Consider the following 142,566-nt stretch of genomic DNA (forward strand, 5'->3'; position numbering starts at 1 on the left):
TGACTCGCTGCAATTTTCTTGATTTCTGACAACGTTTTTTTTCTTTGGCCTCCATTGATTTAGTCACTCTAATTCTGGACATCCTACAAGGGTAAAAACTCCAATAACTTTTGAATGGATTAGGATAGAGACATGAGGTTTGGACCATTAGAGGATGATTATTATTATTTGTTTACCCATTGGTCAAAAGATGCGTTATTGATTGGACAACCTAATTATAGTATACAATGTATTAGCAATGCTGGACCTCCTGATGTATTCCCATTCTATGGAATCACTGCAAAGAAAATATTTTACTCTCTGTAAAAAAATGTGCGTGCATGGTGTGTACGTGCATGTGCTTGTGTGTCTGTGTGAGAGAGAGTACGAGTCTGATTATGTGACTGACTGCATGTGATGTCACTGTTAGTCTAGCTGCCAAATGTGTGTGAGTGTGTAAGTGTGTGTACATATAGGAAGAGAGCAATGGCTGGCTGGCTGGCCCCCCAGGCTGGCAAGACTGCTAAAACCAGAACACAAACCTCCAAAAAAAACACACACACACACCAGCCCCTCTGATTAGGGCCTGAGCTCAGATGAAAGGCGGCAGGGCCAATCAGTGATGAGTTAGGGGCACCGAGGGAGGAAGTGAGCCCGCCACAGGCATTCTGGGCCGTCTAGCTGTTACTATTGAAACAGTTCCCAGAAACAGAAACAAATCATAAAAATGGATGGTGGCGGTGGCAGGAGGAGGAGGACTGTGGAAAATTGTATTATAATCAACTTGACTTTCTTAGACTACAGCGTCTCAAAAACGCTGAATGAGAACAAGTTGTCTTTCAGAGGACCAATGTTCCAGTAGAAACTATGTTTGTTTGCCTTCCCCTGGCCTGTTGGGGAGAAATTATGGAGTTATGGAGTTACCGCATGGTATGGCTTGGTAGCAAAGGTCTGGTGAACACTAACTGGTTGTGACACTCTTCAATCATGAGATTAATTCAATACAACTGCATTTTTATTGAATTGTTGTTTATCATTATTCAATCGAGCTGCTTTTCCAGGAACGGTGTATCCTGAGTCATGTCCATTTTCCCAAAATTCATGGCGACATCCGACAGTTATTTTGAAACTGGCAATACCTCAGTAGGCCTATCAGGATCTTGAAGACAATGTAACAACCAGCAATTATCTTCCAAAACGTTGAAGTCCTTGCTAAGATGCTTTTGAAAGACCAATATAAATCCTGAAATTGCGCCTTAATGTCGTCAGCTGCAGTGTATGAGTCTCCTTTGTAGAATCATTGGCCGGACAGTGACAGAATGAGCATGGGACACAAGGTCTGTGTAGCATGGCTATCAGATCGACCTTATCACAGAGACACAAACAGGACACTTGAATGATAAAGAGAAAGTATATAAGGAAAGAAGGTCCTGAAGGTCAGTCTACCAGATGCATGGTAGAGACCTCCCTTTTTTGATGATTCCCAACAATGGTTGACTCTCACTTAGCCTCAAGTATTGAAAACTCTGAAGTTGTTTACTCCTTGAGGGGCAACCTGTTTGGCACCCTCATAGTTTGTTTGAATTTGTTTCTTTCCACACATCAGAACGATTGAGCGTTATGGCTTACCGGGATGTAACATGCTTTGTGCATTTCCTGTACTCTTGATGTGGTGAGGGGCACGGAGAGACAGGCCGAAATACTGACTCACAGGACAATGGAGGGGGAGAACCAGAGGCTTTGAGCGTGTGCCACAAAATAGTTGCGGACAAGGCTCAAGAGGCACCCGCGCTCTTCGATAGAGTAGACACAGTCTGGCTATTTCGTTTTCCACTGGTCTTCGCCGTCTGTTCCAACCCCTCCTCTTCCTCTTCCTCCTCCTCCTCCTCCTTTAACATCACCATTTCATACTGACTCTTGGTGGGGTGGTTGGTGGTCCGTTCATGCTCTCTCTCTTCCCTCAGAGTAATATCTCATCAGACAATCATTATAACCTAAAAGAAAAAATATGGGCCGGGGGATTTCAAACTTCATCCTACTGAATGATCCCATCCCAGCCGCACTCAAAGCATCCATAGAAAGCTATTGCAAACACCACCTGAGTGGAGCATGCCCCCACCTTGAACATTTCCCTTTCATCTTCCCTAGAGACAGAGAGTGTTTATTTGTCCTTGAGGGGGGAAGCAAAGCCAGACAAATGATAAGGGGCCTATATAAATGCTGCGGTTAGCAGGAGGCCGGGAGCACAACTCTGTCATGAGTTTTCAATTTCTATTGGAAATGCGTTTTTAATTTCACTGTGTTTGCCTTTTGGTCTTGAAAAGAAAGATATGTATTGGCCTTCACAGACAAAAACACATGAGAAGCATAACATTCATCGAGTACTGTTACTGTATTGAGGTTCTGAAATTTCAAGGGGGGAAAAAATCAAGGACATGGAGTTCCAGGCTTTTTTTGGGGGGGGGGGGGGGGGGGTTCAAAAGGATATATCTGTTGTTGTGAAATATAATTATCTGTGAATACAATATGTATTGATCTGTTTCCAACATAAGTAACTGGATTTAGCCCAAAGCTCCTTACTATGCAATCACCTCTGCTTGGGAACAGAGGTCAATGACCTAGCCCGCCTTTTCTTGACAGCAAATGCCCTTCTCAAAACCAGCAAAGTCCAAGACAAATATTAGTGGAAGATTAATCAATAAGGACAAAGCATACACCCAATTATCCTGATTATGACATAAGCAGAGAAATGTAGAGACAGACCATGTGCAGATTTTCAGAGGCCAAGTCGATGAGGCGACTGATGCCATAGATCAATAAAGAGTAGAACTCTAAACATGCAAATGCTATCTGACAGCCAAGTCCATATTCCCCTACCCTGGATAAAAGCTGAAAAGTCATGCATTTTCCCTCCCATGGCCTGTATTTGCAAGGTATGGATTACATAGGGCTTCTTAACATCTAACATCCTTCTATCTGTTTGCAATCTAGTTGTTATGATTACAAAGCATGCCGTAGCAATTTTTGATAAGCAGTAAAAGAGGCTGTTCTGGTTTCCGCTAGGTATCTCATCCTCTCAGGGTAGATACAAAATACTGACAGTGGCTGCCATGAAACTGGGATTCATTATTGGCCATTCTAATATACTATTGAATAAATTGAATATGGTAGGCAGAACTATTCATCAGGAAATTATTTGTTATGCATCAATGTAGCATCCTGCAAATATTACAAATGCCACACAGACCGGAATCTTTTGTAAACAGGAAAATCAGGACACATAGCTAGCTAACTAGCATCAGGCAGATAAAGTTTGACTAACAACCCCATGTAGTAAAACATGGAAGGCATGGATATAAAGTTGAAGTCGGAAGTTTACATACACCTTAGCCAAATACATTTAAACTCAGTTTTTCACAATTCCTGACATTTAATCCTAGTAAAAATTCTCTGTCTTAGGTCAGTTAGGAGCACCCCTTTATTTTAAGAATGTGAAATGTCAGAATAATAGTAGAGAGAATGATTTATTTCAGCTTTTATTTCTTTCATCACATTCCCAGTGGGTCAGAAGTTTACATACACTCAATTAGTATTTGGTAGCATTGCCTTTAAATTGTTTAACTTGGGTCAAACGTTTCAGGTAGCCTTCCACAAGCTTCCCACAATAAGTTGGATGAATTTTGGCCCTTTCCTCTTGACAGAGCTTGTGTAACTGAGTCAGGTTTGTAGGCCTCCTTGCTGACACATGCTTTTTCAGTTCTGCCCACAAATATTCTATAGGATGGAGGTCAGGGCTTTGTGATGGCCACTCCAATACCTTGACTTTGATGTCCTTAAGCAATTTTGCCACAACTTTGGAAGTACGCTTGGGGTCATTGTCCATTTGGAAGACCCATTTGCGACCAAGCTTTAACTTCCTGACTGATGTCTTGAGATGTATCCACATAATTTCCCTACCTCATGATGCCATCTATTTTGTGAAGTGCACCTGTCCCTCCTGCAGCAAAGCACCTCCAGAACATGATGCTGCAACCCCTGAGCTTCACGGTTGGGATGGTGTTCTTCGGCTTGCAAGCCTCCCTCTTTTTCCTCCAAACATAACGATTGTCATTATGGCCAAACAGTTCTATTTTTGTTTCATCAGACCAGAGGACATTTCTACAAAAGGTACAATCTTTGTCCCCATGTGCAGTTGCAAACCGTAGTCTGGCTTTTTTATGGCGGTTTTGGAGCAGTGGCTTCTTCCTTGCTGAGCGGCCTTTCAGATTATGTAGACATAGGACTCGTTTTACTGTGGATATAGATACTTTTGTACCGGTTTCCTCCAGCATCTTCACAAGGTTATTTGCTGTTGTTCTGGGATTGATCTGCACTTTTCGCACCAAAGTACGTTCATCTCTAGGAGACAGAACCCATCTCTAGGAGACAGAATCCGTCTCCTTCCTGAGCGGTATGACGGCTGCGTGGTCCCATGGTGTTATACTTGCGTACTATTGTTTGTACAGATGAACGTGGTACCTTCAGGAGTTTGGAAATTGCTCCCAAGAATGAACCAGACTTGAGGAAGTCTACAATTTGTTTCTGAGGTCTTGGCTGATTTCTTTTGATTTTCCCATGTTGTCAAGCAAAGAGGCACTGAGTTTGAAGGTAGGCCTTGAAATACATCCACAGGTACACCTCCAATTGACTCAAATTATGTCAATTAGCCTACCAGAAGCTTCTAAAGCCATGACATAATTTTCTGGAATTTTCCAAGCTGTTTAAAGGCACAGTCAACTTCTGACCGAATTGTTGGAAACATTACTTGTGTCATGCACAAAGTAGATGTCCTAACTGACTTGCCAAAACTATAGTTTGTTTAACAAGAAATTTGTTGAGTGGTTGAAAAACGAGTTTTAATGACTCCAACCTAAGTGTATGTAAACTTCCGACTTCAACTGTAGATAGGCCAACTTGGGGCACCTCTTCTATAGTACAATATGTCCCCATGCAGCAGACAGCTCCAGGGCCGTGTGGTTGAGCCGGAAGTGGTGGTATGACAGGTGACCTTAGCCAGGGGCCGTGGTGTGGTGGCCCCTGCTTCCTGGGGACCTGATGGACAGGAACCCCCTGCCTCTGCTCTGAGGGGAGAGGAAGTGCCTGACATGCCTCAGTCAGGGTGGTGAAATATAACCTGAACTGTAATTATAGCACTGTGTCATGTTAGACAGAGCCCCAAGGTACTACCCGATCTGAGTGTCAAACATACATGCTATAATTGTGTTGGAGGCTTTTTGTAAAGGTCGGGGTTCGTGTCTTCCATCTACCCCATTATACAAAATGAAGATAGGGAATCATCATTGTATATTTCTCTGTAGTACACGTGTGACTTTTTAATACGGACATCCTCATTTGCCATCAGAGATCAGTTCACCAGAGACAACATAATAGTCATCTTACATACGCTGCAGTCTACAAAGAGAAATGAGTGAGGGAAATGTCCTTCATTGTTGCTTGATTGAGAGGAGTTGATAACGCTCTAATTAGTTCATCAGGGGTTGGAGGTTAGTGGTATGCCAATTAGTCTAATTGGAGTGTGACTTTCTGTCTAGGTAAAGTGAGACCGCTGATGTTGGCATGAGTTCAAAGTGGCACTTTAGGTCAACACGTGAAGTGCTTTCATGGGCACTGACCTAATGATTCATGAGTAAAACTCCATTCATAAAGATCTTTGGCATATTTTGCTGCCATTATGAAGGTTGCCTGCTGTTTGTGATAGAGGTCTGAGGAAGCTGTAAAATCAACTAAACTAAAGCCATTTTCCTCCTTGTGCATGTGTGTGTTCGCATGCGTGTGTGTCTACTTAGTATGTTGAAATGTGTAAAAACGGCATACTAAAGCAATGCAAATAATGTGTTAGAACCTGCATTTCAGGCGCTGTATGCAGCCATGGGGTAAAATAAAAAGGGAGGCTTTTCAGTGGACAGCCATCACAACGGATAATGGGTACAACATAATGGGTACCAGACTGTGCACACAGACATTAAAGCTGTGATTTTCTATGCATTTACCTGCTATTCTCAGGGCAGACCAACCCCCTGCGCCTCCAACCCAACTTAGCACATGTTGAGATGGTGCCCAGGACATGGTATAGAATCTGAAACCACTTAAAGAGGCTTTGTGAGCGAGCGACTGAGGGTGGGAATATGAGAAAACGAGAAGGGTTCCCCCTAAACTCGGGGCCAGATGAAAAGCACCCTCCCCCATTAAATACCCATCAAACTCTGCTGGAGCGCTGAACTCTTTGGGGGGGTAGAACATGTCTGGCTATACCGCCACAGCCCACCCCCCTCATCCAAGTCCTCCAGGATATAGTAAGATTGATCGTGATGGCCAAACATAACAACAGACCTGTTCCTATGGAGATGGGGGGCCTAGGTGCACAGACTTTGGAAGTCATGGTTTTCTTTTTCTCTCATTCTTGAAAATGATTCATGTTGATGTCATTCGTCTCTTTCGGAACACACATGTGGAGAGGAGAGGCACCGGCGAGAGAGAACAAAAAAAAAGCATGTGCAGCCGAATATATCATATGATGTTAGATTACCTTTGTTTATAGCTTCATGCATGTGTGTTGGGCGTGCGTGTATGTGTGTGATTGTTGTGCTGATCAAATGTGTCCATCTAGTTCAGAACCCCAGGGAGTGTGCCCCTCCAGTCAGTCGGTACGGCAGTAGTTTGCGGTAGCCATATTCAGAGACCTCAGGGGAATCAGATCAGGGGGCCCATGCAACCACCATGCACCATACTGCTACAGTAATATAGAGTGCCCGGTGGTCATTTATTGCAAAGTTCCAGTGGAGGAATGCTTAACATAAGGTTAGGTATAGGCTATGGGTGAGGGAACATTGAGCCAGTTGTGTACATTCGCCCGAGGAGTGCAATAAGAGGTTTTCAAACGTTTTTTGCATTTACCTCCTTGTATGTGTTTGGGAGATCAGGGGAAAGCTGAGGCAGACCTAGGCCCAGGGCAGTGACATTTCAGTAGAGCAAAAACCAGTCACCAAAGCGCCCCTAATTTCATAATTGAAAGCATGAGTGTATGGGGACCCCCATTCTTCGAGATGAGTGTTTTGATAAAGTTCAGGAAGTAGGAGGTGGTTTTGTGGAGTTTCTTGGTTTCATTGAAAAATGGCCTTTGAGAATCTAATGCAATGGGCTAGGGAAGTAGGCTACTGTCGGTAAATACTGTACTGTCATTGGCATAAATCCGAACTCTGCTGTCTACCTTCACAAAGACTGACATTCATCATTCAACACACAATGTCACTTTTTTATTGTATCAACAACACACAAATGCAGAAATGTTGAAACGTGAGTTCTGATCTTTGTTATTTTTGGACTGTCTGGACATTATCTAAATGGGAATGGTACCAGCAAACACATTCTACAGTGGAGTTGAACTAGTCATAGGATGGCTTTCTATGATATGAGCCTGGACTGGGGTCTGAGGCGTAGATAGGACATATCAAAGGAACAGGCGCTACTTGTTTCTATCAAAAGAAATGTAGAACACCTAGCCCTACATGTAACACAAGCCTACATCTTAATGTTCATATGGAGGTAAACATGTATGTGCTTGATTTATAAAACATTGCAACAACAAGCAAAGCAATAATAAGCTGACAGTAGTATAATATAGAGCACACAGCCATGCAATCTCCATAGACAAACATTGGCAGTAGAATGGCCTTACTGAACAGCTCAGTGACTTTCAACGTGGCACCGTCATAGGATGACACCTTTCCAACAAGTCAGTTCGTCAAATTTCTGCCCTGCTTGAGCTGCCCCAGTCAACTGTAAGTGCTATTATTGTGAAGTGGAAACATCTAGGAGCAACAACGGCTCAGCCGCAAAGTGGTAGTCCACACAAGCTCACAGAACGGGACCGGCAAGTGCTGAAGCGCGTAAGAATTTCCTGTCTTCGGTTGCAACAGTCACCGACTTCCAAACTGCCTCAGGAAGCAACATCAGCACAAGAACTGTTCGTTGGGAGCATCATGAAATGGGTTTCCATGGCCGAACAGCTGCACACAAGCCTAAGATCACCATGTGCAATGCCAAGTGTCGGCTGGAGTGGTGTAAAGCTCGCCGCCATTAAACTTTGGAACAGTGTAAACACATTCTCTGGAGTGATGAATCACGCTTTAACATCTGGCAGTCCAACGTATGAATCTGGGTTTGGCGGATGCCAGGAGAACACTCCCTGCCCCAATGCATAGTGCCAACTGTAAAGTTTGGTGGAGGTGGAATAATGGTCTGGGGCTATTTTTCGGGATAGGCCCCTTAGTTCCAGTGAAGGGAAATCTTAACACTACAGAATACAATGACATTCTAGATCATGGGTGTCAAACTCTGGCCCGCGGGCCAAATTTGGCCCGCGGGGTAATTATATTTGGCCCGCGAGACAATACCAAATTACTACTAGAGCTGGCCCGCCGGTATTATACAGCGCATTCACCGCTAATACTACGAATCCCATAATGCTCTGCTGTTGTTTTCGCGCGCCAATCAGGACAGGACCCAGAAACGCCCTCTCCTCTGTGACAGTGGTCATAGCAACATAGACGCTACAACTGTCAGCGCGCTATCCCTTCCCAAAAATGGCGAAAAGAAAGGCAGAAAACAGGAGCTTTCTGGACAAGTGGGAGGCAGAATATCTGTTTACATATGTAAAAGACAAACCTGTTTGTCTTGTTTGTGGAGTCAACATGGCTGTAAGTAAGGAGTACAACATTAGACGACACTATGAAACGAAACACCATGACAAATACAAGGACCTGGAACTAGCATCCAAGAAGAGATGCCAGGTATCTGGCTTGGGCACATCAGATTAGATCAGTGTGCAATAATTAACGTTTTCTTTGTGCACTTTTTCTTGCTACAAGGCATGGGCTTGAATGGTTGATTGATTTAATAATCATTTTATTTGTAAAATTATTAGCCAGTGGAAAAAGTTTATTTTGGTATTTAAATCAGAAGGCTGCAAATAGAAAAGAGGCATACGATTTTTATTTAAATTTTATTTATTTAATAAATGAATGCCATTGATGTGTTTTTTCATTTGAAATTCGATTTTGCATGTCTCCACTATTAAATTATATATTGTATGGTAATAAGCGATGCTTGTTCCATATTCAATGTTAAAGCAAAACTTGTTTGGGTCCATATTAAAAGGTTCATTTGTTCAATGTTGGCCCGCGACTTTGTTCAGGTTTTACATTTTGGCCCACTGGGTATTTGAGTTTGACACCCCTGTTCTAGATGATTCTGTGCTTCCAACTTTGTGGTAACAGTTGGGGAAGACCCTTTCCTGACAATGCCCCTGTGCACAAAGCAAGGTCTATACAGAAATGGTTTGTCAAGATCGGCGTGGAAGAACTTGACTGGCCTGCATAGAGCCCTGGCCTCAATTCCATCAAACACCTTCGGGAAGAATTGGAACGCCGACTGTGAGCCAGGCCTAATCGCCCAACATCAGTGCCCGACCTCACTAATGCTCTTGTGGCTGAATGGAAGAAAGTCCCCGCAGCAATGTTCCAACATCTAGTGGAAAACCTTCCCAGAAGAGTGGAGGCTGTTATTGCAGCAAAGGGGGGACCAACTCCATATATATTAATGCCCATGATTTTGGAATGAGAAGTTCGAGGATCAGGTGTCCACATACTTTTGGTCATGTAGTGTATGCGGTATAGAGCTCACCAATGAGAAAAGCAGTTATAGCCAACCCTATTGAACGTTTTTTGATCATATTATTTCCTATCATTGTTATCATTCAGAATACCTTCAGGAATGTGCCTATCCATACTAAGTGGCATTCCAATTATGTGTGGCAACGCCAACAGTGGGAAAACCTTAACTCCAACTACATTTCAAATTCAATACATATTATTAGATGTTGATGGAACACTGGCAGCAGACGTGGATAGAAGGGAACAGCTTCAGCGGAATTGTTTAGTCAATGCCAATACTTCATCTTTCGGTACCTCAATGGCAGCTCATGGGCCTTCCGTTTTGGCTGTTGTTCTGCGGCTGCCATTGTTAATGTTCTCCTGCAGATTCTTCATCGGGACTGAGTGAAATGTCCTAGGGCACCTTCACACACCACAGGCATTCTGCACATCTCAACAAGCACCCCGTAAACAAACATACATTTTATTTTTTACTAATGTGTTTGCTTTGATTTCATAAATGGGGCCCTGCACCACTACAATGTCAGTTGTGGTTGTTCATAAATGTAGTGCTACCAGCCTTATGAAACTGAAGTTGCTGTGTGTGAGACATGCTGCAGGCTTGGGCAAGAACAGACTGTCTCTAAGCCTTCTTGCTCTTGTCGTTTGGCATTATGATCCCTGTATAGAACCTGGAAAACTGGATCATGGGAATGGCACATCTTCTGGCTGCCGAAAGATCAAATGGAGCTGGAATGACATGGAGGCGTTTCAGGTATTTTCGCTATGGCTCTGCTCCCCATGTTTTTCACTTCAACTCCCTGAAACCTTGTTTGCGTTTAGAGGGTCGGGGTGAGGGGGATGCCCCGGTTGGCCCATGATGGCTTTAGCTGCTGCTCCGCTGGAGCTATGGAGGTCGTAAACGTCCGTCAGGACGGCCTGTTAAAGTTGTCCCAACCACTGGTTTCAAGTGCCTGCGGTGGTGCCTTTTGACGTGGGCTTGGGTGACGTCAGCCAAGGGGGCTCGTCCTCTCTCCTCAGGAACTTTTACCCCCCACAAATACAAGCACCATCACCACCACCACCGCCTCAATTTGAAAAACACAATAGGGGCACTTACTGAAACACAAATTAATGGGTGTTCCAACCAACAGACAGCCAGAGCTCATTGTCCCCTGGCCCATTATTAAGGATCAGGATGGGGGAGGAAGGGGGAAGTTGGCAGGAGGTTGGGGAGAAGATGGTTAACGGGGGTTTAACTGGTTGACTCAGTACAGGTCTTAAGGAGAATAAAGAAAGAAAGTCTGCAATAAATAAAAAAATTGAAACTCAAGTGTTGAATTTTAGTTTGATACCATACACTGCATCATTATACTTCAGATATCTCTGTCAACTAGTTTACATTGTTCTAATTTTTAGCTACACTAATTGCCTCAGCCACTAAGTGACTATCCACTGGTTGCAAGTGTTACATTATGCATGTCAGCCCAATGTATGCAGACTCAATGATGAGCCAAATGGTCTTGATTGCTAAACTCCCAATGATTGCATTAGAAGGACCTGTTGCCCCAATGCCTCTATATTTAAATGCTCAACAATCAAGTCTCTATTGTCAACATTCCAGAATCTCTGTGTAAAAGGTGGTGAGAACAGGCCCTATTACTAGCGGGAAAGAAGAATAAATAAACAAGCTTTTCATTTTCAAGAACCTCTGTAATACAAACCACCATCCTTAACTGCTGGCTATAGTGCCTGGAGTACCAATTGTTCTGCATAACAAATGAATCCACTTGAACTATTGCTTAGCCGTATGGCTGTTTCAGTTGAGCAATCCCATGAGAATAAAAATGTTGTAGGCTTGGAAGTTTTCTTCTATAGTTTCTTTTACAGTACAGATAACTTTGGGTTTTCAGAGGGAGACGATGGGCCTCCAAAATACTAGTCGGATCACTTTGAACTGGGACGCATTGTAAGCTGCTTGAGGAAGATCTGTTTAAGCCCCAACAAAAGGTCACATTCCCTGGCCCTTGGCTGGCACAATTAATATTTATAAGGATTTAATGCCAGAGACATCCTTCTACCAGCACACACACACAAACGCATACGAGCACTCACACACACGCACACATCACAATATGTCGTTGGTAAGAAACATTCCTTAAAAACACTGTTGTCATTCTGACATTTTTTGTTGTCATTCTGAAATTATGAACAAAATTGAGTTCACTGGCGGCTAAACCCTAGTCAGCACTGTCTATAGTGTACACATTGAGTATGATTTTAGAACATCAAATGGGATGGAGCAGGGAATGACGTTCTGGATGGCCGTCCTGGCAGTTTCTGCTGCCCGCGGATAGAGCGGGACTAACAGGGCTAACCTGATTATAGGCTCCCATCGCTCCTCTCTTTGTTTGTTTATGCTCAGTTTTGTCCCTGACCCGGGCAGCAGTTACAATGGGATTACGTCCTCTTTTGCAAGGGGAACAGAGGAGAAGACGGAGCATCCTAAATGGCAGGGCGGCTAACCCAAAGGAGAAGAAGAGAGACTGGGAAGAGAAGAGAAAGGATGAGAGAGGGTCCAAGTCGTCTCTTTATAATAAGCCTGTCCGATGTGGTTCTGGTACCCTAAAGACATTCAAAAGGACAAGAGCGTGGGCTCTCAGCACAAGAATGTCATATTGTGTACAGAGACAGACAGAAAGAAACAGAGAGAGAGACAGAGGCAGGCATGCAGGCAGGCAATATTTTGTGTGATTTAACTGATGGGGTAACATTGGTGGGAATCCTCTCCCTTCCTCCCACACATCATATAAGCTATTTGGTGCTGCTGTAACATGTCCTTCTGACAGTGACATCTGACCTTAAGTATTGTTAGGAATGTGATATCAGGTTTTAAATACTTGGCTCTGTGTACAGAGAGAATAAAATGGAAGTAAGAGTCACAATGCATAATAACTGTTGCTCACTCTTAACTAAGTAGGATTTTTTTTTAACTATCCAAAACAAAACAGTTGAAAGCTTCAGTCCTGTAATGTAGACAATAAAAAAAAAATGTGTAAGTGCCAGGACAGAACCCCATTCTTTAAGTTGTAGGTATTTTGTTATGACCAACTTTTAATGTTTAACACACTAATTAGCCTACCACTTAAACCATAATAACAATTACAGTGCTTTCGGAAAGTATTCAGACCCCTTGACTTTTTCCACATTTTGTTACGTTATAGCCTTATTCTAAAATGGATTAAATAAAAACATTCCTCCTCAATCTACACACGATACCCATAATGACAAAGAGAAAACAGGTTTTTAGAAATGCTTGCTAATTTAGTAAATATGAAAAACAGAAATACCTTATTTACATAAGTATTCAGACCCTTTTCTATGAGACTCGAAATTGAGCTCAGGTGCATCCTGTTTCCATTGATCATCCTTGATATGCTTCTACAACTTGATTGGAGTCCACCTGTGGTACATTCAATTGATTGGACATGATTTGGAAAGGCACACACTTCTCTGTATAAGGTCCCACAGTTGACAGTGCATGCCAGAGCAAAAACCAAGGCATGGGGTCGAAGGAATTGTCCGTAGAACTCCGAGACAGGATTGTGTCAAGGCACAGATCTGGTGAAGGGTACAAAAAATGTCTGTACCAATGGATGTCCCTGAGTGGCCCAGCCAGAGCCCGGACTTGAACCCGATCAAACATCTCTGGAGAGACCTGAAAATAGCTGTGCAGCAATGCTCCCCATCCAACCTGACAGAGCTTGAGAGGATCTGCAGAGAAGAATGGGAGAAACACCCTAAATACAGGTGTGCCAAGCTTGTAGCGTCACACCCAAGAAAACTCAATGCTGTAATCACTGCCAAAGGCGCTTCAACAAATGACTGAGAAAAGGGTCTGAATACTTACGTAAATTCATTATTTCAGGGTGTTTTTAGAAACCTGTTTTTCCTTTGTCAGTATGGGGTTTTGTGTGTAGATTGATGAGGGGGAAAAACTATTGAATCCATTTTAGAATAAGGCTGTAAGGTAACAAAATGTGGAAAAAGGTGTCTGAATACTTTCTGAAGTACTGAAGTATAATGTTGACTGCATTCTCTTATTCCTTCTATTTCCAACTATTCATCATCATATTTCATAACAGTGTTGACAGTGATATCAATAGCATACTAAAAGCATTGTTGATTACTCATGTACACTAAAACATGTTTTAGCTTTTTATCTACAGTTATCCAATCCCTCAGGTTAAAAGTACTGTACATGCTTGAGATTACTGTATACAATTCCCCAGTTAAATTATTTATACACAGACTCATTTTAAACCCCATTCACTCTTCAATGTTAGACCACATTGCCTACACATGATTATGCAGTACTTATGCATCAAAAAACACAATATGCTGAAGAATTTTTGATGAAATGATGGTATAATAGAGGGATTCCAAGTACTTTCTGTACATTTCAACAATTCAAACAATTCTCATTGACCTGAGTCACATATCAATTCGAAAAGGCACTTTGCTATGCTTTAGACAGCCAATGCAAAAGTAATTCAAAGTTATGCAAATAAAAAATGTGGAATGTGTCACATCCAGACCAACATTTTCATGAAAGCTCCAAAGAATCCCTGAACGAACATGCTTCCCTATTTTCTTCCTGGTTTTGCTCATGGAGTTTCCTGATCCAAAAGGTGAAATCCGATTTAGCTTTCAGTTGAATCACAATGGAATAAAATACACAAGAATGAAGCTATATACAGGGGGTACCAGCTAAATGTGCAGCGGTATGCGGTATGCGGAACAGTCAAAACTGTTCGCTGCTCTGGCACCCCAATGGTGGAACAAACTCCCTCACGACGCCAGGTCAGCGGAGTCAATCACCACCTTCCGGAGACACCTGAAACCCCACCTCTTTAAGGAATACCTAGGATAGGATAAAGTAATCCTTCTAACCCCCCCCCCCCTTAAAAGAGTTAGATGCACTATTGTAAAGTGGTTGTTCCACTGGATATCATAAGGTGAATGCACCAATTTGTAAGTCGCTCTGGATAAGAGCGTCTGCTAAATGACTTAAATGTAAATGTAAATGTATTTGAGGTTGATACTGTATGTACATAAAGGCAGAGTAAAAGGCATCAGAATATATAATAATAAGAGTAAAAATGAATTAAGAAGGAGGGACTGGTGCACTTCACAAAATAGATGGCATCATGAGGTAGGGAAATTATGTGGATATATTGAAGCAAAATCTCAAGAAATCAGTCAGGAAGTTAAAGCTTGGTCGCAAATGGGTCTTCCAAATGGACAATGACCCCAAGCATACTTCCAAAGTTGTGGCTAAATGGCTTAAGGACAACAAAGTCAAGGTATTGGAGTGGCCATCACAAAGCCCTGACCTCCATCCTATAGAAACTTTGTGGGCAGAACTGAAAAAGTGTGTGTGAGCAAAGAGGCCTACAAACCTGACTCAGTTACACCAGCTCTGTCAGGAGGAATGGGCCAAAATTCACCCAACTTGTTGTGGGAAGCTTATGGAAGGCTACCTGAAATGTTTGACCCAAGCTAAGCAATTTAAAGGCAATGCTACCAAATACTAATTGAGTGTATGTAAACTTCTGACCCACTGGGAATGTGATGAAAGAAATAAAAGCTGAAATAAATCATTCTCTCTACTATTATTCTGACATTTCACATTCTTAAAATAAAGTGGTGATCCTAACTGACCTAAGACAGGGAATTTTTACTCAGATTAAATGTCAGGAATTGTGAAAAACTAAGTTTAAATGTATTTGGCTAAGGTGTATGTAAACTTCCGACTTCAACTGTATAACGTGTGTAAATACAGTCTTGTGAGTGTTCATGGAGTCAGTGCAAGATAGGGTCAATGCAGATAGTGTGGGTAACCATTTAATTAACTTTATTTAGCAGTCTTATGGCTATTTAGCAGTCTTACGGCTTGGGGGTAGAAGCTGTCTCGTAGCCAACCTTTGTAGCTCTTTGCGGTCTAGGGCGGTACATTTGCCATACCAAGCGGTGATGCAGCCAGTCAAGATGCTCTTGATGGTGCACCTGTAGAACTTTTTGAGGATCTGAGGGCCCATGCCAAATCTTTTCAGCCTCCTGAAGGGGAAGAGGAGCTGTTGTGCCCTCGTAATGACTGTGCGGGTATTTGTGGACCATGTTAAGTCCTTAGTGATGTGGACGCCAAGGTACTTGAAGCTCTCGACCCGCTCCACAACAGCACCGTTGATGTGAATGGAGGCGTGCTCTTCCCTCTTTCTCCTGTGTTCCACGATCAGCTCCTTAGTCTTACTGACGTTGTTGTCCTGGCACCACACTGCCAAGTCTCTGACCTCCTTCCTGTAGGCTGTCTCATTGCTGTCGGTAATCAGGCCTACCACCGTCGTGTCGTCAACAAACTTGATGATGGTATTGGAGTCGTGTGTGGCCACGCAGTCGTGGGTGAATAGGGAATACAGGAGGGGACTAAGCACGGACCCCTGAGGGAGGTGTTGTATTTCAAGTGAGAGGGATCCTGGTCAATATAAAAACTTTCCCTGAGGCAAATGACCAATTCTGGATCCATATTTTACCCTTTCTATAATTTACTACTTTTCCATTCTCAATGTTCAAGGTCTATGCAAATTACTTTTGAGGGACGTAAATGGTGCTCTTAGATAGAGATATTGTAAGTATTTGTTTAAGGATAAATAGCACCCATATATTTAAAGGTGTTCATGATTATGTGTTTCATGAGTCAAGCAAGAGATCCCCCCCATCCTCCCATCTACACACACAAACACACACACCCTACCCACCCCACCCCCAGTATGCATTGCTTTGTCTATAACAAGATAGGAGAATGGGGAAGAAAGGAGAGTTATTCAGAAGCAAATGAGCGTCAGTCTTACAGCTCTGAGACCATCAGACAGAAAGGATCTGGGATCCTCCTTAAGCCACCAGAAGCTTCAGAAGACAATCCTGCCATCAGCACCATGGACTTTACAAATGGCTGTCAGGATGGGGGCTTATTGACACATAATTGTCAAAAGAGCAACCAACTGACTACAGATTGTTGGATGTGTTTATTTCCGTCCAAACCAAAAACTATGACTGTGTGATGTGCACAGTAAGTATATGTGTGCACGTACATGCACGCTCGTGAATGACTTTGGGGGCCCATTAACTTTTGCAATCCTTTGTGCCCCGAAATCATAGCACAGGCTCCAACTTTCTTCCATAGCAGATATGGGCCATATAAGTAGAAGTTTTACCTTCATTATGCTCATCCCATTCCTTGTCTGGAGTCCCCCATGTTCCAAGGCTCTGTATGCCCCCACATAGCAGGGACGAGGTCCTTCTCTCTCCCAAGGGCCTCTATTGTTCAGGGGACCTTTCCTCTCATTGCTGCCCTTGGCCGGACATGGCCCCCAACCACCCACCCAAGCCAGTGGTGTCAGGTCAGGCACGGTGCGGGCGTGCCCTCCAGACTGGACCCCCACCTCTCCCAGTTTGCGGATCACTAAACAGGACAATCACTCAATCCATCTTTTCAGGGAGCATTGTGGAGCTGCCTAGAGTTGAGAAAGGGGCTTCTTTCAGTGGGAAATCTTTTCTCTCTTTTTTCGTTATGCTTTTTTGGGCTTGCGGATGGGTTAAAAGAAAAGCTCTCACAGACTATGTGTCTCTTGTTGCAAGGCCTTCTCCCTTTTTGGAGCACATATCCAGGATATGAAGAGGAATCAGGACATCAAAGCTGGAGAGAATGCCTCCCCCATCCTCAATATTCAAACCAACTGTCAATATACCTATCAAGGAGTACATTTGCATGCATACTAACAATATTAAACTGACTATGGCAGTAGGCCGAGTGTGGCATTAGTAATGTAAAAACCTTACTCTACTTATCTTAATCGGCGTAAGGTCATTAAGAAGTAAGCATACGCTGGTTAAAACAGCTGTTTTTCTGAGCAATATTTTGAATTATTGGGACATAGCTAAATCGGAGTTCCAGCGATGTATTTAAGCTGTGTACGTGCTAGCACCAGCAGACCAAGACTCCCTCTTTTGCGCGAGTGAAGTGAGTTCTGAAAAAATTGAAAGTATGCATCTTAGAAATAGTTTTCGCATACAAACTTTATATGTTCGAACTCAAACAAAATGTATATGGTCGCTATGGTAGAATGTTTATTTTGATTTGCGATTTTCTTCATTTATCAAAGTCCCATCAGGTAGCTTGATTTCAGACATGTCCATGTAAACACGATTATTAGGGAAATCGTAGCCCTGCTTCCACCAGATTTGTCATTGCTATTGACATCCTGCATTAAAGCTACAATATCTAACTTTTTGGACGTGTATTACAGACCTGTCATTCGCATTGAAGGCAAGTCTAAGAAGCTAGTTCTATCTAATCTATTTCTATGCTTCTTGTTCTTGAGTTTCGATTTTGCATCTTTTACTTTCGTACAGCTGCTTCAAAGAGCTGAAAATACAGTATTTTTACAATGATTCTCTACACAGTGACTGCTTGTTGATTTGGCACATAAACTGAAATTAGGCGAACTATTAGAATTTTAGCAATCAGGAAATTTTGCATCTTTAAGTGGCACAGCCGGTAATACACTGGTGTTCCCCAGCGACCGGTTCTTACATAAAACATCTTCTATTTAGGCTGCTAAGGTGTCAGTTTCCTCCTTAATTTTGATTTAATAGCCAGCTAGCCTGAAAAAAAACGGAGAAAATGTTGTACTGTCTTGATGTTTGTACACCCCCATTTTGATGTTGCACACCGTGTTCAGCCAATCAGGTTACACCAGTCTGTTTTTTACCCCTGGCTGAACGTGGTGCGCAACATCAGGAAGTAGCATTAGTCACTCTAGCATGGTGGTGACTGCGTTTTATTAAGACAGTATGCATATTTTCCCTGTTTTTTTAGTCCGGCGGGCCATTAACTTTAGTTAAGGAGTAAACAGACGTCTTTGCAGCCTGAATGGAGGATGTTTTATGTAACAACTGGTCACTGTTTTGGTAAACAGCTGAGGGATGGGGCAGGAGAAATGTAACCATTCTTAAATTCATAGACAGAGCTATGGATGCAAGGACTGACCATCCCTGATATCACCATTATAGTTTTAACCATGTTTTGAGGCTATACATTGTTTTCAAACAATGGAGTAAAAGTTGATATTTTGGGTTATGGAGTATGACAGTTGAATTAATCTCATGAGGCATTTATAAGTTATATTCCTAGAGAATCAAACATTTTAAAGTCTAAAAATGTATGTACCAATTGCTGATTGCCCCTTTAAAGTTATTTCAGAACATTAATCAGTAGTCAGTTATCAACAGAAACTTGTCAAATTTGATGTAATGATCCTATTACATTTCAATAATGATAGATTGCAGTCATCTTACATAAAACAAGTAAAAACAATTTAGGTAGAGTTGTCTGTCACGATCTGACCATAGTTCTTTTGTGTTTTCTTTGTTTTAGTGTTGGTCAGGACGTGAGCTGAGTGGGCATTCTATGTTGTGTGTCTAGTTTTCCCGTTTCTATGTTTGGCCTGATATGGTTCTCAATCAGAGGCAGGTGTTAGTCATTGTCTCTGATTGGGAACCATATTTAGGTAGCCTGTTTTGTGTTGGGTTTTGTGGGTGGTTGTCTTCTGTCTTTGTGTGTCTGCACCAGACAGAACTGTTTCGGTTTTTCACATTTGTTGTTTTGTATTTTGTAGTGTTCATGTTTATCGTCTTTATTAAACATGATGAACACTAACCACGCTGCGCTTTGGTCCTTTCCTTCGTCCACAGAAGAAAGCCGTTACATTGTCAGAGACAAATTATATTCCATGATTTGTAAAGCAACAGACGGTTGTTGTGACAGATAAACATAAATATAAAGTTATTACATTTAAATCAGCTGACATAATCACTAAAATGTCATTAATTGGTCTATGCAAAGTCATTACAATTTAAGAATGCCAAATGTGCTTCCAGTAACTGAAGTTTCACTGAAGAGTGTGAGTAAATCTTCTAATGATAGTGTTTTTGCACCGTTACACCCATAATGTGGGAGGACACTATTGTTTGTTAAATTGACAGATATGACACAAAGCTGTACTGACAGTAGCGGCATTTATCCATCAAAATGTCACTAACAGATTTTTTGAGTTTGAGGCCAATTTCATGACTCACTTAACAAGAACTTGAATGAGCGACCTACCCACTCCAGACCCTTAATTTAAAGGCAAGTTCCAACAATATGAGACAAGATCATAAAAAATGCAATCTGCTAAATCCTGAGTGAGACGATCAAGGTAGATACACACTATTTAAAGGCATATTTCTAGTTTTGCAGTTCAAAATCACACACAGTTCTATCACAACACACTCTCTATCCATTTCACCACTTACTCAACACACTGTAATGGAAAACTGTAATTTAAACATGGTAATGCTGGGTATTATCAACAGTAAAATACTGTGAAACATATTTTGTTGGCAGGGAAAGAATTGCTGTATTTCGAATGGTACTATAATTCCATCCCACAGAATACAGTACCGTACCATCTTTTTGGAGTGGCAAAAACCTTTTGACCACTAGTGGTTACATGGTATTGTTGTTTCTGGCTCATTAACATATTTTGAGGTGTGCCTTGTAAGAGGCTAAATTTGTTGCATCCGTTAGTGAGAGTTGGTATGGGGTAGTAGTGCCCCATCAATTTAAAATGTATAGGGGACAGATTTGAGTGGCAGCAAGTCTTAAACCATTAAAGCTCAACTGCCCCTAAAAAAAAATATTGTTTTCAAAATAGCCTATTGATATGAGTCAAAATTGACTACAAAGTGCAAATAGAATAATTTTTGTCATAAAGTCAGTCTCGTCCAAAGCGGAGATTTGTGCGGTGATAGATAAAATAGTATGTCTAGGAATGAAGGATACCATAAAAGTATATTTATTTATTTTAATCCTCCCCACAGCTGGGAGCACTCAAGTAATCTTCAATTCGGAGCGCTGCTGCTTAATGCCGATGGTCAATTTGGTTTGACATTCGATATCCCTATGGGGTTAGTTAGGGACCATCAGTAAATTACACAATGTACATGGGACAATATTTAAAAAACCTCAAACCAACTACACATTGTAGAAATTCATCTACAAATATTGAAAGCATTTAATGAGCCAACTAAAAGATGTGCAACATGAAAACATTGCCCAATTTACATTGTGTAATTTATTGACGGTCCCTAACTATCCCCAGAAATAGGCTATCCAAAGGCAAATCAATTTTGCCACGGTAAAACACCAGCTGGCTGAAGCTATTTGGCGAAATAATTTGGTTAACTCTTCCCACCTGCAAACACACACAAGAGACACCCAGATTTAACCACACCCAGAAACCAACCCACGTTTGAATTGAGTCTGGAGCTGAGTATCTCCCCGACCCTTCACAAAATGTGAACACATTGGGGCCATCTGATTGGTCCAGAAACCGATGGGTTGGGCCAGAGCCAGAACTTACGTGGGTAAGGCAGCAGTTTGGAAATCAGTCATTTGCTTTGATACTCTGGTTATTGACAATTCAATCGCTGATGACTTTGTTTTGTACAACGCCCCTCGTGCCCCTTCTCACCACAAATGACTTCAATGATTGCAGTCTCAGACTAAAGTATATAGCGAACGACAGAGGAGCGGAAGAATTTAGTGTAAGTCGTCAGGCTATTCTAGAAGTGCAAGTGATATAAAACACCAAATATTCATTGATGTGCTGTATGTGTAAACACATTACCAAGCAGCCAACCTGCTTGCACCAATCCCATGTAATTACAGTAAAATAGTGTGAAATACAAACCCCACCTCCCCACAATGAATTTCATTCATCCATTTATTCACACATTCATTACAATTACAGTAGCATTGACCTTTTTACAGTATAATACAGTCAATTCTACAGAAGTGTACTGTGTGTCATTACACAGTACTTGCATTGATACTGTATTTAGATTACAGTAGGTGTACTGACATATGAAATACAGTAACTTACTTGCCAATGAGCTGCCTGTAAGTTAGTGTCAAATTCAATACAACCCCTTTACAGTGTACATTATAGTTTTAAATCAGCACGAGTTGACCACATGAGATGGCCAACATAAATGTCAGGCACGCAGGCTTCCTCTGACCCTTGAACGCGGAGATACTTCTGGTGTCAACCATGCTCTGTATGAATGGACCTACTGACTATCAAATGTGTTCCCTGTGGCCTTTTTGCCAGAGCCCCTGGTCGAGAACAGAGATTCCTGTCTTTCTCAGTCTGATGCATGGAGTCAGAGCATCTCAAAACTCATTGAACCATTCAAGCAACCACACTTCTGAGAAACAGCACTTTGCAGAACTGTAATTCTTACTATGGTAGTCCCATCAGTAATCCATGTACTATTATTGGTCAGTCAGATAGATCCAGGCAAAGCCAGTGTCCCACCTACTCAGTGAGTTTGATGTCTAACCAAACATTTGAGTTTTACTCTTTTTGTCTTTGAGTTGTAGAGATATGGATGGGAAACATCTGACCTGACAAGGGCTATAGGCCTCCTTACACAAACAAACAGACAGAGAGACAGAGAGACAGAGAGAGAGAGAGAGAGAGAGAGAGAGAGAGAGAGAGAGAGAGAGAGAGAGAGAGAGAGAGAGAGAGAGAGAGAGAGAGAGAGAGAGAGAGAGAGAGAGAGAGAGAGAGAGAGAGAAATCTGCCACATCTCCATTAATCTCTGCAGAAAGAAAGGGGCCTGCTTAGGGTTTGGCCTCCACTGGCAGTGAGTTGGGAATTCTTTTGACTTCATTTGGCACCAAATTAATCTTGATCACCATAAGCCAAATAAAAGGTGGCTTTGAGGAGAGAGTGTCTTTGGGAGTGGTGGAGATGGATCACAGAGACAGTGGTGTGGGGGAGTGTTGGGCCCCTCAAGATGAGGATCAATCTTGTGAGTCTCATTGTCTAATTGCATGCAAAAGTGATGATGTCATTTGTGTTGAATAAATGTTATTTCAATAATTGAGGGGCCATGTATGTTAAAAAATTATGTGTAAGTGAAAAAACAGTGGAGAGTGGAGAGTGAGAAAGAAAGAGAGATGTATGTACAAATCAAATCAAATGTTATTGGTCGCATACACATATTTAGCAGATGTTATTGCGGGTGTAGCGAAATGCTTGTGTTCCTAGCTCCAACAGTACAGTAATATCTAACAAGTACTTAACTAAACATGGTGGCTTAGCTCTGTGGCAGCCAAACCAGATCACCATCAACATACAAAACTTGTGTTTAGTTTATAATGATGGTGGCAAAAGTTCTCCTAACCAGACCCAATTTATGACAAATGATTTTTTATGACCTCTTTAAATTGAGCTTTCACTTATTAACAGTGTTATGTGGAAGATATTCAGATTCCCCATTCAGGTTTTGTTTTTGTGCAGACTTCAGAGCTGTTCTTTTGATTTACAGCAGGGGTCGTGGGGTCGGGCACTGCCATAGCCCATAGACTGAGAATGCTGCCCATTAATCTTTGATACCTGTTACACAGTACTTTAGCACTCCTTGTGTAGTTGGCTTTCCATTATAGGTCTGTGATTTATTGTGGCATCAGGGGGTCCCTGAGGTGGTCTGTTTCCAAGGGCCACAATTTATACTTTCAGCGACGTCGCAACATAGGACCAGCCCCTCTAATGAAGGAGCGGCCTGGACTTCCATGGAGCGGCATGGACTTCCATGGACCAGCTGGTTCTGAACTCCGTAGTACCAGGTCCCCATACTAAACTATTACTCACTAAAGAGCAAGGCACAGATAGTTGATCCATCAATGGAAATAAACCATCTACACTAATTCACACAACAGAGCCTTTAACTAACAGTAGCCTATTAGTGTAAAGTCTTCCATTTTCACAGCTCAATATGTGTGCAATTATCAACTGGGCAGGAATCTCGCTCGGTAATGTACAATAGACACACACTGCTACACTTTAAACCACATTACTAAAACTGAAACGTCATGACCAGCAAACTTTTGCAGAAGTTTACCGAAGCACATTTCACAATCCATAGGCGATACTGAAAATGTTGCCCCACCCTTAGGTCGTTAACCTCTATAGGTCAAGGACGTTTGAAGGGATGACCCTGTATTAGCATAGGGTGACACCCGCTGAGGAAAGAAAGTGAACTCAATGCATCTGAGTCCATGGCGGAGTGGAGACAGTGGGGGGGTTGACGAGTGTCAACATGGAGAAATCCTTAAAGACAAAGAGAAGTGGGAGGAGGCAGTGGCTGGGAGATGGTGGGAGGTGGTCAGGTGGACATTATGTTAAGTGATTGACAACCTGTAATCCTCTCATTAGGCAGCTATTTGTTTTGGGATATGCAGCAACACAGGTTGGAGGCAAGACACCAGCACTCGTCACCCGGCCTACAGCTGATTTACTGCACACCTGTGGGAGGGAGTTGCAACAGGAGCAGGGCCCCGGGACACACAGCCAGGCCACCCTCAACTATAGAGCAGCATTCTAATTCCTAGAGAATTGCTCTGTGTTCTCTCTCTCTCTCCCTCTCTGATAAATAACTGAGGTCCATTCAGACAGTGAGCATGTACTCTTTAAAACACACATATACTTCATATATTAACATAAACACAATACAACATACAGTACTAGCTATATACAGTAGATAATACCACCCACCCTCCACTAACACAGAACTGCACTCATACTGATTGTTACTAATAAAGCAGAACTCTTTCAACAGACTACAGATCATCTCACTGCTACGGCTATAAAAATGGCATTGCTTTCTTTCAGAAGGGGAGAGGCACATAATTGTAGCTTTGCTATCACATAGAATGAGAAAGGAGTGAATTCCTAGTGTTCATGAATCATTAAACCAACAGAAGGGCCATGCCATAATCTACCACAGCTCTGACATGTGAAAATGAAGTATGCATGTCAACCAGTGTGAGATCACGCTAACAAAGAACGGAAGGAGTGGTAGTGTGTGCTGCAGCTGCAGAAGGAATTAACTAGATTTGCTTATGGATGTCATTATCATTTATGAATCCAAAACTTGCCAATGATGGGTCCCATTGTACAATAAGTGTCTCAAATACCTGTGTATTTATGTGGTAGTAAAATGTATTCACACCCCTTTACTTTTTCCACATTTTATTGTGTTACAGCCTGAATTTATAATGGATTAAATTGATATGTTGTGTTACTGATCTACACACAATACCACATAATGTCAAAATTGAATTTTGTTTGTAGAATTTAAAAAAAATAACAAACAAAAAGCTTAAATGTATTGAGTCAATAAGTATTCAACCCCTTTATTATGGCAAGTCTAAATAAGTTCAGGAGTAAAAATGTGCTTTAACAAATCACATGGACTCATTCTGTGTTCAATAATAGTGGCTAACATTATTTTTGAATGACTACCCCATCTCTGTACATACTAATAAGCTGTAGGGACCCTCAATCAAGTAGTGAATTTCAAGTACAGATTCAACCACAAAGACCAAAGGTTTTTCAATGTCTCGCAAAGAAGGGCACCGATTGGTAAATGTGTAAACATTTAAAAAAGCAGATGCTGAATATCCCTTTGAGCGCTGTGAAGTTATTCATTTGGTTTTGGATGGCGTATCAATACACCCAGTCACTACAAAGATACAGGCGTCCTTCCTAACTGAGTTGTATCTGAATTGCAATTGATTATATAGAGTTCTCACTTTAATCAGTACAGGGATCATGTAGTAGACTGACCTTTGTACAACTTTTAAAATAATATACCTTTAGTTTACATGCAACATACAATAGGCTCTCTGTGTGCAACTAACACATTGAGTTGTTATAGAAGTCACTGAAAATCAGTGTCAATTGGGTATGGTAGAGTATACCCCAGTTCAACACCAACAATTAAAACTAAACTCCTTCCAATCCCGATTAAAATGCAAATGCAGTTTAACAGGCTGGCTTTAGGACCATGCGGACAGCTCAGAGCTGACGGGCAGGCTGTATTATAGATGGGTTGGTAGTTTAGCAAGATAACCGACGCGTGCACAACTATGGAGAGATTATTCACAACATGTTAACTACACTGAACAAAAATATAAACGCAACATGTAAAGTGTTGGTCCCAAGTTTCATGAGCTGAAATAAAAGATCCCAGAAATGTTCCATATGCACAAAAAATGTGGGCTTGACAAGTATCAACGTAGAGCAATCATCAAAGGCAAAGAGAAGTGGGAGGAGGCAGTGGCTGGGAGATGGTGGTCAGGTGGGCGTTATGTTAAGTGATTGACAACCTGTAATCCTCTCATTAGGCAGCTATTTGTTTTGGGATATGCAGCAACGCAGCTTATTTCTCTCAAATTTTGTGCACACATTTGTTTACATCCCTGTTAGTGTGCATTTCTCCTTTGTCAAGATAATCCATCCACCTGACAGGTGTGGCATATCAAGAAGCTGATTAAACAGCATGATCATCATTACACACCTTGTGGTGGGGACAATAAAAGGCTACTCTAAAATGTGCAGTTTTGTCACACAACACAATTCCATAGATGTCTCAAGTTTTGGCGGAGTGTGCAATTGGCATGCTGTCTGCAGGAATGTCCACCAGAGCTGTTGCCAGGGAATTGTTCATTTCTCTACCATAAGCTGCCTCCAATGTCATTTTAGAGAATTTGGCAGTACGTCCAACCGGCCTCTCAACCGCAGACCACGTGTAAGCACACTAGCCCAGGACCTCCACAGCCGATGTCTTCACCTGCGGGATCGTCTGAAACCAACCACCCAGACAGCTGATGAAACTGTGGGTTTGCACAAATGAATAATTTCTGCACAAACTGTCAGAAACCATCTCAGGGAAGCTCATCTGCATGCTTGTCGTTCTCACCAGGGCCTTGACCTGACTGCAGTTCTGGTCAGGGCCTTGACCTAACCGACTTCCGTGGGCAAATGCTCACTTTCGATGGCCACTGGCACGCTGGAGAAGTGTGCTCTTCACGGATGAATCCCAGTTTCAACTGTACCAGGCAGATGGCAGACAACGTGTATGGCGTTGTGTGGGCGAGCGGTTTGCTGATGTCAACGTTGTGAACAGAGTGCCCCATGGTGGTGGTGGGGTTATGGTATGGGCAGGCATAAGCTAAGGACAACAAACACAATTGCATTTTATCGATGGCAATTTCAATGCACAGTGATACCATGATGAGATCCTGAGGCCCATTGTCGTGCCATTCATCACCTCATGTTTCAGCAAGATAATGCACTTCCCCATGTCGCAAGGATCTGTAAACAATTCCTGGAAGCTGAAAATCTCCCAGTTCTTCCATGGTCTGTATACTGACCAGACTTGTCACCCATTGAGCATGTTTGGGATGCTCTGGGCCAATGTGTACGACAGTGTGTTCCAGTTCCCACAAATATTCAGCCACTTTGCACAGCCATTGAAGAGGAGTGGGACAACATTCCACAATCAACAGCCTTATCAACTCTATGAGAAGGAGATGTGTCACACGGCTTGAGGCAAATGATGGTCACACCAGATACTGACTGATTTTCTGATCCACGTCCCTACCTTTTTTTAAGGTATCTGTGACCAACAGATGCATAACTGTATTCCCAGTCATGTGAAATCCATAGATTTTATGAATTTATTTCAATTGATTGATTTTCTTATATAAACTGTAACTCAGTAAAATATTTGAAATTGTTGCATGTTGCATTTATATTTTTGTTCAGTGTATATTTAGTCTCCAAATGTTTATTGAAAACATAAATACATTTGCACAATGAGCACTTTCTGTCCCTCAAATGCATCTTTACAGTTGTTGGTTAGCTAGCTCGCAATTTTTTTTGCCATATTAGCATTGACATGAAATCATTCAAAACACCGCAAAACAATACCAGAGGGGTATCCTACGAAGCAGTTTTAAGGAGTAAGCAAGCTAACTTTGGTCAACTCTGAGTTCAACTCGGGATAACCGGTCGTACGAAAGTGGCTCACCGTTAGCCAAGGTACATTTCTATGGCTATGAATCCTTCAGAACTAACTTGCTCCGGAGCAGGCTAACTAACGGCTAACTGATTAAATATTTGATTAATTCAATGTTTTTTTGGTGTGTTAAAAACGTGTAATGTCACACACAGTATGACTTAATACAATTATTTTATCGATAGGAGTGAAAAAAAATGTGCTGGTGGTTGTGCATTGATAAGCACAACAAAGCACACTGAAGTCGGCATTAACGATAAGTAATAAAATAAAAGGCAATTCTAAAAGCCTATTTTATATCATTTACATTTAAGTCATTTAGTGGCACTGACTAGTCCATGGATTTATGTTTCAGCATTGTCTCAATGAAGAGTTTGTCGTTTGACTAGCCATTTGTGACATGCATGTGCAGTTACAAGCCTGCTAGAGTTAGTGGCAGGTGGATGAGCAATATCCACCATCATAGTACTGACGAAGCCTGAGCTGGAATGTGAAGCTAACTGAAGCTGGTTAGCTTTAGAAAACCCTGAGTAGATCTAGCTTGCTTCGTAGGATACCCATCAGGCCCATTAAAGTACTACTTAAGTAGTTTTTTTTGGGGGGGGGGGGTATCTGTACTTTACTATTCATATTTTTGACAACTTTTACTTCACTACATTCCTTAAGAAAATAATGTACATTTTACTCCATACATTTCCCTTGACACCCAAAAGTACTTGTTACATTTTGAATGTTTATGGACTTATCAAGAGAACATCCCTAGCCATTCCTACTGCCTCTGATCTGGCAGACTCACTAAACACACTTGCTTGTATTAAAATAATAATAATAAATAAAAAAGTATGTAACTAGGCAAGTCAGTTAAGAACACATTTTTATTTACTGGGGAACAGTGGGTTAACTGCCTTGTTCAGGGGCAGAATGACAGAGATTTTACCTTGTCAGCTCAGGGATTTGATCCAGCAACCTTTCGGTTACTGGCCCAATTCTTTAACCACTGTTGGAGTGTGCCCCCTTAAAAAACAATCAAATGATGCCATCTGGTTTGCTTAATATAAGGAATTCTAAATGATTTATACTTTTACTTTTGGTACTTAAGTATATTTAAAACCAAATACTTTATACTTTTACTCAAGTAGCATTTTACTGGGTGACTTTTACTTGAGTCATTTTCTATTACAGTATCTTTACATTTACTCAAGTATGACAATTGGATACAGCGATCAAGAACAAGATAAAACTAGCTGAAATGAGACACCTACAATTCCCCACATGGCAGCTTCTTGTCATTGTTGCTAGCTATCTGACCATTCAGAAATCATAACAAAGCAGGGCTTCTGGCCCTATCCATGTGTGCGCATTATTTTGTGACTTTGTCAGCCAACCCATCTATGGAGAGTGGATTGACACAGCTGCAGGGAACAGCATGACTTTTCTCTCAAAACAGTGCAGAGGTGGAAGATGGCTGTGGTAGGAAATCCCCCACTGTAACTTTGCCATACCCTACATTTAGCTGAAGCCCCTGGTCAAAATATGTAGGGATTTTGGCACATGGTTTGCATAATGTTCAAAAAGTATGAAAAAAGTTGAAAAGAGTGCAATAATGTGCAACTTGGGTGATAAGAATAGTAGGCCTTCTTTATAGGCCATATGAGTTAATGATAAAAATCGTTTTTTATTGAAAATAAGTTTTGTTTAAAAACTTGTAAAAGTGAAAGAGTCAAGGTTAAAGAGGCACCCACATTCGTCAACAATAGCAAGTCTTGACAAAAAGAAAACTTATTTTGGTAGTTTTACGGTAGCTATTCAATAACCTGTGGAGAGGAATGTTAAGAATGCGAAAAACTCATATTCCTATTGTAACGACTGTGAGATTAAACGTTATTGCGACTCGAAAAAGTGTGATAAATCAGATTTCGACTATTCACAGCATTGATCCCTTATTTAGATCCTCTTTCACACAACAAAAATATTGATATTCCACTCCCATGACTTGCAACTGTTCTAAAGGTAAAAGAACATACCATTCTGTTCAAACTTGTTTTGTTATTGTTCTAATGTTATATAACACAACGTTCAACATGTTTTTATTTGGCCTACAGCCAATGACATGTTAACCAATCACATGATTATCGATAACTTTAATTTGAATACAACATTTCAACACTCCCATAAGTGCTTGAACGTCTTCTGCCTGGTAACAGCAATTCCTCCTATTGGTTAAGACTCATTTCGGTCTCCTCCCTAGTCAGAGAGAGAGAGAACTTGTGTGAGAGTGTAATATTTACTGTACATTTTTTATTGTTTATTTCACTTTTGTTTATCCATTTCACTTGATTTGGCAATGTAAACATATGTTTCCCATGCCTATAAAGCTCATTGAATGTATTGTAAAGTGAGCTAGTGCACTTTTGTTGTACCGTGTTTAATGACATAAAATTAAACTGAAACCTGAAATCAATATTGTTAACAAGCTACTTTGTCTAAATTAGAGATGTTTATAACGCTATTATTATTAGGTTAGGCTTTAACGTAAACGTCTTTGCACATCGTGTTTTACTCTTGAAATATTAAATAGCCTGCCTTACACAAGGGCTCTGATAGTTGCTTTTTACAGGTTTTGTGATGCATAGGTCTATTGAATATGCCTGCAATCTGAACAAGTATATGAATTGCTGTATAATGATTATGTTAAAGTGACTTAAAAAATACATGTCCCACTGTTAAATGTCTTTGTGTGGTAGAACCTTGCCCATGTGCTCACCTCATGTTCGACTGGGTGACGAGAAGAGAAGCCGGGGCTATTCTCTGAGATGGCTTTTTCTAACAGGAAAGTTTCATGAATGTGTCTATACCGCCCCCTATCAAAATCGAACCATTTCACATTAATCTCTGCATAACCAACGTCTCTATACCGACACTAGCCTTTACATCCCACCTCCCTCAAACCCCCACCACTCAGCGTCCGTTCTCTTCACCCCCTCCTGACTCCCCTCGGCTGTATAGGCTACGCCACCCAGAATACTGGGACATCCCATTTCCATACCTATAGGAGTGGTTCAGCAGCGATTGGAAGGACTTGGAACTTTAGAGGGGTAGTTCTTTAGAGTCATCCTCCTCTCGCTATAGACTCCTTAGCTCGGCTCTCTCAGACTCGCTGTTGCTTTGATCTCCTCCTTAACAACAGTTAACGTCATCGCATAGCCCTCTGAAGGAGAGTTTTGTCTAGAAGCGTGAAGCGTTGGAGCTCTCAGAGGGCTACATTGTAGGAACAGCAAGCAGCATCCACGGAGCCTCACTCACTCCTAACAAGAAGCACATCTTTTGATTATTTATTCAGCCCAGAAAACGCAAGCTACTACCGCAAAAGATATGGAACACCAGCTGCTGTGTTGTGAAGTGGAAACCATCAGAAGGGCTTACCAAGACGCCAACTTACTAAATGACCGAGTTCTACAGACAATGCTCAAAGCAGAGGAAAATTACCTTCCGTCTCCGAATTACTTCAAGTGTGTCCAGAAAGAAATAATACCTAAAATGAGGAAAATTGTGGCTACATGGATGTTAGAGGTGTGTATATTTATGATGTCTAAATGTATTGCTGAAAAGTTTGTCCAAACACTAACCATGCCCTTTGGACGCAATGTATTGTATTGGTCGTTTTATGCTTCGTACATTTTATTCTTCACAAGCATGATCGTTTATATTATGTAAACATACTGACATGTATTAGGCTAATGTTTCATTAGTGTACGGTTGTCCAAGTAGGCTAAAATAGATTTGGCACACGGTTGTAGCCTATTAGGCTATTTCGCAGGTATCGTGTGTGTTCAGTAATTACAACACTTGCAATGTAGCTGCTCGATTATTTTCTTTTGTCGGAGACTTATTTAATGTAATTTTGTATTTAGATGTAATTTCCCCCCCCAAATTAATAGCAATGTACACGTATGCAGTCTTACTCTTGCCAGTATTATGCGCCATCTTTGTTGTCGTATGCGTAGGTTTTTAATATAATTAAAAATATTTAATAATGTCAGCTATGACAGTAACTGAATCAGCAAGTCGAAAAGTATATCTTGGGTATGCATGTGTAATCCTGTCGCATGGATAGCGAAAAATGATTATATAAAACCGTAAAGTTTTGTTTCGGCTTACTAATCAGGCTGCTGTTGCTGCAGTTTATGAAGGTTGCTCTGGAGACATGATCGTTTTCACAAAAAATGTAAATAAGAATGCATTTTAAATGGTCGGTTATGATACTATATCGATTAATCAACATTTACATGTAGTTAGAGATCGAGTCTTATGTCGACATACATTTATTATTAATTTCAGAAATTGTGAGTCAGCACAAGATCTAAATGTCGCACGCTCCACGAGAAAGAGCGTTGACTTGTAAATTCAATTGTTTTCATATGTTTACTATGAAAATTCGACATTTCATTAAGCTATCCGATAAGGTATACCATAAGGATCATTTACATGCTAATTTGACAAACCGGGACAATTTTTACATATTTTTTATTATTTTTTGAAAAGATGACGAACTAGAAATTTAAGGGGAAAGTTGCATTGACGCCACCTTTGTGTCTTTCCAAGAAGCGACTGAAAACAGCCTAAATTCTCAACTATTTCAATTTCCGTTTTAATTAGGCCTAAGCCACTTTCAGCTTTTCGAAATGCATGATTTTATGTTCATTGCATCGGCAGACTATAGCCTACTCTGCGCCACCTGTAGCCTATAATTAGGCCATAGCTATTGTTTTAAGAACAGCCTTAAGGAATAGAAGTATAATTTAAAAAAATGTGTTGCGTTGTCATTACAGTATTTTGTTTTCACTTGTGGACAGGCCTATTTATTGGTATATACAATCGACCTGAATGCACTTATAGGCCTGTATTATAGGCTACTGTAATTTGAGGCTATAGGCTAAATTGCTGTTTTCACTTCTAGGTCTGCGAGGAACAGAAATGCGAGGAGGAGGTTTTTCCCCTGGCTATGAACTACTTGGATAGATTTTTGTCTGTGGAGCTCACAAATAAAACCAGATTACAACTCCTGGGAGCTACTTGTATGTTTTTGGCCTCAAAGATGAAGGAAACGGTCCCTTTAACTGCAGAGAAGTTGTGCATTTACACCGACAACTCCATCCGGCCCAGCGATCTATTGGTAAATGAGCAATGTCAATCTTCTTAATAGACACTCTGTATATGGCTGTAGTTATAATCCATTTAATATCGGCCAGACAATTGTAGTGAGCATTTCCGTTTTCCATAATATAGGCCTATGGTTAGCCTACTACAATGCATCCAGTTTGTAGGCCTATAGGCATACTACTTGTCTTTGTTTCTCTTTGACTGGATCTAAATCATTATTGCATCATTTTTGTTGTGTTAATTTTACAGAACGTTTGGTTTCTTAAACATTTAAAAATGTAGCCTAAAGCGGTTAGGCCAGTGTAGCGCAATGACATGACGAGGGCGACATCTCCCTCTAGTGGATAACGTAAAATGTAGAACAAATTATGTGAAGCCACTTGTGAAGTTCGATTGTCTCATTGCGCACGTCTGTCTTTTTTGTTGTTGTAGCAAATGGAACTACTGACTCTAAACAAGTTGAAATGGGATCTAGCATCAGTAACACCTCACGATTTCATAGACCATTTCCTCTCCAAGCTACCAGTCCATCAGAACACGAAGCAGATTCTGCGCAAGCATGCCCAGACATTCGTGGCTCTCTGTGCAACAGGTAGGCCCACATATGAACCACCAGTTTCCTGTCAATGCTCCATAACCACTTTTTCAAGGACCAATGGTTAATATATGTGTTAGATTTTGTCTGCATTTTTTTCTCCACTTGCCAGGATAACTCTTCCTCCTTGAAGGACCCAGGTGGCCAATGGTCAATGTAAATGGTTGGGGGTGTGGGCTCTGGTGCAGGAATGTTTGAGTGTACAAGGCCTAACATGTTTTATGGAGGGTGTCTCAGTCACTGTGTAGTGTGGACAAGTAGAGGAGATACTGGAATGGAGTCAGTGATCTCTTTTTCTCCAGATCAGTTTTATGTGATTATGGGTTTGCTTCTCACATTGCTTTGTTGTTTCTCCCCAAAGTCAGGGTTTGCTCAATAGATTTTGAATCTGTTGTCACTGGGGTATGTTTTAGGGCTATTGTGGAAATGAAAAGGTTGTGCTGTTGATGCATTTATTTGTGAAAATATATCTACTGCATGCATGGCAGTCAGTTGGGGGATGGACACTGTCCACTCTAGATTCATGGTCACCTTTCATGCACTTGGAGTAGGAAGTGGGGTGCTAACCTCTTTAGAGGAGATCAGCTCAGTGGGGATTAAAACTATCATTTATGAGGGAAATGGGTAGGAAGGAGAGTGGTATTTCCTTCTTGGAAAAAGTTTTAAGTGGTGTACCCATTGAATGCGTGTGCTGGAAGTTCTTTTGTACCTGTTCTATTTTGTCCATGAGCTAGATTTATTGTTTTTGGAAGTGTGTGCATGCGCACCGGTGTCCTGTCAGTGGCTGGTCATGAAATAATGCACATTCAGGATATTGTGAGTGGAAAGGAGCAACAGGATATCCATTGTCCCCTACATCATTATGCCACAGCCTAGAATGGCCTCCCTCACATAACCTCCACATTAATCCTATTGAAAGCTCAGGTGTACTATTTAGTCAATGATCTGTTTCAGATGTTTTGCTTTACGACATAAGTACTTACTGTCTCTTTCTTTTGTCTTCCCTGTAGATGTCAAATTCATCGCCAACCCTCCCTCCATGATCGCAGCGGGCAGTGTGGCAGCAGCGGTCCAGGGGCTGTACCTAAAGAGCAAAGACGGTGCACTGTCATCTCAGAACCTAACCAACTTTCTGTCCCAAGTCATCAGGAGTGACCCGGTACGTCAAACACAGCTCCCCAGGCCTTTACATTGCACCACACATATGCTTGCATTGACTATTTGTCACAAACCCTTTTGCTACTATTGTCTTTCAGATATTTTGCTTCATTATGCTGACAGTATCTCTCTCTCCTCACAGGACTGCCTGAGGTCGTGTCAGGAACAGATTGAGTCTCTGCTTGAGTCTAGTCTGAGACAGGCACAGCAACACAATGTCTCCACAGAAACAAAAAGGGTAGATGAGGATGTGGACCTGTCCTGCACCCCTACAGACGTGAGGGACATTAACATTTGAGTAGCATCCTCCGCATTTTTTGGGAAATATCTTTGAGGCTCTGGCCTTACTAAGAGGCCATCTGGGAAAAGAGGACACCAGCGCACCCTTGAGTCGTCACCCTCTGAACACCCTCTGGCAAATGCTTTTGTGCCACACCTGTTACGGTGCCCCGGCCTGTATGGCCTTACCAGTGACGTGTGGCCGCCCTCAGCCAGGGCTGTCAAGAAAGGACTGAACACCTCACTTTTCTGAGACCACCAGTCATATTCCCTCTCACTCTCCCATCCTGTCCTGCTCAAGACCTAGACAAGGATGATAGCAAAACGAATTCTTATGGAAGATACACAACTATATGGATGAAACAAAAACATTATAGTTTATGTGCAAGATTAAGCCACAGAAATATACATTGTTACCACCCGATGTTGAACTAGGATTTTTAAATACCATAGACTGACTTTACATGCTTACTTAAAACATTCAAAATAACAAGTAGGTATTTTTAGTCTCTTTGTCTAGGTTTTTATTTGAAGTATAAATTCATTTATAAAAGAGAAGGGGCATTTTTGTTCTCCAATAGATAGGCATTTTGCTTGCTATCAAAGCTCCCCCCCCCCCCCCCCCCCTTTTTTTTTTTTTTTTTTTTTGCATCTAGGCATCTGTATCCCTGCTCACTTTATTATATTGTCTAGACTTCTAAAAAAAATTTGAGCCCGTAGTTTTGGCCTCTTCTCTTTTTAACTGGGTTGTATAACTCAACAGTATACTTTTAGTATATATTGCTCTGTTTTTATTGTTTAGATGATTGTGGGTTGCTGGTGCTGAGGTTTGGCAAATAAGTTCATTCATTCAATATAAGAACATTTACTTTATATTCAATTAGGAGTAAATTGAATGAACCCGCATTGTTTGGCTGTTGATTTGTGACTTATTTTGTCCTCATTGCCACATATGTACATATTTCAACAGCTAACTATGACATGACAAACTAAAATCTAGCATTAATTGCAAACCTTTACCATGCAATCCACAGTTGAATTTTTTTGTGGTTATATCTTACCTTCTAATACCATTCCATTTTTAAACGCACTTTTAGTCAGTTTTTTTCTGACTCGTAAAAAAAAATCTAATTGAAAAAATGGAATGGAGCAGGTCTCTTTTAACTATGGTGTTATGTGTGTTACAAGTCAACGCAGCCCAGCAGCGATCCTGTGTGCCCTTGATGTAGAAGGGTATCATTTTGGAGATTATGCCACGATTCTTACAGGAGGGGTCTACAGTGAGACGAGCGTTGTGTGTGGCATGTTTCAGCATCCTGTATTCCATCTCTTGAACGGCATCCAGAGCATTTGAAACACTAAAATATCAAACTTGAAAGCTAAAACAAAGATTTAGGCTGTTTATTATTGCATATTTTCCTATTGGAGCCAGTACAGAGTAGAAACAGGATGCCAAAGTTTGTCTCTATGTAACATTTTGTACACAACTATTTACCATAGTGCTTAACACATGCCTGCCCTCCAAATCATGTATGACAGTGTTTTTTCAATGCAAGACTGAAAGAAAACACCATAGTTAAAATGCTGTTTAGAATATGTAGTTGAGGGGATAAAAATACAAAAAAAATTGTTTTGGTATAGAGATGATTTTGCACAAACCTGAAGACTTAGGCTATGTTTTTGTGGCTTGCCTAAGATAAGAGAGAAGGGTAACGTTGAAAAGTGGGAGTGGGGAAAAAGGGAGGCAAAAAGGGTGACAGCAAGTTTTTGTTGACTTGCTGAATTAAGGTGTTTGACTGTACATTGAGAAAAAGATGAGAAAACAGGATAACGGAAGAGCACACTCCTTTTGAGCTGCTATGGAGGAATTCCCAGCAAAGTGTAAAAGAAAATGAAAAACAACAAGAAAAAAACAATGCTTTTTCTCCTATTGTTTGCTGCTATTTAAAAAAAAACATACATATAAATGTCAATATACTGCCATGTAATTGGTCTTTAATTTTCTATGAGAAAATTGTTGACATCTTTGTTTTTGTAGTTATGTCATCAGTTTTTACTTTATGATTTCAGTGCTATTCCAAAAACAGGAAAAATGAGACAACATGGTTTTTTATCAACAATACCTCATTACAGTCAAGATTTATCTTTCATCTATTTTTACTTTTTTTACTAGTTTGTTCAGTGGCTGATAGTCCTGTTTAAACTGCTAATGGTAATGCATTGATCATTATCCAAATGGGTCCTGATGTGAGCAAGTAACCCGGATTGTATAACTCTTGAGTGTTAAGCTGTCTCATTGAAAGAGTCTTTATCCCCTTTAGGCTCCTGAAGGCCCTCCTATTTTATATTTATAAAACATTTTCTCGAGTTAAAGCCCGTAATGAGTTTTTGAGTTTGTTAAATACCAAGCCATAGAATTAATTTCAAATCATCATGCCGTTATTCCACACAGTTCAGTTCATGCTATTCTAGATATCTTGTCCTCCAAGAAGCATAGCATATTTATGTCAACTGCACAATAAATGGTAAATAGATTTAAATCTTGTAACACTGCAGTTTTTTTCTAAACTGAACCGCTACTGGTACATTGAAGCCAAAATAATGGGCTACTGATATTGTTGGCACACTTCCATTTGACCCAGACATCCTTCAGAGTTAATGAGTGTGAGAGCCAACAGTGGTTCACTTAGCCATAGACATGATGCTGCTATATGTTCTGGTTGTAGATGTGAGGTAGGCCTAGTATTTGACAAATGATGTTGCTGCAAGCTGCTCAAATTTCTACTAGCTAACACAGGACCCAGGATGGAGATATTGTTTTTCTGTCTAGTGTAAGGAATACTTGTTACCTCAAATGGAGAAAAAAAAATACATGTTGATGCCCCTGTGATCAACTAAAGATGACATTACATATTTGTCATATTGAAAAAGTGCTGTTAGTAAAAATAAATACAAACTTTGTCCAAACAGTAACAGAATGTGCTACAGTGACCCCCCACCCTCCCCCCAAAAAGCTAAATGGTCAGCATTTTAACCATTGCTTCTATTGTTAATGATGGTCGGGGAGGTCGCAGCTCTTACTGAACTGTTGTTTCAGGATCTGTGTTCATTGCAATGGGTCAAAGGTCATCTGGGGTACAAGTAAATAAAGCAAAGATTCTGAAATGTCTGCTTTATGTCTGTTTTGTGTAACAGTTGCTGGTCTTAAATGCACAACCGTTTACTTGCAGATCCATTCTATAAACATGATGAATATCAAACTAAACCAGAATTAAGTGGATTAAATACATCCTGTTTTGTCTTTTCTTGATGGGAAAACAAAAAAAATTCATGTTGTCTTTTACAATGTCACATGATACATATTTCTCTTTAAAACAAAGTTATTGTATTCCATACATACATAATCACACCTCAGTTATGATCAGTAATCATCCATTTTGAATAGGAAGTTATAGATTACTGACAGTGACTGAATCGTTTTCCAAAAAAGCAACATTGATATTAAGGACATTTTCCAAAATCTAAAGTTGAAATGCTTTGTGGGACTAATGATTACCCATGCTATTGGTCAAAGCATGAGCATGTGACAGCGCTCATTGATTTATTATGCAAGGAATTCCTTTGATCAGGGTTTTCTGTAAAGAAAAAGGTGTGAAATCCTAATCCTTTCCCACAGCCCTGCAATCGTGAGCTGGACAAACAGTGGATAAAGGGTTTCAGCACATAAGACAATGCGGCACCAAATTCCTGCTGGCACATAGACATCTCTCGCTCTCTCTGAACATCATGCCACAAAATTCATTTTATAGCATTTGTAAACTAAAGGATTAATTAAACTGCAGCCATAATGCTCACTATTTAACAAGCACCAAAACAACTATCATAAAATGCCTAATCTAACCCTGGGTTATAACTGTTTTACTAATGATTTATTAACACTAGTCCTAGCTTTAACCTGTTGATTATATTGTAAACGTTTTACATCCATATCAGATCAGCTCTTTTGCCAATTATCAGCACTGCATTTTATCACTGGGGAAATTTTCATACACATCACTGCATTTTGTATGGGCTGGGAGTCCCTGACTACAAGAAGGGTCCAGCACTGGCTACTTTTTGTATAGAAAGTTGTTCTTCAGACACTCCGCAACAACCTCAGCTCACGTATTAACTGGAGGTCCAGCCATTTTCAGACCCGCTCTCTGGACTGGCTTGTTCTGGAGGTCCCGCGGGTACCCTTCAGGCCACCTTGAAATTAGACTTGCTTGTCTCCATTGGACAGTTTAGATTGAGTTTAAGGGAGGTGATATGTGAGAGTTGTGATTGTTTTGATTAATCTTGTAATATTTATTGTATTGATATTATTTATTGTATGTTCATGTTTTGTATTTATTAAGGATCCCCATTAGCTTCTAGCTTTTCCTGGGGTCCAGCAACATTAAGGCAGTTATATACAATTTTAAATATTACATTTCAATAACACTTCTCACATGTTCACAGGGCTCCCTTGCGAATGAGACCCTGGTTTCATTGATGACCCACCTTATATAAATATAAGTAATTTACAGATAGCCAGGGGCACACTCCAACACTCAGACATAATTTGCAAGCGAAGCATTTGTGTTTAGTGAGTCTGACAGATCACAGGCAGTAGGGAAGACTAGGAATGTTATCTTGATACGTGTGTGAATTGGACCATTTTCCTATCAAAATCTAATGAGGACTTTTGGGTGTCAGGGAAAATGTATGGAGTAAAAAGTACATTATTTTCATTAGGAATGTAGTGAAATAAAAGTAAAAATATAAATAGTAAAGATACCCCCAGAAAACTACTTAAGTAGTTCTTTAAAGTATTTTTACTTAAGTGTAAAAGCAACTGATTGTTGGGTACTGTAGGTCACAATAAAATGTCAAATGCTTTCAAATGGGCCAGAGTAAAGAAAAGATGGTACCCACTGGTCTAAGGCCCTGGGCATTTGTGAAGGAACTCTGGAGTATTTCACGTAAACCTGTGGGTATCTGAGGTTCGCATAAATACGGTGTCCTCAACCTCTGACATCTTAGCACTTGCGTTTTCAGAGGAAGGATCAACATTGCGCCCCAAGTGTCATCAAAGGGTACAGGGATGGACTCGTCAGGACATGCTATCTCAGTGTGGTATCCTTTCAACATTTTTACCCATGTCTGTAGCTGTGATGCAGTGCAGACCTTCATAACTGAGAATTAGGCATTTCTCACTCATGCCATGAGCAGCTTGTGAAATCATGCATCAAGGTCTTTTAAAGTTATGAAATCGCCTGACTTCCACCGTGATACATATCAACATTAAAATATTAAATTGAGTAGCTGATTCTGGGTGCCAAGATTAATCGTAACTGAATGTTCAAAAAACAAAAGCATGAAAATATATACTGGCATTCTTCAGACATACTGCATTAATGGGCTAGAAAGCTGTTAAAACTGAGCTCAGATAGCCTATAGCCATCTGCCTCCAGGACTGGAATGGGGGGGGGGGGTGCATATGAGGCACCAAGGCAGGGGAAAACTCTATGCCACCATTTAGTTTGGGGCTTTTTCCCTCGAAGTGCCTGGCGGTTGCATTTGTCACGTCTTCTTTTCATGTCACCACTCGCCACCTGCTCCAGAAATTCCAGAACATTCTCTAAACCCTCCAGTGCCCCCATATCCCTCTCTGCCTCCTCCCTTTCCTTGGCCCCATCCACTCTGCTTGCCCAACACAAGGAATCAAAGAAACAGTGCTGCTACAGCTTTCATTCACTGGCATACCCCCTCTCTCCCTCTGTTCTTTTTTTTGCATTGGACTCAAACACACACAAGTAACTACGAATCAGGTCAGACCGCACAAAGATGAGCAGTGCACTGGCCGTTCCTTCTTCCCTCCAGCTCATTTGGGATTTATCTGTCCCCCTCAGAAGGTGCCTCGGGGCAGTGTTCACCTGCTGCTGCACAGTGCATCAACCAGCTGCCACTGGCCCCCACCTCCCCATCTGGTTTTGTCTATCTGAATTTTTATCCGTACAGCGAATAGAAAGAGGGGGACCATGAACAAAAACAAGTGCTCCGCAGCCCCTGCCATCACTGGTGCCCCTTGATACCATTGTTACAGCCAGAGGCCAATCCCACACATGACTCAGGAGAAGGGGCCGAACATTAACTGACTGCTGACCACCAGTGAAATGAGGCTGAAAGGCCCAGTGGTGGAATTTCATGGGGATGGAGTTGGTTAAACAAAACCAACAGACAGTGATTGCTTTGTGCCTCTGGCAGGTGAATCAACCCTCCTGTCATACTGTATATAAAGTAATTTTACAAAAAAAGTGGCTTAGAAACACATACCACCTCAGTTTGTATTGCATAGTAAAGAATTGTGGTTTTGATCACTTATTTCATATAATGTTGAGTTTAATTAATGCCTGTAAACTAATACACCATAGCTGATGGAGGAGATCCATCTCCATACTCTTCCACATTATCTCAGCCTGAGGAGCTCACTAAAACATGGGTGTGATATTTTTCATTGACCACATGGTGGGGATGTTGAAGTTTATGGCTATCCATATGACTTCCTACTACTTGATCATTTCAACCACTGAAATTATGTATCTCCTTGTGACCATTTATGTTTTAGCAAGTGTGAATAGAAAAGGAAACATGTATTGGAATATGCTAACATACATACTTCACAAGTACTTGAAATAAATAGCTTTTTATTATTATTACACATCAACCAGTAGTTTAAGCAATCACTCATTCTCAACCAGGTCACTCAAAATTGACCTACACGATTGGACAAAGTGTTAATTGGGGTTCTCTATAGAACTTTTAGGGGTGTATATATATATATATATGAAGCAAGCGATATATTCCTTATTGGTTCCATTTGGAACCTTTTTTCCCCCCAAAGTGTAGATAAAAAAAATATAAATCCACTCATTTATCTAAAATCATTAGAATTACAAAATAATTGATGCAACTCAGCTCTCTCTTACCACCCAGACAAAGCACTAAACACCAAGGACTATAGAACACCAGTTAGGCCTATGTAGCACTTCCAGTTCACTTTGTGTTCTCAGTGGCACTCCATATTTCAAAACTAGACTGATGCCCCACCAATTGCTTTCCTAACCTTTGTCATTCGAAAACACCAATTCTTCATAGTACCAACTGATAGCATACTTTATGCTCCACCATTAAAAGTCAGTTAACTACACTACAGACCAATTCAGGACATCCTGTTTACATAAGGGGAGGCCCACCAGCAGGTTCCCCCTCCTCAACTGTTCTCCTATCTTGTCTTCAAAGCCACAATGCTTCACAGGAAAGGTTGCATTCAAGGAACTCCCTTCAGATCCTCAAGCCGTGGGCTTTAGAGTTGCCAGTTCCCTTCAGAAAGATATTCCTCCAGACCCTCCAGACTTCACATAATCACTGAAGTCTGTTGGCACATTTAACAGAGAGCAGACCTAAAGGTGAAAGAAATTAAGAGGAGCTAAAGACCAGTACCTAGTTTTTCAGTAGACATTCGTTTAGACATCAAAATAAGAGCATGAAAAACACTGCTAATCAGTGGTCAGTTTAGGTCATGGATAATCTAAAGGCCATGAACCTTTACAATGAAAAACGTTTGAGTCAACCATGTTTGTTTCTAAGAGCATATTCACACAATTGACTTGTGGTTGAGTGAGATAGTCCTACCTGTCTAAACTTGGCCCGAACCTTCTCCATGTCTTCCTGTAGATATTCATATTGAGGTTCTTCATGGGGGAACTTCTGAATCAACCCAAGAAGAGATTCCAAAACTTTCAGCCTTTTTCTGAAACATAAAATAGACAAACTGAAGATCATATTATTTGCATGAAAGTCAACAGAAACAAGTGACCAATGATTAGATGAGCTATAGGCATTTTATTACTGCAGATGAGAGGTCAAACCTGGCTTTCACGTCTGTGTTGTTTTGAAGAAGGCATTTCCAAGTGATTCCAAATCCATAATAGAAGGAAACCTATAAAAAGAGTGTAGTTTAGAAAGTTATCTGTAGTTGGGGAGAAATTTGTTGTAAAACACAAATCACACTTATTTAACGAAGCTGTTTTCACAAACCAGTAAGCCTATACATGTAATGTGTGTGTAACAAAATCATATGTATGACTTCAGCTGAGTAACAAATCAGCTGCTGTAACAACACTGGGTTGCCATGCCTGCCCTGGGGTTTTGACTAGCTATTAAAAAGTGCCTAGTCAGCCTCCTGAGTGGTGCAGTGGTCTAAGGCACATTTGTTTGTTTCTAATAGCTTATTCACACAAATGACTTGTGGTTTGAGTGAGATAGTCCTACCCGTCTAAACTTGTCCCGATCCTTCTCGATGTCTTCCACATTTTTGCGCATCAAGTTCAAATCATCCTAAGTGATTTTGTTGAGCTTCACAATTCATTTTAGATACTTTTGGATGATTTGAACATGATGTGCGAAAAATAACTCAGTCACATGACGAATGGGATTTGTGACAAATGCTAAAACGTTAGCACGTGGAAACAGTAACGTTAACAGCGAAACTAAACCAAAGCATGGATTGCTGTCATACCGTGTCCATAGACTGCTTACTACAGGGTAAGGAAACTAATATGTAATTTTGTAATTTGGGTAAACTATCCCCTTAATAGCTAGTTTTGACTAGATGGTTTACAGCTTGTCAGAATTGACTTTTTGTAGCATGTTAAAACTTACGCAGTAGGTTATGATAATTAACGTAGCATGTTAGGATAATTCGGTTAAGGTTAGGAAAATCATTAGGTTTCGCTCAAATGCAACAACAAAAAATATCACCTTTTGACGTCAATTTAGACATGACCCTGGATAAGTGATGCTCAACTTGCCTCCATTGAAAGCTTGGCACCATGTGATGCCCCATGTTTCCGACCATCAATCATTCCTTGTCGCGTGCCTTCATCGAACCCCTCGCGGTACCCCTCTACATGGAACCTGAAATCATATAAAACTCATACGGTAATCACGGAACATTGCTACAACTCTAGCTAACTATAAACAGAAAAGCGACATGCTAAATAAGCTAGAGCAAGGCAGTATTTAGCCTACCTATCGTCCGCCATGAGAATACAGTCAAATAAATCTTCACTTTTGTGGGCCATTTTCGAAGAGTTTTAAAAGAGTATCGCCTATTACACATATTACTTGGCTATCTAGCCTAGCCAACAGCCCTCGCTTCCGCAAACATCAGTTTGTGGCTACAGCATTGCTTTAGACAGCCCAACAGTTAGTTCGCGCATCACTGCCATCTACTGTGTTGGAGTTTATTGTACTTCGATGAGGTACAACGGCGGTTGGCATCCAATGTTAATGGGGCATTACCGCCACCAGCTGGACGGGGTATTAAATAAAACGAAAACATATATTCCGAAAAGGGGTAAAACGATATCATACAAAATATCTAAAAAACAAAGCCATCATACTTCTTCAACCACAGTCCACTCCAAAATACATCCCTACACAGGCTCAGGGGCCTGTGATAGAGCTACGTTCACCGACAGGAACGTTCAGCGGCATTCAAAATGATTACAATTTTCTTAGACTTCTTCTCCGCTTGTGCTGTACAGTTTATGACCATTGCAATAAATAATACAAAGTCCACCTTTTTAACATGCAGCATTTCACTATCTCTCGGTTGGTGAAAAACCTTCACTAGTATTGGTGGCTCTACTACCATTGCTTCTACCACGCCACTCGTTCCTTCCCATTTTCTCACCGCCTCCAGATAGGTGACACGCTGGACACTCCATTCTCCTTCACCTTCTCCTTCAACAGGGCACTCCAAGAATTCAGGTGCATGTACACATCCACAGGTGCAGCATTTTCCTTCATTTGGCATACAATATTCTTCTCTTCTGCATGCACTTGACACATGACCAAATCTTTTACATGTATGACACTGAAGGGGCTTGTGCACAGAAGCTCTTACAGGGTATCTCATGAAAGCTAATTTTGTATGTGAAGGGAGAGACTCAGTAGCATGGATGAAGTGAACTTATTTTCTCCGTCCACCATACAAGTCAATCGACTTGCACAAACCACTCCATCAATGTATTCAGTTATATCCTCTGCCTTTATTTTGCACCTTCTTGCGCCACCCCAGAAATAACCCCCTTGAAAGGCGCCCTGCTACGAAAATCCATGCAGGAAACATTCCACTCAGATATCATTTTGAGTCTTAACACACGCTTCTTCTGCTCCACAGACACACAAAACATCTAAATAAGACCACTTTCTTCCAACACATTCCAGATTTTCCTGGAAACGTTAAACGGATTTCCCAAGTAGCATTCATCCAAAACCCTGACTCCGATAAAAACGAGTCTAGTGGTTTCCTATTTTCCAACATAGCTTTACTTCTTTTGTTTCCCTTTTTCTTCGCCACTGTAACCCACTCAATCTTCACTCGACTCACTGGCAGTTTCAAACAAAACCTCAGTTTCCTCCATTTTCAGTCAACCCAATCTAATCCAATCAATCTGGAGTTTGTTGGAGCCGAGGTTCCAGTTATAAGCAGTAAAGAGATGCTAGTGCTGAAAATAAACATTACATTTAGCGCTACATTGTCATATCTCGCAATGAACATGATGACTTACACCATGGACAGTGCCACGTAATAACAGCCGATGAATGCATCTCAATGAGTGTAGTGCTCTAGCAGCACCCAGTGCAAGCAGTGGTGTAAAGTACTAAGTTAAAATACTTTAAAGGATTACTTAAGTAGTGTTTTGGGGTATCTGTACTTTACTATTTCTATTTTTGTCAACTTTTACTTCTACCTCACTACATTCCTAAAGAAAATAATGTACTTTTTACTCCATTCATTTTCCCTGACACCCAAAAGTACTCGTTACATTTTGAATGCTTAGCAGGACAGGAAAATGGTCCAATTCACACACTTATCAAGAGAACATCCCTGGTCATCCCTACTGCCTCTGATCTGACAGACTCATTAAACACAAATTCTTCATTTGTAAATTATGTCTGAGTGTTGGAGTGTGCTATCCATCAATAAAAACAATTGTGCCATCTGGCTTGCTTAATATAAGGAATTTGAAATGATTTATACTTTTACTTTTGATACTTAAGTACATTTCAGCAATTACATTTACTTTTGATGCTTAAGTATACTTAAAACCAAATACTTTTAGACATTTACTCAAGTATTATTGAGTAAATCATTACTTTTACTCAAGAATGACAATTTAGTACTTTTTCCACAACTGAGTGCAAGGAAGGTAAGCATTTTCTTTAACCTAAAAAGGCCTACCAGTTGATGAAAGCTACCGGAAAATACAGAAAACAAACAAATATTTATTTGTATATATGAATGACAAAACACTGATGAAAAAATAACAGGATTAGGATTCGCTTAATTTCTGTCCATGCATGGGTTGAACTATCAGTTATCATACTGGCCTTTTACTTTTACTATGGAGGTATATTTATTGTTATCTTTAGTAGGCTACTGCCCCTCCCTCCCTTCAGGCTATGCACAAACCCTACACCCCAACCCGAGCACTCCATTCTGCCACCTCTGGTCTCTTGGCTGTGGCAGGGCTTGCAAACTATTACGAACTACAAAGGGAAACCCAGCTGCGAGCTGCCCAGTGACGCAAGCCTACCAGATGGGCTAAATGCCTTTTATGCTCGCTTCGAGGCAAGCATCACTGAAGCACGCATGAGAGCACCAGCTGTTCCAGACGGCTGTGTGATCACGCTGTCCGTTGCCGATGTGAGCAAGACCTTTAAACAGGTCAACATTCACAAGGCTGCAGGGCCAGACGGATAACCAGGACATGTACTCAGATCATGCACAGACCAACTGGCAAGTGTCTTCAATTACATTTTCAACCTCTCCCTGACTGAGCAGGTCGAGAGCTTCAAGTTCCTTTGTGTCCACATCACCAACAAACTATCATGGTCCATTCCCCTTCAGGAGACTGAAAGATTTGGCATGGGTCCCCAGGCTCCTTAACAGCTTCTACCCCCAAGCCATAAGACTGCTGAACAATGAATCAAATGGCCCGTATTTGGACATTAGCTAACTCCTCTCCTTATTATGGATGTTATGAAGGAGATGGCTGAGGACCAGGTGGATATTGTGGTGGCTTTAGCTCTGTGTATTCTAGCGGTGGATCTCTCCAGGAGATAACAAGGTGTAGATCCACAGAGTGTTCAAGTGAGCCTCCTGATCAAACAAAGCTTTCAAACTTGCCTTTTTTTCTGCAGTAAGCCAGTTATAAGTGCATATTACTTCTGGGATTTTAGACAGGTTTACACACTTTCTAAATAAATTGTATTGACTATTAGGCATATCTCTGATGTATGTAAGTATTATGTACAACCTAATAGTTACCATTTTATAATCCACAAATTTCAAATTCATAATCACACGTTTTCATATGACTTATGTTATGCAGTCTCCAATCAATATTGTGAATGACCTTGCCAGTGCTATTCGAAGATGGCAAAGCAAAGGCAAAGTTAATAGGGCCACTATGTCTCAACAAAATATAACCGTTTCATTGCTGCTCTATTTATAGTGGTAGCGTACTTACTGTAAGAGCTCTGCTCAGGAGACCCGTGCACCTTGCCGTTCTCGTTGATTAGCAAATGCAATCCGTGTGTGGCCGCATACAGATGGCTGCCCCTGCCCCGAGTCTGGCAGGGGCAGACAAACAACTCCAACAGCAAAACATATGTTAACCATGTATACTGCAAGTGTCATTTTGCTCTTGACTATAGCAAATTCTCTTTTCTGATGCTTTTCTCTGTCTATTATGCCAGACCGTCTCCCTTCTTTCTACCTGTCGCTATTTTCTAGTAAGACAATGTCCCAGCCTTTTTAAAATGTAATGCTTATCAGTACGATCATAACCCTTTTCCCAAAGCCAATTCTGGGAACAACAAAATCCTAGGTGACTGGTTGGCCATGCCACGACCAAGGATTTATAAGATAATTAGGCCTTAAGTTATCAAAGTCAAAACATTGATGATCATAATGTATTATAATAATTGATTATAATGATATGTTTTGTGTAAATATGTATATTCCATTTGATTTATAGCCCTGTGTAATTTATGAGGTCTTGACAAGTTAAAGTGAATTATAGGCTACTGGATTAAATAATAGCCATCCACTCGTCATTATAATATAACAACAACCTTTTTAAATTAGGCTATATTTATTAAATCTGGTTTGCCATTGCTCAATCGGGGGAGCTTTCAGTTATTTCACTAAATGCCAAGGGTACAAATCATGTGTAATTCAAATCAACTCTGGCACAGGAACATATCTGTCCTTGTTGGATTTGGTCAACTAGCACAAATAACAGATTTACCCCTCTGTTATCTTATTTTGACCGAAGGTTTCCGATGCTTAGTGCACACTCGTTGTCAATTGACGAATTCCTACGTGGACCGTGAAATGTAGGCTACATAGAAGTTAAACAGTAATTTAGAGCAAATATCCCCATTCATGAAAATGCAAAGCGCAATATCAGATCAGGTAGTATTAAACTGTGTGGACGGTCGAGATAACGTCTCTCGGTGAGTAGCTTATTCCAGTAGGCCAATATTTGTCCAAATACATGCTGTTTTTTTTTATCAAACTGATGTCTTTAACTTTATTCATAACATTATGGTGTGACCGATTTAACGGGAGCCTTCTTGAAGATTACTGACTAACCCATGGACTAATTAACCAGCTCTGCCTAAAATAAATTGCCTACTTATTCTGTAAACCAGTTTTTTTTCACTCAGTGGTCCATGTCATTATATTCACTAGGTGGCGCACAATACCACATTATCCATTTTAAATTCTAAAGTGTCTTCGTGAGCTTTATGGAGTCTTACAAGGAATTAGTTGGTGAAGTTCGTGCCAACGACATCTTCAAAGGTTACACGTATGCTGGATAGGATATGCCTACTTTTGCGCACTTTTACGCCTTGAATTGGGTGCACTGCGAAGGTGCCGTCCATATTTGCACGGAGGCCAGCTGACTGTCTGTTCAGGGTGATAGTGAGTAGGGTAACCAAGGCTGGATAACAAGATTAGATGGTAGCCTTAACGCTTTTATCACTACATTTAATTGTAGGCATGCTGTTGTTGTGTATTTTACATTTGATCAGTATGCCTTGTCAGTCAGTATCATGCCGATGTGAAATGCATGCGCTAATAGCGTTTCAATCGGTGACGTCACTCGCTTCGATGGGTAACGATGCTTCGTGGGTCTCTGGTTCGCGCGAGGGGACGGACTAAAGTTATACTGTTACACCGATAGTCTCACACAGGCAGGCTCCTGCCCTCTGATCGAATGGCGACAAAAACGTTGTGTTTACTGGGTGGTAAGCCTTGCGAAATGTTTGGTAAATTGCCGCTTAGGCCACCCACTGTGACCCGCTTGTGGGCGTGCTGGCAGCAGGTTCAAAGTGTGTCAAGAATTCAGCATCGCAAGTTCGTATGAAGGTCTGGTTATTAAATGGGTAACGTTAAATAGTTCAATAGTAATAAGCTCTAAAACGCTCTGGTGACAAACTTTGCTGCCCTGTTTCCAATTGTCCACATGGCTGGGAGAACCTACTCAAGTAAGTAAATACATTTCGAAAATGTAAAAAAACAACTATGTGCAGGCTAACTCAAATGAGCTGCTAAATGAGGTCGCTAGCTATCTAGCCAATTTTACATACTGTATAGATAGGTAGCTGGTGATATTTAATTCACTTAGCTAGCTAACTTCATATTAGCTAGCTATCTCGATGTTTTTATCACTGTAAAAAAAACTCCAAATGCATTTGTAGGTTGCTAGCTAACAGCCATGGAGGAGGGTGAAAGGATAGCAGCCCCAACTGTCAAAATGAGTAGGCTATTCTGGATAGGGCTGGTACTTTTGTGTAGTTCCTGTCCCTAGAAGTGAGTACGGAGATAATAGTAAGATAATATTCAGTGTGGTGTAATTTGAGTATAATATAGTCTGTTTCTTGTGAGGTTTTCTGTCCTCAGATAAAGAGAGCTATGAAAGCCTGCCCACAGATGAAGAGGTCCCAATGAAGAGTGTGTTGTGCAGGCTCAGGTGTATCACTGGCGCCTTCCACCTTCAAAGAATAGTAAGACACTTCATTATTTCTATAACTACGGTATATTGTTTGTCCTCGTGTGCCCGTTCATGTTTTTCAGCAGAAAGTACTCTGCAGCCACTTAGTGTGGACACCATGTGAGCCCATACACACAGATTCCTGTTGAACACTCTTTAACTACCATATTTTCTCACTAAGTCTCTCCTTCACTTCATCCCTCTCTCCCCTTCTCCCTAAATCCTCAAGGTTATATCAGCTGTGTTGGTGAACCCCTCCCGCATCTGAACTGGCTACATAGAGGGCACAGCATGATCAGAGGTGAGAGGTCGCTTGGTCAGGTCAACAGGAAATATTATTAAAGAGCTGCTTTACATTGAAATACAGATAGAAATGCAGTAGTCCCAGAGTTAATGATCCAAGGTCAGTTTAGCATTTCACCTCCTGATTTTATGATGACTGACAGTGTTAGAATAAAAACACAAAAGCAAGGCTTAAACATGCTCTCTTTCTCCATCTGTCTCTCGTCTGCAGGTATGTTTTGATGTGAGAGAGGATCCCAACCCCCAGTCCCGTCATCGCCACCTCACCCGCTCTTAAGATAACCTTCGGGCCGACTGGGAGCCCAAGGCTGGTTAGGAGACACCACTAGAGACACTATTATGTAATTGTGATGAACTGAGAGAATATTAGGGTAGCACTGTGATTCATTAATCATATGCTGCCTTCCCTGCTCCTTATGTTCTTACCTCTTTTTTCCTTTGTCTTACACCTCACCACCTCCTCTTTCTTCCTGTTTTTATAATGCACAACATATGTGCATTGAAGTACAGATTGAACTTGTATTTATCATATATTACAGTTATAATATTTATAATGCATGTATTTATAACACATGGATAATTAACTTCTTTCAATAAAGCGTTTCACATTCTCTACTGGTTGAAGTTAAGTCTCATTTGATGAAATATTACACCTATCCTGTGTTTATCAGATCAATGCAGATGAAGGAATTTAGATATTGAGATGAACCGGTTTGAGTATTTACATGATGCAGAGGACATGTAGTGTCCTGTTTTTAAAAATTATATTTCTGTATGTATGAATTACAAATCAGCATTTAACTAGTTAAATCATGTTTCTAGTCTTTTGCATAGTTACAATGTGTAACCACACTGTTGAAGTGTATAATTGTAATACATACATGCAGACACAGCATCATTCAAGGACTGGAATTTGATACTCCTGGTATTGGATATGACTTAAAAATAATCTCAGACATTCACACCTGAACTGCACCTTTATTTGCCAAGGTAGAGTACATGATCAGTGAATATATTAAATGTACAACCTACAATGTGGGGATCTCATGCATGATATTAACTACATGTATATATGACTTGCATCTTTGGCACAAAGTTATTTTATTCTACTCAATCCATTTTTTAAATTATTATTATTATTAAACCTTTATTTAACCAGGAAGGGCTCATTGAGATTTAAAATCTATTTTTCAAGAGTGTCCTGGCCAAGATAGGCAGCACCAAGTCATTACAAAAATTACAGACAAACAATCTAGTAAAAACCATAGAATTCACAAGAGTATAACAAAATCAAAAAGAGCAAATTAAAAATATTGACAGGTCAGGGAATCAGTCTCAAGATCATTCATCAGTGATTTAAAAATATTAATCGGGACAAGTTCTTCCAGTTTAAAAGTATTTTGTAAGGCGTTCCAAGACGATGGCGCAGAGTACATAAAAGCGCTTTTACCAAATTCAGTTCGGACATTTGGAACAGTTACCAGGATAAAGTCCAGCGAACGAAGAGAGTACCCACCACATTTCTGAACAATAAAAATGCCCAAATAAAATGGTAGTAGACCCAAAATGGCTTTGTAAATAAAAGTATACCAGTGACTGAGCCTATGAGTGACTAGAGAAGGCCAGCCAACCCTGGTATACAAAGTGCAGTGTTGTGTAAGGGTTTTGCAGTTTAAAATAAATCTCAAAGTGCCATGGTAAAGGGTGTCAATTGATCTCAAACACTGAGCGGAAGCATTCCTATATAAAATATCCCCATAGTCTAGTAAAGGCATAAATGTATCTGATACTAGCCTCCTTCTGGTTTCAAAAGAAAAACAGGCCGTATTCCTAAAATAAAACCCTAATTTCAGCTTCAATTTTTTTGTAAGTTGTTGAATATGCGATTTAAAAGAGGCCGTCATCAATTAAAATTCCAATATATTTATATGAGGTTACAGTCTCAATCTCAATGCCCTGACAGGTAATAATAGGTGAAAAGTTCAGAGGTCTATTTCTTTCTTTAGAAAACACCATTAGTTTAGTTTTGTCAGTATTGAGGATAAGCTTCAATTGACACAAGGTATGTTGAACGGTATAAAAAGCATTTTGCAAGTTCTGGAAAGCTTTTGTAAGAGACGAGGCACAACAGTGAATAACAGTATCATCAGCATAAAAATGAAGTTGCGCATTTGACATTTTTGTCTAAATGATTTATATAGTGAATAAGAGAGGACCAAGTACAGAGCCTTGGGGCACACCATTAGAGACAGACAATTTAACAGACATGAGCCCATCAAATTGAGTACACTGAGTTCTATCAGACATAGTTAGCAAACCATGCAACTGCATGCTCTGAAAGACCTACACTCGCCAATCTCTGCCTTAGAGAGATCAATAGAAAGTGAGACACAGTGCTGTTTTTTGTCAAGGGCTTCAGTGATATCATTTAAATGGCTGCTGTAATTGTGCTCTGCTTCTTCCTGAAGCCCGATTGATACATTGATAAAATAGAGTTAGTAAATAAAAACTATTTTAGCTGTTCACTCACAAGGGTTTCAAGTATTTTCACCAGGGGTGACAGCTTTGAGATTGGCCTATAATTATTTAAAAGAGTTGGATCTCCCCCTTTTAAAAGTGGTAGGACAAATGCTGATTTCCAGATCTTTGGAATTTCATTACATTCCAGGGTTAGATTGAACAGATATGTAAGTGGTTCAGCTATGAAATCAGCTGCCAGATTTAAAAAGCAGGGATACAAAAGATCAGGACCTGCAGGCTTTCTCTGATCTAAGGATTTTAGGGCTTTATGTACCACCTGCACTGAGAATGGCAAAAAGCTAAAAGTTTGACCAGCTCTCACTGTTTCATCCACACAGGGTTGAGACAGAGGACACTGAATCAAACAGCCTACCAGATGATACAAAGTGCTCATTGAAACAATTCAGTATTTCAGTTTTGTCATATACAACAACAAAGTCCTTCAATACACATGACGGTAATTCATTAACATTACTGTTACCAGACATTGACTTAATAGCCTTACAAAACTTTCTAGGGTCATTCAGGATATCAGTGGTAGCAGACATAAAATATTCAGACTTGGCCTTCCTGAGAAGAAAAGAACACTTGTTTCGTAACTGCCTAAAAATAAGCCAATCAGCATCGGAACATGATTTCCTTGCTTTAGCCCAGGCTAGATTACGTTCGTGAATAATACAAGACAGCTCAGAAGAAAACCATGGATTATCCCGCCCTTTAACCCTGAACCTGCGGAATGGGGCATGTTTGTTTACTATTTGGGAAAAAGCATCATGAAAGACTATCCAGGCAGTTTCCACATCAGGGATAAGCTCAATCTTGCTCCAGTCAAAATAAAACAAATCATGAAGGAAAGCCTGCTCATTAAAACACTTCAAATTTCTCTTACGAATAAAACATGGGTTTGTCTTTGGAACCTTAGTATTTCTAACAGCAACAACAGCACAATGGTCACTTAAATCATTACAAAAAACACCAACCGCAGAATATTTACGTGGAACATTTGTCAATATCAAATCAATTAGGGTAGATTTTTCTGGGCATTTAAGATTTGTGCGAGTGGGTGAGTTAATCAACTTGGTAAGATTCATAGAATTACAAAACATTTTTAAATCATCAGACACCGGCTTTAACCAACACCAGCTGAGATCACCAATCAAGATCATTTCACTGTAAAGAAGTTTAGACATAAGGTTCATCAGAGTAGAAAATGCATCACCGAGAGCAGAGGGGGGTCTATAACAGCCAATCACAGTTATAGAGAGACCCTTTGAAACCTCAAAATTCAAAGCAAGAAATTCCAACTGTTTACAAATAGTTTCAGACTTTGCAACAATTACAGGGAATTTAGTTTTTACATATATCAGTATATATCAGTGCGATAAACATTGTAACCACTTATACAAATATCCTTATCAAAAACAGACTTGCTGAGCCAGGTTTCAAAAAACACAATTACATCAGCATCAGTTGATTTAGCCCAAATCATAACCCCAACAATTTTTGACAACCAAAAAAAATACCAAAACCAGATCTTGATTTAAAATCAAAGGGGGTTTGGAGACATTGCATATCAGGGCCAGGGTTAGGTTGCATAACTAGGCACCTCTGTTTAATAACCTTGCACGGCTTCTCTTTTTTAAGAGACCTACTGCAAGCGAATTCTACAAGTGAGTTTCCAGACAATACAAAACAGTCATTTAAAACCATTAGACTTTGGTAATCCATAGGCTTCATTAATGTCATTCAGACTGCTTTGAAGTTGATACAACTGGCTATGATAGCTCAGGTTCATAGCTAGGTTCTGAACTAATATGTATACCAAATGTTTTATGGTCCATACACACATCAGCTACATAACTAGCTACACATCCATAGGCATACAGGTATTTTTATCCTCCACTGCACAATAAGCAAGAACATAGCTAGCTGCGTTATTTCATCTATCTGCATTGCATGGCAAATATCAGCGAGGCAAGCATACAAAATTGTACATTCAATTTCCAGTAAATGCTTTAGCTAGCTAGATTCTTTATATCAACTGTTTCCCAAGACGACAGACTGGTTTGCTGGTTGTTTCAGGAGTCCCTAAAACATTAAACAAACTGCATTACAATTTCATACTCATGTCTCAACACCCATAAAACTAGCCAGCTAGCTGGCTAATGTTAGCTAGTCAGCAAGCTTGCTAAATTGTGAATTTCGTAAATTTAACTTTATGATAAAAAAAATATGCATAATCGTTTGTCTCCACATTAACTGACATATTCCTGACAACTGTACATTTTTGCATGATTCGTTATAACGTTATAATCACTTACATTTGCTTCCTACCTAGTGTTTCTGTCAGCCATCTTTGCTGAAGAAAGTCTCCAGGCTTGGGTCACGTGGAGTCAAATTCGTCATGGGAACCACTCGATATGATTGGTCATCGTCCAGCGGACACCGCTAGTGATTTGCATAAAGTTGGAAAAAGTTCATATTTTTCACCGCCTCCCACGCCACCTTCGCACCGCCCAAAGGTCCCCCGCCCTCTCCACCTCTCACCGCTTTCTTTCCATTGAAAATGAATGGGAAGCGGTGTTTCACCGAGCAGCACGGTGTGCTAGTGAACACCGGGCAGCTCCTTCTCCACTCACGCGTCATCAGGCAAATTACGTTTATACAGTGTTGGATCCCAAAATAAATGTGTAGTCATAATAACAAATTAAGTCATTGTGCAAGACAAATTGAATTAGTAACATCATACGTTTTGCGAAATCTTAACATTTTTACATTTTGCTAATTCGTTACATTTATGAAATTCGTAACATATCATACGAAAGGGATGATAGACATCCACAAATAATACATACAATATGAAACGTAACATATACTAAATGGTGTATCTTTGATATACGTACAGAATAATATGAAAAGCTCTGAGACCAGGTTGGGTCACGGAGCAAGGATGGAGGAGTTGAGGATGGTCTTCTGTCCAAATGAGAATCTTCCTAAAATATCTCTACACCAGATTTTCAAAACTGAAAACCCTCCGTTTTCTGGCCTAAATTAGAACAGTCTAAAAAATAATGCCTGCCGAAACCCGGGATCGAACCAGGGACCTTTAGATCTTCAGTCTAACGCTCTCCCAACTGAGCTATTTCGGCTATAACTCCGTAAACTAACCCCATAATAATTAGTCATACTTTTCTAAGGTCTGTGGTTGTTTGTCCGGTGTATTCATCTGGCTTCAGGATAATCAATATTTTCTATTCATCTTTCTCCAACAGCGAGTGACAAATGCCCCACATGGATGGAATAATCACTCACACGTTCTTTTCAAACTGCTAGAAAGACAATGCTTTCACCGGCTGGTGCTCTGACAAACTCACACATACTTTTAGTTAGAATTTTTATTAAAATTAGGCTAACCTTTTACTGACTACGGGTACGTAAAGGAGCCTCAGTTGATCTGGAGGCTTCTTGCTAACAGACACAGGCTCTCAATGTGTAATGGAAGTTCTAGAACTGCTCAGATAAAATTACCTATTATTTTATCCACTGTCCATGAGAGTGTGGTAGTGAGCACATCAAATTTGCACTTACCCTTCTGCATGACGCAATATTAATGTGGTCTAACACAACCATCTATTAGCCATAGTTTATGTATTATATACGTTATAGTATTGCTTATAAACAACATTTTAACACATTCTTTGTAAACAAAGCTCTCGTTTTATTATGTCTCATCATAACTGTATGTAGGTATTGCATGAAGGCTTTTTACATTATATATTTTAATTAGTGGTTTTTTCCCCTGCTGAAATACCGAGATGTAAAAAACATAGCAGAGGATGGTTTCGATCCATCGACCTCTGGGTTATGGGCCCAGCACGCTTCCGCTGCGCCACTCTGCTATCTATATTGTTAGGAGGAAATGTAGCATTTGATCGTGTGAGACCAGCTTATTATGTATAAGTCGCTCTGGATAAGAGCGTCTGCTAAATGACTTAAATGTAATGTAAATGTATGTATGCAATAAAGATCTCAGGCGCTCCCTAAAGAGAATTTGAAAATAACACTTATTTCACTGCCATGGTAAAATAAGTACAGACAAATCTAATGACAAAATGAATATAATTAAACTACCATTAATTTTCTGTCTAAAATGTTTTTGTTGTTGTTGATCAAGTCATATAATTTATTTACAACCACATTTAATAAGTGAGAAAAAACGCAACAAATCAAATGCTATTTCACAGATTGTACACTATTTTATTGTATTTTTGACAAATATGAAATAAGGCATCTGATGGAAATCCAATGGCACAAGTATTATACTATATATAATTTCTCCCCAAGACATGTTATAAACTAAGGCCTTTCTTATTCAGTCAGTGTCAGGGCCACTTCCCCAGTCTTTGGGCTTTCATGTCATTGTGTACGTTGAGATTGCTTCATTTATAAGAGACATATGCATTTTCTTGATTCTCTTTGCAAATGCCATTAATATCAGGTATATTTTCAATGACATAATAAGATATGACCCTGTATTTTATTGCTTTACTTGTATAATAAAGGATACAATGCTTCTCTATAATACTGTTAAAATGAAGATGTCAGTAATATAGTGAAGACATACGAAACACACAGTATAGTTATTTCTGCCTATAGCAGAAATACATTGGAATTCTGTTAGATTAAAATAATACAATGGCAGCATACGTGATACATTTGCCATTTACTCAACATAAACTGAACAACCAGTCCAGTTAGCGTGTCAGGAGAGAAACATTAAGCCTAGTCCTGGACTAAGGAGAATTTTCAATTGATCCATCAGGAGGGGTCAGCCTGTCCTTGCATTGGATATCAGACACTGGTTGACAACCTCCAGAAGCTGGGAGTTCTCGAGTGCAGCGGCCACTCGCTCTTTGTCTGCCAGCTGTTTATTGACTGGAAAAAAGCAAAAACAAAGGGTTTAGTTAGGGGCAATTCCACAGTAACTGGGTGATGCTGACACTCAGATACTTCACTTTAAGATATACACTACCGTTCAAAAGTTTGGGGTCACTTAACAATGCCCTTGTTTTCTATGAAAACATACATGAAATGAGTTGCAAAATGAATAGGAAATAGTCAAGACGTTGACAAGGTTATAAATAATGATTTTTAATTGAAATAATTGTGTCCTTCAAACTTTGCTTTCGTCAAAGATTCCTTCATTTGCAGCAATTACAGCCTTGCAGACCTTTGGCATTATAGTTGTTAATTTGTTGAGGTAATCTGAAGAGATTTCACCCCATGCTTCCTGAAGCACCTCCCACAAGTTGGATTGGCTTGATGGCCACTTCATACGGTCAAGCTGCTCCCACAACAGCTCAATAGAGATCCAGTGACTGTGCTGGCCACTCCATTATAGACAGAATACCAGCTGACTGCTTCTTCCCTAAATAGTTTTTGCATAGTTTGGAGCTGTGCTTTGGGTCATTTTCCTGTTGTAGGAGGAAATTGGCTCCAATTAAGCGCCGTCCACAGACTATGGAATGGCGTTGCAAAATGTACCCTGTACAAATCTCCCACTTTGCCACTACCATGCTTGACAGATGGCGTCAAGCACTCCTCCAGAATCTTTTCATTTTTTCTGCGTCTCTTCTTTGTCAACCAAACAGCTCAAAAAAAGTTTTTTTATTTAACTAGGCAAGTCAGTTTTAACCAAATTCTTATTTACACACTGGCCAACTGTGCACTGCCCTATGGTACTTCCAATCAGAGCCGGATGTGATGCAGCCTGGATTTGAACCAGGGACTGCAGTGACGCCTCTTGCAATGTGTCTAAGACCACTGCGCCACTCTGGAGCCCTCCGGAGATTTCTCTGTCCATAACACTTTTTTCTAATCTTCCCCTGTCCAGTGTCTGGGTTCTTTTGTCCATCTTAATCTTTTATTGGCCAGTCTGAGATACGTATTTTTCTTTGCAACTCTGCCTAGAAGGCCAGCATCCCAGAGTCGTCTCTTCATTGTTGACGTTGAGACTGGTGTTTTGCGTGTACTATTTAATGAAGCTGGCAGCTTGAGGACTTGTGAGGATTCTGTTTCTCAAACTAGACACTAATGTACTTGTCCTCTTGCTCAGTTGTACACCAGGGCCTCCCACTCCTCTTTCTATTCTGGTTAGGGCCAGTTTGCTCTGTTCTGTGAAGGCAGTAGTACGAGAACTTCAGTTACTTGGCAATTTTTCACATGGAATAGCCTTCATTTCTCAAAACAAGAATAGACTGACGAGTTTCAGAAGAAAGTTATTTGTTTCTGGCCATTTTGAGCCTGTAATCGAACCCACAAATGCTGATGCTCCAGATACTCAACTAGTCTAAAGAAGGCCAGTTTTCTTGCCTCTTTAAATCAGGACAACAGTTTTCAGCTGGGCTAACATAATTGCAAAAGGGTTTTCTAATGATCAATTAGCCTTTTAAAATGATAAACTTGGATTAGCTAACACAACGTGCCATTGGAACACAGGAGTGATGGTTGCTGATAATGGGCCTCTGTACGCCTACGTAGATATTCCATTAAGCAATTTTTAGCCCTCCCGATTGGTCTAAGGCACTGCATTGCAGTGCTAGCTGTGCCACTAGAGATTCTGGGTTTGAGTCCAGGCTCTGTTGCAGCCGGCCAGAGACCCATGGGGCGGCACACAATTGGCCCAGCGTCAGTCGCCAAGCGTACGGTGTTTCCTCCGACACATTGGTGGGGCTGGTTTCAGGGTTAAGTGGGCACTGTCAAGAAGCAGTGCGGCGGGGTTGTGTTTCAGAGGACGCACAGCTCTAGACCTTCACCTCTCCAGAGTCCGTACTGGAGTTGCAGCGATGAGACAAGACTGTAACTACCAATTGGATACCACGAAATTGGGGAGAAATGGGCAAAAAAAATAATTAATAATAAATCAGCCCTTTGCAGCTACAATAGTAATTTACAACATTAACAATGTCTACTATATTTCTGATTAATTTGATGTTATTTTAATGTACAAATTTCTAAGTGACCCCAAACTTTTGAACGGCAGTGTATGTAAAACAAAACCCAATATTTGCAAAGTTAAACAACCCATACAACTCTACACACAAGGACTACTTTGAACAATTTCCACAAAAACACATTTACTTCAAGAACAGTGCAGATGCAAAGTTCCGTAAAAGAATGACAGCAAAAAAAAGCACAAACTGTCATTCTGTTAACAAAATTTGCTTCTGCACTGTTGTTCAAGTAAATGTGTTTTTGTAAACATTTCTGTGGAAATTGTTAAAAGTAGTCCTTGTGCATAGAGTTGCATGATTTGCTTAACTTTGTAGTCATTGGATTTTGTTTAACATACATTTTAAAGTGAAAATTCATAGTCTCAGTATCACTGTTACTGTGGAATTGATATTAAGGGCATCTCAAAAAGGGCAGTCTACAACAGTCGTCTTGAAGGTGTGATTGTTGGTCTCAGCCTCAATGTTGAGTTACTTCAGAGGCATGTCACTTTACCTGCATCTTCTGAGGCATGCGTCCCAGGAGTGATGTGCACATCAATCTGCAGAGATATGATTAGGCATAGACGGACATGACCCACTATGTTAATGTTAAATGTCCAGACAATTAAATCATATTAAAGCTTGTTCTCCTCTCACAGCTCACCAGGAAGCAGACTTCATTTATTTCACCCACCTTAAACCTTTCTGGCAGGGACCGCAGCAGTTTGACTTTGATGGACAGGCCTATGAGAGTTGCCATGCTGCAGTGGGGTATAGTGGGGGTGAACTCCACACCCACTGTGTTCTCTTGGTCATCTACCTGTAAAGAAAAATAAAGTTGATGGTTATATTAGGCTAACACAGTATGGACTATCTGCTGTCCTTAGTAGCTACACAAGTATGTCTGTGTGTCGAACTTCTAACTGGGGAAAAAGTTGTGAAAGAAGTTTAACTCACGCGCACTCGCACTTGTTCCACGACATTCAACTCCTCGAGGGACAGTGGGTGTTCAGGATCATTAATGGATCTGATGAGATGTAGCGTGGGTTAAGGTGAAATCTGATAACACAATGTTGAGAAATAAGCTTTCTTATTAAAGAATTAAGCATCATATGCAAAGTTAATTAGTATGACATTGAAAGCTCAAGGGATGTATCCTTAAGATAGCTACACAGAAAGGATATCAAATATTTCTCTGTCGTCGATGGGATCAGCAACATCTTCGTCCTCGTCATTTGCGGTCTGAAGTCTCTCGCCTGTTCTTTGAAAAATCAAGGGATTCGCGTTCTCTAAACTGGTCCCCCCTGACATTTGTGATGTTGAAATTAAAGAAATACGTATATTTGTTTGTGCTATCGTTTTTTTACTCTGACCCACGGGACTGAACGATCCACTTCCGGAAACTGTAGACGTCAAAACGTACGCAGGCGCAGCCCAGCGATTTAGTGTCATGTTGGATTTCCAGATGTATCCGGCAGGTGGCAGCATACTCATCTTAAATTCTGAAATGTGACTGAACTACAATGTTAATATACAATTGAACTACAATGTTAATATATAATGGCAATGCTACACAGAAGCATGAAAATAATGATCCAAGTACAAAATATTGTTTATGCAAAAAAATAAAAAAAATAAAACAGCAATTCATTTAGCCCTCTTACACATGTTAATTGTGAATCCCAGGCAAAACAGCATTTTACCATAGACTCAAATGATAAGCTCTAGCTAATATCTTTAGTAGCAGTATAAGTAACATCTGATGACTCAGAATACATCTGCAATGCACCATTTCAAAGTCAAGCCTAACCCATAATTGTACAATTAATCACCTGTGTCTGTGAGGGTTGCACATTTTGGGGAATATTCAGAGGTGGAAACTTCCCGTTGGAATTAACGGGAATATATGGGAATTAACGGAAATATACGGAAATCAATATTAATACCATTTAAATGTAGATGTTTTTTGCATTGAATATATTTACAATATCATATGGAGACAGAAACATAAACCTTTTACCTTATAAGTAGACATAATTGCAAATGATTAAATCCTTCCAATATAAATAAAAAAAACAATTTAGTTACAAATTGAACTTTAATTAAATGAGTTGACTCTTCAAATGGGATGATTTCACTGAACAACGAAAGAAAGGGAATATTGAATGATCCCCAATGATCCATCGCATCTCCCAAAAAAGCTTTCAACAAACATCTGTAAAATGATAGTCTAGAAACTACAGCTTTGGTTGTCTTCCTCTCAGGCTTCCAAGTCTTCTCCCTGGATCTCTTCAATGTCCACCTCTTGAACATCAGACTCTGAGGTCTCATCTTCACTGTCACTTTCCAACCTTGTTGAGGATGGCTCGTTGTCAGGCTCAAAAAACCTCAAATTTGCCCGGATGGACACCAATTCTTCAACCCTTGTATTGATCAGCCTGTTGCGTGCTTTGGTGTGTGTGTTCCCAAACAAGGACCAATTGCGCTTTGAGGCGGCTGATGTTGGTGGGATTTGGAGGATGATGGAGGCAACAGGGGAAATAGCCTCAGATCCACAAAGTCCCTTACACCAGGTGGCTGATGTTGGCACGACTGTCATATTGCATCTCCATCCCAAAGCCATGGCTTGGAAGTGTACTTCGCCAGACTGCCAAGAACCTTTCCCTCATCCAGGCCAAGGTGGCGAGACATGGTAGTGATGATCCATAGGGTTTGTTGATCTCTGCACCAGACAGGATGCTCTTGCCAGTATACTTGGGGTCCAACATGTACGCTGCGACGTGTATGGGCTTCAGGCAGAAGTCTTCACGCCTTTTGATATATTTCAGAACTGCAGTTTCCTCTGCTTGGAGCAACAGTGAAGTGGGCAGGGCAGTACGGATTTCTTCTCTTACATCTATCTGCAAGCAGAGTCTGAACATCAGACAGGATGGCATTGTCTCCTTCAATCCGTGCAATGGCTACTGCTATAGGTTTCAGGAGTTTCAGGCTGCTTACCACTCTCTCCCAAAATACATAATCCAGACTGACATGGCCATTTCTTGGAGAGACTCCTAGGCTACTATTTACTAGTTAACAAAATATAATGTATGTCATATCAAATATATTCACCCCACCCAGTATTGTTATCAAAACTTACCAGAAAGCATGTAGTCCTTGGCTCAGACAGTGTAGTAGTGTGGGCTCAATAGCATTCCATTAGTGTGGAAACACCTATCTCCCTCACTAGCTTTAAGCACCAGCTGTCAGAGCAGCTCATAGATTACTGCACCTGTACATAACCCATCTACAATTTAGCCCAAACAACTACCTCTTTACCTACTGTATTTATTTATTAATTTATTTTGCTCCTTTGCACCCCATTATTTCTGTCTCTACTTTGCACTTTCTTCCAATGCAAACCAACCATTCCAGTGTTTTTTTAGTTTTTATTTTACTTGCTGTGTTGTACTCACTTCGCCTCCATGGCCTTTTTATATTTTTATTTATTTATACATATATCTGTTTGCCTTCACCTCCCTTATCTCACCTCACTTGCTCACATTGTATATAGACTTATTTTTTTTCACTGTATTATTGACTATATGTTTGTTTTTACTCCATGTGTAACTATGTGTTGTTGTACGTGTCGAACTGCTTTGCTTTATCTTGGCCAGGTCGCAATTGTAAATGAGAACGTGTTCTCAATTTGCCTACCTGGTTAAATAAAGGTTAAATAAAAAAAAATTAAAAATTCCATTAGTGTGCAAGATCTTGAGAATCAGCTGTACATGTGATGGAAGAATGCACTGTGCATGCAGAGGGTTGCAATTCCATTGAATTATGGATAGTTTAACCAAAATATGCCACAAGACCGAGAATTGCCTTATGTGTATACCATAAAAAGACTCACTGTTATAAGCTAACGTTTTAGATGAATTTAAGCAAAATTCCCCAAATTCCAGGGTTTAACTTCCCATGGAAAATTTCCAGAACAATTCCGGAAATGTATCGGAAAGTTTCAGACGCTTTGCAACCGTTGTGTCTATGGGTATTGGAACGGTTTAAAGTCCAGTTTAAACTGTACTTTCACCATGTACACTACCGGTCAAAAGTTTTAGAACACCTACTCATTCAAGGGTTTTTCTTTATTTTTACTATTTTCTACATTGTAGAATAATAGTGAAGACATCAAAACTATGAAATAACATGTGGAATCATGTAGAACCAAAAAAGTGTAAAACAAATCAAAATATATTTTATATTTGAGATTCTTCAAATAGCCACCCTTTGCCTTGATCTCTCAACCAGCTTCATGAGGTCACCTGAAATGCATTTCAATTAACAGCTGTGCCTTCTTAAAAAATAACTTGTGGAATTTCTTTCCTTCTTAATGTGTTTGAGACAATAAGTTGTGTTGTGACAAGGTAGGGGAGGTATACAGAAGATAGCCCTATTTGATAAAAGACCAAGTCCATATTATGGCAAGAGAAGCTCAAATAAGCAAAGAGAAACGACAGTCCATCATTACTTTAAGACATGAAAGTCAGTCAATACGGAAAATTTCAAGAACTTTAAAAGTTTATTCAAGAGCCGTCGCAAAAACCAACAAGCTCTATGATCAAATTGGCTCTGCTGAGGACCGCCACAGGAATGGAAGACCCAGAGTTACCTCTGCTACAGAGGGTAAGTTCATAAGAGTTACCAGCCTCACAAATTGCAGCCCAAATAAATGCTTCACAGAGTTCAAGTAACAGACACATCTCAACAGCAACTGTAAAGAGGAGACTGTGAATCAGGCCTTCATGGTCAAATTGCTGCAAAGAACCCACTACTAAAGGACACCAATAAGAAGAAGAGAGTTGCTTGGGCCAAGAAACACGAGCAATGGACATTAGACCGGTGGAAATTTGTCCTTTGGTCTGGAGTCAAAATGTGAGATTTTTGGTTCCAACCGCCGTGTCTTTGTGAGACGCGGTGTGGGTGAACGGATGATTTCCACATGTGTATTTCCCACCGTAAAGCATGGAGGAGGAGGTGTTATGGTGTGGGGGTGCTTTGCTGGTGACTCTGTCAGTGATTTATTTAGAATTCAAGGCACATTTCCCCAGCATGGCTACCACAGCATTCTGCATCGATATGCCATCCCATCTGGTTTGGGCTTAGTGGGACTATCATTTGTTTTTCAACAGAACAATGATCCAACACACCTCCAGGCTGTGTAAGGGCTATTTGACCAAGAAGGAGAGTGATGGAGTGCTGCATCAGATGACCTGGCATCCACAATCCCGACCTCAACCAAATTGAGATGGTTTGGAATGAGTTGGACCGCAGAGTGAAGGAAAAGCAGCCAACAAGTGCTCAACATATATGGGAACTCCTCTAAGACTGTTGGAAAAGCATTCCAGGTGAAGCTGGTTGAGAGAATGCAAAGAGTGTGCAAAGCTGTCATCAAGGCAAAGGGTGGCTATTTGAAGAATCTCAAATATAAAATCTATTTTGATTTGTTTAACACTTGTTTGGTTACTACATGATTCCATATGTGTTATTTCATAGGTCTGATGTCTTCACTATTATTCTACAATGTAGAAAATAGTCAAAATAAAGAACAACCCTTGAATGAGTAGGTGTTATAAAACTTTTGACCGGTAGTGTATGTTTATATTATCAATAGCAGCTGACAAAGTCAATGTTGTTATGTCCAGATTTGGAGTGATACATGACATAAATGACTGTCTTAGGTGATTCCTTTTAATGTGCCAAATAATCTAAATAGCTGAAAGTAGAGGTCGACCGATTATGATTTTTCAACGCCGATACCGATACCGATTATGGAGGACCAAAAAAAGCCGATACCGATTAAATCGGCCAATTTATTTTCTTTATTTGTAATAATGACAATTACAACAATACTGAATGAACACTTATTTTAACTTAATATAATACATCCAAAAAATCTATTTAGCCTCAAATAAATAATGAAACGTGTTCAATTTGGTTTAAATAATGCAAAAACAAAGTGTTGGAGAAGAAAATAAAAGTGCAATATGTGCCATGTAAGAAAGCTAACGTTTAAGTTCCTTGCTCAGAACATGAGAACATCTGAAAGCTGGTGGTTCCTTTTAACATGAGTCTTCAATATTTCCAGGTAATAAGTTTTAGGTTGTAGTTATTATAGGACTATTTCTCTCTATACGATTTGTATTTCATATACCTTTGACTATTGGATGTTCTAATAGGCACTTTAGTATTGCCAGTGTAGCTTCCGTCCCTCTCCTTGCTCCTACCTGGGCTCGAACCAGGAACACATCGACAACAGCCACCCTCGAAGCAGCGTTACCCATGCAGAGCAAGGGGAACAACTACTCCAAGTCTCAGAGCGAGTGACGTTTGAAACGCTATTAGCACGCACTCCGCTAACTAGCTAGCCATTTCACATCGGTTACACCAGCCTAATCTCGGGAGCTGATAGGCTTGAAGTCATAACAGAGCAATGCTTGAAGCACAGAAACGAGCTGCTGGCAAAACGCACGAAAGTGCTGTTTGAATGAATGCTTACGAGCCTGCTGGTGCCTACCATCGCTCAGTCAGACTGCTCTATCAAATCATAGACTTAATTATAACATAATAACACACAGAAATATGAGCCTTAGGTCATTAATATGGTCGAATCCGGAAACTATCATCTCGAAAACAAAACGTTTATTCTTTCAGTGAAATAAGGAAACGTTCCGTATTTTATCTAACGGGTGGCATCCATAAGTCTAAATATTCCTGTTACATTGCACAACCTTCAATGTTATGTCATAATTACGTAAAATTCTGGCAAATTAGTTTGCAACGAGCCAGGTGGCCCAAACTGCAATGAACGCAAGAGAAGTGACACAATTTCACCTGGTTAATATTGCCTGCTAACCTGGATTTCTTTTAGCTAAATATGCAAGTTTAAAAATATATACTTCTGTGTATTGATTTTAAGAAAGGCATTGATGTTTATGGTTAGGTACAGTCGTGCAATGATTGTGCTTTTTTCGCAAATGCACTTTTGTTAAATCATCCCCCATTTGGCGAAGTTGGCTGTCTTTGTTAGGAAGAAATAGTCTTCACACAGTTTGCAATGAGCTAGGCGGCCCAAACTGCTGCATATACCCTGACTCTGTTGCAAGAGAAGTGACACCATTTTTCCTAGTTAAAAGAAATTCATGTTAGCAGGCAATATTAACTAAATATGCAGGTTTAAAAATATATACTTGTGTATTGATTTTAAGAAAGGCATTGATGTTTATGGTTAGGTACACGTTGGAGCAACGAAAGTCCTTTTTCGCGGATGCCACCGCATCGATTTTATGCAACGCAGGACACGCTAGATAAACTAGTAATATCATCAACCATGTGTAGTTAACTAGTGAATATGATTGATTGATTGATAGTTTTTTATAAGATAAGTTTAATGCTAGCTAGCAACTTACCTTGGCTTCTTACTGCATTCGCGTAACAGGCAGGCTCCTCGTTGAGTGCAATGTAATCAGGTGGTTAGAGCGTTGGACTAGTTAACCGTAAGGTTGCAAGATTGAATCCCCGAGCTGACAAGGTAAAAATCTGTCGCTCTGCCCCTGAACAAGGCAGTTAACCCACTGTTCCTAGGCCGTCATTGAAAATAAGAATTTGTTCTTAACTGACTTGCCTAGTTAAATAAAGGTGTAAAAAAATATTTATATATAAAAAATACCGAAATACCGATTCCAAAAATACCGATTTCCGATTGTTATGAAAACTTGAAATCGGCCCTAATTAATCGGCCATTCCGATTAATCGGTCGACCTCTAGCTGAAATACTGGGCACACATTATTGAAATACCCCAAACCCATTTGTTGAGTGTCACCAACGCAAACAATAACATTGAAAACCACTACTGAAAAACCTTGGTAATATATCACTAAGGACTTCCTTTAATCTGAATGCAAACAATCCTTCTCTCTGTCTATCTTGTCAACAGCTGTTGAAAAAATACCTGGTTTGCTCGCTCCAGTACACAATGAGCCTCCATTGTACCCTAAAGCCTGTCTCAACCTGAAATACCTGTTTAGATGGAGCCTGATAACACACCTTCCTTATCCCATTTGCATGCGCCCAGCTTGGCTGTAAGGAGGCAGCGGTATCTTGTTGAACTTTATTCAACCCCTGTAAATGATCAGAGTGTATCCTAATCCAACAAAAAATGTTCACTTGAACTACGAGAACTGTGATTGTGCATGTATTTCAGTATCAAAGCTTGTAAAGTAAAAATACAGTGTGCCAACTGAAATTTTTAAGCTAGTCCTCACCCTCAGTTGTTTTGAATTACTCATTCATCAGCACAGTCAGAGGGATATTTCAGTGGGGCAGTTAGCTGAACGACCCACATTCTGTGTCAACAATAACAATTAAGGTAAAGACAGGCAGGAGTCTTGGGTGTGGTTAGCTTGCTCCAGGCTAAGTGCTGGGCTGCTAGCCATTCCTCCAGGGACATTTATCAGCATGCTATCCTTGCCCTAGTATTTGCTACCCAGACAATACTATGCACAAGTAACTTTTCACCTTACGCAAAGAAAGAGAGGAGTCAGGAGACTGTCAAAAAGGTGAATGAGCATCGGTGCGCCATCTCTCTACAGGTGATGAAGCACAAGGAAGGAAACACAGACAGACAGGGTATGGAAATATTTTAGCACCTACTATCAGCATAAAATCCTTTTAGCCCTTGAATGTGGAGTCAGGTAGCATGTGTGAGGGATTTTTTTTCATCCCACTGACCCCACCCTTTCAGAAGGTAATGAGAGACTTTCAACAGTTTCTGCATGACACTTCACAGTGACATCACAACAGCTTTGAGAACTGGTTGAGAGTGCCTCGGGCCCCACACAGTTTGCTGAAACCCCCGTGAGCCTGGAGCCCTGCAATTGAGACAGCGTGGGTCCTGTCTGTGTGCAGTGTTGCAGGGGTGCCATTTCATCTCAATACTCAAGAGTGTAGAGAGGAGGGGTAGAGTCACAGACACCGTCATGCCTGAAGCCGGGAAGCTTAATGTAGCTCTCCTGAAGACGGGAGGTCCCATCACCACATTCCAGGAAAACAAAAACCCAGGCACAACACAAGACAGGTCTTGTCTATCCCCAGCCCTGGCTGTTGCTCTAGACAAATCTGAACATGCTGTAAAGCTTGGGGCTGGTTAATCCGGGAAAGATAAGGATGGCTGGCTATTTAGAAACATGATTCCATAACCTAATCAGATTGTGGAGGTTATGCATGCATAAACATTTTATAGAGTTTACTTCCGTCATCATGAAGTGCTTTGTGAGACTAGTCAAGGATCATATCACCTCCACCCTACCTGACACCCTAGACCCACTCCAATTTGCTTACCACCCCAATTGGTCCACAGACAATGCAATCACAATCACACTACACACTGCCCTAACCCATCTGGACAAGTGGAATACCCATTTAAGAATGCTGTTAATCGATTACAGCTCAGCATTTAACACCATATTACCCTCCAAACTCGTCAATAAGCTCGAGACCCTGGGTCTTGACCCCGCCCTGTGCAACTGGGTCCTGGACTTTCTGATGGGCTGCCCCAGGTGGTGAGGGTAGGAAACAACATCTCCCCCCGCTGATCCTCAACACTGGGGCCCCACAAGGGTGCGTTCTCAGCCCTCTCCTGTACTCCCTGTTCACCCATGACTGCGTGGCCATGTACGCCTCCAACTCAATCATCAAGTTTGCAGATGACACTACATTGGTAGAGGCTTGATTACCAAAACGAAGAGACGGCCTACAGAGAGGAGGTGAGGGCCCTCGGAGTGTGGTGTCAGGAAAGTAACCTCACACTGAACGTCAACAAAACAAAGGAGATGATCGTGGACTTCAGGAAACAGCAGAGGGAGCATCCCCCCATCCACATCAAAGGGACAGTAGTGGAGAAGGTGGAAAGTTTTAAGTTCCTCGCGGTACACATCACGGACAAACTGTAATGGTCCACCCACACAGACAGCGTTGTGAAGATGCAGCAGCGCCTCTTCAACCTCAGGAGGCTGAAGAAATTTGGCTTGTCACCAAAAATACTCACAAACTTTTACAGATGCACAATCGAGAGCATCCTGTCGGGCTGTATCACCGCCTGGTTCAGCAACTGCTCCGCCCACAACCATAAGGCTCTCCAGAGGGTAGTGAGGTCTGCACAGCGCATCACCGGGGGCAAACTACCTGCCCCCCAGGACACCTACACCCCCCGATGTCACAGGAAGGCCAAAAAGATCATCAAGGACAACAACCACCCGAGCAACTGCCTGTTTACCCCGCTATCATCCAGAAGGCAAGGTCAGTACAGGTGCATCAAAGCTGGGACCGAGAGACGGAAAAACAGCTTCTATCTCAAGGCCATCAGACTGTTAAACAGCCATCACTAACATTGAGTGCCTACTGCCAACATACTGACTCAAATCTCTAATCACTTTAATAATAAAAAAAATTGGATGTAATAAATGTATCACTAGTCACTTTAAACAATGCCACTTTATATAATGTTTACATACCCTACATTACTCATCTCATATGTATATACTGTACTCTATACCATCTACTGCATCTTGCCTATGCCGTTCGGCCATCGCTCATCCATATATTTATATGGACATATTCTTATTCATTCCTTTACACTTGTGTGTATAAGGTAGTTGTTGTGAAATTGTTAGATTACTTGTTAGATATTACTGCACGGTCGGAACTAGAAGCACAAGCATTTCGCTACACTCGCATTAGCATCTGCTAACCATGTGTATGTGTGACCAATAAAATTGGATTTGATTTGAAAAGCCTCACTCCGCGTTGATGGGGTTTTAAGGGCCGATGGTGTAGAGAGGAAGTCACTGGACAATGGAGGGATATTGGCTGATCACAGCATTTAAATTGATGTCCACTGACTACTTTAGGTCAATGGGTGAGATCATTAGGAATGTACAGTATACAATTACCAGAGTACAGTATACAATTACCAGAGTACTGAACATAGGCGAAACACTGAAAAAGTGTCATATCTCCAAAGAGCAATTCCCTTCAATCTTGATCCCTTGATCTTTGTGGGAGGGATTGAATAAGGATCTTGTCATGCTAGATCTTTGATGTGAATGAGCACAGAGACGAATGAGTGTGCTGGCTGCTACTGTGGATACTAAATACAGGAAGAGTAGGTGTAATACAGAACCAGGTCGCTTCTTTGAACATATAATTTACCCCTCCCCCATCGCCTCACCTTATTAACTGCTGTCGCACAACAGGCTCTATCAGCCCTCTTTCAAAAACCACAAAACACAACAACACACACCATACATAATTCATGATCAACACACTGTAGCTAGTTTGCTCTCTAGCTTTCAGGGTTGAAGTTAGTAAAACTTGGCGGATGCGGATAACAAATGCTTAAAACGTTATTGTTGTATTAAGCCTAAGTGCCAAACATATCCCATTAGACGGATGGATAATCGTTAAAGATAGATGTACTATAATAAGCAAATGCTTTAATCAGGAGATGTACAAGTCTTTGTTAATTATAATGCTTTCAAAATGATTTCCTGAACGTTTTGCGTAGGTTTCAGCCTCTATCATTTCAATAGGGACAGTAAGGTCGAAACCATTTACATTCTTTACACATTGGTAAATAAATGACAGACTGCCCCTATAACCAACCAGCCTTGACAGAACCCTTCACGAGAAATCAGCTAGACTTGTTGAAACCATTACGCATCTGCGGAAAAACCCTGTTCCATTCCTTCAAAATTATAATCTTTGATTCTTTAAACTCCTATGTAGAATAAGGGAGACAACGTTCTTATGGAAAACCTGAAACAGTAAACTGTTTTCAATTAATATTTCAAGCTTCTTACAATTGTCATTCATGATATTTTCTCCAAGGATTTTAAACAAAGTTACTATGTGACTTTTGCTTCAGTACTTCTTTAACCATTAGTCAATGTCTCTATCAGGATAGAATTCCCCAGAGATTTCCTGTTAACAATATGACCACATTAACAAGTCAGGGCACAGTCAGTCTCCCAGCCATACACAGTAAAATAAACCAATGAGATCCTGAACGTCAGACTGTGTAACGGGATGGCAGTCTAAATGCAAAATTAATACATAAAACGTATTATCTCGTTAAAATATAGCCTACACTTTCACTCCTGTGAGACCATCTGAAGGGAATCTGTGAACTGAGCTCCAATTTTGCATTCAAAATGGATGGCCAATCCAATTAAGGGGAACATTAAAGTCCAATGTATTGGTGATGACTGATGATGATGATATAATGAGCCTTCACTGACACACATGCAGTATTGAGTACAGCAACACAGGCTCTCCCTCTGGCTAAGTCTGGGAACTCTCTCCTAGAGCATCCTCACAGTCACGTGTTATAGCACAGTTTACTTTACCACACTCACTGGAGTATTTGTCCTTTGGGGTTAATATACAAGCACAGATAGGCACACAACCAATTAATGATTAATAAGATTCCCGTTGCCTCCTTTCCTCTTGAACTAAAGAGTTGGGAGTCTTCCTCCTAATTAGCAAAAAGTCAAGTCCAGCTAGGGAGTGTAGTTCTGGAGAATCTGTTATACATTCCAGCATAGATAAGGAAAACTGAAGTAAATACTGTCCTTCAGTGGAGGCGAAAACATGGTAACGTTTACAAGGACATCTCATATGAGACGTGAGTCTCACACAATGGATAAAAAGTGCATGATACGTCTATCTAGGACTGCAGTAGCAAATTACCCTGTAGTGTGTTAATGTATTCATTATGAGCAAAAAGTTCAAATGATTTGTGATGTTCCGAGTCAGAAATGGGATGTAAAGCCTAAAAATATATTCCATCAAACAATATGCTACAGTATCTATCTGCTGGGTCATGAAGTGAGGCATGTGATTAAGTCAGTTGTTAGATATGGACTACATACCATGTCATTTCTGATTGGCCACCACTGTTCATACTTACAAAACACAGACACGATTTGACTTATCATACAATACCAGCTGCTGTTTATTCAGAGAGGATCTATGCAACACAAAGAAGGGAACTGGAAGAGAGAAGATAAGATCATAAAATTGCTTCTCACCATTTCCTACTTTCATGTCAAGTGACTGTGGAGCTGTGAGCATCAGATGAATTCTAAATAGAGGTTCTGATAACTGTCAAATGGTTTGAGTGGAGACAACTGGATTATATTTCATATGGTGTCATTTCCTCTTTTTACACCACTTTGTGTGAGGATAATTTCCTATTCAGAAACATCACAAACTGCTCAATATTACTTATAAAGCAAGTATAAAGCAATGCATTACTTGTGAATTGAATTATGGGACCTACCGAGGTCTAGTCAGTGAGATTTACAAAAACATGGCGGTAATAGAAACAGACAAAAAACGACATGGGGTAAAGAGATATTTAGATGTCAAAATACAGTAACTAATCATCTGAAGCGATATAATAGAGAGCGCGCATTTATCACATTCGAACACGCCAATCTAAATTCTGCTGCTAACGTTACTGTCTTGCTTTGCAGTTATCTATTCAGCAATTATAGCTAGTATAATAGTTAATAAGAATAGTAGAGCACATTATTCAAGCAAGTGGTAAGTGAGTTTCAAACCAAAACCATATTACCACATTATCCATTGTTGTCAGACTTGACTTGTAACTTTTTACAGGGTAAATGCTAGTAGTTAGCTAGCTAACGTTAGTTGCCCCATGGCAAATGGGCCAGGACTAACGTTAGCTAGCTAGTAGCTCAACTACAGCATGTTTCTGACCTTTTCAAAACAGTTGTCAGAAATGTAATGGTAGCGTCAATTCACTCAACCAACTTGTTGGATTGCAGCTTTCTGTAGGCTATTTAGCATCATTATGCCGCGCACATGACCAAATCACCCGGTGGCATGCAAAAGATCGTGGCTAGCTAACGTTAGTTCGTTTGAAAAACATGCTCTCATGTCCAAATACATCGTTTTTAACGGCCTCAAACATTCGTAGTTTGACTCTTTGTGAAAAAATTTAAATTTGTTGAGAATAAAATGGAAAATTACTTACAGTGTTGTTGTTTTAGTGAAGACTAGTCAGGAGGGTTAACATCCCGTTTGACTTTGATATTTCAACTTTCGGCGCCATTGAAAACAGCATCAGTTCAATTGCAGTCAGTAGTTTTGTGCATAGGTTTTGTGCCTCTACTTATGCCATGGCAATCATGGATAAACAGGGGAGGGACTGCTAAAACACATTTGGAGCTAATGATTATGCTAGCTAGCAATGCATACCAATATTGTGAATCATGAGTAGGAGCCTTAAAAGTGAAGGAAGTGATGTTTGGATGTGGGTCACAAACTGATCACATTTGAAACTCATGATCCACAATATTATCTGTACTCTAAGGTCACTGACTGAATGGATAAAGAAATATCTTGCATGTCATACTTTCCCTTCCCTTTGGAACCCTCAAGCACTTTTATTTTCTCCAACAGGCCAGTCTCTCCATATCTTAATAATTTAATTGATATTATATAGGTTACTTACTACCAAAGACCAGGTCTATAGGACGTATTTGGTTCTACAAGGTGACATAGACTTACAAGTCAACCATTGCTTCACAAGGCTACTGGAAATCAAAAGCAAGCAGGGTCTGTAATGTTGATCTGCCACCATGTCTGGGGTGAGGATGATGGCGATGTGATAGAGAGGATGCATGGAGAACTTCCTGCTGCAATTTTTCCTGTATTTGTAGCCAATCAGGTCCACCGAAAACCTCAGGTAGTGGAGTAAAGCCCATCTACAATACATCATTTTTGTACTGGTATATTATGCTGACTGGAGATGTTTAGGCTACTCATTGTGATTATGTTTAGCTGAGTTGTGTAGGGAAGCCATGTAAACTACAGTAGTATGAGCGTTGAGGAGTAAAAGTGAGATCAACATAAATAGTATTTAAGTACTATAATGGTTTTATGAAATTGGGTTGTTTTTAATAATGTGTCTCATTCCCCAACTGGACAGGCTTTAGGATCATGCAGTCTGTGGTCAAACTAGCTAAATGAATGGTTCCTTTGAGAGAAGTGGTAGTGGTAGGATAGCACAGGGTCTCTCACATTGACACACAGACTTTACTACAAGCTGAGGAAACGTATGGTGAAGAATATCTACAGCAATTATTTTGACTAGGCTAAATGGAGTATTGGTATTTTTTTTTTTTTTTTTTACCATGATTGAAATATATGTATTTATCAGTCATTTGTTAAAATGTAAAGTTTATTTTGACAAATTATAGCTTTTGACAAATATAGACAACTCCAGTCTGTGAAATTATTGTCAGTGTTGCTGACTGTGTTTTGTTTGAAACTACTTTGATCATGAAATGGAATGACTGACATCCGTGTTTGATCCTGAACCCACTCTTCCTCATCGGTGCTTCTCCTCTCGATCGGAATTCTCACATTATTGTGTAATAATTTGGAACATAGGACCCTGCTGTGGGTTTCTGGATTATGACAATTTACCTGTGTTTCATAGGTGCGGGTATAAGGAGCCGTTCTCCTCTATGCCCATACTTGGAGCGAGCGGATGGGCGACGTCACCTGCCTGCACACGGCACTCTCCAGAAACTACCTGCTGAAACTCATTTCTCCAATTTAACCGACAATCCAGAAAGCACACATTTGAACAAGAGAGACTTTTCCCCCATCTACGCGTAAACTGATTACTTTTTACTGTTGGTGGAACGACTATTCTGAAATTATTCAAAAGAAATGGGGGCCTTTTGGTTCGTGGAGTTGGGGGTATTAACATTGTTTCTCCAGGTAAGATTTTTTTGTTTCTACTCTGAAAGTAACATGCAATGTAGGCTATGCCATTTACCTGGGAACACTAACTCACAGATACTGGTTCAGCTACAGCCTAACGTTACTGGTCTTATTTAACTCATTTATGATGAACTTTTCATGATTTGTTGGGTATATTTGTTTTAGCCAGCGTTGCGTTGGTCGATTATATAATTAACGTTACCAGGTTAACGCACCCGGATATTTATTTTGTATTATTCTTAGCTTTTATTTATACTTGTGCCACATTTCGCAGTAGGGTGCTGGGGTATTTGTAGAAGATCAACAACAATAGTAATGAGTGGTAATTATAATAGTATTTCTAAGGTAATCTGGTGAATATTGTTTTCATTACCTTGTGTAGTTGATTTATAAATAATAAAACTGACGTTATTTGCTTTTTCCTTTCTGTAAGGCTTTGAAGCCAGGGTCGTCGGAGGAGTCAAAATGTCTACCAGGTTTCAATTCAGAAATGTACATTTTCAAAGTGGAAAGAAATCACTTACAAAGTGGCCGGAGACTAGGAAAAGGTAAGAACTAACTAATGGTAGTTTAGGCGCTCTTAGCATATGACAGAGAAAAAATGTATTACGCCGCGTTCAAAACAACTGGGAACTCGGGGGAAAAATGAGCTCCGACTGAAAGAAACATTTTGAACTGTCATCCAACACAGAATTTCAACTCGGGTCTCTTTCAAGAGCTCAGACCTGAAGATCAATGGCGTCATGATTTGACTGGTATTTTTTTCGAGTCGCAGTTTTGAATGCTGCGTAAGGCCAACCATTTTTTTTAAATGGGTGTCATCACTTCAGATTACATTTTAGTTTCTGCTTTGAATATTTCAGTACACATTGATAAATGTTTATCCATTGTTCAATTTGTCAGAAGAGGTTCAATTGGAAGTATTTTGTGTTTCAAGATTTGGGTCCTTCTCCCCAGACAGCCTGATTCCTATCCTAATCAAACTGCCACAGTTCTACATTGTACAGACAAACCATTACTTGGCAGATATGGCATGGCACTGGCCTTCCCCTGTTTTCTCAGTGTTAGTTTGTTTACAATAGCATTGTGGTGTGTTGTCTGTACAGCATTGGGACTAATGGAGGGATTTTTCACACCTTTGCTTTGCTAAGAAACCAAAGTGTCACTTGCAATTGTGACCAATTTAGTAGGCTAGATTTGCATTATGGCTTTTCATCAAGTTGTGACCTAATTGAAGGCTGTTTTTGTCTTTGTAAAACGGTTGACTAGACTGGGTGAACTAATTGATGAGACATGCTACATCTCTGGTAGTTTAACTGGGCGTGTAGGCACAAGCTCTGATCTGATCAGTAGAGTAAAACTGGTTAGACTTTCTGGAACAACCATTAGGCTGGCCTAGATTCCTCTGAGTGACTTCTGACATTGCCTTTCATTCACGTCAACTGAAGCATATTAAAAATTAATATCAATGAGAAATGCTGTCTCAATCAATCCCTTTGTGTAGCAACCTATTTCCCATGATCATGTTCTGTGATTAGTACCCAATATTACAGTAATAAGGAGGTAGTCTTAGTCATTGCTTTACAACTATTCCTCCTCCCTTTGGGATATGTTATGGGAAGACCTCTACAGACTCTCAGTATAATCTACACTGGTCTCTTATGATACAGAAAGTTTGTTACTTTCATCTACATGTTGTGCCAAGGTCAGGAATCCATTCTAGTTTCACTCCTAACCCATAAGATTGACGTCAGTGCCTTGCTATTGTTGGGCAATATTATGCGGGTATAGCTAGGCCTGTGGGGATCATGAAATTGTCAGGCGGATATTTTCATGTTACTTAGTGCTATTCTTAACATAGTTCTTAACAGTGCGGTTCCATATGGGACCGAGATGATCATCTCTGATAAATTTAAAGGGGGAATCTAAAGATGCAACAACTAGGATGGGTTCACTAATATAACTAAGATTGTGCCTTTTGGCTTCTCGAAAATGAAAGTTTATGAAAACCAATAAAACAGGAGAGAAATGCTGGTTTCAATGGCATATGAGGAAGTCTTTATAAAATAATTGCCTCCACGTTTCTATGGTGGAATTTTGGCGAGGCTGCTTTGAAGCAAGGTAAGACATGCCCCATAATATGAAGTAAAATGTTCAGGTTTCAAACATAAGTATTAAAATGCATAGCCCTACAGCCTCCAGCTCATATTGCAAAGTGGTTGAGACATGTGATAGCTTGCCTATGCACTCGAATGCAAAGGCAATAGAAAGCTGGAATCCTCTTATTAATCGTGGCCACCAAAACCATGTTTGTATCACACAATTGCATCTATAATTGTTGCGGGGTGACTGGGCACATGTTTCACTCTAGCAGCATCCAGGTGTATTGCTGTCTGACAGCTGATATTTCCTCTCAAACTAGGCTCTATGCTGTGCACGTGTGATAAATAAGATGCATGACGACCTAATGAAAAAAAAACAACAGCGACAATTTACACTGAACAGAATAGAAGCGCAACATGTAACAATTTATAAGATTTTACAGTTAATATTAGGAAATCAGTCTAAATAAATAAATTCTTTAGGGGCTCCCGAGTGGCGCAGCGGTCTAAGGCACTGCAACTCAGTGCTAGAGGTGTCACTATAGACCCTGGTTCGATTCCAGGCTGTATCACAACCGGGAGTCCCATTGGGAAGCGCACAATTGACCCAGTATCGTCCGGATTAGGTTTTGGCCAGGGGTAGGCCTTCATTGTAAATAAGAATTTGTTTTTAACTGACTCGCCTAGTTAAATAAATAAAAAATAGGCCCTAATCTATGGATCTCAGATATGCATCTGGTCACAGATACCTAAAAAGGTATGGGCGTGGATCAGAAAACCAGTCAGTATCTAGTGTGACCACCATTTGTGTCATGCAGCGCGCGACATCTCCGTCACATAGAGATGATCAAGCTGTTGATTGTGGCCTTTGGAATGTTGTCCCACTCTTCTTCAATGGCTGTGCGATATTGGCGGGGAACTGGAACACGCTGTCGTACACCTCGACCCAGAGTATCCCAAACATGTTGGTAGAGCATGGCGCTTGCAACGCCAGGGTTGTGGGTTCATTCCCCACGGGGGGACCAGGATGAATATGTATGAACTTTCCAATTTGTAAGTCGCTCTGGATAAGAGCGTCTGCTAAATGACTTAAATGTAAATGTAAATGTTCAATGGGTGACATGTCTGAGTATGTAGGCCATGGAAGAACTGGGACATTTTCAGCTTTCAGGAATTGTGTACAGATCCTTGGGACATGGGATCGTGCGTTATCATGCTGAAACATGAGGTGATGGCGGCACGACAATGGGCTTCAGGATCTCGTCACAGTATCTCTGTGCCTTCAAATTTCCATCGATAAAATGCAATTGTGTTTGTTGTCCTTAGCTTATGCCTGCCCATACATAACCCCACCGCCACCATGGGGCACTCTGTTCACAATGTTGAACAGAACTGCTCGCCCACATGATGCCATACACACGGCCTGCCATCTGCCCGGTACAGTTGAAACCGGGATTCATCAGTGAAGAGAACACTTCTCCAGTGTGACAGTGGCCATCGAAGGTGAGCATTTGCCCACTGAAGTCGGTTACAACGTGAACTGCAGTCAGGTCAAGACCCCAGTGAGGGCCATGAGCACGCAGATGCGCTTCTCTTTTTGAATTTGTGTTTTTTTTAAAACTTTTTCTAAATAATTAATTTAAAAAATATATATACTTTAAAAATATATATAAATAAAAAAACTTTTACCCCTCTTTTTCCCCAATTCTGTGGTATCCAATTGGTAGTTAGTCTTGTCTCATTGCTGCAATTCCAGTACGGACTCGGGAGAGGGGACGGTCTAGAGCTGTGCGTCCTCCGAAACACAACCCAACCAAGCCGCACTGTTTCTTGACACAGTGCCCACTTAACCCGGAAACCAGCCGCACCAATGTGTCGAAGGAAACACCGTACACCTGGCGACCATGTCAGCGTGCACTGCGGCCGGCCTGTCACAGGAGTCACTAGTGCGTGATTGGACAAGGACATCCCTGTCGGCCAAACCCTCCCCTAACCCGGGCGACGCTGGGCCAATTGTGTGCTGCCCCATGGGTCTCCCGGTTGCGGCCGGCTGCAACAGAGCCTGGACTCGAACCAGGATCTCTAGTGGCATAGCTAGGAACTACGACGCAGTGCCTTAGAACACTGTGCCACTTTGAAGGCTAGAGGAGCTTCTCTGAGATGGTTTCTGACAGTTTGTGCAGAAATACTTCAGTTGTGCAAACCCACAGTTTCATCAACTGTCCTGGTGGCTGGTCTCAGACGAGCCCGCAGATGAAGATGTCGGATGTGGTGGTCATGGGCTGGCATGGTTACACGTGGTCTGCGGTTGTGAAGCAAGTTAGACGTACTGCCAAATTCTCTAAAATTATATTGGCGGTGGCTTATGGTAGAGAAATTAACATTCAATTCACTGCCAACAGCTCTTGTGGACATTCCTGCATTCAGCATGCCAATTGCACACCCCCTCAACTTGAGACATCTGTGGCATTGGGTTGTTACACAACGTCACATTTTAGTGGACTTTTATTGTTCCCAGCACAAGGTGCACCTGTGTAATGATCATGCTGATTAATCCACTTCTTGATATGCCACACCTGTGAAGTGGATGGATTATCTTGGCAAAGGAGAAATTAGCTTTTTGTGTCTATGTAAAATTTCTGGACTCTTTTATTTCAGCTCATGAAACCAATACTTTAGACATTGCGTTGAATATTTTTGTTCAGTATAATTCCTCTAAATTTTACAAATTAAGCATGACCAGTCGCTCTGGATAAGAGCGTCTGCTAAATGACTTAAATGTAAATGTAAATGACCAGTCAAATGTATTTCCAGTTGCTAACAATAACAGTAGCCGTTAACATTCCTAGCGCCTTTGGAACATATACATTTTAAAGTGTAATAAATCTATTTAATACACACATCACAATAAATCCATGATTTTATTTTAGGCATTATGATATGAAGAAAATGTATTTCAGAAGAACAGAATAAGTCAGCCTACGGTAATGTTATCTGACTATGCGCCATGCATTATAGGCTGTAGGCTAGTTCATTTAGCGGAGAAGATATGTTTAAGTCCCGTGTCCCGAATACACTCACCTGCCAGTTTATTAGGTGCACCACCCCGTTCACAAAACTGGATCGCTGCTACAGACAGTCATGGGGCTGTGGCTTGCTATATAAAGCAGGCATACGGGCATTGAGGCATTCAGTTACTGTTAGATTGGACATTAGAAAGGGCAAAACTAGTAACCTAAGCGACTGAGCATGGTAGGATTGTCGGTGCCAGGCACGCCGTATCTCAGAAGCGGCTGCCCTCCTGCGCTTTTCACACACACACACAAGTGTTTACGAGATTAGTGCGACAAACAAAAAAACATGTAGTCAGATGCAGTCCTGTGGGTCAAACAGTTCTTTGATGAGAGAGGTCGAAAGACGATGTCAAGAATGGTGTAAGCTAACAGGCGGGCCACAACCATGGAACATGACGGAGTTCAGTTTACTTGAGTGGCCTGCACAGACCTCAGACCTCAATAGAACATCTTTGGGATGAGATGGAACGGGCTGTTGGCAGCATGAATATACCGCCGTCCAATCTGCAGCACTTGCGTGATGCCATCGCGTCAGTATGGACCAACATCCCTGTGGAACGTTTCCGACACCTTGTAGAATGCCCCAAATAATTCAGGCTGTTCTGAAGGAAAAGGGGGTCCGACTGTGTAGCTACTTTTCTCAGTGAAACCTACTTTTCTCTGGTAAAATGCAAGATTAACTTCAAGCAAAACATTAAGAAATGTGGCTGGCTGCATTCTTTCTATGATGCATTTGAAATATCTGATGGCCGTGCATCGTTTTTGCTCTAAAGTCCTTGCTTTTTCATTGTAAGCTCATTTACTTGTATGGCTGCTAGCCAAATAGTTTTGCACTTCTGTCATCTGATCAAAATGATCATCTGAATGAAAACTATAGTTGCACGCCCCATACTCAGTCTATTGGAGCAAAAAACATGACTTTCAATATAAAACGCAGGTGAAATGGATAAAAACTGTTTTTGTTTTGTTGAGTTTTGAAAATTCAAGATTCTGAAATCTAAAGTGACCTCTGATGCGACTATAGGCTATTAATTATTTGAAAAAGTTGGGGGAAAAGCTTCTCAGGCTGCACACATTGTTCTCTCAAGTGATCATATTTTCACCTATCAGACAATTCTCAATTTAATCTTGTCTTTACTAATATGTACAATTTGTTTTAATTTAGAATGGTTTATCAAATTGGCATGGGGAGAAAAGACATGTCATCCGTATGCACTAGAAATGCAACTGGAGCATTGAGTCACGGTAATCTCCACTTATCCCCTCCTGTACTTCCTGTTCACCCATGACTACGTGGCCACGCACATCTCCAACAGCAGAATCGAGTTTGCAGACGACACAACAGTGTTAGGCCCGATTTACCAACAATGACGAGACAGCCAGTTGTAAAACAAATGTTTTTGTGACAGGTGGCCTGATTCTTTATTGCTCTGCACTTGCGCTTTACCACCTACAGCCTTTAATTTGTTCAAGACTTTGTTGACAACTGCCTTCTGGCCTAAAGACTGGTAGTTGCTGTACCTCTACCTACCTGATTCTCTAGTACCTAACTATCAATAGGATAAGCAGAAGTGTGTACTGTGGCATACTACAATTCAGTTTTACTTCTCAACCCCACCTTTCTTGTTTTTGTGTAATTACAGAATTTCTGCATAACATTTAGCCAGTTCATTAGGCTGGAAATCGGTGTATTGATTTAGGGGTTCTAAACGGATATGTTTTATGGGCAGTCTAGGCCTAAATGAAAACTACAGAAAGATGTGAGAGGGAAAACAGAATTGTAGGTCCTTAAAAAATACCATTTTGTTAACATAATAGGGCATAATGAGCCACTCACACCTGAGTGATTCAGACCTCTTTTGTAGAGTTAGGTCTATGCCTCAGGATGTTTAGAAGTAGTAATGTGAAACCAGGGGTTGCTGCCCACTGTCCTTGAGTCTTAACCCAGGGCTGGTCAAGTCTGCTCTTTCTCTGTCCACACAGGATGATTATGGTAGACTACTTGTATACAATGACAGCTTCACCTCTACCTGGTACATTGTATATTGTTCTAAGTTGCACAGTACTAGTTATACATGTAATGTTAGTTACATGAGGATATGAGTCAATTTACTCTGTTGCAAGTCAGACATGTTGGAGATTTTTACATTATGCAGGGCTTATTATTTGTACAATGTCTTTGCAGATCAGAATTGTGATCATGAGGCGATTTAGGCCTAGCTTGTTTTTTTGTTTTTTTAGAAGGCCATTTACTGCTTTGTTACTATGACCAGTATTCCATTCATAAATTTACTGAGTGAGTCTGGTGGCAGTGTATCTAGAAAGCACTGATGGAATAGGGCTCTTCTGTTATGAATTTGAGATTAAAGCAACAGTGCTTTAAATATGCTCCTGTTGATGAATCGTTACTTTTTAGCCCCACATACGAATTATGGTTGTGATATTTTTAAAAGGATATCTTCTGACCACCTTTCAGTGGTTTTTGATGACTGCACCAGCCGCACCAGCTTTCTCTTTCACTCCGAGGATTCACGCTTCAAAGTAGATGGCGACGGGACGCTGAAACTGAAGAGGGGGCTGACTCTGCATAATGGACATAAGGAGTTCTATGTCTCTACCCAGTCCAAGGGCAAGAAGATCACGGTTCCAGTCAGAGTGCTGCATGAGGCCAGACACGGCCATCACCACCATGAGATGACCACCCAGCCCCAGGTATATGACTGGTCAAATTAATATTGACTATGCTGTCCTCTAGTGGATAGATGGGCATTGAAACAGATATTTTTTTTTCAGGTCAATTGATGACATTTGCTTGCAGATTTTGTAAAAATATTTTTATTTTAGTGCCTGTAAACCATAGACTTGATATTTCATGGTTTTTGTTTAAATTCCACAGCCTGGATCAAGTCTGTCTCTACCTGTTCTGAACTTCCACAAGTCTTCAGGAGGTCTGAAAAGAAGGAAGAGGGACTGGGTCATTCCTCCCATCAACTTCCCAGAGAATGACCGAGGCCCCTTCCCAAAAAATATGGTGCAGGTAAGTGTCTTGTAGGTTAAGGATTGTTTTTCCATTACTCCAATATCAGTGTTGGACATTTTGTAATTGACGTGAACATTATCATTCCTTGTAAACCAGATCAGGTCCAACAATGATAAAGAGGTGAAGATCCTGTACAGCATCACTGGTCCTGGGGCAGACCAACCTCCTGTGGGACTCTTCACTGTGGACAAAAACTCTGGAACTCTCTATGTGACCCAGCCTTTGGACAGGGAGAAAAGAGACCAATACGTTGTACGTTTTGTGTATCCTAATTTTCTTCCCTTGACTTAATTGAAAACTGATTTATATGTAGTTTTAAACTATTTGTTACTCCTCTCTGTAGCTCCTAGCCCATGCTGTTGCAGTGGGTGCAGGTACAGCTGAGGATCCCATGGAGATCATTGTGGAAGTCATTGACATGAATGACAACAAACCTGTATTTACCCAAAATCCATTTACGGGAACAGTCCCTGAGGCATCAAAACCAGGTATGTTCACACACACACTCAGTATTTACAATACTTAATGATGTGATGGTTTTTAAGGAAAATAATGCTAGGATGTTTCTGCAATTTTTTTTCACTCTGTTCAGGTGATGAGGTCATGCTGGTAACAGCCACTGATGCTGATAAGGAGGGCTCTGCCAATTCTGATGTCAGATACATCCTTATCAGTCAGGAGCCTCCACTACCAAGCCCCAACATGTTTGTCATCAACCCTGTGACCGGAGTGATTCGGGTTAACGAACATGGGTTGGACAGAGAGGTTGGTCTCTTTTCAAATCGATAGTCTTGTTGATCATTTATTCATTGTGTACATTCTACATGCGTTACATTTGTGACTTAGTTTACTAAATTTGTTTCAGAAAATTCTTAAATATACTTTGGCAATCCAAGCTGCCGATATGGAGGGAAATGGCCTTACCTGCTTTGGCAAAGCCATCATTACAGTAACGGACAGCAATGACAACGCGCCACAGTTTGTGACGCCTTCGGTAAGCACATTTGTGAAGACAACATTTCAAATTGAAGCCTTAAAACCGTGTTAACACATAATGGAATTGCCCTTTGTTGCTTTATAATTATGCTTCTCTCCTTTGCAGTACATTGTGTCAGTCCCAGAGAATAAAGCGGATGCCTTGGTGGTGAAAATGCCAGTGACTGATGGGGATGAGCCTCACTCCTCTGCCTGGGCCACCACCTTCAAGATAGTTGACGGGGACCCTCAAGGCCTTTTCAATGTGAGCACAGGCCCTAGCAAGCTGGAAGGCATCATTACGACAGTAAAGGTATGTTGAAATCCTCTCCTATAGATGTATTTGAGTTGCTACTCTGGAGGTGTAGCAAAAGCAGCCTGTCACTAGCTTTTTAGCTTCTACTCTAGAATGGTATCCTGTAGGAAGCAATTTGCACTCCCCTTAGTAATTTATTTGGACAGTGAAGCTGAAATTTAATTTGGCTCTATACATTTTTAAAATTTGAGATTCAATGTTTCATATGAGGCGACAGTACACAATGTCACTTTTTTTTTGAGAGTATTTTCATACATATCGCCCCCGCAGTAGGCCTTTTGCCTTTGGTAGGCCATCATGGTAAATACGAATTTGTTCTTAACTGTCTTGCCTAGTTAAATACTTTTTTTTTTTTTTAATACAGTTTAGAAATGAAAGTACTTTGTTTCTAGTCCCCCTATTTTGAAGGTGTCTTAAGTATTTTGACAAATTCACTAATGACAGAAACATTTATATTAAGCAGCACATTCATATGAGGCTTAAAATTAAATTATAATCCAAAAGCAGTGTGAAATGCACAACCCTCCAACCATTGACGAGGGGATGATTAAGGTCTACATGTGTACTACAAGCAACATGTAATTAGTTTTTTTGCTGGCGCTCTATAAGAACTCCCCCTTGTTCTGCCACCAACTTGTGCGTATCGCTCTCGTGCTGCAACATTTGCAAACACAGAAAGGGGTCTAGAAGTACACGGTAAATAATGTATTGTCATTTTGGAGTCTTGTTTTGTAAATAAGAATGTTTCTAAACACTTCTACATTCATGTGGATGCTACCATTTATTATGGATAATCTTGAATGACTCTTGAATCACGATGAGGGATAAATATCATACCCCCCAAAACATTTTGGTAATGGTGAGAGGTTAGCATGTTTTGGGGGTATGATCTTTCTCACTACTCATTATTCACGATTCATTCAGGATTATCCATAATCATGGTAGCATCCACATCAGTGTAAAATGCTTCAGAAACATATTCTTATTTACCCTAAGTGATTCTTATTTACCATTCATTTCTATTGGGCACAACAATCTGAAAACAAACTGAAAATGCGTCCAGCAAGTTTGTAGCCGCAAGCTTGATGTAGTCATTGCGTGCTAGGAATATGAAACCAAATACTAAAATTGACTACTTTTAATACACTGTGAATTTGGCCAAATACCTATGACTCTTTCAAATGGGGACGACTAGATTCATAAAGTGCTTTTATTTATAAACGGATATTTATGAAAATACCCTCAAGTTCCGTTATGTACTGTTGCTTCATATGAAACATTTGATCTAAAATGCTGGAGTATAGAGCCAAATACATTTCTGGCTACACTGTCCAAATAAATATGTAGGAGTGTATGCTTGTAGATATAAACACCATTTTCCTGATTCTATAATGTCTGAAGGATTCCTATTCTGATGGGCTTTCCTGTTCTTTCAATACAGCCCCTTGACTTTGAGAAGAACAACAAGTACACTCTGCTGGTCACTGTGGTGAATGAAGTCCCATTTGCCGCCCCCCTGCCCACCTCCACTGCTACTGTTATAGTGAATGTGGAGGATGTGAATGAAGCTCCAGTCTTCACCCCAGTGGAGAAGATTATCAAGAAACCTGAGGACCTCCCTATTGACAGTGACCTGGTTCTGTACACAGCCACAGACCCAGACACTGCAAGGAATCAGAAAGTCACGTAAGATTAGAACTTAATTTACAATTTATTATATTTTTCTAAGATTTGAAGAGGATCATTTGTGACAACTCAACAGGTTGTAAGCAATGCATATATTTAAATGTTTGTACATTTACTACACAGATACAAGATACGCAATGATCCTGCTGGATGGCTCAGTATCAACAAAGACACTGGGCTGATCAAAGTCAAGGCCCTCATGGACAGAGAATCCACTTTTGTCCAAGACAACAAATACTCTGTTGTTGTTCTGGGCACTGACAACGGTATTTCAATAAACCCTTTCTCTAATATTAACTGTTAATATTTTAAGTTTAGAAGATGACCACAGCCTCAACTTGACCTTTTGAGTGACAGTGCTCTAATTTGGATTTGCAGATGAAATCCCAGCAACTGGCACTGGCACCCTTATCATAGAGCTGGAGGATGTGAATGACAACCCTCCAACCATCGACGAGAGGATGATTAAGGTCTGCAACAAGGAGTCCTCCCCACAACTGCTGTCAATCACTGATAAAGACGGAGCGGGCTTCGCTGCTCCATACACTGTAGAGCTTCAGGGGTCGTCCAAATCTAACTGGACTGCCAGAATGAATGACACAAGTATGCGTTGATTTTTCTCAGAACTACAGTACTAGCTCCCCCCCCCCTTTAAAACAACTGCATTGTTAAATGTTACCATTTTCCATTTCAGAAACTGGCATTATCCTGACACTGAAAACTATGTTGGACAGTGGAGATTACACGGTTGTCCTGAGAGTGTTTGACATCACGGGCCTGCACCAGGAGAGCACCATCCAGGCCTCCGTGTGTGACTGCAAAGGAGCTGATGTCCAGTGCACCGATAAAGCTGTAGCAGGCTTCGGCCTCTCGAGCATTCTGGGAATTCTAGGAGCCATTTTACTACTCCTATGTAAGTTGTTAATTTGTTTAACCCGGCACTAAAGTGTTTGGTCATTGCTGTCCTCGAAGCCTACATATGTAGTAAATACACAATGAATTGCAAGTGTGTTAAGGCCCTGTGTGTTTGTTGTGCTCCACAGTGTTGTCTCTTCTGCTGCTCATGTTCCTGAGGAAGAGAGGTGGTGAGAAGAAGGAGCCTCTGCTGCAGGAGGACGATGTCAGGGACAACATCTACTACTACGACGAGGAGGGAGGTGGTGAGGATGACCAGGTGAGAGAAGAGAACACCAGACTAGGGCTGTGGTTCAGACTCATAAGACACACCCTCGTCCACTTATCTTCGCCTTATGCCCTTGGGGGAATCCCCGTCGCCATCTTGGAGGGCGGTCCAAATTATTAGCCAAGCAATGGAAGTTTGCAATGTTAGCTCCTCAGCCCTCGTTTTTAGTCCCGTTTGCGAGTGTACAATTATGTTCTCTCCGGGGCCTGAAACTCCCCATAATTCAATTTGTGACGATTGTACATCCGCTAAGATAAGTCGGTGAAAACTTAAACAACATCAATGGCGAAGTCAACATACAAGTGTAAGTGAAAACGAATGCAAATAAGTTCGAAATTGTGCTATTAATACACACGATGACTCAAACACGTCTCGTAAATGTATTTTTTGGTTTGATTATCTTTTGGAAATTGTAGAAATAAAACATTTTCCAGTTCTAGCTAGGCAGCCTAACGTTAGTTATCTAATTAATTTACTAGCTTTCATACAGTAGGTGTATATTAATAATTTATGTTTAATGAGTAGACATGCACTCATAATTGACTGTAGCGCATATAAAGCTACCGGTGGCTAAACACAACCATCGCGTGATGAATTTCCAGCAAGGGTAGTCCATTTAAAAAAATAATTCTTTCCACCCTTGCCCTGCAAGTGTACACTTAATTTGAGAGCTGAGGGGTTAGGGTGTGTCTTAAGTGTTTGGACTGCTGCCTGGCTCAGAACAAGCCAACTAGGCTCTCCCAAGTGTCAATTTATTATTGGGATATGCAATAACACCTCTCTGTCAAAGTTTCTAAAGTTTATGGTTCTGTGTCTTCTGATCTTGTAATATAATGCATGTCTGTACATCTTTCCACCTTCAGGATTTCGACTTGAGTGTTCTGCACAGAGGTCTGGATAACCGTCCTGATGTTTTCCGTAATGACATCGCTCCAACCATGGCCCGGCCAGAGTATCGCCCACGACCCGCCAACCCAGCTGACATAGGCAACTTCATTGATGATGTAAGTAAAGTCTTGAACTGATTTATAATGTGAGTGGAATGCACAGTTAAGATCATATTTAAGTCTTCTGGGGATGATTTGTCATTCAAGTAACTGGATTTGACATGGATAATGTCAGTTTATGACATGGATAATGTTGTTTAGAATTTGTGCTGTATATTCACCAAAGTGGTAAAATGTAATCTTTCTGTTGACCAGAACCTGAAGGCAGCTGACAACGACCCCACTGCTCCTCCCTACGACTCCCTCCTGGTGTTTGACTATGAAGGAGGTGGCTCTGAGGCCGGCTCCCTCAGCTCCCTCAACTCCTCCAGCTCAGGAGACGACCAGGACTACGATCTCCTTCAACAGTGGGGCCCGCGCTTCAAGAAGCTGTCTGACATGTACGGCGGAGGAGAGGATTGAGAAGTCAGTCAGCCTCTCAACCTTTTTGCTTGGAAAGCGTCCGGTTCTCCACACTTGGGTCTGTAGGCTGAAGACACTTTCTTTATTTCCCCTTTTGTGTGTTTCGGGCACATTTACAGTTTTGATTTGTGCAGACATGGGACCATTTTAGAGAATTGTGTTCAATGCTTGTCTTCAGCATGGGGAGGGTGGCACACTCTTGGCTCTGCACTAGCAGGATGTTGACATGGATTTTACACAGTTCAGCAGTGCTTTCTAATGGACTCTTAACAACCCCAGATTGTACTTGAATTTAATATGCATTGTTTGCTGGTTCTTGCTTCTATGTTGGCGTCGTATCATAAAGTTTCTATAAAGACTATACTTTGGCATGAAATGTAAGTTACTTGAAATCCAAATCAGCCTTAGGATTTTTTTTGTTAACTGATATGAATTATCAAGCTCACACGCTTTTTAAAAATGTTTGATAAAAATATAAGTTTGGGTCTTTGTATTCCTTTTCATTTTATTCATATTAAATGTTTATTTTTTTCTTTCTATTTGCTTCTGAAGAAGCACACTTGTGAATTCTTTTTTTTTTTAATTTTTATAAAGGATATCCCTTTGGTACATTGATGGCCATGTGAATAGTTTTATTAAATAAATTACAACATGTCAGTCTATTTCTTTATTTGAGCTAAATTATTCAAATTCAGATGGGGCACTAGATGGCAATGATTGAATGAAACAGGTCTGGGCAATGAATAATGGCATTTTCTTGTTCCACAGAACAGATTGTTCAAGTTATATTTAAGCAATAAGGCTCGGGGGGTTTATTGCCAATATACCGTGGCTAAGGGCTGTTGTGCACAATGCAACGCGGAATGCCTGGACACAGCCCTAAGCCATGGTATATTGGCCATATACCACAAACCCCAAAGGTGCCTAACTGCTATTATAAACTGGTTACCAATGTAATTGGAGCAGTAAAATAACTATTTTGTCATACCTGTGGTATACTGACTGATCTACCACGGCTATCAGATAGATACTCTGAATGATCGGCTATGAAAAGCCAACTGACATTTACTCCTGAGGTGCTGACCTGTTGCACCCTCGACAACCACTGTGATTATTATTATTTGACCCTGCTGGTCATCTATGAACATTTGAGCATCTTGGCCATGTTCTGTTATCTCCACCTGGCACAGCCAGAAGAGGCCTGGCCACCCCTCATAGCCTGGTTCCTCTCTAGGTTTCTTCCTAGGTTCTGGCCTTTCTAGGGAGTTTTTCCTAGCCACCGTGCTTCTACACCTACATTGTTTGGGGTTTTAGGCTGGGTTTCTGTACAGCACTTTAAATATAAACTGATGTAAGCATGTCTTTATAAATTAGATTTCATCAGCCAATCAGCAGGGCTTGAACCCCCCCAGTTTATAATGTGCCTTGAATCACATGCACGTGAATCTTTTGCTAAAGTAGCCTATAATCTCCATTAGGAACTGGGTAGTTCCAGCCCTGAATGCTGATTGGCTGACAGCCATGGTATATCAGACTGTATACCACAGGTAAGACAATATTTGTACTGCTCTAATTACGTTGGTAACCAGTTTATAATAGCAATAAGGCACCTTGGGCGTTTGTGGTATATGGCCAATATACCACGGCTAAGGGCTGCGTCCAGGCACTCTGCGTTGTGCATAAGAACCCCTTGGCCATATACCACATTATTGCTTAAATACGCAATTTTTAAACATGTTAAATAAAAATATTTGTTTTGTCTTACACTTTAGAAGTAGGTGGTTAAGGTCAGTATATTCTTTCTTTTTTTCTACACAATGAACTGTTCAAGGAAGTGAATACTTACACACCATCGTAAAAAAGAAACAGCTAATGTTGCTTTCGGTCCTCCACACCAAACCACACCCCCCTCCTTGACCGCTAGTTCGGCTGCTTCAATGGGACGCACTTCACGGAATGAAAAATGACCGGTCTGGGAATGCGCTTTGTTTCCGAAGCTTTCAAATGAGACATGGAAAGAAACTGAGAATAATAGACGAGGAACCTCTCACGAAACACTTCAAGTCTGTCTTTCTATACAAGTAAGCATAGGATACAAAAGTGCATTCATTCATTCAAATAAACACGTATAGTTGGCCTAATCATAGGTCTGGGCTTTGAGCACATTTTTAGGATGGAGGTGAATAACGTTTTTAACGGCTAGTACAACCAAAAAAAACATTTATTTTGCATTTTTTGCTATACCATGTGATAGTGAGAACGTATGTAGAATAAAGAAAAATATAGAGAAAGAAATATCGGCATGCCAATGTTTTTTTTACTAATAAAGCCAGTCAGGCAGGGTAAATTCAGATCGCCTGTCTACGGGCTTGTAGACTACTGTATACAGTGTATTGCGATGCACCTGTTTTGTTGGGGTATGCTGATCGACGCAGAGGCCCGCCCCGGTGCACTTGTCCTTTCATTCTAATTGGTCCGACAGGGTGTGTATGCTAATTTTTAGCGACCCCTGCACCTGACTCTCTCCACTCCACTGAAGAATGCAAGGCAAAAGACAGCCTCCAAGAGCTATTTATTCAACAGGTCATCCTACTAGCGCTCACTTGTTACATTATTGCGGCGCTGCAGACTCATCAATAACTCAGCTATATGATAAAGATGCCAAGGTCGTTTCTGGTGAAAAAACATCTCACTAATAAGAAGCCAAACTATGGAATTCTGGATTCAAAAGCAGACGGTACAGTTAATTTTGAAAATCTACTTAAATTATATGTTTATATCGTTGTGTTGTATATTCTCATCTACAGTAGTTCTATTTTTTTTTTAAATAGCAATGTAAATACCTTTGCTATTTTGTCTGTTGGCTATAACTTGCATTATTTCAGAAAAAAACAAACTTATAGTTATATTTATTTTATTCCGTTCATAGCCCATTTTAAAAATGAATTTTATTCTTGCCGTGAGTAATTGAACACACTAGGCCTATAACTCAAACAATATGATTAGAGCATAGTCTAAAATTACGTTAGTTATAGGAAAGTAAATAATGATGGATCTAACTGATACCTTGGAATAGGATACGACAAATGCGTTTTTGGAGTTTAGCAGGTGCAAAATCTGTCACACAAAAGAAGAGTTTATTATTAGTCCCTCCTGGGATCTGAAGGGTCCTATTAAGCGCGTTCAAGAGGCTAATGTAGTGCCCTCCGAGGCTCCTTTTACCCCAAAATGTGCCTTAAGTCTGTGTTTTTGTTCCAATTCACCCCTTAAAGCGAGCTAGCCTCCCACCCTCCCGCATTGAACTGGCAAAGATGACCATTATAGAGGAAAGTAAAATGTATGTGACTAAAATCAGATGAGTTTTTTTTGTAAGGAAATTAGAATAGTGCCAGTTGGCTATGCTATGTGAATGCATTGGAACTTTGGATGTTAAGCAAATCCATATGCACAATACAGTTACTTTGAGACTGCTCCTAATATTGTAAATTAATGTCAAATATTTAACTATATGTTTTAACTTATTACTGAATTCGACCTAATTATTCTCATAGAGCATTATTAAAACATTTGAGTGTACTTGTAAAACAGTTTTAACATAAAATGGCGTTTGTGTCATTACAGATCTCTACACCAGCCTGGTCCAGCCTGAGGTACCCTGTTACACCCCCAGCACTCCTCAGCCCCTGGAGGGTTGGCTGCCAGGGCCAAGTCTCATCCCCACACCAGCCTCCATGCACTTTCCACAGGTAGACAGGCTGCCTTCAAGGGACACCAGCTTGTCCCTGCATAGCTCAACACAGGAAATCACCTACCCCCTGTCAGTGTCTCACAACAATCCACTAAGAGACTCACAGTCCGGACTTAAGTCCCTGGGATCCATGGAACCCCAGACCTTCCTGCTCTCACAGGACTTCAGACACCTGGAGGAGAGGGGCAGCATGCCTAATCCCCTCCTGGGCCTTGTCCACTCTGGTGTTAGTCAGGAGCGCTTTGAATGCTTTGACTGCCACAAAGCCTACTTCACCTTCTCTGGGCTGGCCAAGCACAGGCAGTTGCACTGTGAGTGGCAGTGTCACAAGTACTTCAGCTGCAAGTACTGTGACAAGGAGTATGTGAGCCTGGGAGCTCTGAAGATGCACATCCGAACACACACACTGCCCTGCGTCTGCAAACTCTGTGGGAAGGCCTTCTCCAGGCCTTGGCTGCTCCAGGGACACATTCGCACACATACAGGTAGGGACAGAGTAATGTACAGCCGGCAACACTTTTCACCTTTATTCACCTGTTTCATGAATTGAGCTTGACTTCACATCATCCCATATTCAGTTACCCACTTGGGCTCTGAGTTTATCAATTCCTTTTTTCAGGTGAGAAGCCCTTCTCCTGCCCACACTGCAGCCGGGCGTTTGCTGACCGCTCCAACCTCCGAGCACACCTACAGACACACTCTGACATCAAGAAATACCAGTGCAAGAGTTGCTCCAAAACCTTCTCCAGGATATCTCTGCTCTCCAAGCATGAAGAGTCTGGCTGCTGCCCACAGTCCTGATGCCATTTACTGCCTGTGCTGCCCACTCTGAACCTGTTGCCTACTTGCCTAGGCTATGTCTGGTTCTACTAACATCAGACTGCTGTGCCCTCACAAAGCACTGGAGATAGACTGCTATTAATGACACGGAGCTCTGACTGCTGTATGTTTTTGGTCTCTGACATTTCAAGCTCATGAAATAAGCACAACGGACTGTGTCCAAAGACGTTCTTATGTCATATATTTGATATATGAAGTAGTTGTTTGACAAAAAAAAAGAGAAGTTATCGCATGCTGCCAAAAATACTTGAAATTTAAGAGCCTTGAAGTTTTTGATTGTGTTATTGATGATTACCTGTGCCTTTTGAGGAAATGTATAGCTGGAGTATACAATTTTGTATGAACTTTGTTTGTTTAAAAACAATAAATACCTACTTTTGTACAATATGCCTAAATATGAAAACATGCATGATCATGGGAGACATGAACCACTGAGATGAAAGCACAAGCCCTTGTCTAAGTCAAGAAATATTGAAGAAACCCACTTTTCTAAAATCAAAACAAAGACTGAGTGACTGCTGAAGAGTACACAAGTAGAGTATTAGAACTAAATGTTAGCGCTTTCCTATCAGTGACCCGGCACGTTCCTACTTTACGACCATTTCTTGGCATTGTGAGATCACTGGCATACTGTAAATATCATCATGGGCACACAGGAAACTGGAGAATAAAGCAATTAGGATAAACAGATAGTGTGGGTGACATTCTGGAAGTGTTCTTGTGACACCCCTATCTCCAGGCAGGATCTCTCAGGGGTCTCTGAGACGGGATAATTTAAATCACAGCCCCCCATTTTTCCTCAGCTAATTAATGTATTTTTGGACGGCAGCTGGTGAAGGTGGATATTTTAAGAGTGTAAATAAAACCGTGATGTTTCCCATTTGTAATGGTGCATGGAAAATTCTTATTAAATATATCGGTTTATTGGCAGGTGGAGGGAGGCCAGCTGCATGCTGCTGTGGCGCCATGCCAGGCCTTGTGGGAGGGGAGACGGTGGGGGCTTGGGCGACTCTTTCCAGTTGCTCAGCACAAGTGGAGCAGCTGAGTGGAGAGAGCTCCCTAAACACATGACCAGTCACTGCCGGCCGGGAGAAACGCTGCTTTTCTTCAGCAGAATCCAAAACATGTCTGGCATGTCCCAAGGCACTCCAAACACGCGCAGGTTGGTGCAACTTGGCTGTCTGTTAGATGATTTGTAGAGTAGAATGATGAATGGGGATTGGGTGCTGTGTTGGCACTGGCCGGCAATTAAATGTTTGTCAACTGTTTACTTGTACACTGCTTCACATATACGGCCACGGCAGCAATAGCCAGCTATGTACAGTAGCTGCAACTGGAGATGGTCAACCCCTTTTGAACAATAAAAAGGTAGTTTTTTTGTTGTTATAACCACCACTCATTTAATAATAATAAAAAATAAAGAAATCCATAAAGGGTGAACAAATAAAAATATATATGTGCTAAATGTTAAAATATACATTGATTGCACATATTATGAATTGCTCTGGATAAGAGTCTGCCAAATCAGGGTTTCCCAAACTCGTTTTTGTTTTTGCACTAGAATTACACAGCTAATTCAAACAATCAAAGCTTGATGATGAGTTGGTAATTTTAATCAGCTGTGTAGTGCTCGGGCAAAATCCTGTGCTAAATGACCAAAATGTTAATATACACAGGTGATATAGTTGTGGAAATAAAGAGACACGTGGACGTTGCTAAGTTGGGAAAGAAAGGGTATCTTGGGCCACAAAACCCATAACTTAGCAGGAAGCCCACGCAGAGCAGAGCTCATCGAGCCAGGCCAGTGTTTTCAGGAGGCCAGATCCCACGGGGCAGAGCTCTGGCACCACCGTCACAGCTCCCTGGGATGTTGCTGGGGGATTTTAGTGGAGACTGACATGGCAGACACATGGCAGACGCATTCCTCAGCATATCCTGGCTGGAGCCGTCTCGGCCCATCCTTCACCTTTCTGACGCACTAAATTTATACCAACATAATTCTTTAGCTGCAGGACACCATGGACCCATCAACCATGGACAACTTCTACTACTACTAACATTGTGGAGATCAATATGAATGTAACCGTTTCAGAGGTCTGGTAAAATGTTGACCAGCCTTACTGGACAGACCCAGAGGATGAGGATGGTAGACAAACACAAGGTTCCGGCTCCAGACGTGATCTTGACCTCTGTCTCCGTTCTCCATGACGTCTGCATCAGCTGACGCAGCAGCAGCTCCTAACTATAGCCACTGTGACTCCACAAAAGACCCCTCTCGCCCTATAAATACCCTGTAGCCAGGGTAAGAGAGGCATGGACCTGATACCCTTACAGCAGCAGACGGGTCAAAAATAGAGGTAGTGTGGCTAATTCTGACCCAGTGTGAATTGGGCCTGGTCAAACTCTAGCTCCTGGGTTGGGCTGACATGAGCCTACAAGTACCTCTCAGGTCCCTGGCACTGATGAGTGGAACCTAGAGAGTTTCCAATGCTCTGCGCGAGTGAGTTAGCTTTCTCCAATTCCATAGAGCTGTGCCTAGCTGTTTCCCTTTGGAACAATCTCTGGGCCTGATCCAGGGATTCGCCTGCCAGTAACCCTCCCTAACCCTCCCCCACACACTTTTTCTCAGCTGCTGGGGATTTCAACCCCATTTCCACTTGTCCTGCTACTCTGCTGGATACAGCCACCGTACTAGCTCCTGGGATGATTTGATAGCATAAAGGTCAACGAGTTCCCGTCCATCGAGATAGAGAAGGTGCTTTGATATAGCTGTCTTGAGGATTTATGTTGATCAGTTGGCGGTAGTGATGATAATCTACTGTAGATTAATGATTAGATAGTATTTATGTGCGTTGGATAAAACTAGTGACAGCTATCTCACGCTTAGCTCATGTCACAGACCCAAAACATCCCAGAAATCATGAAAAGCACATGTACTCTAGAGAAGAGAGTGAAGGAAGATAAATCAATTATTTGTCTGTAAAATGTTTGTTGAATGTCGATACACAACTGACTTTAAACAGAATTAAATTAGTCTGTATTGTCGCCAACAGACACAAATGAAAATACATCTGTGTCGTATTTGAATATCATGCTCTTGATAAAAGCTCTTGCAAAAGTATTGAGGCCCCTTAGATTTATTCACATTTTATTGTTTCACAAAGTGGGATTCAAATGGATTTAATTGTCCGTTGTAGTCCAATGACAAGTAACTCTATTTCAAACTGGTTTCCAATAGGCCAACGTGGCATGGGGTCATACAGTATTAGTCTATTGGAAAATCTGAATCAATGAAAAGTGTGAAAAGACCATCTGGTAATAGATCCATTTAGAATAGCACTGTAAATTAGGAATAGTGACTAGAGAATTTAGACAAAAGAAGAATCCTATATCAGCACCAGGTTTAAGATTTGTGATTAGCGAGTGGATTAAAGTTGAATTTTTTTCCGGTGTGTGTTGGCCTATGAGCGCATCATGGACGCTACTACCTACACCGACATGTTGCCATGGCAACGTTGTCAAAAGCATGAACGCCTGCAAACTCAACTTGACCTCAGGGGATATACAGCCGGGTCATGTCTATATGGATATTAATACAAACGTTTAGGCCTATAAATACTTGATAACTTGTTTAGAATAAGCATGCCACTACTCCATTGCTAGTATCATAGTAATACCATCCCAGTTGCCACTTATAGCCCCTGTGAAGACAAAGTGGGGCTATTTTTAGTCTATCCAGCGGATGCTATCTGGCCTGGTGGGATATTTTTGTGAACGACCTCAGCACAGCCTTGCACCGATTCAGAATATTTTCCACAGTGAGTGTTGGGCATTTATAAATATATCTCACTCTTGTATCTCCCTCACACACTGCGTATTAATGCTATGTGTTGCGCTTGTTACCAAAACCCTGCCACTATGCTGCTGTGGACTGGGGATGGGAGTATTCAGGGAGGTAGTTATATCTGTCCACTTGTTGTGGGGAAAAAAGCCCTGCAGGCCTGAACAGGTGCAGCTTGGTAACATTTATCGGCCCGTCGAAATCAGCCAACGCCCCCGCCCTATTTTCCATCTGATATCTGAGATTGTTTTCGTCCAAGGGCTCCTGCTTGCTCACCACATTCGTTTTCCATGCCCTGACCTTTAACCTAGGGTGACCAGACGTCCTCGTTTTCCGGGAACAGTCCCCGTTTTTGGTGGCCTGTCCCCGGCTGGACCTGTCCCCGTTTTTAACTGTGTGTTAAAAACAGACCGCAAAGGGAAATATTTTACTTGGCAAGAAAGACCGGGCAGCAGAGCCTACCGGTTAACGTCTTGTGCTTGTTTAGGCCAACAGAGGGGGCTGCTCGCTATAGCAGTTTCATTCACTCTTCTTCTACTAACTACTTGCTCGCGATAGTTTTAGAGAAAACTGCGGTGGAAAACTCGTCCAGAAGCTAGCAAGTATCAAGTGAATCCACAACATCACCACAAACGTGTTTTCAAGCCAGGTAAGTTACAATCGTTTGAGATACCAGTGATGTTATACAGTCACAATTTATTATATAGATAGATGATCTGCTCTATAAGGTTTTAAATATGTTATGCTCGCTAACGTTAGCTATGTAGACTAAGTTAGCTAACTAAGTTAGCTAGCTACTGTTATGGTAGGTTAAAAAACGTTCACATGTAAACATGCAGTGGACGGGCTATTTTGAAAATATGATTATATTAAATGAATGCACAATTAATTCTGAGAATATTTTTGTAGATTACAATTTTAATGGTTTGGCATTATAATAAGTAGTGTGAAAATATATTTAGAAGTGTTCATGGATAACATTAGCAGTGGAGAGGAAGGAGAGGAGGAAGACTGGATAGGAAGAAGAGTGAAAGAGATAGAGGAGGAAAGGTAAAGATATGGTTACAGAGCCTGACAATTTATTATTCCAAACAATGTTTTTGAGATAAAATACAAAAATGAGGCAAGCAATGGGAATCTGTTAGCCAAAGTATTTGATCTAATAGTATGCTATTTATTAATACAGATTGGAGAGAAAGGAGAAGGAAAAATTTAAGGGAGTAAAAAGAGTGAAGCAAGGAGAGTGTAGAAGAGTGAGGTGGAAAGGTGAAGAGAAGGAAAGGAAGATGAGTGACGAAAAGAGGAGGAGAAAGATTGGAGGAGAAGAAAAAGTTAAGAGAGTAAGAAGAGTGACACAAAGAGAGTGAAGAAGAACAGACAGAGGATAAAGTTTAACCCCAAAGTTCAAGTTGTCCCATTATTCAAAGGAGTCCATCTTCAGAGTGCATAGCGATAATAACTGTGAAACACCTATATCATTTTCAACATTTGATTAATGACCAGCCAACTGTAAAGGTCCTGATGTTCCAGAATTATTTGGCTTGCCATGCTAATTATGTTCTACTTACAAAACATTGTATTTATCAAGAAAAAAAAGAAAAAAACTGTGCTTGAAAATGATAAATGATCATGATCTGAAGTATAGTATCATTGGTAAAGATTATGAATATGTATCATTGGTAAAGATTATGAATATGTGTGTGCACTTTTGATGATAATCAAATACAGCTTTGTTCAACAACATTGTTTCATATGAAAGCTCAACAGACAGAAGGGTATTTCTGCATGATCCCTCACTATCTTCTCGATTTAGTCTCTTTGCCTGTATGTTTGAGTTTATTTATTTTGAGTTTATTTTATTTTTACAGGGACAGTGCACATTAATCAACGTTTCAGTAAAAGTGACGGTTTTAGCCAGCCGGCTAATTTTCAACCACAGTCCCTGGGCAGGTTATTAAAAACAATTACAATATAGAAAATCATTGAGCAGTGAGCACACGCAGAGCAACATAGGACAAGCAAGACATAGCATACAGACAGAGCAACATAGGACAAGCAAGACGTAGCATACAGACAGAGCAACATAGAACAAAAAGCAGCAAGACAAAATCCATAAAAGCAACAAAGTGTTTCCACACCTCACAAGCTACAGACAACATGGAAAGCGGCAATACACAGCTAGGGATTATGTTCACAAATCTGATTGACCTTTAGCCATGTCTTCATGCATTTTGTGAAAGTGTGATATGTGGTGCAGTTATGTGTGTCTGATGGCAGTGTATTCCAGACATGGGAAGCTCTCACAGAGAAAGCGGATTTACTAAAGGTGCTTTTCCTTAAGGGAACTATACAGTCACCTCTCATGGCAGACCTTGTGGATCTGCTGCCATATGTTTGGGTTTTCTGTTTAACAAAAATAATGAGTGGAGGGGGAGCCAGGCCATTTAGGATCTTGAATAAAAGACATGCGTCGGTGTATTGCACAAGATTTTCCCAACTCAGGAGCTCATGCTTTCTGAGGATGTAACAGTGATGATGGCTATTGGGCTTCCTATTAAGCACTTTGAGAGCCTGTTTGTAGACAGACTGAATAGGTTTTAATGTTGTACAGCAAGCTTGGGCCCAACTAGTCAAGCAGTATGTTAAGTGGGGGAGTATCATAGATTTGAAGTACAGTTTTGCTACCTCTGTAGTCAAACAATTTCGTATAAATCGGAAATGAGCTAGGTTGAATTTGGTTATCTGAATTACCTTTTTCACATGCTTTTTAAAAGAGAGGTTGGAATCAAGTATGATGCCAAGTTACTTAAAACCACATACCACCTGGAGCTTCTCCCCTGACACATAGACATCTGGCTCAGTAGCATCTGTTGCCCTCTTTGTGAAGAACATGCAAACAGTTTTTTCCACATTGAGATGCAAACACGAGTCACTGAGCCACTTTGTAACCTGGACCATTACAGTAGTGAGTTCTTGTGCAGCTTGTTGTTTGCTCTTTGCATGCACATATATCACTGTATCATCTGCATACATTTGAACTTCAGACCCAGTACAGACAGAAGGCAGATCAGAACAGGAGGGTACCCAGTATTGACCCTTGGGGAACGCCCACATCATAGCTAAGAGTGGGCGACAGCTCATTGCTCACTCTGACACACTGAGTTCTGCCTTCAAGGTATGATTTCATCCATCTCAAGGCATCGGGGGGAAAGTTGAACTTGGACAATTTTGTGATGAGAATATCATGGTTAACAGTATCAAACTCCTTCCTTAGGTCCAGAAGCACAGCCCCAACAACGCCCCCTTTGTCCATCTTGGACTTCACATTTTCCAGAAGAAAGCAATTGGCCGTTTCTGTGGAGTGTTTCGCTCTGAAGCCAAACTGCATGGAGTGTAATGTGAAGGGGCTGTTGTTGAGGTGGGCAATCAGTTGTTCTGCTACACACTTTTCAACAACCTTTGACACCACAGGTAGTATACTAATGGGCCTGTAGTTACTCACAGTGTCGCCCGATTTAAAGATGGCTGTTATTATGGCCGACTTCTACACCCTTGGAAACACCCCGAGACCAATAGATGTGTTGGTGACCTTAGTAATGGGGCCAATGAGTGACTCTTTGTAGTTTTTAAGAAAGGTAGAGTCCAGCCCAAACACATCTTTGGCTTTTAAGGTTCTTTAGTGAGCTAATCACCTTGTTCACCTTTGACTCAGAAACATCCCGTATGATGAAGACAGGTTGAGCGTCATTCACTAGCACTGAGCCCAAGAAACCAGTGGAGGGGTTCTGTGTCAGTACCCTGACAGAGTCAATAAAGTAGGAATTGAAGGCTATTGCTATTTCGGCTGCATCCTGTGTTAGATTGTTATTCACCATGATTTCTATTCTTTTTGCAGTGTTACTATGGTCTTTCCCTGTTAACTTTTTTAGATTCTCCCAAATCAATTTAGAATTTCCCTTTGCTTCACCAATTATGTTAATAAAAAAGTTTGCCTTGGCCTGTCTGATTTCTTTCATCACCTTATTTCCCCAACATGGTAAACCTACGTCTGTCATGCTCTAATTTGGATTTTAGGGCTATTTTTAGAGCATAATCTTGTTCTTTCATCAATTTCCAAATTTCTCCATTTAGCCAAGGAAGAGTGCTCTTTTGGCCAGGTTTGGATTTGATTTTCTTTAGGAAACCATTTATTGTAGTCTGGATTGTGGATAGAAAAACCTGACTATCAGCTTCCACGTCTGTATAGGACAAGAGAGCATTCCAGTTAATTCCCTTAATTGCGTTTTCAAAATAGTTTAATTCACTCTTAGTTGATCCGGCTTTCTAACAGTAGAGAGGTTAAACCTGCTCTTAGACAGCTTTCTGGCTATAAGTGTCAGATTATGATCAGATAGCCCAGTAACCATATTGAATGATTTAGTCACTCTCTCTGGTTTATTACTGAACATCAAATCAATCTGTGTTTTAGAGCAACAAGTCACCCTGGTTGGTCCTTTAACTAGCTGTGTAAGGTCAAAGGTATTAGTGATCCGTTTGAGGGTTTTCCTACAAGACTTGTCTTCATAATTAATATTAAAATCTCCCATTAAGATGACCTCTTTCCCAAAATCACATTCCCTAAGCATGTTATTAAACTGATCAAAAAACACACTTTAGGTGGAAGTTGGCCTATACATTCCAATAAGGGTAAAAGACATTTGAGGAGACAGTGTAACATTCAGGCCAATACATTCTAGTTCATTATCACATGACCACTCAATTTGTTTACATCGGATATGTTATTTAATGTAAATCATCACACCCCCCCCTCTTCCTTCAATCCTGTCTCTCCTGAAAACATTGTAGCCAGGCACAATCAAAGCAGCATATGGAGAGTTTTTAAGGAGCCATGTCTCTGAGAGGCAGAGGAAGTCAAGGTTGGAGTCTGTGAATTTGTTGAATTTGATCACTTTTTGGAATGACACTACGAATGTTCAAGTGCCCCCCTAGTAGTCCCATGGGCTTAGCTCGTGGGTCCCAGATGACTCGAGAGTGATTGACACATTGAAAAAAGTTACATTTTCTGTGTTTTCTGACCGCTGGGTTTAGGCGGTTTTGTTTCGTTTTGATTAGGGGCAATTCGGTAGCGCAATTAACAATCCCTCCCGCCTGCACTGGATGCGGGGAACTAATTAAAACAGCTTGCGTACCAGAAGCAGAGTCAGGGATCGCATATAGCGACTTGGGTATGTTTGAAGAGTCAAAATCTATCCTGGAGCCGGGTGAGTCGAGAGAAACCATGGGACCATAGCACTCACCCACTTCCACAGCGGCGAGGATCAGTGGACGAGGCCATCCACTGCTTTCCACTCCGGTGAGTATCGCTGGCTCGGTGATGTTAGGCCCAGGGTTGAGTTGCACATCCCCGGAGAGCAGGAGGGTAGTGAACAGGTAGTTTAACAGTTTCCGATAAATGTTGGACTTGTGTTTGTTACGCTTAAGCGGTTCAGTGGAATCGGGAGCGAGGTAGAATTGGCCATTATTCAGAACATTATGGTATGTTGTGTACTGTCCGCTCCCGTGGACCGGTGAACCAATGTGTTTGGTGTTGATATTCTCTGCCAGTAGATTTATTGTGTCATCCCAGCAAGGACGCACTGAGATTATCAGTAGAGCAGCTACATAACTGATAATCATGGCAAAGTACTGGAGATAAAACACATAATTGCGCTTTAACTCTTTGCATGAGTTACTTAGCTGGGGTCGGCTTACACCTGATGTTTTAGATAAAATAACAGCATTCGTATGAGAAGCGGCACCTGCCGCACCACCCTGTCTTCCGTCCGCCATTATCCTGTTAAGGTTAGGAGATAGATGTTGTGTGTGTGTGCGAGTTAAGGTCAGAACCTTAGCACTGCCATTCAGTAACACACTTTCTCTCTGATATAATGGCAGAGGCCTGCACCTCATCAGTGGCTGACCCATGCTGGTTCCCAGGCCCCACTATGAGGGTGGATAGGGAGGGAAGGGGGTTCAAGGGCCAGGTGTTTTGGGAACAGGGGAGCGCTGGACTAGAATGGTGGTTGCTCTCAAGGGTGGAAGATTATGTCGGCTGATGCACTCAAAATGAATAATCCCATATTTAATGACAAGCGGCAAGATAATAAACTCATTATTTTTTATAATGTATTATTTCGATATTAAATAATTAGATAGGTTGATTATGCAAAAACGCCAAAGCCTTCTTTCTTCATTATAAGAGAGGTCATTGTAGTGTCATTTGTCATTTCTTTCTCTTGGGGTGAGTGTTTTTTCTTGACTGTTTTCACACTATGACACCAGTCATCATTAAAACCTGCATAGAGGTGAAATACAAACAGAGGATCTTAGAGATAACAATGGGTAATGAGGAGAACGTTTTTCAACCGGTCTGAATAGTGTGTGTGGAGTTTGAAAGGTCTTTATAACCAAGCCTCAGTTATATTAACATAACACAACAAACGCCACCAATCCAGAGCTCAATCAAAACATCCTCCAGTGTGGCCCAGGTCACAGGGGCTGCCCTCTGCTCTGTTTAGACTGTGGTTAATTGGACCACTTCACTTTGAGGAACTACTGTGTAGGACCCTCATGTCTTATAGCCTATCCCAGACTATAGCAACACCTCCACACTTACTCAAAACACAAACGCCTAAACTTAACAGCTGGACAAGGCCATATCCATTCACCTGGCACCCAGCTTCTGTCCCGTGTAGAAAGGTAGACAATGGCATCATTATTAATAGTGCCAGGGGGGTATTCACAAGCAACAGAGAGAAATGATTGTTGGGTGAAGCGTTTACAGTTGTGACACCAGTCCAGGCCCTACCACAGAGTAAAGGTCTGAGTGCGAGAGCAGTTATGCTTCAGATGCCGCCCCCGGTCTCCAGACACACCGGTTTGGAGGGTCTGCATGCTTGCCGCCTGTCTTCTGTCACCTCGGTGCTGCAGTGTTGTCACAAAGGCCCCTGTCGCCTTCCATTTTAGAGCACCTCCAAAGACAGGCATCTCCCTGGCAACCAGTGGTTGTTTACAGGCCTCTTGGGTCCACAGTGAGCTCTGGGGCCCCCATTCTCCAGTTGAAAAAGGCCCCCACTAAAGGAGATTGTAAGGCCTCTATTCACTGCCAGTAATTATGCGTTGTCCCCAATGTCTCACACCACCCTGTGTACTCTACTTGTTACATACCAGCAGAAGACGGGGATCTTCTCCTGGCAGTACTCCTGATTAAAGTCACGTCTCTAATTTCAGTTCAAAGATCACAACACAGTAAATATGTTACCCATTCAATGTGACGGTAGTAGTGGGGGTATCAAATTCAAAAATCTAGCGACAACATATCAGGAAGGAAATTGGGTCAGTGTTTTTATTGAGGGGGAAAAAATCTGCTACAAATACAATATCTTATTAAACTTCAAACAGTGTTATAACTTGAATATCCACATTGTTATTACTGGTATTATTACTATTTTTCAAGAATGCATAAATCACATTTAACACACACAGGCCCTGACAGTAGGGCCAAAACCCCAGGGTGGGTCTCTAGGGCACAGTGGCCCTGAAGGAAACGATCTGGCTCAAGTGACTGCAGCTCAGTCCCCCTGGGGAGGACAACATCAGCCTGTGTCTATACTGAGTGACATTACATACACTCCCAGGGCAGCCAAGTCCTGGGGGACACAGTCAGAGACACAGGCTCTGTCTTCTCTGATTGCTGTGATACCAGTCTATATGGCAGTCTAGTTCCTGTCAGCCTTACCAAGTTCAGAACAGACAGTCTCAGTAAGGCCCTCTTGAGAAAAATGACCCAACAAAGTTCATACAAATAGTTTCCTTTTCACTGTCCTTTTTTTGGTGTATGTCTTTGTTGCAGGTGGTCTATCAGTGTGTGGCCTGCAACATTGTGTTTATTTTACAGAGATTGGGCTGGTTTTGACCACAAGCAGGACATCTGGGATGATGATGCACAGTACAGTCGCATTATGCATGGATGCAACAATACACAGAGTGAGAAGTATACATTTAAGGTATACTCCATACAAAATCTACATTGGGCTACAGCTGTGCACATGAACGCTGATCTAAACATACAATACCCTTTACCTTACATTTATAAAATAGCATCATTATTAGGTAGTAAAAAAGGCTGAGTAAATGATTGAATTGAAGATGCGTGACAATTCCTTGGTGCCCCAGAAGAAACTCAGGACTTCTCATGGTGACGACAGTTTTTCTCTAATGGCTACCCCTGTCAAGACTGTGCCACCAACCAGTACATTACATTTAAACACTGAAAATATGTCTATCAAATATAAGGATGTATTATCTCCAAGAACACTTTGACTAAGCCGAGAGCCCATTTTTGTTTGCCACACTATTGGGCATCTGGGATGGTTTTCTCAGTTGATTTTGCAATCTATACCCATCTATAAAATATGAACGACACAACAGAAATACATGTTGTACCATTCCTGTACTCCAAAACATGTTATGACTGAGATAACACTTAACCTGCCTTCTGCTCTTACACAAAAACAGCCACAACTTACATTATCATCCATCATGAAATGGATACATTGGAACGAATTAAAGTAAAATAAAAAAAAAAACAATTCCTACCCTTCAAAATATATTTCTGAATTAAAGTGCAATATTTCAATGCATTGCTGTGTGAAAAAGATAACTTACGAAAAGTTAGACCTAAACCTAAATGTTGCATTCTCTACCGTATGTACAATTCTCCTCGGAAACAAGGAAAATCACAAATGGACAGACCATTAGACTTTTACTAGTCAGTCTAGTAACAACTAATCACAATACATAATATCTTCCTCCATTGCTTGCTATATAAGAACAATCTAACCAGTTTCCCATAAGGCATCCTTCATCAGAGTAAACCAAAACATTCTCTTAAATCTCCATAGATCAATGCTAGCTCAACGGGTACACTACTACTCAAACATGGCTTATAATTGGACATCTACTTTGGGGCAACGTACTTTTATAATTTTATCCCTTTGAAGCAAAGTGCCTTTAGAGAAATTGATCTCATAAGATTGAATATGCAGCTGTTCTGAACAGTTCTGTTTAAATCCAACTTGAATAATTACTGCGTTATCAGAAAGTGGATGTCTTTAACAAACCATTGGAACATAATGATTGAATATACCATACACATTCCAGGCCTGTTAATCTGTTTTTCACAGCTCTGATGACTAATGCGTTTTGGGGAGACCCCACTGAGATTGGAGCAGTGTGGAACCTGAAAGGTAAATGGCCTAGGAATATTGCAGATTCTGTACAGTGTAGCAATGTACACTTTGACATTTGCATTTTACTATCAGATCAACATTGGTGTTCAAGACAATAATTAACATAAAACTGGACTCTTATGGGGCAGCAACCAACTCAACCACAAGGATAGACTTATCCAACAGTACTCACGTCATAATATTGCACTTTTCCTACTGGGCACTAAACCAAACGGGTCATATATTTAGAAAACACATGGACATTCTTCACAATACTGTGAATGGGTATAAACATGATGACTTGGAGTAACACTGACTGAAGAACACGGCTTTGAATGACTATTGCCAGGTCTATTTTGAGACTGGGGCGCCCTCTTGTGTTTGAGAGCGTATTACACATGAGCTCTAAGCTCCTGCTAACAACTGTTTGATGCCAGCAGTACAGTACCAACGGGTACTTAGAAAAAGGTGGTAAAACAACGAACACATCTCCAATAAACACGTTTCTTATTATTAGTACACCATTTGAAACTGGGACATTTTCCAAAAATATATTTTTATCTTGTCTGGTGCTTCATAAAAATATCAGCAGAGTGAAGAATGAATGGAGTACTACAATTCTGTTTCTCAACTGTGAAATAAGAACAATCTATAGTTCAATTATGTAGAAAAATGTGACAAGTGCAAGTATTCACACGAACTCTGAATACAAAAGGGGATAGTTTGAGAGTTTGTTTTGATTCGCGTTGCAAATGTTAGTGTGTTGTCGTGATGGGGATGCAAGAATGTCCTCACTCTCTGTGTTTAACTGGTCATGTCTAGACTGTCACCCAGCGGTAAGATTATCACACTGAGAATGAGGTCAAGCCATTCAACTGTAGTCCCTCAATCAAAAAGCCATCAAGCTATGCACTTGAGAATAAACTTTAACAGAACTAATCTGTGGTACTTTTACAAGAACGTCTGTCATGTGACTCATCCTGGAGTTTGAAAACGTTTCATTTGAACAGTGAAAAATAAAGAGTAAAAGAAAATACCTTAAATCATTACTTTTGGGAACCTTCATACTTTCTGCAGAATAACAACAATGTCCATGCTGCCCTCATTGTTTTGCATTGCAGTGGTTTTGAATTGCAACATTTATTGGAGGCCAAGCTCCCCTCCTCCCCATTATACAGGAAGTGAAGGGGCTGCCGCCGGCTGAGAGTATGATGTAATGGGACGAGTTAAGCAGGTGAGCAGAGTGGATGAAGGGCCAGGCAGAGGATCAGGGACAGGGTTAGGAGATAATCTCTCTGTAGCTCTCCCAGAGTGGGAGTCTAGACCAGGGCCAAGTCCTTCCAAACTCTCCCTGTGAGGGGGCTGGATATGGGGTGGATCCAGAGAAAGAAAGAGAGCTAGTGGGGTGTCAGGAGGGAAGTGCGTCCCCAGACAGCAGAATGGGGGACTCTCAGTTCTCTGCCATGGAGAGAGCCAGGGCTGCCTGTAGTGCCGCCTCTTCATCGATATTGTAGTCCTGTAAACACAGAGTCAGACAGTCACTCACTTTAACATTTGATTTGACAGGACAGGGCCATGGCTGCCTGCAGTGATGACTCCTCGTCAATGCTGTAGTCCTGCAAACACAAAGTCACACAGTCAACCACTGAGCAAATAATGCCTGACACCAAATAAATAAAGCAGACTGCTTTGAGATATGCAGTGCATTCATTTTAGAGTAATAGGATATTACAGTGACAGTACTAGGATATCAGTGACAGTACTAGGATATCAGTGACAGTACTAGGATATTATAGCGACAGTACTAGGATATCATAGCGTCAGTACTAGGATATCATAGCGTCAGTACTAGGATATCATAGCGACAGTACTAGGATATCACAGTGACAGTACTAGGATATTACAGTGACAGTACTAGGATATCACAGTGACAGTACTAGGATATCACAGTGACAGTACTAGGATATCACAGTGACAGTACTAGGATATCACAGTACTAGGATATTACAGTTACATTATTGACAACAGGACTAGAGCAGTTCTATCTAAAGAACAGACGACACAGAGCCCAGACCCCAGCCCTTATCCTCACCACGAACGTGTCGTAGGAGAACTTGTGCCGGTGGAGCAGGTGCTGGAGGAAGTTGGAGCTCTTGTAGCTGGGGTCCCCCCAGGGCATGGCTGAACATACAGGACACACCTGGAGGCACACCAACCAATCAACAACCCTGTCATTACCTCACCAGTACACCAAACCAGAATGCAGTAGAATCTCTTGCAGTGACGTCAATGTCGCGTAACACTTCATATCAGCACATAAATGCTTGAGGAAATTCAGACTACGACAGTGTCCATAGTTCAGGGTATAACATAGCAGACTGACCACTTTGTTGGGATCGTTGCGGTGGTTCTCCATACAGTGTTTGACCAGCTCCTGTTGGTCCAGATTGCGGGCTCCACAGAACGGGCATGAAAAGGTGGAACGGTTTGGAACATTGCTGCAGGCAGGGAGAAAACACACGTTTAGTAGGAGCCATAATGGATACAACATGGGTATGCACACACACACACACACTTTGCCAGACACACACTGATGGTGTGTTGTTGTCTGTGTGAATATAACCCCAAAGTCTGAGGCCCAGTTTCCAGACACTAGCAGGATGCCAATCATGTCTAGCAGCACACCTGGAAGGACAGCTGGTCTGTGTGGACATGAGGGTCAGAGAGCAATGTGCTGCAGTGACATTTACGCTAGCCGAGCCACACACACGTAGAATAGGGTCCTTAATGTGTTCATTAACTCACTGCTCCATCAGCACTACACCAAGACAACAGGGCCTATTCACACACTACCCTCCACAGCTGACCAGGAGCAGCCCATTAGTCCCATCAGACTTAAGGTTGACAGGTCTCTCAGGTAGGACACAGTCTACTAGCTAATGGGAAATGTCCATTTGACAGACGTCTATTTGAATAGCCGATAAGGGTGCACACTATACTGTAGACTTAATAGAACAGCAATGTCCCCAGAAAAACTCCACAAAATATACCAACCAACCATAATTGCAGCCTTGGGCAAAAAAAAAAAGTTTAGTCAGAATAATGACTTTGTGACAAGTAAACAACACCAGCAGATGGTCCACTGTGTTCTCTGGGCCTTCGACTAGATGAGACTCTGCCTTTGTGGTGCTGGCAACATCGCCCAATTAAACTGTGTTTTGGAATGTGGTAAAAACAACAACCGAGAAAAGACACAGATAAGCTGTTCTGTGTTCACCTGTGAGTTCCAGATGGTCACTATGGACGTCACAGAACCTGATCACAGTACTCTTCCTCAGACTAGTAGCTCAGTGCTTCTAGCACATGTTGGGAGTGGGACCTCCTCTGGCTGAGTTGTTCACAGAACCTCCAGACAGAAAGACCCTATCCCAGGTATTCCCAAACTGGGGTATGTAAAAATGTGATTCACATTATTTTTTTTATATATACAGTGGGGCAAAAAAGTATTTAGTCAGCCACCAATTGTGCAAGTTCTCCCACTTAAAAAGATGAGGCCTGTAATTTTCATCATAGGTACACTTCAACTATGACAGACAAAATGAAAAAAAAAATCCAGAAAATCACATTGTAGATTTTTTATGAATTTATTTGCAAATTATGGTGTAAAATAAGTATTTGGTCACCTACAAACAAGCAAGATTTCTGGCTCTCAGACCTGTAACTTCTTCTTTAAGAGGCTCCTCTGTCTTCCACTCGTTACCTGTATTAATGGCACCTGTTTGAACTTGTTATCAGTATAAAAGACACCTGTCCACAACCTCAAACAGTCACACTCCAAACTCCACTATGGCCAAGACCAAAGAGCTGTCAAAGGACACCAGAAACAAAATAGTAGACCTGCACCAGGCTGGGAAGACTGAATCTGCAATAGGTAAGCAGCTTGGTTTGAAGAAATCAACTGTGGGAGCAATTATTAAGAAATGGAAGACATACAAGACCACTGATAATCTCCCTCGATCTGTGGCTCCACGCAAGATCTCACCCCGTGGGGTCAAAATGATCACAAGAACGGTGAGCAAAAATCCCAGAACCACACGGGGGGACCTAGTGAATGACCTGCAGAGAGCTGGGACCAAAGTAACAAAGCCTACCATCAGTAACACACTACGCCGCCAGGGACTCAAATCCTGCAGTGCCAGACGTGTCCCCCTGCTTAAGCCAGTACATGTCCAGGCCCGTCTGAAGTTTGCTAGAGAGCATTTGGATGATCCAGAAGAAGATTGGGAGAATGTCATATGGTCAGATGAAACCAAAATAGAACTTTTTGGTAAAAACTCAACTCGTCGTGTTTGGAGGACAAAGAATGCTGAGTTGCATCCAAAGAACACCATACCTACTGTGAAGCATGGGGGTGGAAACATCATGCTTTGGGGCTGTTTTTCTGCAAAGGGACCAGGACGACTGATCAGTGTAAAGGAAAGAATGAATGGGGCCATGTATCGTGAGATTTTGAGTGAAAACCTCCTTCCATCAGCAAGGGCATTGAAGATGAAACGTGGCTGGGTCTTTCAGCATGACAATGTTCCCAAACACACCGCCCGGGCAACGAAGGAGTGGCTTCGTAAGAAGCATTTCAAGGTCCTGGAGTGGCCTAGCCAGTCTCCAGATCTCAACCCCATAGAAAATCTTTGGAGGGAGTTGAAAGTCCGTGTTGCCCGGCAACAGCCCCAAAACATCACTGCTCTAGAGGAGATCTGCATGGAGGAATGGGCCAAAATACCAGCAACAGTGTGTGAAAACCTTGTGAAAGATTTACAGAAAACGTTTGACCTCTGTCATTGCCAACAAAGGGTATATAACAAAGTATTGAGAAACTTTTGTTATTGACCAAATACTTATTTTCCACCATAATTTGCAAATAAATTCATAAAAAATCCTACAATGTGATTTTCAGATTTTTTTTCTTCTCATTTTGTCTGTCATAGTTGAAGTGTACCTATGATGAAAATTACAGGCCTCTCATCTTTTTAAGTGGGAGAACTTGCACAATTGGTGGCTGACTAAATACTTTTTTGCCCCACTGTACATATATATAAATTTTTTCTCTTCACATTTTCAAATTGTCCATTAATAAGCCACGGGAGTTTTTTGGAGCGAGAATTAAGACGGCTTTCAGGTAGTAAGACATGTATAAAAGCAAGATACCATTAATAAGAAGGGGCTAGAAGCATCTTATATGGTGAGCTACCGAGTGGCTAGGACAGGCAAGTCCCATACTATTGTGGAGGACTTAATTATTCCCGCTGCCGTGGATATGGCTGGGACAATGTTGGGGGGAAAAGGCCAAAAAAAACTATACAGACAATGCCTTCATCAAACAACACTGTTTAACGACGCATCAGTGACATGGCAGGAGATGTTTTGAAACAATTAGACAGAGAGATTACCTGGGAATGGGCTGTGAAGTGGGGACCACAGGCACAAACTTTGGGCAGTTGGCCATCTGTTCCTGGACCTTTGCGCAAGAGGAGATGTGTGACCTCATTTTGACCAGAGACACCTGGAGCCCGCCAGTGGAAAGAGGAGGAGAGAGAGAGAGGGAGGGGTGGGGGGGACATAAAAAGAGAGCGAGGTAGAGGAACAGAGGTAGAGGTATAGGAGAGACCGAGACAGAGGAACAGGAGAGAGAGAGTAAGACATGCTATTAAGTGAATAAATGGGCAGGGAGATGTTTTGAGTGGTAGTGTGTATCATCAAGTGTGCATCTGTACAGTATGTGTGTTGGACAGAGTGGCAGGCCATAGTAGTGTAGTTCACCTTCTTGCTGCAGCCCCGACAGGGGGCCTTGTAGTTGGACAGCTGTTTCTCCACACTGGAGGACTTGTCCACCTTCTTTGGGTCAAAAGGCATGCGGCACAGAGGGCAGAGGGGAGAGGTGACCTGGAGACAGGGCTGCAGACACTCCCCACAGAACCTGCACGCACGCACACACACACACACACACACAGAGACCGAGAGGCAGTCAGTCGTTGAATGATACGTAAAGTCTAAACACAAAGTGAATCAGAGCGATTATTCGGCACGAGTGTCCCAGAAAAATGTGTCATCTCAATGAGATGTGTTTGTGTGCTTTAATAACATTCTATGAACCTCTTCTCAAGGTTTGCCCGCACAGTGAACTCCAGTCAGTCTCATTCAGTGCCATTAGAGAAGTGCTGTATCTATTTGCTGGGGCAGCATCACTCAGTCAGACAGACCCAGCATTCAACCCATCATCATCTCCTCTGGCGGCTCTGAGCAACGTGGGCACCGCTGGGTGCTGGGCCATGGTGGGGCCGAGAAATGACCCTGTGGTGGCATGCAAACAGGCTGAGTGATGGGCAGTCACCTCCCATGACGACATGAGTCAGCAGTCAGCACTGCCAGGGGGACCTAACACAGGGAAGGGGGGGGGGGGGGGGTTAGCATAATGCAGGGAGGGTGACGTCAGCAAACAGAGGGCCCAGAGAGCTGGTCTTGGTCTGGCTGCGAAACCTCCCCTGACAAACGAGCCAGGAGTTTATATTGCCAGAGTACTGAATCATTGCGGATTTTTACAGCGCTGCTGGATGCTTTATGGCCCTGTCAGCCTGAAGACGAGCGGGTAGGGTAGGGAGGGGTCAGATATGTAAGGAGCCATGTTGCACCTCAGAATTCAGATCTCGCTGCATAGCCACAACCAGTCTTGGTTCTAACTTTGCGGGTCTACCACTGTTCTTCTCTTTCAGCTGGTGACCAGAACTCACCGCTTGTGGAAGAAGTCGTGCAGTCTGCCCTCAGGCAGGCTATTCAAGTGGCTAATAAACTCAACACAGCGGAGCGCTAAATAGCGTCAGGGGATGTCTATTAAAGTAATGGCACTGTGTTTCAGCACCTTTAGTTATCACATTAGCATGGGCTTAGTTTTAATAGCTAAACATCTCTCACTTCACTCCATCCATACTCAACCAGCTACATGACCCATGTGACCTTCTCTGGAGTCACTTCCTTCTTCCCAGTCACATAGGAAACCCCAAAACACTGGCAATCTTTTAGTAAAAATGTCATCTAGTCAAAACATGTTCAAAATATCCACAAACTCAATTGGTTTCCATCCGCCAAACAACACTGTTGAGCTGAGAAGTGGATGCCTGCATTAAGATTAAAATATGCTAATAAATTAGGCCTCGTGAGTAGGCCTAGACGTATTCTCAAGAGTCCACAATACTTGGAAAGACATTTCTTTGAGAATTTATACATGAGTGTGGAGGCTGGTAATAATATTCTCTGGGGCTATCATTGCCTCGTATTCAAAAGGTATACTCAGCTAGCCTAGGCTACAGAATTGCAGCACATCTCAATATCAGAGCAGTACAAGTCATTTGCCGTCCTTTTCTACTACCTTAATAAACCAATAGCATCATGAAAGACGTTGGCCAAATGATTGCTACAATGCTGACACGAGGATCCAACAACATAACATGTTTGTGTGTGTGAGGCTCAGCTAGCATAAATGTCACTGGAGCACATTGCGTTCTGACCCTCATGTCGGAGTCAGTTGCTCCGTGAGGTGTTGTTCGAAGTGCGGGCCTGTGTCTATCTTGCAAAGTGTGGTGTCTATTAGGTTAGATCAAAATAACGTTTGCAGTCTGTCCTCATACCTCTTCACGTTCCCAGACACTCCAGAAAACGATCCCAAAAACCTATTTATAGATCAATAAAACAGATAGGTGGGAGGAAGGGACTGAAACTTTTTTGCAGCTCCAAAACAGATCGTTTGGGGACCTGTTTGATCAGCTGAGATGTAGTGATGCTCTCTGTCTGGACCGTGATGAAGGACTGTCTAGGGTTGATACTGTCTCAGAGACTAGAGAGACCAACTTGAGAGGAGCAGCATTGAAGAAAGCACACATATTCAAACAGCACTGATGAATACTAAAAGCCAACAGTGCTAAAACACAATTTTGGCCAGACAGACATACAGACAGAATAGAGAGTACAGGACAGACAGAGGTACGACAGTGTCGAACTACAACGGTCTGCGGAACATGCAGCGAGCAACACGAGCCCCTTAAAAATGCTCATCTCCCTCTCCTGCAGAGTACAACTCCTCCACATAAAAGTCTGTGGGGAAATGCATCTCCATATCAATGAAATACAAATCTGTCCCAAGTACCCCAGCGGCAGCAGAGGTCTTTCAAAGTAAGCATCCTGAACGGCTGTAAGCCAACTTATCTTCTAGCCTCGTCTGTCATCACTTAAAGATGCCCGGGTTTAGTAGACTCCTATTAGACACTTAAATCACCGCCACTGTATTTAACATTCAGACTGCAGAACGCCACCACCTGCAGGCTCTCACACACACACACACACACACACACACACACACACACACACACACACGTCTTGTGTCTAACTGAGAAGGGGCTAAAGAAAGAGTTGTGGTCAAGTGTGTGGTGACATGGGAGTGACAAACACTCAAGGGTGAAAGTGGCGTTGTTGAAATACTGTTCTGTACTGCCTAGTTGTACACATTTTGGCCATGCCCAATATGCTTCCTGAGTATTTACATGAAATTCTCATCCATAGATAAGCAGTTGCCTACTATTTAGAATATTACACAGGAATGTGATTATTAGGCTACCTAAGGAAGGGGTTAAAGGATCGGACGAGGAACAGCCTATTCCTCCAGGAGTAAAAGAGAGTCAACAAAGAGGCCTAGCTATGTGTAAAAATAGTGCCATCTCCCCATTATAGAGAGAGACAATGGCCTCGCCTGCCGTCACCACGCAGCACACACCTGGCCCAAGGATACCGGGACGACTTGCTGATGCATATGCTATATATGATGATGTATGGTGCTACAAGGAGAGAAGCTCCATAACTATGTATATTTGATCTACCCTCTCCAACTCCCTCCCTGAAGGAATGAGGCGAGCTGACAATATTTCCTGTGCAGAGAAGGGAGAGTAAGCTTTCGGAGAGATATTTGCTGCCACTTCAGGAGCTGCAGAGGTAGGCTAATGAGAGCAAATGAAGCCAGGTGCTACTAGAACACAGAAGCCTCAGGGTTGGCTCCACACCATCTACACCACAGCTCAGTTCAATCTACTTCTCAGAAATACAGTAAAGTAGACACTGCAGAGCATAGAGGAGAAGTAGGAATTCATTGGTGTTTCTCCCCCTGAACAGACACAGGCTTCAACCTTAAAACAATCCGATTTAACAGAGCAGAGAGGGTATGAGTTTGCGAGGGCCTTTCACACATTCAGCAAGTTTGACATGCCGGAACATCTTTACATGTGACTTTCAGAAGCTTCGTTCTCAGCTGAAATAAGACTCTTCTCACACACCGTCAGATGGGCTTGTCACTGTAACGTCACAGGACAGAATTAAAGGCTTGACAGCACCGAAAACCAGCAGCAGAAATGAGGGGAACCATAGAGCTAGCCTGTATAATCTCCTGCAGTATCAGAGGAGACTACTGCCCATCCCAGTCAACCCCTTGCTTATACATCCCCTGCCTGCCCATTGAAACACATGGCTTACGTGACACTCCACTGTTAGAGGGGGTGGGGGCGAGGACAATTCGTTTTGACATGACACACCTCAAGGTTCTCTCAGCTGGACATCCTCTGAATGCACCGTAACACCAGTCACTGTATCTCAACGCAGAGGGAAAAGCTTCAACGTGCAAGAGAATCGCTCCCATGGATCTCACAGTATAGCCTAGAAGGCTGTAGTGCAATGTACATCATTGTGAGCACTAGGAATGAAAATCCAGCAGTAGGCTAGGTTGTGAAACAAACACATTGTTCACAGAGAGTGTCACGTGTGCTCCCTCACCGGCCTCTAGGTCACCAGGCTGCTCATTATGGCGCACACCTTTCACCATCGTTACGCGCACCTGCGCGTCATCAGACTCACCTGGACGCCTCAGCGCACATCGTTACAGAATAACGCCTCACCTAAGGGAAGCATAAGGGATTTTATATATACACTGCTCAAAAAAATAAAGGGAACACTTAAACAACACAATGTAACTCCAAGTCAATCACACTTCTGTGAAATCAAACTGTCCACTTAGGAAGCAACACTGATTGACAATAAATTTCACATGCTGTTGTGCAAATGGAATAGACAAAAGGTGGAAATTATAGGCAATTAGCAAGACACCCCCCAATAAAGGAGTGATTCTGCAGGTGGTGACCACAGACCACTTCTCAGTTCCTATGCTTCCTGGCTGATGTTTTGGTCACTTTTGAATGCTTGCGGTGCTCTCACTCTAGTGGTAGCATGAGACGGAGTCTACAACCCACACAAGTGGCTCAGGTAGTGCAGCTCATCCAGGATGGCACATCAATGCGAGCTGTGGCAAGAAGGTTTGCTGTGTCTGTCAGCGTAGTGTCCAGAGCATGGAGGCGCTACCAGGAGACAGGCCAGTACATCAGGAGACGTGGAGGAGGCCGTAGGAGGGCAACAACCCAGCAGCAGGACCGCTACCTCCGCCTTTGTGCAAGGAGGAGCACTGCCAGAGCCCTGCAAAATGACCTCCAGCAGGACACAAATGTGCATGTGTCAGCATATGGTCTCACAGGGGCTCTGGCAGTGCTCCGCCTGTAGCGGTTCGGTAGCCGCTACAGGCTTTCATGCCTCCGCCGGTTCGTCAGGCTCCCCTGCCTCCGCCGGTTCGTCAGGCTCACCTGCCTCCGCCGGTTCGTCAGGCTCACCTGCCTTCGCTGGATCGCCAGGCTGCCCTGCTTCCACTGGCCCGTCAGGCTCATGCCTCAGCCGGATTGCCACGGCTCCCCTGCCTCAGCTGGTCTGTCAGATCCCCGCACATCAGCAGGGGTGACCTGTCTGCTCCTGATCCCCGGGATCGTCCCTTTGGTTGGCGTCCTGCGGCTGAAGCCACGCGTCGGGGAGGGGGTACCGTCACGTGTGCTCCCTCTCCGGCCTCTAGGTCACCAGGCTGCTCGTTATGACGCACACCTGTCACCATCGTTACGTGCACTTGCGCGTCGTCAGACTCACCTGGACTCCATCACTTCCCTGATTACCTTCCCTATATATATATGTCACTCCCTTTGGTTCCTTCCACCGGCGTAATTGTTTCTGTGTCATGTCTGTGTTCTGTGTATTGTTTGTGTTTCATTGCTTTGTATTATGTTGTGTTTATTTATTAAAACACTCACTCCCTGAACTTGCTTCCTGACTTTCAGCGCACATCGTTACAGAGAGGAAGCCAAGAACAGTCTCAGTAATGGCTTAAAAATATCCACCTGCTCTTTGTAGAAGAACCAAAGGACATTTAAGGACTGTTTCTGCAAATTACTGTCTGCATGAGAGGCAAAACAAACCCTTCAATTCTGACACTGTACTGAGACAACTAAATGAAAGACACTTAAGTCAGCCTTTCAGGCTACCGCCCACCCACACAGGAAGGTTCAGCTAAAGGTATCCTGATGCAACATCAGACCACACAAAGTGCATGATCAGTTTTCTGCCAGGTTGCAATGCCAATCGTGCTTGGCAACAGTCTTTAGTAGTCTACTGTTTTTGTTGTTGTAGCTACAATAGTTAAACAGTATATTGCCCTTTCCCACAGACCCATTTAGCAGAGTGGGGAGCTGATTAGAAAGCCATATTGGCCAGAGGAAACAGACTTAAAATCCAACAGTGGGATCCATGCCAACGCCACAGGAGGCAAAGCAGGTGCATGAGTCCGTGTGTATGTGATTGTGTGCGAGTGAGACTGCATGCTTAAGCAATGTGTGCACACAGTAGTGTAGAAGGTAGATAGTGGTCTCCTCCGTGGCCTAAGAGGCTCTCATGTGAGACCTTTGTTCAATCTCCCCAGCAGCAGCTCGGCTAGAGCAGGGGAGAGAGAGCAAAATGTATGCCGGCACACTGCATAGCTGAGTGAGAACATGAGAATGCATAACAACCTTGAAGGAATAAAAGCTCCTGTTTTGCTCCTTTCCTCCCTCCCTCTCTCAATGGGCAAACTTCATCAAATCACCCTAGACAAGGAGGGAGGTGGGGGATGGGTAGGAGTCAGGCTGCCTTGGGTTCAGCCCACTAACAACACCACGTGAGGAAGAGAGGGATGGAGGGAGAGAGATACAAAAAAAGAGAGAGTAGGCGAGGGATGAAGCTTAGGTAAAGGCTTTGAGCAGGTGTTACTGGACGGTTATGCTGATGCACACCGTATGAGATGCACCCATTTCTCCATGGGTGCATCTCAAGAGAAGAGAAGATTGGGGTAAGGGGTTGAAACAGCCAGATGGAGACTTTACCACTGAGTGGGATACGGATTAGGTCTGGCCTCTGAGGTTTCAACAGATTGGGGTTTGCGATGAAGACTAAAGTGCATGCTTTGGAGAGTTTGAGTGAGATAATGTTGGGATTGTGGAGCGGTCCTTTTGGGGGAGGGATTTGGAATTTACAAACTGATATACGGTTCCTATCTCAAATCAAATGTTATTAGTCACATGGGCCGAATAGAACAGGTGTAGGTAGACCTTACAGTGAAATGCTTACTTACGAGACCCTAACCAATAATGTAGTTTAAAAAAATATATGGATAAGAATAAGAAATAAAAATAACAAGTAATTAAAGAGCAACAGTAGAATAACAATAGCGAGACTATATACAGGGGGGTACCGGTACAGAGTCAATGTGCGGGGGCACCGGTTAGTTGAGGTAGTATGTACATGTAGGTAGAGTTATTAAAAAGTGACTATGTATAGATGACAACAACAGAGAGTAGCAAAAATGTAAAAGAGGGGGAGAGGGGGGCGATGCAAATAGCCTGGGTAGCCATTTGATTAGATGATTTGATCTTAATCATAATATTGTCTATAATGCTGAATAGACCGGAGTCTCTCAGTTTTGTCCAGGGCAAGGTAATACAGACACTTGGAAAAAGTAATCTCATACCAAGATCAATGGCTAAAAATGAGTTGTCCACGTGGATACATACCTGTGAGTCACTGGAGGCTTCAGAGAGGAGGACGGCTCATAATAATGGCTGGAATTGAGTCAATGGAACAGTATCAAACACCTGGTTTCATGTGGTTGATTCCATTCCATTGACTCAATTCCAGCCATTATTATGCCGTGAGTAGGCCTTTAGCATCACCATGACAATGAGCAGCACCAGGACATGTGCGTGCAAGTGTACTTTTCTACTCAGCTCTGTGTGTGTGGTAGTGCAATCATGACAACAGTGTGTAATTCCATCATCCCCAGCTCTTTTTTCTCCCGCTGGATTACATCCATGTACATTTCATGCTTCAAGTGTTATTGTCAGAATAATAGCACAGACAGGACCTTTAGTTCTGGGTTCAACCAGAACCACTGACCTCAATAATGAGGTTTAATAGAAAATACATTAATTCACCCTGTGGTTATTTCTATATTTAGACTGACTGTATGCATATGTCCCCAAATGAGCGTTATATGCCCCTCACTGGCATTATGCTGTATGAATACAGAGCAGAGAAAAAATGTTGTACTTAAGAGAGATATTGGTCATATCTGAGTCAACGACATGACCACTCCTAGTTGAATTAACGTTAAACACAAAATAAAAATGTACAGTATTAGCCCATATTACACAATGTCATGTTTTCTACACACTTTCATGGGTGTTTATATCTGCTTGGACACTAACTCCTGATGAGGAAGAGGATGGCTTACGTAAGTGTTAACCTCAGCGATGGTGTGTGTGATGTGAGATGTTGACATCCACAGAGCCAATCTCACACAGATCGGACTAGCCTACATGCATGTCAGATAGAAGTGAGCCACAGAAAAGCTGTATGTCACTGGAGGGAGCAGGCAAATGAAAGCGAGAAGAGCTGCTCTGAGTACCTCACCCAAATGTCATCAGCAAACTCAGTACTGCTGGTGGGACAGGCTAACAGACAGCCACACAGCAAACAACATCTTGAGCAGACTATTCAATCCACCCACCAGACCCACATTACACCACTTCCTACAAGACAGACAGACAGACAAAAAAGATGGGGCTCTGAGGTCTGTCTGACTCGCGTCTTTAAATGAGCAGCCATATTAGCGCTCCCATTGTCAGAAAAATAAAATCCTAAAAAAAGGGCAGGAGGAACGGTTTGTTTGGCGAGTGACAAAGTAGTCAGCTTCAAGGCAACCCTACACATTCATTCATGTAGACACACAGAAGGTTTCAAAAAGGAAGAATAGGAGGGAGCTGTTTTCAAAACGCCAGTAATCTTTAGTGTTGACAGCAGAAGAATGGACATCAAGTTGCCCTCAAAAATAACATTTTAGAGTAGACTACATCTAGACCTTTTCTGTGTAACTGCCAGTAATGAAATTCACAGGAGGCAAAATAAATAAAACACAGGTGGTGTTACTTCGGCTACAGCCCTACACAGATGTTCATTAATGTTCAGATTAGGGGAACTAGACATAATTGGTCAATAACTAGTAAAGATGTGGCTCCTCCAAATAGATTTTTTAAAACTCATTCAAATGGTTTATAAAATGGAGCATTCAGACCCCTTGGTTTTCAACCTTGCGGTGTGTGTTCTTACCAAAACAAGTATGGCCTAACGATTGTAAAAATGTGTCTAATTGAGGAAAATTAATGCCATGTTCTCAACCTAACTTTTACAACCACTATTCAGCGAGCTTCCTTTCACAGCTGCAGTCTTTTCATGTACTTGTGAAATGTGAATTGATCACAGTGAGAGAATGGTGCAGGCAGAAGCTCTGCTCAGTGTTCCAGCTCTGCTCAGTGTTCCAGAAGCAGCACCTCACAGATCAAAGGCAACTCTCATGTGCCACACTGAGGTTACATTACCCACGTTCCCGAGGCCTAGTCAGGGACATTGTGGCAAGCTTATTGCGAAATGCAGTGGTGGGAAAACAAACATGGAAAAAAAACATGAATAATTCGGCTTCTTCTCTGACTGAGTGCTAAAACGCTACAGAAACATAATAGATCAAACAATGCAATGAGCATCATGAGAATCCAAAACATTCCATTCAACATTTTAGTATTGTTGTTTCCACATATCCTAGTGCTGGCTTAAAGTATACAAAACGGTCTTCCTCTTTTCGACAACACGTCTCATTTTAGCCTAGGCAGCCGATCGTGGACACCATCTAGTGCCTCCTATCGGCTGCCTCGACTAATCTAATTTGTGTTGAGTTAGCCACGCATTTCCTCTGTCTGTAGCTATTATGTCTTTATTATGAAAAAGCTGTTGTCCAACATTTCTCATCAAATCAGCTATAATAGCTTAGCTAGTATTTTACGTCGATATTGCGTTTCGAGAGGCACTGAACTACCACCTAGCCCGCTTTGTTCTACTGTCTGAGCTCCCTTGCATTCCCTTTGGCAAGTTGGCATCCATGGAAAAACAAAAACAATATCCCTATCCCAGTATCAGTGCAGTTTTTTCTATCATAGATGTGCCATTTTTGCTGTGAATCATAAGCATTTTATAACAAAACCGTTACTTTAAGTGACAAGCAAAAATAAGATTGACAGCTCAGTATCTGCAGACTGATACGTGACAACAACTAATACAAATATGAGAGACTATATGCTATATACAATAGCACGTTGTTGTTGTTTAAGTGAGAGACTTGTCTGAGAAGCAAGAGATCACAAATCCGCCAACTTACGTGTGGGCACATCTTCCAATGGTGACAGGTTTATGATACACCTCCAGGCAAATTGGGCAGGAGAACTGGCTCTCGAGGCTCTCGCCAGTGGCAGCCGCGGCTGCCCCGTTTTGTTGATGCTGCCTGAGCTGATGAGTAGCCGACACAAAACTGCGAAACATCGCCATCATGAACGAGGATCTTGCTCGCACTTCGTTCTCGACTATAACTGCAACTACCTGGGTGTATTCACATCGAGTATTTACATCGATTGTGCACGATGGATATCCTTCGTGTGAATAAAGCGTATGAATAAAGCTACCCAACCTATGAACTGTTTGTGTAAAATAATTTAGCTAACAGACACTACATCAGTCCGCTATACAAGCGCTCGAGAGGACACGCCGAAGCACTAAAGAAGTAAACATTACAAGACAGTGCTGGTTGACGAGAGGACCTGAGCCGGGCGCTGGGCAGATTATTCGATCTTCAAATCATTTTGATTTACATAAACTGACCAAAATATATCCAGATTATTAAAAGATCAGGGAATTTGCACAACTGCTAGTTCAGGGCGACTCTCACGAACAAGCCGTACAGCTACAACAAAAAGATTACGTTTCTGGGCATTGAAGTCTCGTTCGCGATATCACCAATTCAGTTTACAGCTGCTTCAAACTACAGTCCCAGAATACATTGTTTCATTGTGTTGTAAAATGTTTACGTTATTAGAGTTCTAATTTTCTATTTAAAATATGTGCTGCAACATTGATTAATGTGATACATCCACAAAAAGAACAGTGATCCAACCACAAACTGCTCTTCACATGATTGTGGACAGAATCTAGCACGTCATCAAAATGCGTTTTGTTGTTATTCCAGCACGAGCCCTTTAACAGCTATGAGAAATAGGCTGAATTAAATACATCTCGAAATAGCTAAACTAATCTAATGAATTTCTCTTGCTAAATAGAGTTTCGAAAAACTCTGGTATCTGCTCACATAGTTTTAACTGGCTCGCTGGCAAGCTTGTACCGAAAACTCTGTTACAGCTACATTCTGCAATTGTTAGCTAGCAAGCTACAATAAATTAGAGCTCTACATAGCTAGCTAACTCGCTCAACTCGACCATGTGCCAGGTTGATGAAGAATACAATGGACAGCTAGATCACAGAGTGACCCCACGGTAAACTATTTGCCCATTTAACAGCTAGATTACCCAGTTGCTTTAGCTGCAGTCAAGCTAATGTAGCTAACGTTAGCTTAGCTACTTAAAGTTTTGTCTGCTGTAGCAACTGCTTCCAGCCGCTCACAATTCATATTTTTTTATCGCAGTGTCTCCAAGAAGTGTGTCAAATGCAAAGAAAATACAACTGTATTGATTATCCGAGCTGGAGATGCATTTTGCAGGTAACGTTAATTGAACTTATTTTTGCAAGTATCACAAACTAGATGTATTTGTCTCAAGAACTGACCCCACAGAATTTACTGCAAAAATTAGTGCTAATTTATACTTAGTTGTGCATTTTTTGTTCTCATTGTCAGCACATATGCTCTTTGTAGCTAATAATGAAAAGTAATGCATTTATTTGGGTATGTCTTCTGGCCAGGGGCTGCTTCAAGGAGTACTTCATACACAAGTTCCGGGCAATGCTGGGAAAGAACCGGGTCATATTCCCAGGAGAGAAGGTATTGAATATCCATCTCTAACATGTTTGTAACGTCTTACATAAATCAAACAACTGAGTTGGCATTGTTTCTCTATTGTAGGTTCTTCTTGCAGTATCTGGAGGGCCAGCCTCTAGCTCCATGCTGTCACAGGTTCAAGAGGTAGTTGGGTCAATGTCTTCCTAGATGTGTAGTCACACTGTATGTTGCAATTACTGAAATATCACAGAGCTGACATTTTAGATGTAACTCATTAACAGTGTCTTCAAAGTATTATGGGTTTCAAACTGTTTTTGTTTTTTGAATGAAAATGAACCTTTTTCTTCTCTCAGGGTTTGAGTCGAGACGCACCCAAGAAGTTGAGATTTGTCCCTGGAATTATCTACATAGATGGTAATGCACAGATGATCATCACTGCTCTTTGGCACAATGTTTTTTTTCTTCTGTCACTTAGCAGGTGGTTCTGGCCCATTAGACTAGCTCATGTGTGATGATTGTCTATTACCGTGTCTTGACAGAGGGCGGTGCCAGTGGTCAAAGCATGGAAGAGCGGAAGAGGGCAGTGGCTCAACTGGAGTCAGTTTTCAGAGCCACTAATTACCATTACCACATAGTCCACCTGGAGCAGGTGAGCTGTCAAGAGATGGGTCAGATTTTTTTTGTGTACTTCTGTCTGGGATGTGAGACTGAGCTTTGATCATTGGAATTAAATATGTACCGGAATTAAATATGTACAATGCCTTCGGAAAGTATTCAGACCCCTTGATGTTTACCACATTTTGTTACGTTAGAGCCTTATTCTAAAATGTGTATACAATATCCCATAATGACAATGGAAAAACAGGTTTTTAGATATTTTTGCAAATGTATATAAAAAAACGGATACTTTATTTACATAATCGAGGCCGTCATTGTAAATAAGAATTTAACTGACTTGCCTAGTTAAATAAAGGTCAAATAAAAAAAGATGAACGGAGCAAAGTACAGAAAGATCATTTGATGAAAACCTGCTCAGGACCTCAGACTGGGGCGAAGGTTCACCTTCCAACAGGACAACGATCCTAAGCACACAGCCAAGACAACACAGGAGTGGTTTCAGGACAAGTCTCTGAATGTCATTGAGTGGCCGAGCCAGAGCCCAGACTTGAACCCGATCGAACATCTCTGGAGAGACCTGAAAATAGCTGTGCAGCGACGCTCCCCATCCAACCTGACAGAGCTTGAGAGGATCTGCAGAGAAGAATGGGAGAAACTCCCCAAATACAGGTGTGCCAAGCTTGTAGCATCATACCCAAGAAGACTCTGCTGGTATCACTGCCAAAGGTGCTTCAACAAAGTACTGAGTGAAGGGTCTGAATACAATGTAATATTTCAGTTTTTTTTATATATATATATATATATATATACATTAGCAAAAATTTCAAATCCTGTTTTCGCTTTGTCTTTATGGGGTATTGTGTGTAGATTGATGAGGAGAAAACCCCCCAGATTTAATCAATTTTAGATTAAGGCTGTAGCATAAAAAGTCAAGGGTGCTGAATACTTTCCAAAGGCACTGTATTATAGCTTGTCATTATTTAGAACAGATATTCCCAACGTTTTTTTTAAATTTTTTAAATTTTTTCTTCTTCTCATTTTCAAACAGTCCATTTATATTTTCCAACGGGGCTATACATTTGGGTGAGTTTTTTCTTTCCTCGCCTGAGTAGCCTCGTTTCACTGCCAAAATTAAAGTTAAACCATCTAGTGTTCAGCAAAATAACAACACAATGTCAAATACAGGTAGCCTAGTCAAATAATTAACATCCGATCACATTAACCGTTACTCTCTCGCGGGAATTCCACTAAGGGTCTGTATGTAGCCAAACGTAGCTGCTGCTCATGTTGGTATCTGTACTGATGGCGCAAAAGCCATGACAGGGAGACATAGTGGAGAGGTAACGCGTGTGCAAGCAGTTGCTCGCGACGCCACTTGGGTACACTGCAGCATCCACCGAGAGGCTTTTGCTCTCAAGGGAATGCCTGACAGCTTGAATGACGTTTTGGACACTACAGTGAAAATGGTTAACTTTGTTAAAGCAAGGCCCCTGAACTCTCATGTATTTTCTGCACTACGCAATGATATGGGCAGCGACCATGTACAACATACAGAAGTGCGCTGGTTATCAAGAGGCAAAGTATTGACACGTTTTTTTAAAATTGAGAGACGAGCTTAAAGTTTTCTTTGGTGACCATAATTTTCACTTGTCTGACCGCTTACACGATGACGAGTTTCTCACACGACTGGCCTATCTGGGTGATGTTTTTTCTCATCTGAATGATCTGAATCTAGGATTGCAGGGACTCTCTGCAACTATATTTAATGTGCGGGACAAAATTGAGGCTATGATTAAGAAGTTGGAGCTCTTCTATGTCTGCATTAACAAGGACAACACACAGGTCTTTCCATCATTGTATGATTTTTTTGTGTGCAAATGAACTCAAGCTTACGGACAATGTAAAAGGTGATATAGCGAAGCACCTGAGTGAGTTGGGTGCACAATTACGCAGGTACTTTCCCGAAACGGACGACACAAACAACTGGATTCGTTTTTCTGCCCTGCCTCCATTCCACTTACCGATATCTGAACAAGAGAGCCTCATTGAAATTGCATCAAGAGGTTCTGTGAAAATTTAATTTAATCAGAAGCCACTGCCAGATTTCTGGATTGAGTATCCTGCCTTGGCAAATCGCGCTGTTAAGACACTGATGCCCTTTGCAACCACGTACCTATGTGAGAGTGGATTCTAAATAAAGAGCGAAACTATTGATTATTATTATTATTTGTGCCCATGTCCTATAAGAGCTCTCTGTCACTTCCCACAAAACGGGTTGGGACAAACTCATGCTCATTCTTAAGTATAATAAATGTATTGTATAGTGTGTGTGTGTGTGTTTGGGAGGCTTACAATGATGGCAAAAACATTTGAGAGTAGCACCAGGGTCAGCCAGAGGGGGTACGCAGCTGGAGGTTGAATGTTTTGAAGGGGTATGGGGCAATAAAAAGTTTGAGAACCACTGATTTAGAACATATGGTTGCATCATCTACTCTTAGTTGCATCATCATGTCTATTGTCTTTCGCTTCCCATGGTGTTTCAGGTACTGAGTCTCCCCAGCTCCGTGCTAGAGGCAGGATCCTCGGCAACGGAAAAACCTCAGACTGGGTTGAGTTATAAAGCTGCTGTGGATCACTTCATCCAGACCAGGAAGAACCAGAACCAGCCCCCAGACCTCTCTGTGGAGAATGCCCAGAGTCACCTGTCCAGTCTGAGCATGCAGGAGGTCCAGAATGGAGTAACCAGTCCCATCACCCCTGAACACACCCAAGCCCTTCAGAGACTGTTTGCCTCTGTGAGGACGCTGACAGCCAAAGAGGATTTGCTACATACACTGAGGTGAGAGATTAGACAGTATCTCTGAGACATGCCATTTACGTATCCGAGCATATGGGGGATGAACATGTCTGAAATGCTTCTGAAGGTCTAGTTTGTGTAAAGGCCATTTATGACAGTTGTAACGTGTGCCTTTGTCTAGGCAGCACCTGATTCTCCACACAGCGAGGACGCAGGCCTACACCAAGGTGATGATGGGGGACAGCTGCTCCCGTCTGGCCATCAAACTGCTCAGCAACATCTCTCTGGGGCGAGGGGCATCGCTGGCAACGGACACGGTGAGGGGAAAAAGACCTCCCCTCTTTCAGCTGTAGAATAGTGAACATGATGTTTATGCCCCTCCATTGCAATATTTAAAGTACCGTTCGAAAGCATCAACGTAGCATTACCCCACGTAGGCTTACATTGTGTATTGAGCTCTGGCAGCAGCAGCAGCTGTGTCATTTTGAAATGTTGCTATGTTCACAGGGCTTCTCAGATCCTCGCTACGGAGACGTGGTCATTGTCAGACCCATGAGGGACTATTCCTCTAAAGAAATAGCATATTACAACAGAATGTTTGACATCCCCTCAGTCTTCATCCCTGGCCTGGACTCTAAGGTGAGAGTCGACTGTGTTCTGATTACTATCATTGTTATCCAGTGTGGCACTGTGTGCCAAGCCAGTATTCTTCTCAGAGTATTTTAAGAGTTTTCTTCACCGCCTCTTCCAGGCACAGGACAAGGCCAGCATCCAGCGCTTGACAGAGAGCTTTGTCACCAAACTCCAGACTGACTTTCCCTCTACTGTCAGCACAATCTACAGGTGAGGATGGGTAGCACAAGAAGCCACACTAGGAACCAGTTGTAAGAGCGACTTCTATATGGTGCAGTAAAGAAAATAGCGGTTGTGTAAGGTTAAAGTTGATTTTGGGGGTCTTCTGAAGAACCCCACCATTGATTGTTGTTATTAATTTGCTTACGTGCCATTGTACTTATGCTCACTGTATAGCTGAATATTGAGGCCTCTGTGTCTAGCTCTCTGCCAAAACCCGCAGCCCCGCGTCTGTGAGAAAAGGGACTGAGGATGATAGCGAGACACAGAGAGACGGCATCTGTTTTTCTCTGAAACAAGGGCAGATTTGCATACTGCTGAGACAGGTTCTCAGAAACCTTGTGTTCAGAATAACTTGTTCTTTTAGCTGCACATGCAGGTTTTAGACATAGGAGATCCCACCGTAAGGTGTGATCTTGGGTATATAAGATCCTGTCTTTTGTTCGGGGCAGAACTCAGGAGAGACATCAGTTGTATGTCTGATGTTTGATCTTTGACTTCTGTCTACAGCTGTATTTTGATTCAAATTGTTCTGATTTATAAGTGCACATTTTGAGTGTTCCTTATTTGTTAAGTAAATAACGGGGCCCAGAAAAGTGGAAGCAACACAGTTGAAAGGGGATTTTGTTAAAAGAAGGATACTATATCAATCTTAAGTGAGCCTGTTCTGTATCTAGACTCGTGTGAAGATGGCTGTTGATAATGTTTGAGGATTTTGGTATTGAACACCTGTGATGGTTGTCCTCCAGGACCAGTGAGAAGCTCCACACAGCAGGTCCCCCTCAGAACACCAACACACAACTCTCTGCTAAGTGCCTACTGTGTGTCTGTGCCTTGGACACTAAACTAGGTGAGTCACACTGCCAATGTACTAAGATGGCATCACATTACGGAAATGTACTGTACTCACTAAATAAAAATACATGTAATTTTGTACTGAAATTAGTTGTATTTTTCATTTAAATTGTAATACCCTAATCACGTAAATATCTCTTATCTCTACCTATCCCTCTCTCTCTCTTTCTGCCTCCCACTGTACTGTAGAGGAGTTCTCTGCCTACCAGGCCACACTGATCTCAGAGCAGCTGTCTCAGAGGCGGGGCCCAGGCCCTGAGTGTACCCCTGGTACAGCAGCAGCTCCAGGGTCGCCTCCAGCCTCCTCGGCAGGCCAGGGCCACTCCTCTGGAGAGGGCCAGAGTCAGGGCTGTGAGACTGGAGAGGGGGGCTGCTGTTCCTCTAAGTCAGTAGGCATTTATGTCTCCATTTATGTATACGTCCCCAATGTTTGCATTACTGTACAGCTGGATTATGTACACCGAGTGTACAAAACAATAACACCTTCCTAATATTGCGTTGCACCCCTCTCCTTTTTGCCCTCAGAACAGCCTCACTTCGTCGGGGCATGGACTCTACAAGGTGTCGAAAGTGTTCCACAGGGATGCTGGCCCATGTTGACTCCAATGCTTCCCACAGTTGTCAAGTTGCCTGGATGTCCTTTGGGTGGTGGACCATTCTTGATACACATGGGAAACTGTTGAGTTTGAACCCAGCAGCGGTGCAATTCTTGACACAAACCAGTGCGCCTGGTACCTACTACCATACACCGTTCAAAGGCACTTAAATCTAGTCTTGCCCATTCAGCCTTTGAATGGCACACATTCTAAATTGTCTCAAGGCTTAAAAATCCTTCTTTAACCGGTCTCCTCCCCTTCATCTCCACTGATTGAAGTGGATTTAATAAGTGACATCATTAAGGGGTCATAGCTTTCACCTAGTCAGTCAGTCATGGAAAGAGCAGCTGTTGTTCATCTTTTGTACACTCTGTGTATATTCACGTGTTTACATTATAGGGTGAAGTGCCAAGCAACTTGAGGTTGCTTGTACAATAAGAGGCTGTGTTTAATTTGGGATGTTGATCCTATTGAATGAATACAGTACTGTGTGTGTTCTTTCAGGGAGCCAGAGACAGTGGATCTTAAAAGCCTGTTGTGTTACAGTTGTAGACTGACCATCAAAGACATGGTAAGTGAAAGGACATCTATCACTTCACATTACTCCTAAACATGACCAAGATAATCTTTACAAAGACTACAGCAGGACAATGTGAACCATGGACTTTCTCTGTTCTACAGACTGCATTAGACGCCCTTCCCCAGTACATACTGTCAGAGGCTGAGAGGAGGAGAAGGTGAGATTAAAACGACATTCTTTACTCAAAAACAAGAAAAACGTGTGAAATAGCTATTTTTAATTTGCCCATAATGTCTGAATATAATATTGAGTTATTACCAGTAGAATTTCACTTAGCATATCCTTCTATTTACCTTGTTACTTCTCTTTATGGACTTGTCTAGGTCTCAGATGAGGGAGGAGATCAGTGAGTTCCTGCTAGATGAGGAAGAGGATGAAGCCATCCCAAGGGTCAATGGGTCCTTGTGACAGACTAATACCCAGTGTGACTGGACAACGTCCAACGGCAGACCCTGCAGTGACATTGTTCCCTTGGCAACTATACAGCCAAGGCTATTTGTCTCAATATGAACTGTAATACCAATTGCTTTTATTATTTATTTTCAGTCAGTTCATTAATTATTTGGATATAAGACAACTATAGACAGTTTAAATCAATCTTAACTACACCCAAAATGATTTGTACATGGCACTGCTTGGTGGTGAATCTAACATTGATTCAGGTCTAACTAATGAATTGAATATATGATGCTGAAACAATTTGTTTTTCCATGTCAGGAATGAGAAGGATCATTTATTTGTACAGATGAACAATATTTTCATTGGTTTAGGCGCTGAATCACATTATATTGGAAATAGAAATGATTATTCTTCCACAACAGAGATCCCATAGCAACAACCTACATGGTTCTGCATTAGAACTCCCATCAGCATCACGCAGGTTCTCTGAAAATGAGAGCAAACATATGGCAATAAAGTATAACACATGTTTATTAAAGTTAGGAAAGGTTTTGGTTTTACGTTTTTGCATATAGGTTTATGCATATTGGCAACTACTCAAGCAATGGTTGGACCATATTGTAACAATTCAGAAAAAAAGATTTAAGGCACAATGGTAGATGTGTTTCCTGTATAGTATCACAATTTATCAAACTACTCTAGCACAACATTTTCTAGAGATGGGGCTAATGTTGCCTTATGCGTTAGTCCAGCATGGAGACATTTTGTATGTTTCAGTCTTTACTCTGTACAGTGTTGCTATACTCTCATTTAACCACCATATATTTTACACTTGTAAAAAAAATGAAAGATTCAAGTCTTGCAATCAATAAGCCTGTAACTTGTTGCCACGTACAAAGTTAGCTTTCCTCCCAACTGAAGCGTTTCAATTTGTAAACAGTTTGAGTAAGATTCAGAGATTTGGCTGAATATGATCTAATAGTGTTTTGATTGGAAACAAACACCCTACTTTAGGTCCTTTTTCTCTCAAATTGGCCCCTTTGGCACTGCATTAGTCCACACTGTGCTGGTCAGCGTGGTGAGGATCCAGCCTGTGACCTGTCTGGGGGCCTGGCTCTTCATTAAGGGGTAGTGTCTGTAGGTCGAGCCGGCCATCACACCTCATTCAGAAGCCGTTCTTTCTGTTGGAACCCAGGCAATAAGACAAGAGGAGCCTGGCTTTTGTCTGTGGTCAAAGTGCAAAGCATCTAACCTGCCCTTCTGTTTGGAGAGGCCTAGCCAATCCTTCCATAACCAGGGGACAGGCACTGGAGCAGCCCCTTGGCCGTCACACAGCCTCTGGCTCACTGTCTTGTCAGTACAGCCCACCAGCAGAGGCAAATAGCACTCTCAGTGTACAGAAACAGACAAAACATCCCTTTCCCCCTGGTTAAGAGAAGGGGTTAGTGCACAGTGAAACTAGACCCACTGGAGCTACCATTGGTTCTTTTAAAAGAAGACCAGGTAGAGGCACCCCTGTGTGTGAGACAGCCCCAACCAGGGGTGCTCTGGATGGGATGGGACAGGACAGCTGGGGGGGAGGGGGGCTAGCGATTGTCACTTGATAGCTTGTCTCTTGTCCACTTAATCATAGTCTCTGGTGAGCGGTAGAGGAAGATGAGTTTGGAGTAGAGCTCCTCTTCCAGCTCTAGCTCTCCTGTCTCCCTGACCAGGAAGATGTCTGTGCACAGCTTGAGGATACGGTTAACACAGGGCAGCTCCTCAAACATAATGGAGTGAGAGATCTCACTGAAGAAGCCCCTCACAAACTTCCCGATCACCAGCACCACAGACACGTACAGACCCATGATCCTGCAGCGGAGAACAAATGTAGAATGAGCATAATTGAACATAGAGCTCTCTTCTATTCAAAATACAGTTCATTTCCCACACAATAGTTTGAATGTAAATCTAGTCTATTAGATTAGCTGGACTTGGCTACCATTGTGAAGACCGGTAGGTACAGATCCTTACCCATATCCTGCCAGGAAACCTAGGCTGGGGGGGCTGACTTTGTCGTTGAAGATGACCATGGGCAGGACGCCGCAGGCCCCTGTGGACGGAGGACAGTCGGCGATGCTGATGTCCCACCACTCCTGGGCCCCATGGGTGCTGTTCAGAGAGCGGTCCCTCATCAGAGACAGTGTTACATCCTGGTAGCCCTCCTCATCACCTGCAACATAACATGGTGTCAGGGAGACAGTAACACAGACTGACTGCCTATGTTTCAGCTTTGAGCTTCCTTATAGACGGGTTGGTTGTCTAGCAACAAAACTGATGCGTGCGCAACTATGGGGCTAAACAGACGGAGTTGGCTTAGATTGTTGACATGTCAACTATATATCGCCTCCAATGTTTATTGAAAATATAAAGAAAGAAAGCTGAACAATGAGCACTTGTCTGTCAAATAAGTCGTTACAGCTAGCAAATTTTTGCCATATTAGTTGACGTGACATCAGACAAAACATGACATGGTATCAAGAACAATATCAAACAAGCTGAAACACGAGCCACTTACGATTCCCCACATGGCAGTTTCTTGTCATTGTTGCCAGCTATCTGGCCATCCAGAATCACAACAACACACTGCCTTCTGCCCCATTGAAGCGTGCGCATAGTTTCCGTGACGTTGTCAGCTAACCCGTCTATATTTCAAGTACTGTATGGCAAGAAGGATGTTTATACATAAAAGCCGCTCTGACCTTCATACAGCTGGTCGACTGGTTTGGCCTCGGCTCCGTTCGGTGCTCGGATATAGTTGGGGAACATGTGAGGCACACGTCTGATAAAAAACAGTACAGATCATGTCAAACAAAATTCAGGACAGGATTTCACACAACAGATATGTAAATACTACATTTGACTTTGAGCGGAGAGCAGAACATACACTGGGTCTGTGCGGTTCCCCACTAGCAGGGAAGCCAGGTCTGCTCTGACCGGGTTGCCTGGATCCAGATCGATGGAGTACTTTTCAGACGTGTGCTCCACAGTGCCACCCTTGCCAAGGTCCCTGAAGAAAGAGACAGACAAAAATATATGAAATATAGAAAACCACAGGGCAACTACTTAAAACCACACACAAACAGGTGCATACACATACAGGTGCACACACACCCATGCACACACACACCACACCCAGCTGACCTCTGGAAGGTCCAGGCCAGGCGTAGGGTCATGTCCACAGGGCTGCCCAGCAGCTCCTTGACCACCTCCTGTCGACTTGGTGGGCTGATCCTCCACACTGACCCTGAGCTGCCCTCGATCTTAGCTGTCACTATGTCCTCATAGCTGTAGAGGGTGATGAACTGCATAGCCCTCTGCAGGGGACACACACAGACAGTCAGAAGTTACAACTACCTACCACGGAGCAGCAGAGCTCAAGTCCATGTTCGTTGTATTCATCATTCAACAGGGATCACTTACTCACAGTCACACAGTTGTACACAATTTGTTTAATTGTATTCTAAAACAGGGCGCCCGAGGGAAGGAAATTAGTTGAGCTCTTTACAGTAGAGTTGGAGGTATTACGTACAGCATTGTCATAGAAGTTGGTGGTGAGTTTGTTGTAGTCCTCCTCAGTGAAGGACTGAATGGACTGCTGCTGGACACTCATGGTGAACAAGGGCTATGGAGAGGGACAATGGTTAACGTTTCAGTACAACAACTCTAACATGAGCACATATCAATGTATCTTCCATAGATTCTCCATTGCTTGCTTTTTAGTGCTGGACGAAACTTGCCGTTGAAGATGACCATGGGCAGCATGGGTCCGGTGCCCATTAGAGTGTAAATTGTGCTCACTTATAATTTCCCCCCCAGTAATTACCTCATATCCTCCCAGCTTGACGGTCACTGTGACATCCACAGGGTGATTGACCACGCCCACAACCGATCTGACCAATGAGATGAAGAGCAGCGGGAACCAGATGATGCAGATGAGGAAGAAGATGATGAGTCCTCCCATCCCATACTTCACTATCTTCTTCTTCTTCTGGCCTTTGGGCTGAGGGTATTTCTGAGGATGAAGAGGAACCAGCTGTAAGAACTGCTGGCCTAATCACATACTACAACAGACAGCAAGGGATTTTATCAACTACATTTGTAACCTAGAGGTCTTTGTACCTTCTCTGTCTCACGGCTGCACTTGATGATGAAGATGTTGGCGTAGATGTCTTCCACACACATCCAGTTGGAGAGGGACAGAGTGGTGTCAGTCCACACCCAGTCCATCACTGCCCGGAGCTCCACCAGGAAAGGCACCAAGCGGAACCTGAGAACAGACAGACAGACAATATCACCCTGTACCAGTACCCAACCTCATCCCATCACCTCCCTGAACAGGGAGACACCCTGACTCAAACATATTAAATGGTGTGGCAGAGTAGGAGACTATGAATGGACAGACTCACCCCTGGAAGAGGAAGAGGTTGAGGTGGTTGAACTTCTTAGTGAGGAAGTTGCCCAGGATCCGGGTGGGGTAGCCACAGCGGATCTGATAGGCCGACAGGGCAAAGTAGATACACTTGAAGAAGTACCAGAGCTGAGCCACGGAGTTTTGACTGAACATCCTGAGAGGACAGAGAGAGAGACACACTCCAGTATACACCTCAGAGAAATGATGCAATAGGTACACCGCTTAAGGACTGTCGAACATCACGAAGATAGACAAACATATCGTCCTAAGCTTGATTAAATAGACAAGATGTAATGAGATGCATCACTCTGCGGACACACCCGCCTCTTCCTCACCTCTCAGTGACAGCAGGCAGGATGAAGAACATCCAGAGGTGGATGCCGAACACCAGGATGATCTGGAAGATGAGCTTGCCCAGGACGGTCTTGCGGAGGTAGAGGGCTCGGTCGATGATCATGGTGCTGAACTGGATGAGCAGCATCACCAGGAAGGCCTCGGGCACCTGGTCCTCTGACAGCGTGGAGGCAATGTCTGCTGCGGCCGAGTGTTTCTGAAGCACAATGGGCGAACCGTTAAGTCCACAGAACGCTGTTATAGTGTCCTGTGACCAAGCACAGAGCTTCTAAAGATGGCGTTTTGATGGTTTAATCGGAATAACATGTAAGTGGTGACGCAACAATGAGTAATACAATATCGGAATTGTTTTGAGAGGTTTGAAAAGTTTGAGAGATTTTGCCGGCGCAGGTATAGGAATAGGTTGTGGGCCAAGAGTGGCCTCATACACAAAGTGAATTTCATTGCAGTCATGTAAACAGTACTCACTCCAAAGGCCCAGAAACCGAAGACAATAATGATGAAATCCACCACGTCCGTGAGGAACATGAAGGCATAGACATCAGTGGCAGCACGGTACGGCGCATGTAAAATGTCGCTGATGAATTCGTGACAAGGCTTGTAGACATCCCGCACACTACAAAGAGTAGTAATCGTGTCACAACCAACTACACTTCTAAATGCAAATCAAACCCCACAGAATGATTTACAAACCATAATAACACTATAGAATCCACTGGTTATGTAATTGTGTGACGTCTGTATTGTCTGACGAGCTCTCCAGTGAGTGACTTCTGTGTACTTACGTGGTGATGGTGAAGTGCGTGATCTTCTCTCCCACTGCTATCAGCTTCTTACTGGCTGCCTCTCTACGCTTACCCTTCTGTTTCTTCTTCTGCTCCTTCTTCTCAGCCTTGATATCTAAGGCTTCTAGGATCCAAACAGAATACAAATAATTTCACTGTAACTCTGAGGAGGGCAGTCATAAGGACACACAGGCCTTTAATTCATGAACGTCTTCATTCTCCCCTCTATTGCTAGTTTCTTTAACTGACCTTTGCTTAGTTGTTTTTTCTTGCGGAAGCGCATGATGCTGCTCTTCTTCTTGGGTCCCTCCACAGGCAGGCTGGGGGGCGGCTCTGGGGTAGGGGCTACGCTGGTGCTGGGCTCTGGTTCAGGCTGTGGGTCAGGCTCTGGTTCGGCCTTCTGGTCCTCGTCCGGTTTGAGTTCCTCCAGGTCCATGAGGCTGGGTCCTGGGCTGGGATGGACAAGGACCTCCACCCCTTCTCCTTCCTCCTTCTTGTTGGCCTCCTTTGATGGCCGTGAGGGCTTCTCCTCCAGAGCACATTCCTGGTCCCACAGGCCATACCGCTGATGAGAGACAGTGAAGAAACAAAACCGTTATGAGTATTGAATCCAATTCTTGTGGTATAAACGTATGATTATAAATGTCAAGGCCAACAGAGTCAAGGCTGAGAGTTCAATGGTGGGCTGGTATACCTGTAGCAGTGAGCGATGGAAGAAGAGAGCCAGCAGCTGCAGCAGATCATAGCGGATGTAGTTATCAGTCTTCTCCAGGCCCAGGATACGAGGTGGGAAGAAAGGCTTGTCCTCGTTCAGCGTGAGCTCATATACACTGTTCCACGGGAAGAAACCAAACTGGAACAGGTACTTGACCACCACCATGACCTGAGTAGAACCGGAACAAACCAGAACAATGCAGAGGGAAACATAGTTTAACATAAAGAAACTTATCTAATACATGACCATCTGTTAAATATTATTTTGTATTTATTTTTGTAAAAGCTAACAGCCTGGAACGGGAACAGAGTGGAATAAAGCCCTAAATTAGGCCTGGAAATCTGGAATGCAATTTGGTTTCTACCGTTGGTTTACACCAGGTGTTCAATAAAAAACAATCTTACACATGACATACTTCACATCTTACGCAATGTTTACACCACTTTAGCCAACGAAGGCAAGAGGAGGGAGAAGATAGCCATTGCACAGATGCAGAGGCCTACCATGTCTCAACAGGCTTGTATAGGTGTGCACTACCATACTACATCGGTGCGACAATAACAATCCATAAACTAGCTCTGTCTTGGTACCAGCATTTTCAACCCAACAACGACCCACCTCAGTGTAGACAATAGCGGTCATCCAGAACTTCTTGGTGGGGCGTGGCACGGCCAGCATGGCCCAGAGGAAGATGAGGATGGGCAGCACCACTGAGATGACGGAGGCCGTCACCATGTTGTTGAGCACGATGATGAAGTAGCACACCAGCTCTGAGTTGGCAGCCAGGAGGTTGTACAGGGCAAACTGCAGCTTCAGCAGGCGGTTCTGAGAGGAGTAGAACTCTCTAGACTGGACCAGCTCCTCCACAAAGAACTGCCTGAGTTAGGGGGTATAGAGACATTGCGGTCAGTACAGTTCATACACGTAGGACATACACAAGCTGATACGTGGGGACAGTTGGCAGTCTGAGTCGATCAGGCTTGAAGCTGGGGTCTGTAGCATGTCAACTGTAGAGATCTTCTGGGAACATTGTAAGGTGTATGTCAGTACCGGTCAGTGAGCATCTCGCTGGCGGTCCTGGAGTGGCGGTAGCGGCTTATGTGCTGTGGTTCTGGCTCCACCCCCAGCAGCTCCAGAGTGGGCTCTGAACAACACAGGGTGGTGCCGCTGTGACGCTCACGCTCGCTCAGCTCCACCAGCTCCAACCCACTACAACATAACACACAGGTCAGCAATAACACTCAACACTGACTGAATTATATACTGAACAAATATATAAATGCAACATGTAACAATTTCAAAGATTTTACGGAGTTACAGTTCATGTGAGGAAATCAGTCAATTGAAATAAATGTATTAGGCCCTAATCTGTGGCATTGTGTTGTGTGACAAAACTGTACATTTTATTGTCCCCAGCACAAGTTGCACCTGTGTAATGACCATGCTGTTTAATCAGCTTCTTGATATGCCACACCTGTCATGTGGATGGATTATCTTGTCAAAGGAGAAACGCTCACTGACAGGGATGTAAACTAATTTGTGCACAAACTTTGAGAGAAATAAGCTTTTTGTGCTCATGGAACATTTCTGGGATCTTTTATTTCAGCTCATTAAACATGGGAACACTTACATGTTGCGTTTAAACTTTTGTTCAGTGTAGATCAGGTATTCCCAAACTGGGGTACGCGCAAAGCCGTCGGGGGTACGGCAAATAAAAATGTGATTCACATAAAAAATATATATAATAATAATAATTCAATGTTTATTTTCTTCACAGTTTCAAACAGTCCATTTATATTTTCCAACGGGGCTATACATTTGGGTGAGTTTTTTCCCCTCGCATGAGTAGCCTCGTTTCACTGCCAAAAATAAAATTAAACCATCTAGTGTTCAGCGAAATAACAACACAATGTCAAATACAGGTAGCCTAGTCAAATAATTAACATCCGATCACATTAACCGTTACTCTCTCGCGGGAATTCCATTAACGGTGTCCGTATGTAGCCAAACGTAGCTGCTGCTCATTCCGTTTGCTCGAAAATGGTTAAAAAAAAGTTAAAAATAAATAAATAAGTAAGGCCCATAGAGACGCATACCAGCTCTACTGGTAGGACTGCTACTACCAGCAGTACTACACCTGCACCTGTCGATGACACAAGTTGTTCTGCTTCCATGAGCACATCCAATGCTAGCATCAGTAATTCTACATTTGTTGTTAGCCCAGCTAGCATGGACACTAACAGTTGTGAATCTGATGCAGCCGAAGAGATACCATTAATAAGAAGGGGCTAGATGCGACTTATATAGTGAGCTACCGAGTGGCTAGGACAGGCAATACTTTTGTGGATGACTTTATTCTTCCTGCTGCCACGGATATGGCTGGGACAATGCTGGGGGGAAAGGCAACAAAAAAACTATACAGACAATGCTTTCATCAAAAAAAACTGTTTCATGACTCATCAGTGACATGGCTGTAGATGTTTTGAAACAATTACTGCTTCGCATTCAAGCCAGTGAATTCTATGCGTTACAGCTGGATGAGTCAACAGACGTGGCGGGCCTGGCTCAGCTGCTGGTATATGTCTGTTACGTTTATGGGGGTCAATTAAGGAAGACATCCTCTTCTGCAAACCACTGGAAACCAGGACAACAGAAGAGGATATTTTTAAAGTACTAGACAGTTTTGTGACATCAAATGGACTTTGGTGATCAAGATGTGTTGGTATCTGTACTGACGGCGCAAAAGCCATGACAGGGAGACATGGAGGAGTGGTAACGCGCATGCAAGCAGTTGCTCCCGATGCTACTTGGGTACACTGCAGCATCCACCGAGAGGCTCTTGCCATCAAGGGAATGCCTGACAACATGAAAGATGTTTTGGACACTACAGTGAAAATGGTTAACTTTGTTAAAGCAAGGCCACTGAACTCTAGTGTATTTTCTGCAATATGCAATGGTATGGGCAGCGACCATGTAACGCTTTTACAACATACAGAAGTGCACTGGTTATCAAGGGGAATAGTATTGATACGATTTTTTGAATTGAAGTTTTTACTTGTCTGACTACTTACATGATGACTGGCCTGTCTGGGTGATGTTTTTTCTCGCCTGAATGATCTGAATCTAGGATTACAGGGACTCTCTGCAACTATATTCAATGTGCGGGATAAAATTGAGGCTATGATTAAGAAGTTGGAGCTCTTATCTGTCTGCATTAACAAGGACAACACACAGGTCTTCCCATCATTGTATGATTTCTTGTGTGCAAATGAACTCAAGCTTACGGACAATGTAAAAGGTGATATAGCGAAGCACCTGAGTGAGTTGGGTGCGCAATTACGCAGGTACTTTCCTGAAACGGATGACACAAACAACTGGATTCGTTTCATGCCCTGCCTCCATTCCACTTACCGATATCTGAACAAGAGAGCCTCATTGAAATTGCATCAAGAGGTTCTGTGAAAATTGAATTTAATCAGAAGCCACTGCTAGATTTCTGGATTGGGCTGCGCTCAGAGTATCCTGCCTTGGCAAATCGCGCTGTTAAGTTACTGATGCCCTTTGCAACCACGTACCTATGTGAGAGTGGATTCTCGGCCCTCACTAGCATGACAACTGAATACAGGCACAGACTGTGTGTGAAAAATGATTTAAAACTGAGCCTCTCTCCAATACAACCCAACATTGCAGAGTTATGTGCATCCTTTCAAGCACACCCTTCTCATTAACCTGTGGTGAGTTATTCACAATTTTCGATGAACAAATAAGGTTTTATATGTAAGATGGTTAAATAAAGAGCAAAATGATTGATTATTATTATATTATTATTTGTCCCCTGGTCCTACTAGAGCTCTTTGTCACTTCCCATGAGCCGGGTTGTGACAAAAACTCACACTCATTCTAATGTTTAATAAATGTATTGTATAGTGTGTGTGTGTGGCAGGCTTACAATGATGACAAAAAACAACATTTGAGAGTGCGCTGATCCTGGTGCTATGCAGCTGGAGGTTGAATGTTTGAAGGGGTACGGGACTATAAAAGTTTGGTAACCACTGGTGTAGGTGATTAAGAAAAGGACATATACATTCCGTTAAATTCTATTCTGTTCCTCCCTCGAAAGAGATATTCAATATTAATGTGCCCAATAGGTTAAATGGGCCATCACCTTCACCAACCTGGTGGCACTGGTTCTATTCCCATGGTCCGTGTCTCCCTCTATGTCTCCCAGACAGGTCTCCATAGTGGGGCTCTCGCTGCCCTGGGACAGCTGATCCTCCATGGGCTCCCTCAGAGATCCCTGTAAAATACTACAGGGTTAGGGTCCATCACTGGTCATACTGGGACAGTGGCCCACTAGAAGTAGATGACTTCTGGGTGTGGGAGGTACCTTAGAACTGACCTGGCTGATGTTGTGTATGAGGTGGTAGCGTTCGTTGCACAGCACGGTGGAGGTGTCCACGTACTGCTTGGTGATAAGGTTGAGCCACTCTGTTAGGCCGTCCACCATGGCCAGGAACACGATCCACAGCAACATGAGGACGTCCAGGATCCTCTGCACGATGTCTGCCTTCCCTGGAGCACAGCATGAGATTACATTGCACTAGGTCATACAGACAATAAAATGTGTGAAACTTACTGAATAAATGGCACTATATAAAGCACAGGGAATATACTGGCCAAAATATGAAATAAACCCCCAAAATACCTGAGCCCTCTCCTTCAAGTTCGTCATTGTCGTCTATCTCTTCGTGTGAGATACTTTCTTCAAATTCAAGACTACCTTCATGACCTGTAACAGAAAAAACAACAAGTTAAACACTGTGTGTGTGTGTGTGTGTGTGTGTGTGTGTGTGTGTGTGTGTGTGTGTGTGTGTGTGTGTGTGTGTGTGTGTGTGTGTGTGTGTGTGATCTCTGACCTGATGCTGGAGAGCTGTCCTGTTCCCTCTGCCGTCTCTCCTCTCTTTCCAGCCTCCTCTGTTCTTTCTGTCTCTCCTGGCGTTCCCT

The 142,566-nt window shown here is 41.8% G+C and overlaps 8 protein-coding genes, 3 long non-coding RNA genes and 1 other non-coding gene across 19 annotated transcripts in view; 5 read left to right on the plus strand and 7 right to left on the minus strand.

The window, feature by feature from the left end:
- Nucleotides 1-29,854: 29,854 nt before the first annotated feature.
- On the minus strand, nt 29,855-34,566 carry LOC139563357 (uncharacterized). Its single transcript, XR_011672541.1, has 2 exons — nt 34,464-34,566; nt 29,855-29,969 (listed from the first exon to the last, which is right to left on the minus strand). It is a non-coding gene; the product is annotated as an uncharacterized lncRNA (long non-coding RNA).
- Nucleotides 30,695-35,242, plus strand: LOC139563356 (G1/S-specific cyclin-D1-like). The gene is made up of 5 exons (XM_071382009.1): nt 30,695-31,295; nt 32,683-32,898; nt 33,318-33,477; nt 34,491-34,639; nt 34,781-35,242. Exons 1-5 carry the CDS (start codon nt 31,098-31,100, stop codon nt 34,934-34,936), a joined length of 879 nt encoding a protein of 292 aa, XP_071238110.1. The 5' UTR covers nt 30,695-31,097; the 3' UTR covers nt 34,937-35,242.
- Nucleotides 35,243-41,628: 6,386 nt separating this feature from the next.
- On the minus strand, nt 41,629-44,226 carry lto1 (LTO1 maturation factor of ABCE1). 2 transcript variants are annotated; one of them, XM_071382010.1, is made up of 5 exons: nt 44,032-44,226; nt 43,812-43,917; nt 42,870-42,940; nt 42,634-42,751; nt 41,629-42,401 (listed from the first exon to the last, which is right to left on the minus strand). In XM_071382010.1, the coding sequence occupies exons 1-5, from the start codon at nt 44,082-44,084 to the stop codon at nt 42,324-42,326; spliced, it is 426 nt and encodes a 141-aa protein (XP_071238111.1). In that variant the 5' UTR covers nt 44,085-44,226; the 3' UTR covers nt 41,629-42,323. The 2 variants fall into 2 exon arrangements, with proteins under 2 accessions (XP_071238111.1, XP_071238113.1); XM_071382012.1 differs by having other exon boundaries at nt 41,629-42,373; nt 44,032-44,220.
- A 5,054-nt stretch (nt 44,227-49,280) lies between these two features.
- On the plus strand, nt 49,281-50,996 carry LOC139563359 (uncharacterized). Of its 2 annotated transcripts, XR_011672542.1 has the most exons (5): nt 49,419-49,572; nt 49,786-49,897; nt 49,973-50,091; nt 50,308-50,379; nt 50,593-50,996. It is a non-coding gene; the product is annotated as an uncharacterized lncRNA (long non-coding RNA). The 2 variants fall into 2 exon arrangements; XR_011672543.1 differs by lacking the exon at nt 49,786-49,897 and having other exon boundaries at nt 49,281-49,572.
- Nucleotides 50,997-51,339: 343 nt separating this feature from the next.
- Nucleotides 51,340-55,383, minus strand: LOC139563077 (uncharacterized). Its single transcript, XR_011672486.1, has 2 exons — nt 55,223-55,383; nt 51,340-54,989 (listed from the first exon to the last, which is right to left on the minus strand). It is a non-coding gene; the product is annotated as an uncharacterized lncRNA (long non-coding RNA).
- A 594-nt stretch (nt 55,384-55,977) lies between these two features.
- Nucleotides 55,978-56,050, minus strand: trnaf-gaa (transfer RNA phenylalanine (anticodon GAA)). The gene has a single exon. It is a non-coding gene; the product is annotated as a tRNA-Phe (tRNA).
- Nucleotides 56,051-57,132: 1,082 nt separating this feature from the next.
- LOC139562828 (cytosolic iron-sulfur assembly component 2B-like) lies at nt 57,133-74,104 on the minus strand. Of its 2 annotated transcripts, XM_071380941.1 has the most exons (6): nt 73,993-74,104; nt 61,076-61,406; nt 60,851-60,928; nt 60,588-60,713; nt 60,408-60,453; nt 57,133-57,836 (listed from the first exon to the last, which is right to left on the minus strand). In XM_071380941.1, the coding sequence occupies exons 2-6, from the start codon at nt 61,385-61,387 to the stop codon at nt 57,730-57,732; spliced, it is 669 nt and encodes a 222-aa protein (XP_071237042.1). In that variant the 5' UTR covers nt 61,388-61,406; nt 73,993-74,104; the 3' UTR covers nt 57,133-57,729. The 2 variants fall into 2 exon arrangements, with proteins under 2 accessions (XP_071237042.1, XP_071237043.1); XM_071380942.1 differs by lacking the exon at nt 73,993-74,104 and having other exon boundaries at nt 61,076-61,314.
- An 824-nt stretch (nt 74,105-74,928) lies between these two features.
- LOC139563221 (B-cadherin-like) lies at nt 74,929-90,189 on the plus strand. Its single transcript, XM_071381636.1, has 16 exons — nt 74,929-75,749; nt 76,186-76,300; nt 83,405-83,640; nt 83,825-83,965; nt 84,065-84,220; nt 84,312-84,456; nt 84,561-84,733; nt 84,834-84,962; nt 85,071-85,256; nt 86,701-86,945; nt 87,069-87,211; nt 87,324-87,548; nt 87,640-87,858; nt 87,989-88,119; nt 88,992-89,132; nt 89,331-90,189. The coding sequence occupies exons 1-16, from the start codon at nt 75,699-75,701 to the stop codon at nt 89,535-89,537; spliced, it is 2,643 nt and encodes an 880-aa protein (XP_071237737.1). The 5' UTR covers nt 74,929-75,698; the 3' UTR covers nt 89,538-90,189.
- A 1,909-nt stretch (nt 90,190-92,098) lies between these two features.
- Nucleotides 92,099-94,968, plus strand: snai3 (snail family zinc finger 3). The gene is made up of 3 exons (XM_071381658.1): nt 92,099-92,274; nt 93,159-93,770; nt 93,905-94,968. The coding sequence occupies exons 1-3, from the start codon at nt 92,187-92,189 to the stop codon at nt 94,084-94,086; spliced, it is 882 nt and encodes a 293-aa protein (XP_071237759.1). The 5' UTR covers nt 92,099-92,186; the 3' UTR covers nt 94,087-94,968.
- Nucleotides 94,969-105,324: 10,356 nt separating this feature from the next.
- LOC139563230 (E3 ubiquitin-protein ligase RNF166-like) lies at nt 105,325-123,568 on the minus strand. Of its 2 annotated transcripts, none has more exons than XM_071381664.1 (6): nt 122,933-123,568; nt 113,053-113,209; nt 112,683-112,795; nt 109,619-109,733; nt 109,328-109,435; nt 105,325-108,751 (listed from the first exon to the last, which is right to left on the minus strand). In XM_071381664.1, the coding sequence occupies exons 1-6, from the start codon at nt 123,100-123,102 to the stop codon at nt 108,686-108,688; spliced, it is 729 nt and encodes a 242-aa protein (XP_071237765.1). In that variant the 5' UTR covers nt 123,103-123,568; the 3' UTR covers nt 105,325-108,685. The 2 variants fall into 2 exon arrangements, with proteins under 2 accessions (XP_071237765.1, XP_071237764.1); XM_071381663.1 differs by having other exon boundaries at nt 105,325-108,851.
- Nucleotides 123,569-123,734: 166 nt separating this feature from the next.
- On the plus strand, nt 123,735-131,797 carry LOC139563227 (cytoplasmic tRNA 2-thiolation protein 2-like). Of its 2 annotated transcripts, XR_011672511.1 has the most exons (16): nt 123,735-124,097; nt 124,247-124,321; nt 124,522-124,600; nt 124,682-124,741; nt 124,912-124,972; nt 125,098-125,207; nt 127,720-128,015; nt 128,155-128,290; nt 128,481-128,612; nt 128,725-128,816; nt 129,575-129,675; nt 129,870-130,065; nt 130,206-130,411; nt 130,781-130,847; nt 130,958-131,013; nt 131,180-131,797. XR_011672511.1 is itself a non-coding variant. In XM_071381657.1 (15 exons), exons 1-15 carry the CDS (start codon nt 124,042-124,044, stop codon nt 131,262-131,264), a joined length of 1,602 nt encoding a protein of 533 aa, XP_071237758.1. In that variant the 5' UTR covers nt 123,735-124,041; the 3' UTR covers nt 131,265-131,797. The 2 variants fall into 2 exon arrangements, 1 of the variants encoding a protein (XP_071237758.1); XM_071381657.1 differs by lacking the exon at nt 130,206-130,411.
- Nucleotides 131,556-142,566, minus strand: part of LOC139563220 (piezo-type mechanosensitive ion channel component 1-like) — an 84,324-nt gene continuing 73,313 nt past the window's right edge. For all 3 annotated transcript variants that reach the window (XM_071381634.1, XM_071381632.1, XM_071381635.1), the window contains 20 exons: nt 142,479-142,566; nt 142,268-142,351; nt 141,962-142,134; nt 141,738-141,859; nt 138,613-138,771; nt 138,181-138,439; nt 137,542-137,730; nt 137,097-137,412; nt 136,848-136,971; nt 136,531-136,678; nt 136,044-136,258; nt 135,704-135,862; nt 135,417-135,564; nt 135,121-135,309; nt 134,827-134,919; nt 134,439-134,611; nt 134,182-134,304; nt 133,997-134,076; nt 133,269-133,467; nt 131,556-133,106 (listed from right to left, as the gene is read on the minus strand). The exon at nt 142,479-142,566 is cut by the window's right edge and continues 42 nt beyond it. In XM_071381634.1, the coding sequence (XP_071237735.1) occupies nt 132,842-133,106; nt 133,269-133,467; nt 133,997-134,076; nt 134,182-134,304; nt 134,439-134,611; nt 134,827-134,919; nt 135,121-135,309; nt 135,417-135,564; nt 135,704-135,862; nt 136,044-136,258; nt 136,531-136,678; nt 136,848-136,971; nt 137,097-137,412; nt 137,542-137,730; nt 138,181-138,439; nt 138,613-138,771; nt 141,738-141,859; nt 141,962-142,134; nt 142,268-142,351; nt 142,479-142,566 (3,306 nt within the window). In that variant the 3' untranslated portion in view covers nt 131,556-132,841. The remainder of the gene's footprint in view (nt 133,107-133,268; nt 133,468-133,996; nt 134,077-134,181; nt 134,305-134,438; nt 134,612-134,826; nt 134,920-135,120; nt 135,310-135,416; nt 135,565-135,703; nt 135,863-136,043; nt 136,259-136,530; nt 136,679-136,847; nt 136,972-137,096; nt 137,413-137,541; nt 137,731-138,180; nt 138,440-138,612; nt 138,772-141,737; nt 141,860-141,961; nt 142,135-142,267; nt 142,352-142,478) is intronic.

The sequence above is a fragment of the Salvelinus alpinus genome, chromosome 33, assembly GCF_045679555.1.
Source record: "Salvelinus alpinus chromosome 33, SLU_Salpinus.1, whole genome shotgun sequence".
Taxonomy (NCBI): Eukaryota; Metazoa; Chordata; class Actinopteri; order Salmoniformes; family Salmonidae; genus Salvelinus; species Salvelinus alpinus.

Coding starts and splice junctions, on each gene's coding strand:
- LOC139562828 (XM_071380941.1), bottom strand. CDS start 61,387: ATGAGTATGCTGCCACCTGCCGGATACATCTGGAAATCCAACATGACA. Junction 60,454..60,587: donor CCCTGCCAGAAAGGTTTAAG/GTGGGTGAAATA, acceptor ATATCTCTGCAG/ATTGATGTGCACATCACTCC. Junction 57,837..60,407: donor GCATGCCTCAGAAGATGCAG/GTAAAGTGACAT, acceptor GCTTTTTTCCAG/TCAATAAACAGCTGGCAGAC.
- lto1 (XM_071382010.1), bottom strand. CDS start 44,084: ATGGCCCACAAAAGTGAAGATTTATTTGACTGTATTCTCATGGCGGAC. Junction 43,918..44,031: donor ATTCTCATGGCGGACGATAG/GTAGGCTAAATA, acceptor ATATGATTTCAG/GTTCCATGTAGAGGGGTACC. Junction 42,941..43,811: donor GTGCCAAGCTTTCAATGGAG/GCAAGTTGAGCA, acceptor CTCTTTTTATAG/GTTTCCTTCTATTATGGATT.
- LOC139563221 (XM_071381636.1), top strand. CDS start 75,699: ATGGGGGCCTTTTGGTTCGTGGAGTTGGGGGTATTAACATTGTTTCTC. Junction 86,946..87,068: donor GCAAGGAATCAGAAAGTCAC/GTAAGATTAGAA, acceptor TTTACTACACAG/ATACAAGATACGCAATGATC. Junction 87,859..87,988: donor AGCCATTTTACTACTCCTAT/GTAAGTTGTTAA, acceptor TGTGCTCCACAG/TGTTGTCTCTTCTGCTGCTC.
- LOC139563356 (XM_071382009.1), top strand. CDS start 31,098: ATGGAACACCAGCTGCTGTGTTGTGAAGTGGAAACCATCAGAAGGGCT. Junction 31,296..32,682: donor TGGCTACATGGATGTTAGAG/GTGTGTATATTT, acceptor TTTCACTTCTAG/GTCTGCGAGGAACAGAAATG. Junction 32,899..33,317: donor TCCGGCCCAGCGATCTATTG/GTAAATGAGCAA, acceptor TTGTTGTTGTAG/CAAATGGAACTACTGACTCT.
- snai3 (XM_071381658.1), top strand. CDS start 92,187: ATGATAAAGATGCCAAGGTCGTTTCTGGTGAAAAAACATCTCACTAAT. Junction 92,275..93,158: donor TCTGGATTCAAAAGCAGACG/GTACAGTTAATT, acceptor GTGTCATTACAG/ATCTCTACACCAGCCTGGTC. Junction 93,771..93,904: donor ACACATTCGCACACATACAG/GTAGGGACAGAG, acceptor TCCTTTTTTCAG/GTGAGAAGCCCTTCTCCTGC.
- LOC139563230 (XM_071381663.1), bottom strand. CDS start 123,102: ATGATGGCGATGTTTCGCAGTTTTGTGTCGGCTACTCATCAGCTCAGG. Junction 109,734..112,682: donor ACTTCACAGCCCATTCCCAG/GTAATCTCTCTG, acceptor CCCTGCCTGCAG/CAATGTTCCAAACCGTTCCA. Junction 109,436..109,618: donor GCAACGATCCCAACAAAGTG/GTCAGTCTGCTA, acceptor GTGTGCCTCCAG/GTGTGTCCTGTATGTTCAGC.
- LOC139563227 (XM_071381657.1), top strand. CDS start 124,042: ATGTGCCAGGTTGATGAAGAATACAATGGACAGCTAGATCACAGAGTG. Junction 128,613..128,724: donor TCCCTGGCCTGGACTCTAAG/GTGAGAGTCGAC, acceptor CGCCTCTTCCAG/GCACAGGACAAGGCCAGCAT. Junction 128,817..129,574: donor ACTGTCAGCACAATCTACAG/GTGAGGATGGGT, acceptor GTTGTCCTCCAG/GACCAGTGAGAAGCTCCACA.